The sequence below is a fragment of the Maylandia zebra genome, linkage group LG6 (genome assembly GCF_041146795.1).
Source record: "Maylandia zebra isolate NMK-2024a linkage group LG6, Mzebra_GT3a, whole genome shotgun sequence".
Lineage (NCBI taxonomy): Eukaryota > Metazoa > Chordata > Actinopteri > Cichliformes > Cichlidae > Maylandia > Maylandia zebra.
The window spans coordinates 892,749-1,014,644 of NC_135172.1; the positions used below are offsets into that span (position 1 = coordinate 892,749).

General features: G+C 45.1%; 5 protein-coding genes and 1 non-coding gene across 8 annotated transcripts; 4 read left to right on the plus strand and 2 right to left on the minus strand.

The window, feature by feature from the left end:
* Nucleotides 1-22,702: 22,702 nt before the first annotated feature.
* Nucleotides 22,703-22,809, plus strand: LOC111501124 (U6 spliceosomal RNA). The gene has a single exon (XR_003023345.1). It is a non-coding gene; the product is annotated as a U6 spliceosomal RNA (small nuclear RNA).
* A 30,847-nt stretch (nt 22,810-53,656) lies between these two features.
* On the plus strand, nt 53,657-56,997 carry tomm20b (translocase of outer mitochondrial membrane 20b). The gene is made up of 5 exons (XM_004572359.4): nt 53,657-53,907; nt 55,588-55,634; nt 55,841-55,922; nt 56,107-56,249; nt 56,406-56,997. Exons 1-5 carry the CDS (start codon nt 53,784-53,786, stop codon nt 56,448-56,450), a joined length of 441 nt encoding a protein of 146 aa, XP_004572416.1. The 5' UTR covers nt 53,657-53,783; the 3' UTR covers nt 56,451-56,997.
* Nucleotides 56,998-57,587: 590 nt separating this feature from the next.
* rbm34 (RNA binding motif protein 34) lies at nt 57,588-63,837 on the minus strand. The gene is made up of 11 exons (XM_076884491.1): nt 63,567-63,837; nt 62,968-63,118; nt 62,542-62,672; nt 62,232-62,445; nt 61,495-61,554; nt 61,367-61,410; nt 61,158-61,241; nt 61,009-61,072; nt 60,886-60,928; nt 60,674-60,792; nt 57,588-58,015 (listed from the first exon to the last, which is right to left on the minus strand). Exons 1-11 carry the CDS (start codon nt 63,587-63,589, stop codon nt 57,674-57,676), a joined length of 1,275 nt encoding a protein of 424 aa, XP_076740606.1. The 5' UTR covers nt 63,590-63,837; the 3' UTR covers nt 57,588-57,673.
* A 22-nt stretch (nt 63,838-63,859) lies between these two features.
* tbce (tubulin folding cofactor E) lies at nt 63,860-70,106 on the plus strand. Its single transcript, XM_004572358.4, has 17 exons — nt 63,860-63,990; nt 64,184-64,297; nt 65,172-65,256; nt 65,357-65,521; nt 66,031-66,116; nt 66,255-66,354; nt 66,429-66,531; nt 66,899-66,975; nt 67,078-67,170; nt 67,799-67,863; nt 67,969-68,033; nt 68,540-68,692; nt 68,871-69,009; nt 69,106-69,174; nt 69,259-69,318; nt 69,417-69,508; nt 69,617-70,106. The coding sequence occupies exons 2-17, from the start codon at nt 64,189-64,191 to the stop codon at nt 69,710-69,712; spliced, it is 1,557 nt and encodes a 518-aa protein (XP_004572415.1). The 5' UTR covers nt 63,860-63,990; nt 64,184-64,188; the 3' UTR covers nt 69,713-70,106.
* Nucleotides 70,107-72,556: 2,450 nt separating this feature from the next.
* On the plus strand, nt 72,557-81,108 carry LOC143418881 (uncharacterized). The gene is made up of 2 exons (XM_076884495.1): nt 72,557-77,173; nt 80,362-81,108. Exon 1 carries the CDS (start codon nt 72,581-72,583, stop codon nt 73,883-73,885), a length of 1,305 nt encoding a protein of 434 aa, XP_076740610.1. The 5' UTR covers nt 72,557-72,580; the 3' UTR covers nt 73,886-77,173; nt 80,362-81,108.
* Nucleotides 81,109-84,044: 2,936 nt separating this feature from the next.
* LOC101464683 (nidogen-1) lies at nt 84,045-121,166 on the minus strand. Of its 3 annotated transcripts, none has more exons than XM_014411193.2 (20): nt 120,703-121,165; nt 108,891-109,193; nt 108,152-108,375; nt 106,203-106,786; nt 105,958-106,098; nt 105,436-105,687; nt 104,815-105,015; nt 104,398-104,637; nt 102,290-102,427; nt 101,947-102,075; nt 100,695-100,838; nt 97,594-97,725; nt 95,055-95,288; nt 92,775-92,947; nt 92,107-92,233; nt 91,409-91,580; nt 89,406-89,563; nt 89,191-89,314; nt 88,006-88,118; nt 84,045-84,986 (listed from the first exon to the last, which is right to left on the minus strand). In XM_014411193.2, exons 1-20 carry the CDS (start codon nt 120,913-120,915, stop codon nt 84,868-84,870), a joined length of 3,921 nt encoding a protein of 1,306 aa, XP_014266679.1. In that variant the 5' UTR covers nt 120,916-121,165; the 3' UTR covers nt 84,045-84,867. The 3 variants fall into 3 exon arrangements, with proteins under 3 accessions (XP_014266679.1, XP_076740609.1, XP_076740608.1); XM_076884494.1 differs by lacking the exon at nt 120,703-121,165 and adding an exon at nt 111,609-111,626; XM_076884493.1 differs by lacking the exon at nt 100,695-100,838 and having other exon boundaries at nt 120,703-121,166.
* Between the last annotated feature and the right edge of the window lie 730 nt (nt 121,167-121,896).

The following is a 121,896-nucleotide window of genomic DNA, read 5'->3' on the forward strand; positions in this document are numbered from 1 at the left end:
TTGAAGGCATACCAGCAGTTTACTGCCCTGAGGGGTCACCCCAAGAAACTCTGGTCTGACCAGGGGACCAATTTTGTGGGAGCTGAACCTGCATTGAAGGAGCTCTACAATTTCCTTGCGAGTATCGACAAAGAAGAGATCCAAAGAAAGGCAGCCGTAGTTGGGTCTGACTGGATGTAGGAGTTTAGTCCAGCGGACTCCCCACACTGGAATGGAGCAGCAGAGGCAGCTGTTCGCGTGTTGAAAAGGGCGTTGAGTAACGTTGGTGAGGAGGGAAGCTTGACTGCTCTGGAATTCCAAACCCTCCTCTATTTGGCGGCCAACCTCACCAATGAGAGGCCAATCAGGGCCAGAGCTCAAGTTCAGGAAGAAATTGTAGATGTTTTGACACCAAACTCTTTGTTTGGTGTCAAAACATCTACAAGGGCCCAGAGGCGACAACATGGGTTTTGAGATCCCTGCCTACCCATTCAATCGTCTACGTGCAGTCCAGGTGGAAGTGGCAAGTTTTGGAGACGCTGGAGCCAGTTGGCCGGGGCATGCCATTTTTGCCGAACAAACTGGCTCCAGAGAAATGTCTCTGTTGGGGACCTTGTCTGGGTGGCAGATCAGAACGCACTTAGGGGCCATTTCAAGCTGGGCCGCGTGGAGGAGGCAGATCCAGATCACCGGGGAGTTGTTCGGGACGTCAAATTAAGGATTTGTTGTGGTCGTCCCATCAACTGGTCTCAGGCAAGGAAGGACAGGGAACCATGTCATTCCACCATTCTCCACAGGGACGTAAGGAGGTTGGTGGTGTTACTGCCAGTAGAGGAGCAAGAGGGACGTGGTTCATCCCCCTGAGTATCCGAGAAATACTTGCGGATTGGGGACTCTTTGGTGTGGGGACCAGGCCCAACCTGTTTAAAACATGGTTATAAGAGTTTTTTGTTTTCTATATTAGTGTTTACTGCTATTGGTTATTGTAGCCTACTTAGTCTGACACGTAGCCCAAGTGGGAGGTGTGTGGTTTTTTTCCCATATTTTTAACATGTCGATTTATTTTGTTGTGATTTATTATCAGCCAGACCCATATTTGATTTAAATGACAAATTTATTTAAGACAGAGTGATTTATGTAAGTCTGGGATGATACGTGTTAACAGCCACTCATAGATCCTACCTGCTGGATCTTCTTTTCATTGATATTGCTGTTATGACTGATGAAGCTGAACTGGTGAGTTCCTGTGTTGACTAAATAACATGTTAAAGCTATAAATATGACTATTCTTTTTTTTTTTTTTTTGCCTGTCCCATTTGGTTTTTTAGCCGTCAGAATTGTTGTCTGAAGACCAACAAGGATACCCAATGGATTTGTTTTGCCAAATGGATCATCATGGCATTGCCGTATTGGTCAATTTGATCGACCTTTGTTTTTATTATTTATTTTATTTTCAATCGTTACAGACGGGACAGACCGACAGAGTGAGGGATAGGAAAGGGAGAAAGAAAGAGGAAGAAAAAGAAAAACAGAAGGGGAGAGGGACAGTGAGAAAGGGGGAAAAAAAGAACAAAAAATCTCCTGGATCACCTGTTGAGAGAAAAAGAATAGAAAACAAGCAAAAAAAAAAACCAAAGCAACATACTAAACACAACACCATCGCATTAATCTAGCTAAGTGTAAACAGCAGTAAATACTAAATATGGAATATTGTTGTGCAGCACGCAGGACAGACAGCGCACAATGTGCTTTGAAGTAGCAGCCAAGAAAGGTGTGATTTAAGTCTACGAACAGTGAACACCAGTGTGGATCAGCGCGCTTGTATTCAAAAGGTTTCCCCATGTAATGGTCCGCAAGAGGATGTAGAGAGCCATAGCCCTGTCCCCCAGGGCATGCAGCAGGCATGGAGAAGATCCAGGCCCCAGACTTCCAGAGGCCCCAGAGTGCGAGAGCCCAAGGAGGACCACCGGAGGGGCATCCGTGCCACCCTCATGGGAAGGGCTGAGGATCCCCAGACGAGGGGTCACCCAGTAGCCACCGAGCAGAAGCTAGAGGGGGCCTGCACCGGCGCACCCGCCGGCTCTGCCAGCAGTCGGCTGTGCCAGAGTGGACCGAGCCGCACCCGCGCCCCGGAAGAGGCCTGACCGAGCAACAGGCGCCAGGCCCCACCAAGTAGCCACCGGGAGTGAGCTGGTACATACCTGAGCACCCAGCCCCGGACACCAAGAACCACCAATGCACCGACCCCTGAGGGCATCAGTCACCGGCAGGGAGTGTGGTGAGGGGAGATAGGCCTCCACACTTTGGAGGGCCTGGGAGTTCCCAGAGAGGTGGAGTGTAAGACCCGACCTGACATATAGACACAGACAAACAGGCACACACAGACACAAACATGCATTCCCACCCTCATGCACACATATACAAAAACTCAACACTCACCCAACATAAGGATTGACATAAATGGACATGTACACACAATCACACTCCCCAAACATACTCTATACCCCAGGTCCAGGTACCCTCGCCCCCAGAGGGGGAAATGGCAGCCAGACCCAAGAGATGTTACCCTCCCCCCCCCGGGGTGGAGGCAAGTAGACCGTCCCAGGCTCCGCAGCAGCAGGGAGGCCAATCGGACAGCCAACATCTCCTCCCAGCCCCCCCGCCCCGATGGCTAGTAGAGAACAGGGGTGTGTGAAGACCCCATACCTCCCTCCTCCCGCTCATGTGTAGTGTTGCTGCGTGTTGTTCTAAAGTGCATTTAAGACACGGGAGAGCATGGTGCTGCTGCCAGAGAGCAGCAGGTGTTAGCACGGCCCCTCCCAAGAACCCTCAATGTCTACATGGATTTAAAATTGAGAGGTGGGCACCGGCGCCAGAGGTAGGTTTGAATACACAAACCGTCCACTGGACACCGTTAACGTGCCCACCCTCAAGGCCCTACATGTATGTGTGTGTTATGAGAGTGTAAGTAATGTGGATGTTTAAGTTGTGAGATAAAATTGAGGCACAGGTGGCCAGAAGAGGACGGGGGGGGGGGGGGGGGGGGGGGGGATGTCTCCCCTGCACCCTGGTGACACACCCGCACCCCAAGGCCCTACCTGTGTGGGTGGGTGTGGTGGAGCGGGAAGAGAGAGGTAGCCGGGGATGGGGAGGAAAAGATATGAATATGACTATTACTAAACTGTACTGTCATTAATAGTGTTGCTTTGTTAATGATGTATGGGTGTTTATTTTGTGTCTTTCAGTTGATTACCTGGCTTCTGTAAAGGCACGGTTACTGTACTGGTGTTAGCTTATGCTTGTGAAATAAAGCTTATAAAAGGCAGCAATCAGATGTCCGAGCCTGAGTACGACACTGTTTCATCAGTTTGCTAAATTAAAGGTAGTTAGCTTAGTAAAAACCGTACAGCCTTGGTGCCACTGGATTTTAACATGTCTCACACTCATACAGTAAGACCAATGGTGGGGGTCTAGTAAGGAAGTTGGGGGGAAGCAGACAACTCCTCAGGAAGAATCTTTTGTCTCTTTGAGGACTCTGGGAGGTAGCAAGGGAGGGTGAACCTTAAGGTGTGAAACAGCTGTGTACTGCCTTTTGTTCCTGGAGAAGGTATTTAACTGAGAGCCATGTTAGACTCAGGGAGACTCGGCTGATCATCTGCCCCACGATCATGCAGGCACTTCATCAAGCTTGGTTGTCTGTTCTTTGTGTGTTTGATTAAAGAATGTTAGCTACCGCTCAATGCTCGTCTGCAGGCTTTATTTAATGGATGTTTGTATCTGTGTGTGCCTGTTTGACTGTGTCTATATGTCAGGTCGGGTATCAGACGCCACCTCTCTGGGGACATCTCAGGCCCTCCAAGGTATGGAGGCCTATCTCCCCCCACCACTTCCCCTGCCGGTGGCAGACGCCCTCAGACATCGGTGCATTGGTGGTTCTTTGTGTCCGGGGATGGGCGTCCGGGTACACACCGGCTCACTCCTTGGTGGCTGCTTGTCGGGGCCTGGAGCCTGGGGCTCGCTCGGGCCCCTTCGGGGGTGGGGTGCCCTCGGCCTCTGGGCCTGGGGCTCAGGCACAGCTGGCTGCCGGCGGAGCTCACGGGCAAGTCACTGCAATCCCCCTGGCTTCTGCTCCGTGGCTGCTGAGTGACCCCTCATCTGGGGTTCTCCTCAGTTCTTTCCGGGAGAGTGGCACAGTTGCCCCTCCATTGGTCTTCCTTCCTTCCTCTGAGGGTCTCTGGATGTCTGGAGCCTGGATCTCCTCCATACCTGCTTCATGCCCTGGAGGACGGGGCTGTGGCCCCCCCACACCCTCTAGCAGATCATTACATGAAGGAACCTTTTAAATACAAGTGCGTTCATGCTCACAGGTGTACACACACACAAACTACACCCTTTTTGGCTCCTACCTCAAAGCACACTGCGCGCTGTCGATCTTACGTGCTGCACAATAATATTCAATATTTAGTATTTACTGTTATATTCACATAGATCATCGCCATGATGTTGTTTATTATATTGCTCTCTTTTTGTTGCTTGTTTTCTCTTTTTCCTTTCTCAACAGGTGATCCAGGTGATTGATATATGTATTTTTTGTCTTTGTTTTGTTGGTTTTTGTTTGTTGCCCTTTATCACTGTCCCTCTTTCCCGCTTTTTTTCTTTCCCTCTTTCTTTCTTCCTTTTCTTTCCCCCAGTCAAGTCTGTCCCGTATTTAGCAAGTTAAAATAAAATAAAATAAACAATAAAAACAAAGGTCAATCAAATGGACCAATATGGCAAGGCTGGGATAAGTGTTTTGAATGAATAGAAATGTGAAACATAAGAAGGTGTGTCTTTGACTGTTCCTGCATAACTTATTTTCGGACTAGCTGACAAGTTATGCTCCGGTCATTTGGTAGAGCTGAAGCAGGCGGCATCAAAACATAAATCTACTCTACCCGGCTTAAATCACAAGACCATCTCTGACCAAAGAGCTGTAGATTTTTCTTGTTTGCACAAATTAATTCATATTCACACTAATTCTGTTCACAGCTCCAACAAAATGAGGAAGAGGAGGGGGAGAAACACAATTAGATTGAATTACAATTGGATGGAAGTTGAGGACAAGGAGATGGAAGCTTAGGATGAGGAGGAAGAGAAGCAGCAGGAGCATCTTTAGGGATCTCTATGATGTCATTGAGGTTTGTTTCATTAATATGGTCCTCTCACAAAGAAAGATGACTTGTTTTAGTTCACCTGTATTAAGTAGTGATGTGCAAAATGTTGTGGAAAACCACAGAGCAGCACATATAGGCCATCTGCAGGTAAATGAACATCGAATCTCTCAGACTAAAATCCGTATTATACTTTTAGTCTTAAGAACATATGTTGTATATTTATCACCCTTATGATAAAACCCATGTCGGCCATTGGTTTATGGACTTTGTATTTTGAAGCCACAACATTTGCTTTATTGCTATCGGTATGTGGGTTTTTGTGAGCCTTTTGGGACCATATTAGGATGAGGGATCCAAATCTGAAGTTGTGCACACTACTGTTTCATTTAGCGTGTATCCATAAGATTTGTACAGCAGATCCAAGTTGTGCCTTGAAAACAGGAACGTTGTCTGCATAAAGGAGAACTTTAATAGCAGGCTTGTACAAAGTGAGGCTTTGTGCTCACATTTGCTGCAAAATGTGAAGATGGCGCCGGGTGTCATGGCACGCCGTCTGTCGGTTCTGCAATATTTATGTTTTGTGTTCTTAGTGGTGTCCCTGCTAGTTTTAAAAACCCACTCTTTGTTGGCGTATGAGCAACAGACGCTGCTTAATATCCGTGACTCACTGCTGAAGCTTCCCAGCGTTAGCGAGCGATGTGGAGGACTGCCGCCACCTCTGGCGTTGGTACCGGAGGAACTGCATCGCCATGACCCCCCTGGAATCCTTCGAAACGGAAGCGCTGGAGAAGTGGACGTGTGCGCAGAACGCACTCTGGGAAGCATGTTTGGGTCAGAACTCGCATGCGGCGGGTCCTTACCATCGGCGACCCTGGCTGTTTAGGACTTTATTTTGGCCTCAAACAGCACTGCCTTCTTCCTGTTTACCCGATGTCATCGGAGCACGCTCACCCGACGGTGCTTTATTGGTCGCCATGCCGACAGGATATGAGGGGAGGTGGAGCAAATTTAAACAACCTACAATCACTGCCTGCTACTACGGATGGACAGAGAGTTAAATTAGCTCTCTTAAACGCAAGATCTGTATCAAATAAAACTCATGTTCTTCGGGACTTTTTTGATACTCATATGCTGGATGTCATGTTCCTAACTGAGACATGGCTGCGCGTTGGTGAAGTGGCACCCTTGCTGGAACTTTGCCCCTCCAATGCCAGCTTCTTCAGCTCACCCAGGTTGTCTGGGAGGTAGCCTCTATCATCAAAGACTGTTTTAAATGAAAACAGATACAAAGTCCTGGTGTTTTTACCTCATTTGAGTCCCAACTCCTGACTTTAAGCTGTCCTGTGGTTCTAATTATAGTCATCTATCGTCCATCTAAATATAATGGCTTGTTTATTTCGGAATTTTCAGTCTTCTTGACATGTTTTATCGCTCACTATGAAAGGATTCTTATAGTGGGGGACTTTAATATTCATTGTGTTGTGAGGATAAACCCCTGGTCAAAGATTTGTTAAATGTAATTGATTGCTTAAACTTCACACAATTTGTGTCTGGGCCAACATGTAAGGGCCACACCCTAGACCGGTGCTTCCCAAACTTTTTTTGCTGGGCCCCCCTTTGTTTTCAAGAAAATGTTCCCCCCCCCCGCACGCACACATCCTCCAACCACACGCCCATATTTTGCTCCATTGCGGTTTATTTCACACCTCAAGCGTTTAGTAAAAAATTAAGCAAATACAAGTAATAAAATAAACTACTAACTCTTTTACGCTACGTCCGCACCTACACGGGTATTTTTGAAAATGCAGCTGTTTCGTCCACGTAAACGGCGTTTCGAATCGTTCGTTTAAAAGATTTTTTTAAAACTCCTTTTTTGCGTTTACGTGTGGACGAGGAATACAGAGTTCGTCACGCAACATCAAAGGTATGTAACTTTTTTCACGTCACGCTGTGCACCACGCTATTGTTTACATGAGATGAATTGCAGAATGGCAGATAAAGACAAAATACTGTTAATCTGACTATCTGCAGGTTTTACACACTTACATACACACACGCAGTTACTGTCCCTCTATTTACAAAGGCAGAGGCGTCACGATGTGATTATTTTACATGTAGTTGTTTTTTCCTGTGTAATAATGTTCAACATTGCTCTCAATACATTTTTCTCTCTGTGCAAAATGTGTTCAAAAACATAAACAGCTGTGGGATCCTGTTTGTCTGTGATTTGAACCAGGGGAACAAATCGTGTCAGGATCAGCCTGATGTTATTTGTATCCCGCTGTAACTTTACTGTATAAAGAGCAAACATCTCCAACATGTCAGGAGTAGTTAGTGTGGGGATGGACAAAAGTATTTTACCAGCACAATATAATCTGCAGTATTATCATTGCTTTAACAATGTAACAGATAGCTTTAAGATGGCCTTAAGATGTTTATGCATACTGTTATCATATTAACCTTGTATTCCAGATGCAGTTATAACTATTTTATACACATTGCATATCTGTGCTTATTTTGAGTTGATGTTCGGTTCATTAATAATAATAATATATAATCCTGAGAACATAGAAGGAATTGCAATACATGCTTACAAAACACTTACAGTGGGGCAAAAAAGTATTTAGTCAGCCACCGATTATGCAAGTTCCCCCACTTAAAATGATGACAGAGGTCAGTAATTTGCACCAGAGGTACACTTCAACTGTGAGAGACAGAATGTGAAAAAAAAATCCATGAATTCACATGGTAGGATTTGTAAAGAATTTATTCGTAAATTAGGGTGGAAAATAAGTATTTGGTCACCTCAAACAAGGAAAATCTCTGGCTCTCACAGACCTGTAACGTCTTCTGTAAGAAGCTTTTCTGTCCCCCACTCGTTACCTGTATGAATGGCACCTGTTTGAACTCATCATCTGTATAAAAGACACCTGTCCACAGCCTCAAACAGTCAGACTCCAAACTCCGCCATGGCCAAGACCAAAGAGCTTTCGAAGGACACCAGGAAAAGTATTGTAGACCTGCACCAGACTGGGAAGAGTGAATCTACAATAGGCAAGCAGCTTGGTGTGAAAAAATCAACTGTGGGAGCAATCATCAGAAAATGGAAGACATACAAGACCACTGATAATCTCCCTCGATCTGGGGCTCCACGCAAGATCTCATCCCGTGGGGTCAAAATGATCATGAGAACGGTGAGCAAAGATCCCAGAACCACACGGGGGGACCTGGTGAATGACCTGCAGAGAGCTGGGACCAAAGTAACAAAGGTCACCATCAGTAACACACTACAACGGCAGGGAATCAAATCCCGCAGTGCCAGACGTGTTCCGCTGCTGAAGCCAGTGCATGTCCAGGCCCGTCTGAAGTTTGCCAGAGAGCACATGGATGATACAGCAGAGGATTGGGAGAATGTCATGTGGTCAGATGAAACCAAAGTAGAACTTTTTGGTATAAACTCAACTCGTCGTGTTTGGAGGAAGAAGAATACTGAGTTGCATCCCAAGAACACCATACCTACTGTGAAGCATGGGGGTGGAAACATCATGCTATGGGGCTGTTTTTCTGCCAAGGGGACAGGACGACTGGTCCGTGTTAAGGACAGAATGAATGGGGCCATGTATCGTGAGATTTTGAGCCAAAACCTCCTTCCATCAGTGAGAACTTTGAAGATGAAACGAGGCTGGGTCTTCCAACATGACAATGATCCAAAACACACCGCCCGGGCAACAAAGGAGTGGCTCCGTAAGAAGCATTTGAAAGTCCTGGAGTGGCCTAGCCAGTCTCCAGACCTCAACCCCATAGAAAATCTGTGGCGGGAGTTGAAAGTCCGTGTTGCTCGGCGACAGCCCCAAAACATCACTGCTCTCGAGAAGATCTGCATGGAGGAATGGGCCAAAATACCAGCTACTGTGTGTGCAAACCTGGTAAAGACCTATAGTAAACGTTTGACCTCTGTTATTGCCAACAAAGGTTATGTTACAAAGTATTGAGTTGTATTTTTGTTATTGACCAAATACTTATTTTCCACCCTGATTTACCAATAAATTCTTTACAAATCCTACCATGTGGATTCATGGATTTTTTTTTCACATTCTGTCTCTCACAGTTGAAGTGTACCTCTGGTGCAAATTACTGACCTCTGTCATCATTTTAAGTGGGGGAACTTGCACAATCGGTGGCTGACTAAATACTTTTTTGCCCCACTGTATATCAGGTCATTTTTAATATCTTTTATATGTTCATATTCTTGTATTGAGTTTTAAGTAGTATCAGTTGGTTAAAACATTTATTCAATTTATATTACATCTATAGTTTTAGAAAATTGTTGACAGTGGCCTCTGTTTGACTGTGAGCGTTAGTAGGTGAGAGGTGACACAGAGTGCCACGTAAGGTCGTGACATCTCATGTTTGCTTGTAATTGTGGGCTTGCAGAAGTGCTCGCTCACTGCACAATCATTGTCTGCGGTTTTGAAGAAGCGCTAATCAGAAAGGTTGACAGGAAACATCTGCTATGAAGATGAAGACAATGTTCTTTTAAACTGTGTTAAAAGTCATTGTGGTTTTGATCTGACCTACGTATGAAATGGATCTGACGTTGAGGGGGCGTCATTAAATTTAAGCCCTGATGGTATAAAATATCTGTTTATGCTTTGATTAAGTCGGAGATCAGCCCTGTCTGCGAACGGAGCTGGTTTTCCCACGCGTGTATTTCATTAAAATCAATTGTTTGACCAAGCTCTTGGACCATGGTTGTTTGTACTCTCCTTCCTCAACATATACTGTGTATTGTGTATTTTGTTGTACAGTTATTTTATTTTCAACTTTAATTTATATATTTTATCTTATTCTTTCCCAGTTAAATTTACCCTTCATTCTAATTTGTGTTGTACAGTTATTTCATTTTTAACCTTAATTAGGGCCCGAGCACCGAGAGTGCGAAGGTCCTATTGTATCTACTCCGTTTCTTATTAGGGCCCAAGCACCAAGAGTGCAAAGGCCCTATTGTATCTGCTCCGTTTCTTATTATTATTCACCCCAAACAAGGGCCTTTTTGAGGGCCTAAACATGCTCAAAAACTCATGAAATTTTGCACACATGCCAGGTCTGGTGAAAAATTTTGTATTTTAATGGTTTTACATATGAGCACTGGGAAATGGCTCTACAGCGCCACCTATGCCTTGTTAAATGCAGCCCTACGACCACATAGTTTGAGCTACATGTATGAAATTTGGCACACATGTGTATCATGCCGAGTCGAACAAAAAAGTCTGTGGGCCCATTGATGCAAACCCAACAGGAAGTCCGCAATTTAGAAGTGAAGGTGACATTTTGGCTCTAATTTTGCCATTTTCATGCCTCGAACTTTTTCGAACTCCTCCTTGGGATTTGGTCCTATAAACTTCAAATTTGGACAGTGTGTACTACACCCTTGTGCCATGTTAAATTGCGGAGCTTTTGAGTTTTCACAATACTATGAGGCCGTGGCGCCATGGCGAATTTTGATGACTCGCCATGAAAATCTTATTGCCTCTCATTTTGTCATACATTTTCTGACCTTGACCAAAGTGAACACATATGATAAGGCTCCACCCCTGAACATATTTCAACTGCCATATTTGACATCAAGGACAGCGCCACCTAGTGGGAACAGGAAATGTCATGTTTTACACTTTGGGGTACAGTATAGTGATGGGTGACATCTGCAGCCTCAAATTTCTCCAGGAAAGCCTTAAGGAGTTGGTCTTGGGTTACAGTGAAAACTGTGAGTTTTCGCGAAAGGGTGTGACCCCAGCAGCATGGTGAACTTTGATGTCACGCCATGAAGAAACAAATTAGTATAACTCAATGAAATCCAGTCTGATCAGTACCAGACTTTACAGGCATGATGTCAGACCTGCCCTGAACAGATTGATGTGCCCATTGTCGGAAATACGGACAGCGCCACCTAGTGGCAACAGGAAATGTCATGGCTTTAATTTTGTTGTACTGATTTTCACAGGTTCATCGTGGCCACCTCAAAAGCGGTGAATATCACCATCAGTCCCTCGTGATGCTTCAGTGCAAAAATTGTGACTTTAAACTGAACGGCGCACCCTGGTGGCAACGCTGTTCACCATGAAAGATGAAGTGGCTTTTGAGGGTCTTGGCAAGTTTATAGAGGCTTGAAATTTGGCACACACCTCCAATGTGACGAAGGCTTTGTTGTCATGTGATCATTTTCATTGAATATCCCAAAATGGCTCCACAGCGCCCCCTACAAAATTTCAAAACCACAGCCCCTGGTCTGTGTTTTATGTATGAATCTGAAACCTGGTAGGCTTATAGGAGATATCAAGATGTACAAAAAAGTCTCTTGGAGCAATATCCCAAATCCAACAGGAAGTCAGCCATTTTAAAATTAATGTGCAATTTTGGCGACATTTTCTCCTCTTTTCAGGCACCGTGCTTTGACGTACTCCTCCAAGGGATTTCATCAGATTGATGCAATCTCCTGTGTGTGGAATCTAAAGACCTTTGTGATGTTAAATTGCGAACCTTTTTACATTCAGGGAAATGGGGTGGTCATGGCGGCACGTGGAGTTTCAATCACTCGCCAAAAAGCAGCAATCTGCTGTCACTCTAAAACACAATGTTCAATCTCTCCCAAAGGTCATAGGCGTGATGAGACTCGACCTCGGAAATGTTTGTTATGCCATTTGTCAGTAATGGTTAGAGCGCCACCTAGTGGGACGACTAACTAATCATGATTGAACGAGATGAAATGTTAGCTGGTGGTTGAATGCATGAATTCCATCAATGTGACATCAGATCGGACGTGCTGGTTCCGGTGTTGGGCGTGGCTCGACGCGCTGGGGGTGCGAGGGCCCTCATAACGCTGCTTGCAGCTTTAATTTATATTTTATTCCTTCCTAGTTAAATTTACACTTTTTAATTTTTCATATTTATTTCCTATCTTATTCATAGCCTTTTCCTTTTTTTTTCTTTAGGTCACGAGCAGTTGTCTAAGCATTTCACTGCATATCGTACTGTGTATGACTGTGTACGTGACAAATAAAATTTGAATTTGAATTTTATATTTGAACCTTAACATTAGTCATTACAACAAGTGTTTGTGAACTAAAAATCAAGAATGTGGGATGCTGTTTGTCCGTGATTTAAACAGCCCAGCGCTGCTCCCGACGAAGGGAAAACTAATCTTTCATTGTTACGCTGATGACCTGCAGCTTTATGTTCCTTTAACCATTGGAAATTGTGCTGAAGTCTCTAAACTAGAATCTTGTCTATCTGCAATTAAGGGCTGGCTATCTGATCATTTCTTGCTCCTAAATACTGATAAAACATAGTTGATGGTCATTGGGCCACACAAATTTCAGCACTTGTCCCAAAATTTCATCTTGAGAATTGATGACAGTGTCATAAATTGTAGGGACAAGGTAAAAAACTTTGGCGTGTGATTCGACATGGTGCTCTCTTTCGAGTCTCATGTAAAAGAGATAACAAAGACTGCCTTTTATCATTTGAGGAACATCAGCCAGAATCAGACAAGTTTTGTCAAACGACACTGCAGAGGTTCTTGTCCATGCATTTGTGTCCTCAAGCATTGATTATTGTAATGCTCTTCTTTCTGTGCTACCAAAGAAAATTTTCAGAGGTCTACAGATGGTGCAAATGCAGCTGCTCGCATTTTAACAAGAACTGGGAAATTTGAGCACATTAGCCCTGTTCTGAACTCTCTGCATTGGCTACCTTGTCAGGTTCGAGCATATTTTAAGATCCTGCTGCTCACCTACAAGGCTTTAAACGGATTGGCACCTTCATACCTCTCCGACCTTTTACATCTTTATGTTCCATCTCGTGCTCTCCGATCTCAGGACTCTGGCCTTCTAAAGGTTCCTAGAGCCAGAAAAAAAAGACAATTGGAGAGCTTTTTCTTTTCGTGCCCCGTTTCTGTGGAACAACCTCCCACATGATATTCGGCAGGCTGCTCTGTGGAGGTTTTTAAAACTAAGCTGAAGACACATTTGTTCACCCTATCTTACATGTCTTAATTCTATGACTTTTAGTTTTTAAATTTTTACGGTATTTTAACTTGTATTGTGTCTTTTACCTGTATTACTATGTATCGCTTTTATTTTTTTTATCTCTTTAGTTTCAAATAGTTGTACAGCACTTTGTTTGAAAGCGCTTTATAAATAAAGTTATTATTATTATTATTATTAATTTTGTCACCCTGTTTTGATGCAGAATTCACTCGAAATCAGGCAAGAACTGGACTTATTTTTTATAATGTGTTCTTGTGAATTGATTGTGTATTGCATATGTTTGATTTGACTTTCTGCAAGACAACAGTCGTCCGCTGGCCAAAAAGGTTTTCCAAATACCTCCACGTGATCAAGCCTGGATTTAGAAAAGAATAGCAAAAAACATCTGCACCTCCTGCTTCAGATGCAATTTGTGTTTCTGTGTTCAGAGGCAGCGGCGAGAGGGGAGACCTCGGCTCATCCAGCTGGAGAGCCTGACCAGGAGGAGTCAAATATTAGCTCGGCTCTTCCAGGGCACCCTGCAGACTCGGCTGCTGGCAGTGGCGAGGGAGTGTGGCCGCCGCTGGGGTGACGTGAACGCCAAACTGGAGTCCATCACAGGTTGACTGCAGTTATGCGAGTCAGACCTTCTGAGGAGGGTTTCACTTTTCCATCTTCTTTAAAATTGACCCTTGTTTTCTCTCTCTCAGCTCCTTGTCTCAGAGTGGGAGGGATTTGAAGCACAAAGGGAGGAGCTTGTCGTTTGGTTGGCTGATATGGATGTCCATCTGAGTGAGGTTGACCAGCTGACAGGAAACACCTGTGAAAAACTGAAACAACTGCAGGTGTGGGCTTGTTTTGATATGACATATATTTGATATGATACATACGTCAGAGACATTGTCCTAAACTGGACTAACAAAGGACACACCGTAAGGCTTAAGTTCAGTATTTTTACTGAACATGCAAACATCTGCTGATGACAATGTGTTGATTTAAAAGTCTGTTATAAAGCTATTGCTATTTCTAAGGTTTTTATCACTTTCTCATGTTTTATTAATTAAACAATACATGTATTAATTGTTGTGTTATCTATAGATATAGTATTTATATATATTTATTTATAGTATAGCAAATATATTTAATTATTACTGTTTAAATGACTAATATGTGACATGTCTAAGTAGTGATGTTGTGCTGAGGGTTAAAATGCCTTTTTGTCTTTTGGTATATTTAAAAAAAAAAGGTTCTTTGAAAAACCTTTAAAGGTTCTTCAAAGAACCTTTGTTTGAAAGGTTCTTTGTGGCACCAAAAAAGGTTCTTCTATGGCATCAGTCTAAAGAACCACTTTTGGTTCCAGCTGGCACCTTTATTTTTCTGAGTGTAGCCAAATAACAAAGTGGAACCTGACACCAAAGCAAAGACCACAGTGCTGGGTTATTAAAGATGAGCTTGGTATGTCAAAGGAGAAATCATCTGCTGTCAACAGATGGGAGCTGATGGATTACAGACACTCTTAGTGTAAATGAATCAGCTGCATCCAACTTCCTGTTGGACTGAGAATGAAAGTGAGCAGTGGGATGAAATCAACATGTGAAATACAAGGACAGAGAGAAGCAAGGGTTTCACTAGTTTGCAATGAATGCAGTGTGAAGTACTGATACCTCTTTGTTTTTCAGCCCTCCATCTAGATTGAAAGACGTGTTACCCCCAAAAATGAAACTTTTGTCCAAAAACAGAAAAGAAAAAGAAATCTGAAATGATGACATACTGGGAAAAGCTCAGTTAAAGTGTGATTCCCTAAATATTATTTTGAACATAAATATTTCCAGTCTCAGTCACAAAAAGCCAAAAAATGAAATCTGAACTTGAAGTTATCGTGTTGCATGCTTTGAATTCATGTGACGTTAGAGGAAATCATACGCACTTATTCAGCTGAATGAAAACACACCACAAACTTCAGGATAAAATAAAAATAATCATGACAAATAATCCTGATCTAAGCACTGACAAATAATAATAGTGATGAATATTTTAGCCATAATTGTGCAGCTCTTGCAGTCCTATTTAACCCCTTAGCAGTCCTACAAATTTTAGGCAAAATTTGTAGGACTGCTAAGGGGTTAATGACAATAATTTAATGATTTCTGATTATTTTTGCTTGCAGTGAGTCACCTACAGAGTGCCTGTGTGGTTTCTGTAGCAGTGACATGGTGATTGCCTTACATGCCAAAATAATACACATAAATATTTCATAATTTCTTTCTTGGCTTTTTAGTCTGTTTTAAACTTGGCAGTGTAGTCTGCACAGTGACAGTAAGAAGCATCATCGGCCTACATTCAACTTTATTGACTCAGTGACAGCAGACGGCACAGTCTGCCCTGCACCAGATGGGTACGTCTGCATTACATGCTGTAATACTGCTAACTGCCCAAACAACAAAGAAAGATTAGCATTTAACTTATTGTCAAAGGGTTTTCATGATTATGCAGCAATGCATCACATACACATTTTTTAATGTGTTTATGATTTTCTTTCAGACATTATTTGCTGAGCTGAGCAGTGCTGAGTGTTTAGTTATCATCACACATGGACGTTAATAGTGTACTCTTAACTTGGATATAAAGTCTGTTCACTGCAACAGCAGCTGGTAGGATAGAAAACAAAGTTTCAGACCGAAACAGTGTTTAGTGATATTTGTAGCAATGCTTAAAACTGAGCATCTGAACACATGACAGACGTGAGATGAAAGTCTGGAGATGCCACTTTCTGATTGGTTAAGTGTCGCCTCTGTCAGTGCGCCCCAGGGCAGCTGTGGCTACAAAGCAGTTTTGCCATCACCAGTGTGTGAATGTGTGGATGACTGGATGTAGTGTAAAGTGCTTTGGGGTCCTTAGGGACTAAGTAAAGCGCTGTACAAATACAGGCCATTTACCATTTATTTTTATTATCATTATTATTATTTAGAGCAGAGCGCTGATTGGTCCTCTGAGCATGTGATGAATGTCCCTGTGGGCTGTTGGCTTTCACGTGTGTCAGGCTGTTTGTCATTTGTGAAATACTTCAAAACACCTGATGAAAGTCTGATGCAAACACAGCTGAAAGGTCTGCTTCCTGGAGCACAGCTTTGCGTCTCATCAGCCTCTCTACCCAAATACAAACCTGTTTGATGCTCCACAAGACAAATGCAGCATGATTTGTTGTGGGGTTTTTTTTCATTTCCTTCTGTTTACTCTAAAGATGTTTAATGCATTTAATTCGTAAAACCTCAGAGAATCGAGCCAGCTGGAGAATAAAGCTGTTTAATCTGCAGACTAAAAACAGGCAGCAGCACTTCCTTTCTCACCAAAATCCCTTTGATGAACCATTATGTCCTTAATAAGCCAAACAGCCAAGGTGCAGGAACAGGTAACAGTGACAGCAGACATGACTTATTCAGTGAGAAATAGCATGAGTGGTTATGGAGGTGGGTTTCAGAACCAGCAGTGACCACTCTAACAATATGTTTGATTCATAGCTCGTGTGTTTCATTTTGTATGAAAGTGTAGCATACTCAGTTTTACGTCTCTGTTACTGGCTGAGAACAAATGCTGTACTGGTCCTGCAGGTTGGCCTTATATTCTATATCAAGCACACACTATACACTCACTTTGCTCCATAACACACCTCAGCCACATCACTCAGGAGTGGGCAGTCACCTGCGTAGAGAAGATGCCAAAGACTTTCCACAGACCCAGCCACAGGTGGCCACAAATGAGCGTAGTCCTCATGCTGGTCCCAAGCCCGGAGAGATGGGAGGAGCTGCATCAGGAAAGGCATCCGGCATGAAATCTTTACCAAATCAGACTGGGATGAAGTGATCTGCTGTTGATCAATGAATTATAGCGAGCAGAATAAGATAGCACAGAGCCACAAACAGTAGACATTAGTTTGAAGGGAAAGCATTGTTAACACTGCAAACAAGGCACTGTGGAGTGGGAGGAAGCCCAGGTTTTTGTCTGCCAGCAAGCAATTTTGCATATGTCCACATGAAGTTTTGGAGCTTTGACCCCATGGAGCACGCATCCAACATGACTTATATCACTAATAAAAATAACTAGCATCACATTGCATCCAATCAAATATGTGGTAATTCACAAAAATGTTGAAAAACTGAACGTGTAAATTCCTGAAAGTAAAACATAACGAGACCCTGTTTCACCTCAGCGCACTGTAAGGACCTGGGCCGTGCAACAGCAGTTCTACATTTGTAGAAAAGTTACAGATAATGATGGAGCTGATGGGAGCTTTGTGTTTGTTCAGATGCAGTGTGACTCCAGACTTCAAAGACTGGCTGGATGCCTGATGAACCCTCAGGACACCCCTGTGTGTGCATGTGAGAGATTGCGGGTTTATTTTTTCAAATCCGGATGTGGTGTGCTCAGGGTCACTTGGTCTGTAAGAGACGAGAGGAGAGTGAGCATGCTTAGTTACTGTCTGCTTCTCTGAAGTGATGGAAGAGCTGCAAACTTCATGATGAAGGAACAAAAATCTGCATCCTTAATGGGCAAGTACGAGAAAGAAGGGAATGTGAAATTAGAACTAATTAAACTAATTAAGTAATAATAATAATTTGAAAGGCAGATGTCTGTGTGAAAACACACATTCAGTGCAGATGCTAATGAATACGGTTGGTGAAGGTGAACAGCTGCAGGGTCAGTATGTCCACTGTGTTTGAATTTGACTGGGAAAACCAGGAATGCCATTAACCGTGCCTGAGATAGCAGATGCTGGGGTCCATAGTGCACAGAGGTCATCTACTTTCTGCAGAGGCAATCACTCTACACCTGCAAACTTCATGTGGCCTTAGACTTAGATCACTGCTCCAGAGTCCAGCCAGCACTGAACCAGTGCAGGCATGCTCTCTGGAGGGATGAATCACACTTCTCTGTCTGGCAGTTCAATTAATGAGTCTGGGTTTGTTGGTTGCCAGGAGAACGGTACTCGTGAGATTGCAATGTGGAAGTGTGGAGGGGGGACGGTGTGCGGTTGTTTTCAGGGGCTGGGCTCAGTCCCTTAGTTCCAATAGAAAAAACTGTTAATGCTTCAGCATACCAAGATATTTGGGACAAGTTCAAGCTCCCAACATGTGGGAACAGTTTGGGGATGCATCCTTCCTGTTCCAACATGACTGTGCACGAGGACACAAATGTGCTTCTGGAGGAATGGACAGAAATTCCCATAAACACACAGCTCGTGGAAACCCTTCCCAGAAGAGTTGAAGCTGTTACACTACATGGATTAAGAATAGGATGTCTCTGAGGTACGCATACATTTGAAGGCAGATGAATGAGTGCATTTGGTGATATAGTGCTGTAGACTAGATAGAGTGAAATGAGTTGTACCCTGAATAATGTTCATCCATATAACACTGCTGTGGAACGTTTTTCTGCAGAATAATTATTTTTATGTTTGAGTAATTTGTCTTTCTGTGAAAAACCATCAAGAAGATGCAAACATGGATGCAAACAAAGCAGGATTTCAGTGTCTCTGATCATTTGTTTGTTTTAAGAAACATACACTGAGCTCAAACCTCGATCCTCACATTCACTGTTAAAGCAGCAAAGCCTCGTTTTAGCTCTCCAGCCAAATGGATCCAAGCACTTGGACCAGCTCCATGCTGCTTGGTGGAGACCTGTTTTCCCTCAGTAGGGGTTCAGAATCAAGACGCAGCTGCCATAATGTTTTTGCTCTGTGGAAAGGAACTGAACAGCGTCCAGCTTACAGACCAGGTCAGAGGTCAACAGTCAAGATAACAGCCGTTTCATTCTCTGAACCAAAAACGCAGATTGGTTCATGGTGATTCATTCTTAATCTCTCTGTTTCCATCGACGCTCCGTCAGAACTATAGCTGTTGTCCCAGCTAATGTTGTGTTATTACTGGAAATCTGTATGCAAACAACACATTTCTTCAACCAAGTAAGTGACTTGTTACTTTGGTCCAACAAGTGTGACTGTAAATCATTTCTCAGCAGAGCTAATGAGAGAGCTGCTGGAGCTGATGTTAGACTAGCTCACGGTGCAGAACGAGATGATCTGCGACTGATTACTGCTCATCACTGAACTCTAGCCACACACACCGAGTGTGACGCTGTTCTCTGGATGGAAACGCTGTAACTCCAACATCTTCTTATGGAGTTTGCTGCTATATTATCAATCACGGTAGCCAAGTTTATATAGGTTCTCCTCGTGTATCGTGTGGAGTATGTGATGATGGGAATTAGGTGAATTATGTGGGATCAATAAGATGTTGAGCAGGGGTAGGAATTAATAAGTATGTTCATACTTCTTCCTACTCCTTTTCAGACCAAACATTGTTACATTATGTCAGACGATTTTGTTTTATTTCATTATATATTTTTTGTTTATCTGAACACATACGTGTGTGTGTGTATATCTACATATATATTCGTATCTGTAAATGAAAATATATGTAGTGTGTATATATTGTTTTTTGTTTTATATGTCTGAAACAAATAAAGATACAATACAATACAATACAATATTATGTCTTTCATAGAAACTTTGACTAAAAACACTTAGACACTATAAGCTCTGAGACGATTGATATTTTCAAATTCCATCTAATATTTTTAGTTCTTTCATGCAGTGCTGGTTTGACCTCTGATACTTGAAATAGCATCTGTACACTCTGAATATTACATGGTACACATTAAATACCTCCAAGTTGAATGGTCTTAAGATCAAGGATGGGCGTAGGCTTCAGCCGAGCCACTCATGAGCTCCATAGACGTTAAATGGTAAATGGCCTGTATTAGTATAGAGCTTTACTAGTCCCTAAGGACCCCAAAGCGCTTTACACATCCAGTCATCCACCCATTCACCCATTCACCCACACACTGGTGATGGCAGCTACATTGTAGCCACAGCCACCCTGGGGCGCACTGACAGAGGCGAGGCTGCCGGACACTGGCGCCACCGGGCCCTCTGACATACTAAGTTATGCAACAGAAGCCCTGACATGTTCTCTGTTGTCTCCCTTGGCCTCAGTCTTTTGGTCATTGCCTTATTTGCCATTATTTAGTTTATTGGTCAGTGGACTGATTCTTTTATAGTACTTTTCTTCTCTCTAAGCGCACAACACGCCACATTCACACAATCACTGCCTTCGATGCTTTTCAGTGCTTCCTAGCCTTGGGTATCTTGCCCAAAGATATTTGGCATGCAGACTGGGATCAAACCACTAACTTTCCAGTCAGTAGATGACCTGCTCTACCTCCTGAGCTACAGCCACCCTTTATTTCAGCTTTTGCATTTTCTTTTAGTTTTTAAATTCCCTTAATACCCTACCTGGCACTATTTTATTGTCAGCTTTGGTCAGACTTTGTTTTACCATTTCTCTGTTCTGTGGGTTTTAAGGGGTGGCCGCCCACTCGATAGCACAGACAGTTTGTGTTTTGCTAGCGGCTGCTCTGCTTAAACAAACCCTGCTTTAAGATATTTCAAACAGTCTCCTCCAGACTGATACGGGTACCTCCAGCAGAACCAAAAACAGCAATGCTTGAATCCATAAGGGTTCAGATCAATAAGGATGTGACACTATTGAACTAAATGGCAGCAGAAGCTTCCTGTAATCCTGACAGTTCCATGCTTCCCCAGTTTACTCCAACTACAGAGACGGTGCTGTGGACAGCATAGGCCACCTGTGATGAGGAGCAGTGACGTAGCCTTGGAGGGAAACCCAAGACAGATCTGTTTCTTCCCATTGTCATACCTTGATTTGCTGGGGAACCTGGAGCAGGACCTGGTTACATACAGAGCCTGTGGTTAACTTGGTCCCCCTGCTCTGTAACCCAAGTAGACACAACACCAGTCCTGGTTTGATTCAGCTGAACTGGGAGCATGTGGTCCCAACCCTTATCTGCTGATTGGAAGGTGGTCTGCTTCCAGCATGACCAGCTCTGTGTCCAGCGGCTAACACTGCATATCAGACCACAGCTCTGGCAACAGCTGACTCCATTATTGGGGATGTCCAACCAAATTTACCTGTTTCAATCAATAGCCTTTATTGTCATTGTACAAGGTACAACGAAATTGGAGTGCCACTCCCTTGGTGCAAAATGCAATAATAAATATAAGTATAAAATATAAAAAGTACAATAAAACAACCGAAGTACTCAAACAATAATAAGTACGATATATACAGAATAGCAACATTCATAGCAGCATAATATAGTGACAGTGGCAAGTATGGTATAGCTAAGCAGGTTCAATTGTTTTGTGCTTATTTACTACGGTGATAGCTCTGGGAAAGAAGCTATCCCTGAATCTGTTTGTCCTGGTTTTATGTGACCTGTACCGTCGGCCTGGCGGTAATAGTTCAAACAGTTGGTTGCTGGGGTGAGAGTGGTCCTTGATGATATTGCCAGCTCTGCTGAGGTTTGGAGTGACCTCCAGGCTGGCCAGAGAGCAGCCAGTGATCTTCTGGGCTGTGTTGATGACCCTCTGCAGTACTTTCCTGTCCACAGCTGAGCACCCTGCATACCATGTTGTTATGCCGTACGTTAGGATGCTCTCTATGGTGGCTCTATAGAATGTCACCAGCAGCCTCTCCTCCAGGTTGTTCCTCCTGAGCTCTTAGGTTCCATTGTTCGTGGCATAGAGGGGAAAGCCTTTAACACAGTCATCATCACAAATGTTATCCACAAAGAGCAGTCTCAGATGCTTACAAACCCCTCAAACATCTGTTCTCCTCAATAAAGATATCTGTGACATCTATGTTTCTGTCCCACTCCCTCCTGTGGCTGTGCGGTGTACGTTTATCAGGCTGCTATCTCTGAGCGTCTCGCTGTCATCAGCCTACCCCGTCCATCGTGTCTACTGCATTGAAATTTAAGCATCTTGTGGGAACACAGCATCCAAAGCTTCCAAACTGGCATCTCCTCTAACATCTTGTACTTTGTTATCCACCAAGAAACTCTCCTTAGTCCACATGTGCTGGCTAGTTAGACCACTACTTAAGTTCTAGCACCAGTTACTTTGGTTTCTCAGGCTTTGTCTATGATGTTCATGTGGAACCTGTACTGTTTATTAATTTCCCTCTTTATTCCACAGTTTTCCATGGCGTTGGTGCAGAAGCTGAATCTATTGGGATTATTTATGTGGTGTTTGCCATGCCAACACATCAATATAACTGCTCATATACCAAGCAAGGCTTGAGCTTTTAAATGTAAGAGTGTTTTTATCACAACAATTTCATCACTGAAAATAAATTAGATTTTGTTTTTCTTCTTGAACCTTGGTTCCAGTAGGTTGTACTTTTGTACAGTGATCTTCATCTTGGTGATCTTGGGATTTGCAGTTGTTGTAAGCTCTCTTTGAGCATTTCTAACCTTGTGTAAAGCTGACTTAACAACCTCACCTGAGGCTGCGTGGGGTCCATTCACTTCACACTGATCATTACCCAAAATATTCCACTCACTGCTCCTGTGAGTGTGCTGTCTGTAACTAAAACCACACGACATCTGTGTCAATTTAGCGTACGTGCTTGCTTCGGCAAGCGCGTACGCTAAATTGGATACGATACAGAGAAGATTAGCATGGCCCCTGCGCAAGGATGACACGCAAATTCGTTAAAAAGCAGAGTGGCTTTGGGGACAAAGGTGGCGCTCCTCCTCCTCTCAGTCCTGCAGGAAATGCAGCGGAGGTGTCGCCCAGAGGGGAGCCATTGAAATGCAGGGTGAAGAATGGCAGAGGGGTCGTTGATGATTTCGGCTGCCTGTCTGAGGGCCTGTTGGCTGAAAACCTGTCAGAGTTCTGACAGGCCAATGATCTTAGAGCACACTGATGCAGTGTGCTGCTGTCTGTTCCTGTATGAAGGCTGAGGGAGTGGAACCAGCAGGTGATGGAGAAGGTCCTGATGCTTTCCATGAAGGCGTAGTAAAAACTCATCATGGTGGGTGTGCTGACTCCAAAGGAGATGAGTTTCCTAAGGAGGTATAGCCGTTGGTGACGCCTCCTGAGAAGAAGAGCAGGGGGGAGAGCATACAGCCCTGGGGGGAGCCAGTGGAGGTGGAACGGAGACCGGAAAGAGAGTTGTTCACCCGGAGTCCTGTTGGTCAAAAAGTCCAATATCCACAGGATTAGCTGATCATCAGGTGAAATCGGGAGGAAAGTTTAGTGGGCAGGATATAAGGCTGCAGAGTGATGCACGCTGATGAGAAATCAGCAAACAGAAGTCTGGCGGAGCGATCAGGGAGCTCCAGATGTTTGTGGATGGAGTCCAAGATGAAGATTTTTGCATCATCGACACCTCTGCGTGCATGGTAAGCAAACTGGAGTGGGTCCATCAGGGGGTCAGTTGCTCTTACGATGTGCTGTTTTATGATCTTCTCCATGGCCTTCATCACCAGGGAGGTGAGGGCCACGGGACGAAGATCATTCAGAGACTTTGTGTTGTTTCTTTTGGGGATGAGGATGACTGTGGAGTGTTTCCACAGCTGGGGGACGGTGTGACTGTCGACTGAGGGTTGAAATAGAGTCCAGAACACACTTCCTAGGTGCCCTGCACAGTGGCTCAGAGCTCGACTGCTGATGTTGTCAGGGCCGGGTGAGCTCCTCTCCCTGGTCCTTCTGAGGGCTCTCACCACGTCCTCAGTGCTGAAGGTGAGTGCAGAGCTGCCAGGTTTGACTGAGGATCTGGACTCCTCAAGCTCGGTGATATTGTCCATCTCAAACCTGGTGTAGAAAGCGTTGAGGTCATCAGGGAGGGAGGAGGGGTTGCTGCCCTCCACCTGGATGGTTCTGGGGGTGGTGACCACAGTATCCACAGAGGCCATGGTTTTGAGGCCCTGCCAGGCTGAGCAGAGGTCCCATGTGGGGAATTTGTTTTTCAACAGTGTTTTTGTACTCCATGACTTGTTCGTTGATGTCATCAGAGGGAGAAAGAAGGCTGTCCCAGTCAGTGGCTTCGAAACATCCTTGTAGGATGAGGATACTTTCCGCTGTCCACTGCTTGATGTTTTTGGTGACCTTTTTAATCCTCTTGATGACTGGGGTGTAAGCAGGGGCCAGCAGCACGGTGTGGTGGTCTGCTGAGCCGAGAGGGCGGAGGAGTGGGGCTTTAAATGCATCTGGTACAGAGCCGTAGCATTTATCCAGAGTCTTCCCCTGATGTGTGCTGCATGTAACATACTGTTGGTATCCTTTAAGCGACTTGTCAGGGGAACAGTGGTTGAAATCACCCAGGATGAACTTGGGAGAGTCCGGTGATAGTTGTTCCAGTTTGTACAGAGTGTTGGTGAAGTAAATGGTAAATGGCTTTTCTAGTCCCTAAGGACCCAAAAGCGCTTTACACATTCAGTCATCCACACATTCACACACTGGTGATGGCACCTACATTGTAGCCACAGCTGCCCTGGGGCACACTGACAGAGGCGAGGCTGCTGGACACTGGTGCCACCGGGCCCTCTGACCACCACCAGTAGGCAAGGTGAAGTGTCTTGCCCAAGGACACAACGACCGGGACTGTCCAAGCCGGGGCTCGAACCGGCAACCTTCCGATTACAACGCGAACTCCCAACTCTTGAGCCACGATCGCCCCTTACTCTGTGTACTCTGTGGCTTTAGCTGCATCAGCTCTGGGGTGGATGTAAACCAAGATGATGAAAAGCTGTGGAAAGTCTCTGGGAGGTAGTAGGGGCGCAGGGAAACAGCCAGGAGCTCGATGTCTGTCGTGCACAGCTTCTCCCTCAAAGTGACTGTAGAGCACCAGCTGTTGTTTACATACAGACACACGCCACTGCCAAGTTGCTTCCTGATGTAGATGGCGCCGGTAAGGTCGGCTGCCGTCACGACTGCTCCGACCACTTTTTCTTTGTCTTTGTTTTTTAAGTTAGTTTTCAGCGTTTCTAAATCGGCAAAATCATCACCATTGGGTACATTAGGTATGACAGTGACACTCTTGTTTCTATTGGTATACAATGTACTCACAATTCGAAGTTTTTAACTCCGGATCCGAGCTGGCCGAGTGAGATCTCGAGGGAGAACAAAGGGAAGCGGCGGCGGCCTAGAGGGAAGCGAGCCGGCGTCAGGAACAGGCTGAGAGCTCGTGCACACCGCACACCTCTGCCTAGCATCCTGCTCGCCAACGTCCAGTCACTGGAGAACAAGCTTGATGACCTCAGGGCCAGGATAAAGTTCCAGAGAGACATTCGGGACTGCAATCTCCTCTGCTTCACCGAGACATGGCTGAACCCAGCGGTGCCGGACCACGCCATCCAGCCGGCCGAGTTCTTCTCGGTTCACCGCATGGACAGGACACGGGACTCGGGGAAGTCAAGGGGAGGCGGCGTGTGTTTAATGGTGAACAACAACTGGTGCAACAGTGCGAACGTTGTTCCTCTCACACGCTCCTGCACACCAAATCTGGAACTACTGTCCATCATGTGTCGTCCTTTTTATCTACCTCGGGAATTTACATCGGTCATTGTAAGTGCCGTTTATATTCCACCACAAGCGGACACGGTCACCGCCTTATGCGAGCTGCATGAGGCACTCACACAGCACCAGACACAACACCGGGACGCTGCGCTTATTGTGACGGGGGACTTTAATAGCGCCAACCTCAAACGCGCAGCGCCGAACTTTTATCAACACATCACCTGCCCCACCAGGGGTGAAAGGACACTGGACCACTGCTACACTACGGTCGAGGACGGCTACAAGGCACAATCCCGCCCCCCGTTTGGCAAATCTGATCACGCCGCCATCTTCCTCATGCCAAAATACAAACAAAGGCTGAAACAGGAAGTTCCGGTTCAGAGGAAGGTCGCGCGCTGGACGGATCAATCGGTGGCCGCGTTACAGGACGCACTCGATGACGCAGACTGGGGCATGTTCAGAAACAGCTCCGACGATGACGTCAACGTGTTTACGGAAGCGGTTGTGGGATTCATCGGGAAACTAGCGGATGATACCGTGGAGACAAAGACTATCACAACGTTTCCCAACCAGAAGCCGTGGGTGGATAAAACCATCCGCGACGCTCTGAGATCCCGCACCGCTGCCTACAACACGGGACTCATGACGGGGGACATGGACCCGTACAAAGCCGCGTCATATAACGTGCGGAGGGCGGTGAAAGAGGCGAAGCAGCGCTACGGGAGGAAACTAGAGTCACAACTCCAACAGAGTGACTCTAGGAGCCTGTGGCGGGGACTAAGGACAATAACGGACTATAAAGCACCAACAACCGGTATGACGAACGCGGCCGTGACTTTGGCAGACGAGCTGAACACTTTCTATGCTCGCTTCGAGGCTGCAGCTAAGGTCTCCAACAATGCTAGTGTTAGCGGCGCTAACGGCTGCAGACAGGAAGATACTGCCAGCACCGGAAACGTGCTCGTCATCTCCGAGCATGAAGTAAGGAGAGCCTTCAAGAGAGTGAACACCAGGAAAGCAGCAGGACCAGACGGCATCCCAGGTCATATCCTAAGAGACTGCGCATACCAGCTAGCTCCTGTGTTCACTGAGATATTCAACATCTCTTTATCTCAGTCGGTGATCCCCACATGCTTCAAAGAGTCCATCATTGTTCCTGTCCCGAAGAAACCCCACCCTGCTTCTCTCAATGACTATCGCCCTGTAGCCCTCACCTCAGTAGTGATGAAGTGCTTTGAACGCCTGGTCAGAGACTTCATCATTTCTTCACTACCAGACACACTGGACCCACTACAGTTCGCTTACCGTCCAAATCATTCCACAGACGATGCCATCTCTCATCTCCTCCACACATCACTCACTCACTTGGACACTAGAAGGGGGAATTATGTTAAAATGCTCTTCATAGACTACAGCTCTGCATTTAACACCATAATTCCCTCCACACTCACCACCAAGCTGGAGCATCTGGGACTCAGCTCATCTATGTGTCAGTGGATCTCCAACTTCCTAACTGGCAGACCACAGGCAGTAAGGATGGGCGGACATGTCTCAGCCTCCACCACTCTCAGCACTGGAGCCCCCCAGGGGTGTGTTCTGAGCCCCCTGCTGTACTCTTTGTACACATATGACTGTGTGGCCACTACCAGCTCCACCACCATCATCAAGTTTGCTGACGACACCGTCGTGGTGGGCCTGATCTCTGATAACAACGAGACGGCCTACCTGAAGGAGATTAGGAATCTGGAGAACTGGTGCCAGAGGAACAACCTCCTTCTAAACGTCAGTAAGACAAAGGAGCTGATAGTGGACTTCAGCACTAAGCAGGAGAGGAACTACCAGACCCCCGTCATCAACGAGTGCCCAGTGGAGAGAGTGGACAGCTTCAAATACCTCGGAGTTCACATCACGCAGGACCTGTCATGGTCCTGTCACATCAACACCGTGGTGAAAAAGGCCCGACAGCGTCTCTACCACCTCAGACGCTTGAGAGACTTCCAACTGCCCTCCAAGGTGCTCAGGAACTTTTACTCGTGCACCATAGAGAGCATCCTGGCGGGAAACATCTTAACCTGGTTCGGGAACAGCACCATGCAGGACAGACGAGCTCTACAGAGGGTTGTGCGGTCAGCTGAGCGCACCATCCGCTCCGAGCTCCCTGACCTGCACTCAATCTACAGCAGGCGGTGCTGGACCAAGGCCAGGAAGATCGTGAAGGACCTCAGCCATCCCAACAACAGACTGTTCTCTCTGTTGAGGTCAGGAAAGCGATTCCGCTCCCTGAAGACCAACACAGAGAGACTGAGGAGGAGCTTCTTCCCGCAGGCGATACGGTCTCTCAATCACACCACCACACAGTACTGACCCACACATATGGTTCTTACACACACACTGGACTTTCTGGACATTGTTTTTGCACAACACTGGTCACTATATTCTTCATTTCCAGTTAATACTTGTACAGCTGCTGTTATTGTGTATATATTTATTTATATTTAGATTTCTTCATACATTCTTATATAGTTCTATATTGTGTATTGTGTATTTTGTTGTACAGTTATTTTATTTTCAACTTTAATTTATATATTTTATCTTATTCTTCCCAGTTAAATTTACCCTTCATTCTAATTTGTGTTGTACAGTTATTTCATTTTTAACCTTAATTTATATTTTATTCCTTCCTAGTTAAATTTACCCTTTTTAATTTTTCATATTTATTTCCTTTCTTATTCATAGCCTTTTCCTTTTTTGTTTTCTTTAGGTCACGAGCAGTTGTCCAAGCATTTCACTACATATCGTACTGTGTATGACTGTGTACGTGACAAATAAAATTTGAATTTGAATTTGAATTTGATGCGTTTGCGGTCTCTGTCCAGACGAAGAGGTGGTGAAAGGGCCATCAATGTCCAGCGCGCTGTCGTTGCTGTTGTTTAACCACAATTCGGTGAATGCCAGAATGGAGGCAGTTCTGTACTCATGCAGGTGGTTGATGCAGGCTTGCAGCTCATCCAGCTTGGAGTGGAGAGACCGCACATTAGCAAGGATAATGGACGGGAGTGCTCGTTGTTTGTGTGTCTCCCTCTTTAGTCTGGCTCTCACCCCACTCTTCTTTAATCCCGCTCCTAGTTACCTTTTTATTGTGAGTTTTTCGATTTCCGTGTCCACTGAGTATTGCCCCGGGAAAGTAGTCCGTGGAAGCGGAGCGGAAAAGCCGGATGCCGGGCTGCAGCTGCTGCCGCAGCTGGATGAGGGAGTCCCTGGTGTAGGTGAGCCTTGGGGTCATGTTGAAGTGTCGGAAAAAAGTCCGAAAAATCACAGAAATTAAGAAAAGGAAAAGAATACAAATATACAGAGTAGACAGCAAAATACAACAATGAAAAGAGCAGTTAGAAAAAGAACGCAAAACTGCTCAGCTGATTGGCCGGTCGACCACACGAGCAGTGACCTGGAACCGGTAAATTCACATTGTAGTTCAAATAATGTTGTTACTGTGTTACAAAGGTTCTCACCTGTATTTGGACTGACTGCACTGGACCTCTCCACAAATAATGATGTGGTTCAATCTGCCAGGAAGTCTAGTGTTTTCTAGAAATAGCTAGCGCTAGCTCTTATCCTGCTCTCCCAATATGTTAATATTGGAACACCAGTAACTTGTCCTCAATAACAAAAATATGATATTGATGAGCCTTCAAAGTCTTTTATATAACCAATATGTTTTTAACCAGCATTAAGGAGGTGTTAATGCTGGCATATCTGGTGTGCTACCACTTCCCATTCATGTAAGTTCAGGGGAACAAGTAGTATAATAGATTTAACAGTTATTTCATATATTATTCAATGAATAATGCAAATTAATAATTACGTGGAAATTTTTAAAATAAAACCCAAAACAACTTCAGGTGATGAGTTAACTGCAGTTTAGTACCTGGATAAGCCAGAACATCTTACTATTCATCACTGATTGAAGAAAATAAGAACAACCCCAGGTTTCTCTTCAGCTCTGTAGCCAGGCTGACAAACAGTCAGAGCTCTGTTGAGCCAACCATCCCTTTAACGTTAACTAGTAATGACTTCATGAACTTCTTCACAAATAAAAGTCTAGGAAGAAGTCCACAAGAACTTCTTCCTAGAGTATTTAAAAGTAGAATGGGAGGCAGAGCCTTCAGTTTTCAGGCCCCTCTTCTGTGGAACCAGCTTCCAGTTTGGATTCAGGAGACAGACACTATCTCTACTTTTAAGATTAGGCTTCAAACTTTCCTTTTTGCTAAAGCATATAGTTAGGGCTGGACCAGGTGACCCTGAATCCTCCCTTAGTTATGCTGCAATAGACGTAGGCTGCCGGGGGATTCCCATGATGCATTGAGTTTTTCCTTTCCAGTCACCTTTCTCACTCACTATGTGTTAACAGACCTCTCTGCATTGAATCATATCTGTTATTAACCTCTGTCTCTCTTCCACAGCATGTTTTTATCCTGTCTTCCTTCTCTCACCCCAACCAATCACAGCAGATGGCCCCGCCCCTCCCTGAGCCTGGTTCTGGCGGAGGTTTCTACCTGTTAAAAGGGAGTTTTTCCTTCCCACTGTCGCCAAAGGTCTTGCTCATAGGGGGTCATATGATTGTTGGGTTTTTCTCTGTATGTGTTACTGTAGGGTCTACCTTACAATATAAAGCACCTTGAGGCGACTGTTGTTGTCATTTGCCACTATATAAATAAAATTTAATTGAATAAAATTTTTAATCATTAGAGAAAAATTACCAATAATCATCCCACAGATGTAATATTATCTACAGCTACTTTTAGTACCATTGATATTCATTTAGACTCTTTTTCTCAAATTGATCTTCATCCATTCATCATCCAAAACAGCAGCATTTTCCTCTCTGCAGTTCTCATCCACATTCAACACATGTTGACTATTTTCCCCATTTTAAACAAAAATGGTTTTTAAAACATTAAACACGTGACGAGAAGCAGACATTTTCTCACAGATTATAACACCTCATTTTCATTGGTGCAAACGATGTAGACATACTCAGCGGTCAGCGTGTTAATGGGGTCAAATTCTAACATATGAAAGACATCATCACCTATCAAAAAATAAATCAGAAGTACCTTACTCCGTGGTATAATTCTCAAGCACGTAGCCTAAAGCAGATAACTCGTAAGCTGGAGAGGAAATGGCGTGTCACAAATTTAGAAGATCATCATTCAGAATCAGAATCAGAATACTTTATTAATCCCGAAGGAAATTAGGGTCACAGCAGGCAGCACGCTAATGGCGCATGCGCACTTACAAAGGAACCTACTGACCAACTTTACACAAACATCACATTGGGGAGACATGTCAGAAAGGTAGGCTGATAGGTAGGCTGGAGAAATAGTTTGTTGCTTTATAAGAAAGCCCTCCGCAAAGCCAGAACATCTTATTATTCGTCACTGATTGAAGAAAATAAGAACAACCCCAGGTTTCTCTTCAGCTCTGTAGCCAGGCTGACAAACAGTCAGAGCTCTGTTGAGCCAACCATCCCTTTAACGTTAACTAGTAATGACTTCATGAACTTCTTCACAAATAACATTTTAATCATTAGAGAAAAAATTACCAATAATGTCACGGCTGGCGGAGTGAGCCGTGTGGAGTGGAGGAAAAGGAGGACCCAAAATGCAGCAAACTGATGATACGAGTGACGTTTATTTACAAGGTGGTAGTGGCAAAAACAGGCAATGAAGCATGAGTAATTACAAACGGAAACCTAAACTGGGAGAAACTAAGTGACAAACCTGGGACCATACAAAGGGGTGCGGGGCAGAGAGACGCAGAGACAGGAACACCATAGAACGCAGATGAATGTAGATTAACGCAGTGATACATGGATGAACGCAGACGAGCCGACAACGAACACAGACCGACACCCACTATATATACACACACAAGGTAATCGGGTAATCGCACACAGGAGGGAAGAACAGCTGATCTGAATACACATGATGACTGGAGGACACAAGCTGAACACAATGACAACAGACACAGACTTTCAGAACAAAACAGGAAATCTAGAACCCGAACCGGACACAAGGGGGGGGGGACACAGAATAACTAGAACAGAGGGAAATAATCACAAAACACAAAACGCTGGGTCAACGACCCAGGACCATGACAGTACCCCCCCTCCAAGGGCTGGCTCCAGACAGCCGACAAAAACAGACGACCAACCCAGGGCGGGCGGCGGGGGCCCAGGACGGAGGGACCAACACTGAACAAAACAAGCTCCAGCGAACCGAGGGAATTGTCCAAAACAAAAACACATGCTGGAGTACGAGAACAAAACACAGGTCAGGAGGCCGGCCCGGAGGCTGACAACTCAGAAGTCCAGGACAGTTCATCTTCTGAGGCCGGCCACGTCGGCGACGCAGATCCATAAGCCGACCGAGCGGAAGGCAGCGGTGGCGGAGTGGAGGCAGTTCAGGGGGCCGACCGTGCACACGGCAGCGGCGGCAACAGGGAAACCGTTCAGGGGGCCGACCGTGCGGACAGCAACGGCGGCGATGACACAAGTCAGGCGGCCGACCGCGCAGAAGGCAGCGGCGGCATCTAGGAGGTCATCCATGTTGACGATGACGCTCCACCAGCGGCCTGGCAGATGACCGTCGATGTCGAGGCGGCAGTTTGGGACCCGAAGGTGGCGTGGCCTTCGCAGCACCAGACGAGACCGAAGCAGAGGCTGGACCAGACGAGGCCGAAGCTGAAGCTGGACCAGACGAGGCCGAAGCTGAAGCTGGACCAGACGAGGCCGAAGCGGAGGCTGGACCAGACGAGGCCGAAGCGGAGGCTGGACCAGGCGAAGCTGACGAGGAGGCTGGAGCAGTAGCTGGACCAGGCGACGGCGTGGGTGAAGCCGTAGCTGGACCAGGCGACGGCGTGGGTGAAGACACAGAGGCTGCAGCTGGCGAGGATGGAGACACAGAGGCTGCAGCTGGTGGCGATGATGGGTCTTGGGGCTGGACGGGCTCCTCGGGACCCCAGCTGACGAGGCAGAAAGCTGGTGGGGATCCTCGGGCCCCCCAGCTGACGAGGCAGGAGGCTGGCTAGGTTCTCCTGAACCTCCAGCTGACGAGTCTTGAGGCTGGACGGGCTCCTCGGGCCCTCCAGCTGGCGAGACAGGAAGCTGGGCGGGCTCCTCGGGCCCCCCAGCCGACGAGGCAAGAAGCTGGTCGGGCTCCTCGGGCCCCCCAGCTGACGAGGCAGGCTCAGGACCAGTGGGCACAGGGGCCCCTGGAACACACAGGACAAAACCAGCAGGCGCGGGGACCTCTGGTGGGCACAGTTCAGAACCAGTAGGCACACGGGCCTCTGGCAGGCACAGTTCAGAGCCAGCAGGCGCACGGGCCTCTGGCAGGCACAGAACAGAGCCAGTAGGCGCACGGGCCTCTGGCAGGCACAGAACAGAGCCAGTAGGCGCACGGGCCTCTGGCAGGTACGGGTCAGAGCCAGCAGGCGCACGGGCCTCTGGCAGGCACAGTTCAGAGCCAGCAGGCGCACGGGCCTCTGGCAGGCACAGAACAGAGCCAGTAGGCGCACGGGTCTCTGGCAGGCACAGAACAGAGCCAGTAGGCGCACGGGCCTCTGGCAGGCACAGAACAGAGCCAGCAGGCGCACGGGTCTCTGGCAAACACAAAGCAGACTGCAGCTGCACAGAGCATCGACTCAGCTCAGGCAGCGACAGCCGGATGCAGTCCTCAGCTGGCCTCTTAACCTCCAGGGGTCCAGAGTCGGTCGGGGGCTGGGACCCAGCCTCTGGGGAGGCCCTGGAGTGCGTCACAGTCTCTGGGCTGGCCAGCTGTTGCGGACTGACTACTGCGTTATGTGGTGTGTCTCTCTGCTTGACATGAACAGGTGAAAAACAGTGCTTTTCCGGTTGGATGGACTGGACTTGTAGTACAGGCGGAGCTGGTGAAGATGATGGCTGAATAGGTGATAATAAGGCGGATGAGTCTCTTGCCAACTGAGCTATTGACTGAGCTATGGATTGTAACCAAGTGTCTAATAGGTCTGGCTGTGACTGTAATGGGGGTGACGGTTGAGTGGCTAACTGAGGTAACGGCTGCAGGGCAGCTAACCGAGCTACCGGCTGGGCAGCTGGCTCAACAAACACAGCCCCGGAATAAACAGTCATGCGAGCTGGCGAAACAGACGGAGTGTCTTTTCCACTCACCACAGCTGGCAAAACCTCCTGCCGGCCGGGCAAAACCTCCGGCGGGCCGGGCAAAACCTCCGGTGGGCCGGGAAAAACCTCCGGCGGGCCGGGAAAAACCTCCACCGCCGGGCTGGGTTGGGAAGCGGTAGCGGCTCGAGGGTGGAGGTGCAGCTCATGAAGGAGGAAGTCCCGTGCCAGCGGGTGAAGCGAGTCTAGCAGCCAGGAGTGTGCAGAGAGTAGCTGCTGTAGCCTGGCTTCTACAGCGCGGTGGAACTCTTCTCCCTCCTGCTCGAGCCACAGGTTTACCAACCTTGCGACTGTGTCGGTTACCTCCTCCCGAAACTCCCGGGTAGGTGCGAATGCTGCTGGGTCCATGTTGGTCGGCTCGTACTGTCACGGCTGGCGGAGTGAGCCGTGTGGAGTGGAGGAAAAGGAGGACCCAAAATGCAGCAAACTGATGATACGAGTGACGTTTATTTACAAGGTGGTAGTGGCAAAAACAGGCAATGAAGCATGAGTAATTACAAACGGAAACCTAAACTGGGAGAAACTAAGTGACAAACCTGGGACCATACAAAGGGGTGCGGGGCAGAGAGACGCAGAGACAGGAGCACCATAGAACGCAGATGAATGTAGATTAACGCAGTGATACATGGATGAACGCAAACGAGCCGACAACGAACACAGACCGACACCCACTATATATACACACACAAGGTAATCGGGTAATCGCACACAGGAGGGAAGAACAGCTGATCTGAATACACATGATGACTGGAGGACACAAGCTGAACACAATGACAACAGACACAGACTTTCAGAACAAAACAGGAAATCTAGAACCCGAACCGGACACAAGGGGGGAGGACACAGAATAACTAGAACAGAGGGAAATAATCACAAAACACAAAACGCTGGGTCAACGACCCAGGACCATGACAAATAATCATCCCACAGATGTAATATTATCTACAGCTACTCTTAGTACCATTGATGTTAAGTTAGACTCTTTTTCTCTAATTGATCTTTCTGAGTTAACTTCAATAATTACTTCCTCCAAACCATCAACGTGTCTTTTAGACCCCATTCCTACAAAACTGCTCAAAGAAGTCCTGCCATTAATTAATGCTTCAATCTTAAATATGATCAACCTATCTCTAATGATCAGCTATGTACCACACTGACTTTAACACTAAGACTTTATTTGTCGTCATGTTATTCTTTTATTATTATTTCTTTTTCTTCTGCATAAAATTTCAAAGCACTGCTTGTCTCGGAGCTTTCAAATGCTCCCACAAAAGTTACATTAAAACATCGGGCTACAACTGGATCAGCGATTTTACAAATTTTGCAAAGAACGTTTACTTTTTTCTTGTACCTTACAATATAAAGTGCTTTGAGGCGACTGTTGTTGTGACTCTGCGCTATATATAAATAAAATTGAACTGAATTTAAAATTCCTTTTAAGGGAGCCTGTCTCAAAAACACCAGCCCAGATCACTTTGGAGCCCAATTTCTTTACCTCTCCCTCGAATCGCTTACTTTAGTTACCATAGCAACCAGTTCCCACCACTGTGATTTCACGCTTTCTCAGTCTTAATTGTGCACGAGGGTCAGTGTGTCCTCTGTTTATTAGCACCATTCAAACAGCAAAAGCAAATGAGCACAGCTGTTATGCATCACATGAATAACACTCCTTGTGTTCCAGCCCATACATTATTATAACTATAATTCATAGTTGAGATGATTGACAGGTAATACAGGAAATGTAATATACTTTCAAAATAAAACCAGCTAAAAAGTTAAACATGCATATTAGAGGCTGTAAATGACATCTTTCAAATTGAAAGTTTAGCCATTTTAAAATGACCTCTCGACACATGTTCTGGGTGTCTCTTTCTGGGGATAGGGTTGCTCTTTGTCACCAATTCTTTGCATAATTTTTATGGACAGAATTTCTAGGCATAGCCAATTGGCGGAAGGCTTTCACTTGGGTGGTCTCAGGATCTCATCTTTGCTCAGTCTCACTTCTCTCTCTACTCTTGTATAAACAGAATATGTTTATTCTGTGTTTCATGTAGTCTGTGTCGCGTCGTCTGTGTTACCACCCCCTGTGTTCCGTATCTCCAGCCATAGCTTTTCCTTAGTTTATGTCCAGTTTAGGTTTCTGTTTGAACTATTACTCTTATGCTGCCCTCACTCTGTTTTGTTCCTTTCATCAGCCAGAATAAAAGGCTCGCTTTTGTTTAACTCCACTCCTGCATCCTCGCTTGTGTTCGCTCCTGGGTCCACCACACACATTTCCGCATGGTCTGCCTCCGCAGACCGTGACAGTACGACGCGACCATGCCGGACCCAGCGACACACGAGAGAAGGATCATCCAGACGGTGGAGTCGCTATGTACTAAATGGCTGCAGTGTTCCGGAGTGGAGGAACGGGAGGAGTTGGCCCGGCAAGTGGGAGTATGCGCGTCTGTATTTCCCTGGTTATGGGAGGCACTACACCCACTGATCGTTGACTTTCTCGTCACCACTCTCCAACTCCATCCGCAGCCGCAGCGGCCCGGTGTGCGTGCGCCTTTGCCAGAGCCATGCTGTTGCGATGTTACCCCGCTGCCTCATGAGCCAGTGGCAGTCAGAGTCGGAACGGTGAGGCTCACCACCGACACACCGTTGGCTCCCGCTTCATCGGCTTCCGCATCTTCGCCACCGCCTGACTGCACGGAGATGCCCGAGGCTGTTGACTTCGGTGAGGAGGAGCGGCAGCAGGTGTTGCGGGCGTATCGGGAGGACGAGCTACGCTGGAAGCCCTGGCTTATCTCCGAGGAGGAGCTCCCGCCAGCCGCCCCGCCTCGGACCGGCCGCCCGCCCTCGCCGCCTTGGTCGGACTACTTTTCTCCCGCTTATCATCTGGCGCGGATGTGGTCGGAAGACGAGGAGCCGGTCGCCACAGAGATCCACGTTTCGCCCACCACCACTTCAAAAAGGAAGCGGCGTTCACGTCGCCGTCACTCGTCGCTACGGCATGTCTCGCCCTCCACGGTGCGACGCGAGGATGCTGTGGAGGCAGTGGATTTCGACCTCGGGGAGCGGCAGCGCGCGGCATGCGCTCGACTGGAGGAAGAGCTCCGGCGGAAGCCGTGGCTTGCTCCTGACTATGACGAGGTCTTCCGGGGAACTCGCCTGGCTCTCGGGGGTCCCCTGAGCTTCCAAGAACTCTCACCTACCGCTCCATCAGCGCCCAGTTCCCCAGCCTCCGCGACGCCCCCCGGCGCGCATGAGGCGCCCCTGCCTGGTTCATCGGACGCTGCGATCAGGAAGAAACGGCGTTCGTGTGCCCGTCGCGCTGCGCGACGACCGGAGGTGAGTGAATGCAACCTGTCATCACCAGCCTCCATTGAAGCCGTAGAAGATGAACTAGACTCAGAATTACAGAGCCACGGGTCAAAGTTAACAGAGACACATAGTGTGGAAATGGCTGACTCTGGTACTGTGAAAGGTGTGGTCTGTTCGTCTGGCTTCCACGAACAGGGAGTAAGACCCACTCAGACTGTGAATTCCAACACTGGGGAGTTTCAGCCGGTGTACTTGTCACCGCCACCCGAACAGGTGTTTGACTGTCCAGCCTCTAAGCTGACCGGGGAATCCCCTGTTTCGTGTGTTTCTGTTTGTGAAAATAAAGTCACTGTTTCGAAATTAGCCAGTGCTAACTTCAGACTGAGTAATGCTCTGCTAACCAAGCCACAGCCAAGTGAATTTGTTTCAGAGAGGATTTTGGACAGGTCTAGTGATCGTGTAGGGACCTCTGACACTACACTTGGATTGAAAGAGAGTTCCACAGGATGTGATGTTGCTTGTGTGGGGAGTGGGGTGGAAGTGTTTTCTTCTGTGTCATTTAATGTGCCTGGGGTTCCATCAAAGACTGAGTTACCTGTGGCTAATGCCTCCCTTCCCAAGCCCGCTCTGCTCACCAACGAGCTACTTAAAGTAGGCCCCTGTGCTTCCTTAGCACATAAGGATTATTTAAAGGAGGGTCATGACGTAAAGTATAAGAGTACTTATTTATTTATTTATTATTTATTAACCTTTATTTAACCAGGAAGATCCCATTGAGATTAAAAACCTCTTTTTCAAGGGAGACCTGGCCAAGATAGGCAGCAGCAGATGTCTCACAGTTACAGAAATTACTCAAACACAGGCAGCAACAACACACATGCAACAATAAGTGAAAGAATACAAATAAAATAAAAATAAAATTCAATAAAATTCAAATAAAATAAAAAGTCAGTTAAAATGACAATCAATCTAATTGAAACAGTTGCATGTTATGGACTTGGCCTCAAGGATTCGTAGTTTAGATTTAAAATCACTTAATGAAATAAATTCAGTCATTTTCCATTCCTTCTGCAGTTTGTTCCAGGCCGAGGGTGCTAAATGGACAAAAGCTCTTTTACCAAGTTCAGTTCGGGCAAATGGAACAGAAAGCAACAAGTAACCATGCGGACGAAGAGAATACCGACCAGCATGTTTCATTACAAGCAGGGAACATATATAAGAAGGCAGCAACCCAAGTATCGCCTTATATATAAAACTGTATAAATGAGAGTTCCTCCGACTTACCAAAGCAGGCCATCCTACCTGAGAGTATAACTCACAGTGGTGAGTCTGAAATTTACAGTTAGTGATGAACCTCAGAGAAGCATGATACACAGAATCAACCATTCGAAGACATTGAGCAGAAGCATTCATATATAGAATATCACCATAATCCAGCACAGGCAAGAATGTTGCAGCAACAAGCCACTTCTTTGTATTAAAAGAGAAACACAACTTATTTTGAAAATAAAATCTCAGTTTTAACTTCAGGTTTTTCACAAGATTCTCTACATGTGGTTTGAAGGTAAGCGAGTCATCAATTAAGATTCCCAGATATTTATAGGTGTGAACCAACTCTATTTTATTACCTTCAAGAGTGGTTACTGATGGGATTGTTTGGGCTCGTCTCCTTGATTTAGAAAACAACATGAGCTTTGTTTTGTCTGCGTTGAGAACAAGTTTAAGTTGATGTAATGAGTGCTGGACAGCAGAAAAGGCTTTCTGCAAGGAGTCGATGGCTTGGACAAGAGTTGAACCACAGCTGTAAATAACTGTATCATCAGCATAGAAGTGCAAGTTTGCATCTGGCACATGTAGACTAAGATTGTTTACGTAAATGATAAATAGAAGGGGACCTAATACAGAACCCTGTGGCACTCCGCTGTGCACTGTAACAAAGTCAGAACATAGACCGTCAGATTTAATGCAGTCCTGTTACTGAGGTAGTTTGAGAACCATGCCACTGCTCTCTCAGAGAGTCCTGACTGGAAGAGTCTAAGTTTTAAAATACAATGATCAACAGTGTCAAATGCTTTTGACAAATCAATAAAAAGGGATGCACAGTGTTGTTTTTTATCAAGTGCAATAGTAATATCATTTACCACTCTAATTGCAGCTGTGATAGTACTGTGATTCTTCCTAAAGCCTGATTGATATTCAGATAAAATGGCATTGATGTGCAAAAACTCCTTTAACTGCTCACACACAAGAGCTTCAAGAACTTTGGCCAGCACAGATAGATTAGATATTGGTCTGTAATTAGTTAACACTGCTGGGTCGCCCCCTTTTAATAGAGGAACAACAAAAGCTGATTTCCATACTGAGGGAATTTTATTCGTGTCCAGTGTGAGGTTGAAAAGTGTTGTGAGAGGCTCTGCTACAAAATCAGCTGCCAGTTTCAAGAAGTAAGGATCTAGTAAGTCTGGCCCTGGAGATTTTCTAGGATCTAACAGTTTAAGAGCTTTACAGACCTCCTGCACAGAGAAAGGAACAAAGTTAAATGGCTGACCAGTGTACACCGGAAGGTTTGTGCCAGATTTTACAGAGACTGGGTTCAGAGAGTCAAACAAAAAGCCAGAAGATATAAAGTGCTTGTTAAAACAATTCATAATCTCCTTCCTATCATAAACAGGAACAGAATCCTTAAAAACATAGGTGGGTAGAGCGTGGGAGCTTTTACTCACTGAAAGAGACTTAATGATTTTCCAGAACTTCTGTGGATTATTTAGGTTCTCAGTGGTGACAGACAGATAATATTCTGTTTTAGCTTTCTTAATAGAGGAAGTACATCTGTTTCTTAGTTGTCTGAAAAGAAGCCAATCACTGGGGTAGCCTGTTTTCCTCGCTTTGGCCCAAGCCAGGTTACGCTCATGAATGATATCTGCCAGCTCTTGGGAGAACCAGGGGTTTTCACGACCTTTTATCCTATATCTTCTTAATGGAGCATGTTTATTCACAATTTGCATAAACCCATCCTTAAAGAATGCCCACGCTAATTCTACATCAGGGATCAATCCTATTTTCTTCCAGTCATAATTTGACAAATCATGATAAAATGCTTGCTCATTAAAATGTTTAAGAGTTCTTTTAAAAATAATACGATGTTGTGACTTGGCCACTTTAGTATTTCTAATAGCAGCAACAACACAGTGGTCACTTAAGTCGTTACAAAAGACACCCAAAGATGAAAATTTATGAGGAACATTTGTCAAAATCAAGTCAATCAAGGTAGACTTTTCGGGGCTTTTGAGATTCGGCCGAGTGGGTAAATTGACCAGCTGGGTAAGACTGATAGAATCACAAAAAGATTTAAAATCATCTGAAACAGTTTTGAGCCAATCCCAGTTAAAGTCACCAGCTAGAACAAGCTCCCCATAATTTAGTCTGGACAGCAAAAGGTTTAAAGAACGCAGAGCTTCTGTGGAGGCAGAAGGGGGTCGATAGCAACAAGCAACTGTTATGCAAAGACCCTTTGCAACATTCACATTCAGAGCCAAAAATTCCAATTGTTTGCAAATTGATTCTGATAGAACTATTGTAGCATCAAATTTTGACTTAACATAAGCAGCAACACCACCACCTTTCTTAAACCTATCGGTGCGATAGATATTGTAGCCAGCCATGCTAACATGTTCATCAGATATATATTTAGACAACCAAGTTTCAGAAATGAGGACAATATCTGCATCTGTTGATTGAACCCAGATCTTGATCATATCCATCTTGGGTAACAAACTGCGCACATTAAGATGAACTATCTTCAGCCCAGGTGAGGATTTAAATTCAGATGGTGTCTGGCTACATTGCAGCTCAGGGCCTGGGTTAGGTTGCACATTACCAGATAAGAGCAGTAGTAAGACGATCAGAAGTCTCTGCTTTGTACTTATTGATTTTGACGTGTGAAATGTTGACACAAAGCAGGATTTTTCGTAACTAATTTTGTAATTGTACAAAGCAAGAAGGTTTTGAAGATGAGGTAAATCTTTCTGTAGTTCAAAATGATTAATGTCCTGTTCCAAATACATTGGAAATTGTACAGGATGTATAGCAGCAGTGACGCATGTAGATCTGGGAACCATGTCACGCAGAATGGGGTCACTGTTAAATGTTCTCATCTTAGAAAAATTGAGTGTCCAAAAGTCCCCCACGGCCAATAAGCAAAGTAAAGTTATTAAAAAAGCCATTATCCAAAACACAATGATTGTTGATGCTGAATTAAATAGGCTGCACAAACCTAGGATGGCAAGTAAGGCTCCAGCCAAAAGTTCGGGTCCTGGTGGCTTGCTAGCAGAGGGCTTCTGCTAGCACATTCACCAATGTGGTGTAGAAGGCTTCAATCAACAGCACAGCGCCCGATGTATTGCAGATAAGCTTTTCGAGCAGCACAGGCCTTGGTGTGGTGCTGATGTTTTGCACTAGCAACACAGATGCAGTTTGTTCAGCCGGCAGCAAAGGCCCTGGGGTGGTGCAGATGGCCCCAGCCAGCAGTACAGGCCCTGGTGAGGCTCAGTTGGTTTATGCTAGCAGCACAGGCCCTGATGTGGTGCCTATGGGTCCAGCTGGCAGCACAGGCCCTGGTGAGGCTCAGTTGGTTTAGCAGCACAGGCCCTGGTGTGGTGCCTATGGGTCCAGCCGGCAGTGCAGGCCCTGGTGAGGCTCAGTTGGTTTATGCTAGCAGAACAGGCCCTGGTGTGGTGCCTATGGGTCCAGCTAGGCCCTGGTGCGGTGCAGATGGCCTCAGCCAGCAGCACAGGTCCTGGGATGGTGCCGATGGATCCAGCTGGCAGCACAGGCCCCGGTGCAGTGAGATGGCCTCAGAAAACAGCACAGGCCCTGGTTGAGGCTCAGTTGGTTTATGCTAGCAGCACAGGCCCTGGTGTGGTGCAGACAACCTCTGGTAGTAGCAGAGGTCCCCCCCAAAAAAGACCACTTTCCAAGAATTTACAGAATAGTTTACTGAGTGTGAGATGATGTGTAATCCTGTTTTGCATGCTGCTCCTATTCCCAATGAACTTAAAACTGAGAACGCTGATCATGAACTCACGTTGGAACTTAAAGATGACGACATGGCGTCAAATCAGGGTAACATGAACTGTGTAACATCACCCGTCTCAGCTAGGAATGCTAGCACAGCATTAGCCGTACCCATTTCACCATACACACTACATAACACCCTTGAGTTACAGTCCACCTCACGCATGGTTCCTAGTCAATATAACACTTACCGCCATCATGCTGGTCAGTTCTCATCGCCCAGATTCATTCCTGAACATTTCATGTTTGCCCAGGAGCCTATCCGTGAAGGCCTAAGTCGTGTTTTTCTGGGGAATGTTGTAGTCCTTGTTTTCCCTGTGGCTGACCCGGCTTATCTGGGCCGTCAAGCTCTGTCATTGCTCGAGACTGAAGGGAGGAATATAGAAGCAGGACTTTCTGTTTTAGAGCCTGTTATGTCAGCCTACATGAATCTTGAAGTGAATGAGCTGGTCTTTGCCTCAGGACATCTGACACCTGTTTGCTTCTGGACTGTTAACTGTAAGATGTCAGGTGAACCCGTTCAGCCTCCCGTCTCCGCTGGAGGGTCCGAGGGGCCCGTTCAGCCACCCGTCTCCGCTGGAGGGTCCGAGGGGCCCGTTCAGCCACCCGTCTCCGCTGGAGGGCCCGAGGAGCCCGTTCAGCCACCCGTCTCCGCTGGAGGGTCCGAGGGGCCCGTTCAGCCTCCTGTCTCCGCTGGAGGGTCCGAGGGGCCCGTTCAGCCACCCGTCTCCGCTGGAGGGCCCGAGGAGCCCGTTCAGCCACCCGTCTCCGCTGGAGGGTCCGAGGGGCCCGTTCAGCCTCCTGTCTCCGCTGGAGGGTCCGAGGGGCCCGTTCAGCCACCCGTCTCCGCTGGAGGGCCCGAGGAGCCCGTTCAGCCACCCGTCTCCGCTGGAGGGCCCGAGGAGCCCATCCAGCCTCATGCCTCGTCAGCTGGAGGGTCTGAGGGGCCCGTTCAGCCACCCGTCTCCGCTGGAGGGTCCGAGGGGCCCGTTCAGCCACCAGCTGCTCCACCGGCAGCCTCGTCCATGTTTGCAGTGGCCGTGTCTTCATCCACGCTAGCTGCGGCCTCCGTGTCTCCGTCCACGTCGCCGTCTGGTCCAGCCTCCGCCTCTGCCACGCCTGGTCCAGCTCCAGCCTGTGCTTCGCCTGGTCCGGCCTCAGTCTCAGCTCCTGCTTCACCGTCGCCTGGTCCAGCTTCGACTCCGGCTTCAGCCTCATCTTCGCCTGGCCCAGCCTCAGAGTCTTCGTCCTCGTCTGGCCCAGCCTCAGAGTCTTCCTCCTCGTCTGGCCCAGTCTCAGAGTCTTCATCCTCGTCTGGCCCAGCCTCAGAGTCTTCGTCCTCGTCTGGCCCAGCCTCAGAGTCTTCATCCTCGTCTGGCCCAGCTTCGACTTTGGCTTCTGCTCCTCCTGGTCCAGCTTCAGCCTGTGCCTCGTCTGGTCCTGCCTCGTCTGGTCCTGTGCACACCGGGCCATGGCCAGCACGCCTAACACTGGAGAGCCGCCGCTGCCTTCCGCGCGGCCGGCCCCCTGAACTGCTCCGTCTCCTTCGCCGCCGCCGCTGCCTTCCGCGCGGCCGGCCACCTGAACTGCTCCGTCTCCTTCGCCGCCGCCGCTGCCTTCCGCGCGGCCGGCCCCCTGAACTGCTCCGTCTCCTTCGCCGCCGCCGCTGCCTTCCGCGCGGCCGGCCACCTGAACTGCTCCGTCATCTCCTTCGCCGCCGCCGCTGCCTTCCGCGCGGCCGGCCTCCTGAACTGCTCCGTCATCTCCTTCGCCACCGCCGCTGCCTTCCGCGCGGCCGGCCACCTGAACTGCTCCGTCATCTCCTTCGCCGCCGCCGCTGCCTTCCGCGCGGCCGGCCACCTGAACTGCTCCGTCATCTCCTTCGCCGCCGCCGCTGCCTTCCGCGCGGCCGGCCACCTGAACTGCTCCGTCATCTCCTTCGCCGCCGCCGCTGCCTTCCGCGCGGCCGGCCACCTGGACTGCTCCGTCATCTCCTTCGCCGCCGCCGCTGCCTTCCGCGCGGCCGGCCTCCTGAACTGCTCCGTCATCTCCTTCGCCGCCGCCGCTGCCTTCCGCGCGGCCGGCCTCCTGAACTGCTCCGTCATCTCCTTCGCCGCTGCCTTCCGCGCGGCCGGCCCCCTGAACTGAGCTGTGCTTTCCTTTTTGTTTTCTGTTCCGAGCCCTCCATCCTGGGCCCCCGCCGCCCGCCCTGGGTCGTTTTCTGTTTGGTTTTTGTTTTCCTGTGTTTGGGCTGTCTGGAGCCAGCCCTTAAGGGGGGGGTGATGTCATGGTCCTGGGCCATGTGGGCCCAGTATTCTTAGTTTCTTGTATTTTTGTATTTCGTTCCTTATTTAGGCCATGTTTCCTGAGTTGTCCTGTTGTGTTGTTCCTTATTTGACTTCCCCTTGTGACTTTTATCCCCTGTGTGCCCCTCTATGTATCTGTGAGCCCTCATCTCCCCTCCTTGTGTTTCATTCCATGTTTCCCCAGCCCACTATGCCCGTGCTCTCTCTCTCCTCCTGTTTGCACCTGTGTACTTCCTGTTTTACTTTGACAGTCTCCCGTCAGTGTTGTTTACTCCTGCCATGTCTTCAAGTCAAGTCAAGTCAACTTTATTTGTCAATTCTGCCACATGTACAGGACATACAGAGAATAGAAATTTCGTTACTCTCAAACCCTAGTGATTAAAAAATGCAAATAAAATAATTAAAAAGTAAAAATGTAAATAAATACAATACAATTTTACGTATAACAAAAAAAAAAGCTATGCAATATACAATATACAATATTCAAGTAAGGAGGCATAGTAGTGCAAATAGGCAAATAGTGCAAATGGAGATTTAGTAGTATGCGGTAAGAGATAGTGTAACAACAAAGTCTTATGAGGTAATGGCAGTCCAATGCTCCACAAAGTGACTGGTAACTGGTGCAGGCCAGTGAGTGAGTCAGAGAGAGTGTGTGTGTGTGTGTGTGTGTGTGTGTGTGTGTGTGTGTGTGTGTGTGTGTGTGTGTGTGTGTGTGTGTGTGTGACAGAGTTCAGTGAGACTGTGGAGGGGAGAGGGGGCAGAATCGGGAGGGAGTTAAGCTTCCTGACAGCCTGATGGATGAAGCTGTCCTTCAGTCTGCTGGTCCTGGCCTGGAGACTCCGCAGTCTCCTCCCTGACAGCAGCAGCTTGAAGAAGCTTTGCATTGGGTGCGTGGGATCAGCCACCATCACAATAAACTAACTAACAGTAGATACTAAATATTACATGTTATTGTTTTTTTATTTTTTTTATTTCACCTGTTGAGAATGAAAAAAGAAAACAAGCAGAAGAAAACGAGAGCAACATAATAAACAACATCACGATGATCTATGTGAATATAACAGTAAATACTAAATATTAAACATTATTGTGCAGCACGTAAGATCGACAGCACACAGTGTGCTTTAAGGTAGGAGCCAAAAAGGGTGTAGTTTGTGGGTGTGAGCACCCGTGTGTACACCTGTGAGCATGGACGCGCTTGTTTTTAAAAGGTTCCTTCATGTAATGATCTGCTAGAGAGTGTGGGGGGGCCACAGCCCCGTCCTCCAGGGCATGAAGCAGGTATGGAGGAGATCAAAACTCTGTCCCAGAAAGAGCTGAGGAGAGTCCCAGATGAGGGCTCACTCAGCAGCCGCGGAGCAGAAGCCAGGGGGAGTTGCAGTGACGCGCCCGTGAGCTCCGCCGGCAGCCAGCCGTGCCTGAGTGACCGAGCCCCAGGCCGAGAGGCCGAGGGCACCCCACCCCCGAAGGAGCCCGAGCGAGCCCCAGGCTCCAGGCCCCAATAAGCAGCCACCAGGAGTGAGCCGGCGTGTACCTGGACGCCCATCCCCGACCCTGAATCCTCCCTTAGTTATGCTGCAATAGACGTAGGCTGCCAGGGGATTCCCATGATGCATTGAGTTTTTCCTTTCCAGTCACCTTTCTCACTCACTATGTGTTAACAGACCTCTCTGCATTGAATCATATCTGTTATTAATCTCTGTCTCTCTTCCACAGCATGTCTTTATCCTGTCTTCCTTCTCTCACCCCAACCAATCACAGCAGATGGCCCCGCCCCTCCCTGAGCCTGGTTCTGCTGGAGGTTTCTTCCTGTTAAAAGGGAGTTTTTCCTTCCCACTGTTGCCAAAGTGCTGCTCATAGGGGGTCATATGATTGTTGGGTTTTTCTCTATCTATGAAGCGCCTTGAGGCAACTTTTGTTGTGATTTGGCGCTATATAAATAAAATTGAATTGAATCTCTTGATTATTTGTCAATAAATTCTCTTTTAGAATTTTATTGACTGTTATCTTTTTGCCCATGGCTGAGATGGTTGGTCAGACCTAGAATCTTTTTGTATGTGTGTGTTACAGTATGTTACATTAGACACCTATAATACTACTCAAGGCTGTATTGCAGAGTGCTGTCACAAGTCGATAAGAAAATCAGAGACATCCTGAAAGTAGGAAAAAGGCCTCAGAAACTATTCAGAGCCACGTGAAACCTGAAGGCAGTAGCGGTTTTTGATACGGGTGACACGGGCGGTTGCCCGGGGCGGCATCGTGGTGGGGGCGGCATCGGCAAAAAAAAAAATTGCTCGTACTCATGCTGCCCCGACATCAGCCAGCGCATATTGGGAATGTCACAGGCACCGATCGGTTTTCTGTCGCCCATTTGCTGGGAGTAAGGGCGCCCTCCGTTTGCCAGGTGTGCCTGCTGCTTGCGGCACAGGGAGGAGAGGGCGGCGGCAGGGGATTCACTGACTGGCTGGAGCAGCGTCTAATAACCAACTCGCAAAATAAAACAAAATAAAAACAACCCAACAAACACGAAAACACCCGACACCATGATACAGACTAATTTGCACCGATGTTTTTTCGAAATTCTATACGCGAAAAGTGAGCGCAAGAGCCCTCGGTGCGCCTGCTCGCTGCTGAAGTCAAAGTAAACTTTATTGTCATCTCCGCTACCAGAGATGGGCAGTAACGCGTTACAAGTAACGCGTTACTGTAATCTGATTACTTTTTTCGAGTAACGAGTAAAGTAAGGGATTACTATTGCAAAAACAGTAATTAGATTACCGTTACTTTCCCCTAGGAACGCTGCGTTACTGCGTTACTAAAACCGGGATTTTTTGCGAGAATGTCTCATGACAGTGACGTAAGCGAGTGCGACGTTCGTGACAACAGCTGTGTGCAGATCAACAGTGGATCATATATCGAGTGCAGGAGAGAGTATGAGCGTGCAGCATTTAAAGCGTGGAAGTACTGACCTTACTTTGAGTTTGATTCCATAAAAAGTGACAAAAACATTAGTGTCCGCTGTGCGTGGGAAGAAAACTTCTTTTTACAGCGAAAAAAAACCCTAAACTTCCAAGCAAGCACCGAGTAGCTACGACGTAATGGGAAACTCACAGAGAAACTCGCGGATTCTTCCACTGACCGCGGCACACCTGCACCAGGGTAAACCTCCGCCTACCCTGCTCCTGCTTTACAGGTGAAAATAGAGCAACAGGACCGCTGAGTCTTTGACTTTATTTATTTTCTGCTGTGTTTTACTTGCATCTATTTGAAAGACTGAGTGTAAACACAAAAAATATTTTATTTTATGTGCTGGAATGTGCAGAAAATAGGTTTAAATGTTAAACTAATTTCTTCCAGTCAGAGAATGTTGCATATAATTAAATTTTTGCTTGATGCATAAAGTTAAAAGATTAAAACTAATAAAACAAGTTTTAAAAAGAGACTTTTCCATTTGATTACATTTTGTATGATGGATTATGTAGAAAAAGTAGAATTGGGCTGAAAGATCTATCACTTTATCACCTCTTCAGGTTGTAAATCGTGTTTTTAAAAAGTAACTAAGTAACTAAGTAATTAATTACTTTTGAAAATAAGTAATCAATAAAATAACGGGATTACATTTTTGGGGAAGTAATCAATAATTAGTTACTGATTACTTTTTTCAAGTAACTTGACCAACACTGTCCGCTACATACAGTCCAGTATATAGAGAGACGAGACGACGAGGCTCCAGTTACAGCAGTGAAAGTAAACAAACAATAAATATAAGAAGAGTAAGAAAATAAATATACACTTTAGGACTCGGGGTAAAGGATCAATAACAATTTAACATTTATAATTTATAGTTTGATGATTTAAAGTCTCACACACAACCCATCGAAAGGGGAGGGGCCCTGCTGCTTCCAAATAGAACACATTTCATTCATAATGATGTAAATCCAAGCCCATCATGTATTCATGATTTGAATCCTGGGTTGTGTGAAATCCCAGGAATAAACCCTAGACAAAGTGAATCTGTGAACTAAGGTGTAGGTGTGTTAGGTTATGTTGTGGTGATCCTCATGTTGGGGGATTTGTGTTCATACTGGAGTGCAAAATTAAAACCAACGTAAGATGGACAAGAAAAGTTCAAAGCCATCAGGTGCTCAGTTTAGAAAAAAAGAGAAAAGAAGAGGAGGAGAAATGAGCAAAAGATGCAGGTAAGCAGATGTGTGATTGGATAATGGCAGCTCATCCTGAACCAATCAGAGTCAGAATACTTTATTAATCCCTAAAGAAATAATGTGTGTTACAGTTGCTCCAAGAAGAAATGGTAAAAATAGTAACAGTAACAGACTAAACTCCAAACAATACATTATGTTACAGATTTTAATATTAATGAGTCGTTGTCAGTTGTTGATTTGTCCTGTTCTCATTGTATGACGAATTATGATGGCTGTTTGGTAGCCGTCTGCATACAACGCATACTCTCTCTCTCTTCATATGTGTGTGTGTGTGTGTGTTTCTGTGGTGAAATTCAGTATGGTTCCGACAACAGTTTTATGTTAATGTACAATCCTTATTATGTTTTGTGGGGGGGGGGGGGGGCAGAGGGAGTGCTCGCCCAGGGCGCCAAACAGGCTAGGACCGCCACTGCCTGAAGGTCTGGATAACTTTCACACCTGAATATCTAAAAATGGATTAGAAACACTGTAACGTTACAGATTCATAATATGTCCTCCCTAAAGAAAAGAACATGAGGCGAGCCTAAGGTTATTAGTAGAAACTACTAACTAGTAGTAACTAGTTTGATCTGTAAGAGTCCTTCGAGAGGAGTAACATCTAAGCTAAACACCAGCTCAAACACAGTTGCTTCATCTGTTCACGCTGACTGTATGAACAGTTTTGCTGGCATGTTCCTGGATGACTTCCCATGATGCCACAGGATAGGTAAGATCAGACTAGTCAGGCTGCTGCATACACATACGTACTCATTCATGTTGTTAACTGCCTCTTTAATATCATAGTCTGAGAGCATGCAGACTTTTTACACATGTGGAGCAAGTGTGTGTGTGTCTTGTGGTTGCTGAGCTGGAACAACAGCTACCCCTGGTGGCCAGAAGGATTAACTGTGGCTGCCTGCTGTATGCATAACACCAAGATCATTTTATCATTCAGTTAAATAAATGTGTTCATATTATATTATTTTATTCTTTCAGAAAACAAAAGGGAGTATTTTTTAGAAACATTCCTTTACCAAAGCAAAAAAACAAAAAGAACAAATAAACAATGAAATTACTTCAAATTCTTTGATGCCTATTTTTACATTTAACTAGTCAATCACTACGCTAACCCCAACGGACTCTGTTTTATCGTTTAGCTAAAAGTATGAAGAGATTTACTTAAAGTTGTCTGATATTATATATGTCAGATGATGAAGTCATCAAAATGACACTGTTTAGAACAGGAGTGGGCATCTCCAGGCCTCGAGGGCCGGTGTCCTGCAAGTTTTAGATATCACCCTTGGTCAGCACCAGAGATGGGCAGTAATGCGTTACTTGTAATGCGTTACTGTAATCCGATTACTTTTTTCGAGTAACGAGTAAAGTAAGGGATTACTATTGCAAAAACGGTAATTAGATTACCGTTACTTTCCCCTAGGAACGCTGCGTTACTGCGTTACTAAAACCGTGATTTTTTGCGAGAATGTCTCATGACAGTGACATAAGCGAGTGCGACGTTAGTGACAACAGCTGTGTGCAGATCAACAGTGGATCATATATCGAGTACGGAGAGAGTATGAGCGTGCAGCGTTTAAAGCGTGGACGTACTGACCTTACTTTGAGTTTGATTCCATAAAAAGTGACAAAAACATTAGTGTCCGCTGTGCGTGGGAAGAAAACTTCTTTTTACAGCGAAAAAAAACCCCTAAACTTCCGAGCAAGCACCGAGTAGCTACGACGTAATGGGAAACTCACAGAGAAACTCACGGATTCTTCCACTGACCGCGGCACACCTGCACCAGGGTAAACCTCCGCCTGCCTCACTCCTGCTTTACAGGTGAAAATAGAGCAACAGGACCGCTGAGTCTTTGACTTTATTTATTTTCTGCTGTGTTTTACTTGAAATTTGAAAGACTGAGTGTAAACACAAAAAATATTTTATTTAGTAACGGGATTACTTTTTTGGGCAAATAATCAGTAATTAGTTACTGATTACTTTTTTCAAGTAACTTGACCAACACTGGTCAGCACACATGAAGCACACGATTAGTTCGTTACCAAGTCTCTGGAGTTCAGGAAATGTTGAGGAGGTAAATTAGCCATTTGAATCAGCTGTGTTGGCTCAAGGACACATCTAAAACCTGCAGGACACCGGCCCTCGAGGCCTGGAGTTGCCCACCCCTGGTTTAGAAGAATCAAAGACTGATGGTCACACCAGTGTTATGTAACTTGGTTCCCTAAAATCTTTTCCTACATTTCCTTACGTGATATTTTGTTTGCTGTAATTAGGTTGGTGTGTTTCAGTACCGGCTTTTGTTAGCTTTTTGTCACGGTTTTGTACAGAAAAATACCAAAATACAAGAAACTGAAAATGCTGGGTCAAAATGAGCCACAACTGTGACACTTTTATAACGAGTGCCATAAAATTTTAGCTTCATACTCAAAGTAAATTCATTAAAGTTGTGAAAGCCATTCCCCCTGCAATGATTCCGATGGCTAAAGCCAGTTTAACATGTTCTTCCTCTATAATTCGTGAATTTAAAGGAAAGGCATGCAATAATACATTTTTAAGGACAATTCTAACCAAACAACTTTTTCCTTCTCAATTAAAAAGAAAATATTTGTTTAAAGATTATAACTCGAGGTTTTTGACTGAGTATCTTTCTTTTCCAATTCCACCTAAAGCAAAAGAAAATCACTTTAAAATCTTAAATGCCATATATCCATCCAATGACTATCTTCACAAGAAATTCAATATAGATACGAACGCATGCACTTTTTGCAATACTGATATTGAGACTACAGAGCACCTTTTTTATTCATGTGAAAGTTCCAGATCTTTTGGGGATGATTTTCAGTACTGGTTAACCTCTAAAAATACTGCCCTTCTCTAACCTTTCAAGAAATTATATTTGGCCTACAAACAGAAAATAAAAAAAAATAGAATTTGGGATTAACAAGTTATTTATAGTTGCAAAATTTTTCATTCACAAATGTCGCTTCTTGAAAATTATTCCGATTTTTTCTGGTATTTAATAATGTAGTAATAATAATAATGGATTGGATTTATATAGCGCTTTTCAAGGCACCCAAAGCGCTTTACAATACCACTATTCATTCACTCTCACATTCATACACTGGTGGAGGCAGCTACGGTTGTAGCCACAACCTGACAGAAGCGAGGCTGCCATATCACGCCATTGGCCCCTCTGGCCAACACCAGTAGGGTAAAGTGTCTTGCCCAAGGACACAACGACCAGGACAGAGAGCCCGGGGATCGAACCAGTGACCTTCCGGTTACAGATACGCTTCCCAACCCCCTGAGCCACGGTCGCCACGTAGTCCTCCTATCCGGTTGTTCAGTGATGACGCGACGAATCCTACTTCCGGGTCTAAAGTAGTCTGTGTTTAATATGGCTTTTGTGTTGTTAACATGTTTAATGTTATGTATTTTCTTCTATTTGATCTCAAAAAGCTCCTAAAACAGTCAGCGACCACTGTTGACCTCCCTCGGCTTTTATTACCACTAATCATTTATTTAAGCTCAGTTTTTAAAACCTTAGGATGTAACTACAGCCCAGCCCATGCAGCAGTATATGAATGACTAACCTCGTATTGTGGATGGATTATCTCAGTTGTTCTCCTGGCTGAAGTTTGGTCCTTTTACAGCATCCTACCATGCGATTACATTTGTTCCTGACCACCGAGAACACTCACGTTAACTTTTATCGAGTGGAAAAAAAAGTTAGCTTGTTTATATTAAGCTAACATAGCTGTGTCGCTAGCGGTCACGTAGCACATCATTATATACCAGCTAGCCCAACTTCAGTAACCCTACAAACGTCACTGCTGTTTAGTTTTCTGTCTTCATTTATGCTGGAAGTGATAACAGAGCTGTACGTTTGAATTTGTTTCCAAAACCCCGCAGTCAGGACATGCTATATTGTATTTAGATAGAAGCTAGCGAGCTAACTCCCTGCTAACTTCTAACTCCGTTAAATGTCATAAATTCCGTTTTCATGGATGCCTGGATGTTAAACTCAATTGTTACACCTGGTAGAGCAGAACGCTGATCATTTTATTAAAGATGAAAGACTTTAGACAGTTTTTCAACTCTCAGTAATGCCATAGTGATCGTTGGATATATGGACCTGCAGCGGAGTTTAGGCCCAGACATGGCTAGTGACGTCAGACTGAACAACCGAAGGCTTCATTAGACAAGTGTAACTTAAATAAAGGTAATTTTTGATGCAGCTTTTCAACTGATGTAGCTAGACTGTGTGTGCGTACTTTTGTTTTTTTGTTTTTAACTTTTTTACTTTTATATGTAAGGTCACTTAATGTACTTGTGTGTTGCTTTATGTTATCTCTGACCTATACTGTTCTTTTGTTCTTTGTTCGATGGCTGCTTTGTTCTTAACCACCTGTACTTGTACACATCTTTTTGACTTGTAAGATATGCGCTGTAATTGTTAGTTTGTACAATTAAAAAAAAAACATCAACGAAAACTAAACACAGGTTTATGTGGCTTAGGATGACGTCACTGGCGCTCATTTATTTTGAAAACAAACTTTCTAAAAAAAAAAAAAAAGAACAAATAAATAAACCAGTTGGCGTGTACTCTTTAACGAGGACCAGAAAAAAACGTTGTGCAGGTTTTAGAAATGAGCTCTTCAACATAAAACCAAATGATAACAGAGGTGTATCGTATTTACAAAGAAACTAACACAAAATATAATGTAGCTGAAACTGCCGTTATATTCTCAAATTCGCTGTTTTATCATATGTACCTGATAATCTGTGTAAACCACACATATTTGGAACAGACTTTTATTTTCACTTGACTACAACCTTTTGATCATTTACAGGCAAACTGCCTGAGAAAATGGCTCGTTTGTCTCATTTTCAGTCAGGCGTTTTCAGGCGGTTACTAGCTGTCAAAGGTGGGGTCCTTACGGTCCTTCCTTCCTTCCTTGAGCCGCTCCATCAGCCGCCTGACAGAAAACGACAACCGGAGGTAAAAAATCCAGATTAGCCCGAAATCCTCCAAAAGCCGAGCGGGTCTTTCGAGTTATGATGGGCGGAAGGACGAGTGCCATAGCGGCGGGTGTATGCGGAGCTCTGTTTGTCGGTTACTGTATTTATTTCGACAGGAAACGACGGAATGACCCGAACTTCAAGAACAGGCTACGAGAACGTGAGTGTTGACCTCCTCGCTGCTCTTTTTCTCACCTTCGCCGGGTTCGCTGGTTCGGACACCGGGCGGTTTCGTTCGGTCCAGTTAGCTTGTCCAGAGGCTGTGGAGGAGCGCTACAATCAATTCAGTAAATTAAGCAAAGCATAGCTGGTACTTCATTCATGTTCTCACATCGTTAGGTGGGTTTGTAGCTGACAAGCCACGATGTGACAGTAATCACATTCTTTGCGCCCTCCCTGGATCCTGAGCTCTTCCATCCTCTAAAAGGATCTGTAGAAATAACTGGTGACATGATTTGTAAAGGGGAGCATACGATTAGTGGCTGTGCTTCAAAACAAACCATTATTTTGGTGTTGCCTAACCCTATTTCGAGGCACAAAATAAAAGGCTTTTATATGGCTGTACACACATAAATATACTGAATATACCAGTGCCGGTCTAAAGTGTGCTACCTCAAACTTGAGCCGCTGGGCAGCTTATGGAGGCTGGATTCAGAGAACCTCAGTTGTCTCCAAGGCCACATTACCAGGTAGTATTTATATACGTCCAGGTGCTCATCCAGATTTGTCCTGCCAGCAAAACTCCAAACACTGTGAGAGAAAGGCTTTACTATCCTGTGATGTGACCTGCAGCACACACTCATTCACAAAGCTATTTCCATTTCAAGTAATTACACAACAAACATATTTAGCATGATGTCTTGTTAGCTGGGCTTCCAGCCTGCTGGAGATTATCGTGTTATTCCAGGAAGATTGGGCCTTGTTCCAGTTAGTTAATCCAAACATGAGGAAGCTCCAGGTTTTCACGTACATGGTAACAGACTCTGTGAGCAAAACCACAGCTCTGAGTTTCTTTCCGACTCCTCTGCTGCTCCTGGACCAGCTGACTGACACTGATGTTTGCTCGTTCATAGAGTTTCTTACAAACAACGACCCAGCTTGTATGTTTGCCATTTTGTGTTCTCACACAAGCGCAGAAGAGAGACGGCAGTTACACCACAGATTGGTAACATGCGCAGAAAAAGATCTGTATTGTGTATTTGTAGCTTTGTAACTCTGACTCTATCCACAGTAATGCTGCCTGACTTGTGTGAGCATCATATTCTGTCTATGGTAACGACACAGTGGACCAAGCTGATTAAAATAACTCTGTCCTGCGTGGTTTTTGAGAGAAATATGACCCACGCTGGCACACATTCATATTCCTCAGTCCTCTGGGTTATAATCAAGGCTTTACTGTTTATTTACCCGTTGCCATGGTGCACTCAGGTGTTCTGGGGGACACTAAAAGTTTGAAATTGGAGTTTGTTAAATTTGCTTCAGGGAATACGGCCGAAGCAGCAAACTGTGTATAAACAGAAATAAACACATTCCAGTTTTTGTATTGCAGGCAGTTTGTAATTGTTACCAGTCACCTGAACATGGTCAGCTGGACGACAAGGTGACAAATAATCACTGGCCTACAAAAATCAGGCCTAAATTTCCAGTAAATAGTTGATTTGAGGGAGCAGAAGCTGAACTTGGAGCTAGTTTAGCTTTAAGCCTATTTCTGTGTCTGTCTTATACTCGTAACTTTGTGAGTGTAGCAGCTACTGTCTAAGACTACTTTCTTGTTAAAACCAAGATGGACATGTTTTGAGGGCTGGAGCAACATGAGCAGTTTGTCCTGTTCTTGTCACAGGGAGAAGAAAGCAGAAGGCTGCCAAAGAGAGGGCAGGCCTGGCAAAGGTGAGCAGTCTCTACACGCCTGCACCTTTACATGTGCACACGCGTGCACGGAGCTGACCGTGTTTCTGTATTAAAGCTGACACCCACCACATTAAAGGACAACTTCAAACCAAAGCACTGATACTGACTCTGCTGTACAACTGCAAGCTACTTCACACAAACGTGACAGAAATCAGCTGTGACTGCTTACTGTGACTGTTGTGCAGCTTCCAGATCTGAAGGATGCTGAAGCCGTGCAGAAGTTCTTCCTGGAGGAAATCCAGTTGGGAGAGGAGCTGCTGGCTCAGGGTAATTTACTCTTTATTGAAACTCGTACCACTGAACTGGTCAAACGGTTTACTGCAGTACAGCCAGTGGTGACCTTGCTGCGGCGCTAAAATGGCTCCTTCCCTGCTGTTGGGACACCCAGTATGGGTACAGACGCCTGCATGTGGAGCTTATAAGCTTTTGTTTCCTTTTGCTTTGACTACAGGAGACTACGAGAAAGGTGTGGATCACCTGACCAACGCCATCGCTGTGTGTGGTCAGCCTCAGCAGCTACTACAGGTGCTGCAGCAGACTCTGCCTCCACCCGTCTTCCAGATGCTGCTCACCAAGCTGCCCAGTATCAGCCAGGTTTGTGAATTGCTCTAGGATCAGTTATTATGACAGCATGCAGGACATGGAGTCGAGCAGTTTTAACTCTGGAGTCTTTGAATCATCTCTAAAGTGTTCATCAGTCATGCACACGTCAAACCATAAAGCCGAGGACCTTTGTTTCCTGTCTTGCAGCGTATCGTGAGCGCACAGAGTCTGAGTGAGGATGATATAGAATGAGAGCCCAGAAGAAGCCACCCCTGCTCCCCGTTTGTTCAACAAGACCCTGCCCACACCTCGGCCTCCTGTCACTTTCACCCCATCCAGCCTCCCTAAAGGGGTTCAGTTTCTCTTCCTTTGTCCATTGAAAGGTTTTCTTTTTGAACTTGTATTACCCGTTTTGGGGTATTAGGATATCTAAATCATGAGGCCACAAAAAAATGTAGAGAAATGCAATCCGGCCTGTCCCCGCTCCCAAATCCTCATGTATGTAATAACCAACTGGGCTGGATTCAAAGATGAATCCGCTCCTTCCTCCAAGGTGGTGCAACACACATCTGACAGGATTATGTACAAGGTTTACGCTGCCTGATGTGGTTGTACCTGCCGTCTCCATGACAACGTCAGTAGTATAAACCAGAATGTGCTCGGATGAGTATTTATTGTTTTGTTACGTCTCGTCTGTCTTTCCATTCTAGACTTGGAAACGCTTTTTAGAGTGACGATATGTTTTGTTCTGTTTGAAGAGGACGGCCCTCTTTAGCAAGAATAAACCATCTGAACAAACCGCAGCTGTGTTGAGTGTTCAGTCCTGGTCACCCTGGCACTGCGCCTCAGAACAGTTTGAGGTCTTTATTAAACCGAGCAACTGAACCTCTGTGCCAAAGCGCCCTGAGTGCTGGAGGTGCAGCTACTCTGTTCTAATGGTCCTCATCTACAGGCTGGTGGAGGTACAGGGAGGAGAGCAGGAGGCTGCTATGAACTGTGGCACGTTAGCAACAGTGACACGAGAGAACGATGCTGCACAGCAACCAACACACTGGTGGTGGTAAATGTCTCTGCTTTCTTTTGGAGAGAGGACGCCACCGGGCTCTGTGTCAGAGGTCACGACAGCATCTAAACTTCACTGACTCATCTGCCTTCAAAAATTATTAGTGTGGATCATTTGCTTTCAATAATAACCCGATTTAGAGGTTTTGCTGGTGATTTGCAAGGAAGAAAGAAAACAGTGACAATAAATTCAGACACAGAATAAAAGAAATGACGTATTTTAACCAAATAAGTGAAACGGTTACAGATCAAGTCCAACACAGCCCTGTGGGAAGGACCTGTGACTTTATGCTGGGCAGAGGAAGTTCTCGTTTAGCTGCCTGGATGTCAGCTGTGTTGGAGTCGGGCTCTGAACCTGCTGCTCTTCCAAACGACTCTGATCACAGCGACCACATGCTTTTTCTGTCCTCAGTTTAAATATGAACAGACTTTTCTGGCTTCACTCTCTTTTTCTTCAGTGCTTTCTTTTTAGTCTTTTTGTCTGGATCTGCCATCTCTCCTTTGAAAGAAGCGGAGCTTCTGCTCAACTTGCGCTGGTTTCCCATCACCTTCCTTGGGGACTTGAAAGCTCCTCGACCAGCCGCCCTCTCCCGTCCAGAACCCGTCTTCAGAGTCTTGCCGGTCTTCCTTGTTGTTGCTTTGCCATCACCGTTACTCTTCTGCTTCTCCTTCTTCAGTGACCTCTTCACCCGGATGGATCTGCCCTCCAGCTTTGAGCCGTCCAGTTTCAACGCCAGCTGCACAGAATCGGTACTCTGCACAAGGAAGACAAAATGAAGTGTAGAAACACATGGCCTACTTTGACCAAAGCACCAATACTGACGCTTAAAAACTGTAGAATGGAAAAACCACTGGCTGATGTCACACTGGCTACGCCCATCAATGGCACACAGTCTATTGTGGATTCTAATTTATTCTAATTCTGTGCTTTTAGACCTTAAAGTTCCCAAAGTATGAGTACACAGTATAGGTCAGCGGTCCCCAAACGGTCCGTGAGTCGTTTGGTACCGGGCCGCGAGAGTTGAGGCTCAGGTGTGAAATGTGTGGTTTTCAGGGTTTTTATTGGTTTTCAGTGTTATTTTGTTATCGTTTTATCGTTTACTCGGTTTTCCTGGGTCTTTTCACGTGTGTTATGAATAAATCTTATTTTTTTCGGTACCGGTACTAGTTTTATTTTGTTGTATTTATCCGCGACACCTTAAAGGCCGGTCTGTGGAAATATTGTCGGGCATAAACCTGTCCGTGGCGCGAAAAAGGTTGGAGACCGCTGGTGTAGGTGATACGGCCACCATCTGTCATATACACCGTTCAGGAGCATAAATCAAAGAGCGCTATTTGATTTAATATTTCCTGACTGCTGGTGTGGAAGTTTACGGCAGCTGCTAATAAGCTCATGCAGTGACACCCCCGAAACTAAACACAACATAAGGCACCAATTAGTAGAGCAATGCAAGAGAAACCCCAACAATATGACAGTGGGAAGGAAAAACTCCCTTTTAACAGAAAGACAGTTCCTGCACATCCAGGCTCAGAGAGGGGCGGCCATCTGTCATGACTGTGTGTGTGTGTGTGTGTGTGTGTGTGTGTGTGTGTGTGTGTGTGTGTGTGTGTGTGTGGGGGGGGGGGGGGGTCATAGCCAAAGCTGTACTGTTTAAACATGGACTGACTTTTGTCACCAGCCATCAGAGGACAACCCTGCAGTGATGCGTATTCAGTTAGAAATCCCAAGCCTCGCCACAGGCGTCTCAAAAAGCAAAATATAAATGCAACTAGAGCTGGGCGATATAAGATTTTTTCATATTACGATATGTTTTTTTCATTTCAGTCGATAACGATATCTATCACGATATAAGCCAAATAACTATATTTGTAAGATTTAAATGTGCCGTTGCTCACAAGTAAAATGTGAAATAATCAGCAGCTTGTTTTTATTTAAATATTTATTTCCCATAATAAGTTCAACAGGGTAGATGTACTTAAGGAACATGAGACTTTTTCAGATAAATAAAGGCAAATATTGCAAACTACACAAAAGGCAGCCGCTAAAGCGTTTAAGTTTCAAAATAGAACAAACGAAACAGACTAAATTGTCAATTCCACTTAGAAACAAAATATTAATTCTAAAAATAAATCTTAGTTTGTTTTACAGAAGAACAGACAAAACTGACTAACTTTTGTCAATATCAAATAAACTGAGAACTAAAAGGAAATTCTCAATCTCTCCTTGTTGTATAGCTGAGCTTTTCAAACAGTTTTAACAGTTACTTTAGTCTGACAAAAGCCGAATGACGAATTAGCGCTTCCAGTCAGAGACTGAGGCTACGTCCACACGTACACGGGTATTTTTGAAAACAGAGATTTTCCGTTTTCGTTTTAAAAAATAATCCCGTCCACACATAAAGGCAGAAATGAAGGAAAACGCTGCTATGAACATGCCAAAGCAGCAGGTGGCGCTAGATTCCTAACCGTGCAGAAATGTTGGCCAATCAGAAGTCTAGAAGCCTCGGTGGGAAAAAGTAAACAAAGCTGGGGCATAGAAGCAGAACCGAGTCGTATGTGTGGAGGGACAGTAACTGTGTGTATATGTAAGCATTTAAACACTGCAGAGAGTAGAATTAACAGTATTGTAGAAATTCATTTCACCGAAACAATAACGTGGCGCACAGTGTGACGTCACAAAATGCGCACACCTTTGACGCTGCGTTTTCTCCGTTTTTCTAGTCCACACGTAAACGCAAAAACTGAGTTTTCAAAAATCTCCACCCTGGCCGGAGTTTTTAAAAATCTTCGTTTTCAGTGACCAAAAACGCCGTTTACGTGTGGACGAAAGGTGCAAACGCATAGAAAAATCTGCGTTTTCAAAAATACCCGGGTACGTGTGGACATAGCGCATGCACCAGTTTATTGTATTTCCAGACTTGCTTTCGGCACAATTTACAGTGCAGCTACTCTGTTTTTTGTCAGACTTGAAATAGCCGAAATACCTTCACACTACGGAACTTCTATGGCTCTTCCGTTCGACAATCTCTCCGGCGTTGGAACCATCATCTGTTTTCTCTTCGGTCACGCTCGGTTGATTTTTCTAGTCGGCACACTCATTTCCTCCATTACCCGGGCTGTACGGCGGCTTGGCACTTGTGCTGTACGTAACAAGTCACGTGACATGACGCTGCGGCTGTGATTGGTTCGGCTCTGCGCTACTTAATTTGCATTGGCTGTTTTTTTTTTGTTTTGTTTTTTTTTTTTTTTTAAGAGGACAAGAGCGGCGAGGTCTATCGCGATAGTTTAATTTTTCTATCGAGAAAAAGTTATATCGCGATACATATCGTTATCGTTCTATCGCCCAGCTCTAAATGCAATCCAATATTATTATTTGTTACTCCAGAACCACGATCGTCTCCGAGCTCTTGTACCTCAAACAGGACGTAACCAAATCCTTTCCCCAAGCCCGAGTTCTTGTCTCGCACCAGTCGCACCGCCTCCACTGTCCCACACTCTTCGAAATGCCTTCGAAAAGTCAGCTCGTTGATGTCTGCAGACACAGCAGGTTGGCTTGAGCTTCAAACTACTCACTCATGGACAACTACACCTTTACCACTGTCTGGAACTCTACAGACGAACTCACCAAATGAGAGATTCCCCACGAAAACAGAACGCTTGTGGTCGTGCTGAAAGAGAACAACAGGATTTCAGTTTAACTCCCAGGAGACAGATACAGCAGAGCATTCTGGGACGTCTGCTGACTCACAGATGAGCTGTCGGCCACTCTGTCCACTCGGATGTGAAAGTCTTTCTCTATCTCCATGCCATTCCTGTGAGGGCAGACAGACAGAGCTCTATCAGCACGTGTATGTTTGGGTCTTACAGCATTAGCAGGTTTCAGGAGGAGCGTCTGACCTCTCCAAAGCTTTGGTGATGCCATCTTCATCTTTAAACACTACGTAGGCATTGATGCTCTGCTTCTTTGGGTGGACTTTGCGCCTGCGAAGTGAAAAGAAGCTGTTTGGTACAAATGGAAAGGAGTCAACTGAAACCATACTATTAGTTTGTTGGTGGAACCTAGTGAAAGCTCAGGATTAAAAAATAAACAACTTTTAGAAACTCACTTGATAGCAGCTACTTTACGAGACATGGAGGGGTCCTCTCTGACCTGTTGGAATGAAACACAATGTTACTGAAGACGAGAAGCTGCAGCAACCTGGCGACTCTCTCTTTCTTTCAGAGGTGTTTTTACCACAGAGCGAAAGCGAATAGATTCGATGGATCCTTTATCCCTGAAGAGGCTCCGCAGGGTCTGAGAAGGAACAAAAAAGGTTGCCAGTCTTTGAACTTCCACATTATTATTGTCCTATAAATACTGCAATTATTGCACAACAAGCAATTTGCACGTCTCCTGAAAGATCTTGGAAAGAGCCACAGTACAGTTGTGTTTTCACTCTGTCACATAAACACCTGCTAGAAGCTAAAACGTCCAACAAGCGTTTCCAGAGGTTGCAGATCAGACCGGCTGCCTCAGCTTAGCCAGTTTCTCCTTGTTATCGTCCCACAGCTTCATCCACAAGCCTCAGTCTGAGGTCAGACCGTTGAGGCTCAATACTGACTGTGTACAGCGTCTCAGTGCATCTAAAGTGCCATCTGACTCATGACCATATTTGCTCCTGTTACTGCGCCTACGTGACTGAACGAGGGTCATTTAAAACAAACACGGCTGTGTCTCGTCTTCTCCATTCTCCACATAAGGAGAAACAGCGAGGTGGCTCACAGAGGAAGGAGTGGCGCCTGGCTGCTGAAGCTAACACGCAGGGAAACTGACACTAAAGAGAAACTCCAGTACTGTGTTAGTCTGCACCTCAGCACTAAACTACACTGCATGTTACGTCCATGTAGTTTATGGATGCAGACTGCTAGTGTCAGATACAGTCAGGCGGTCACTATGGATACAGGTGGGTAAAACAAAGAAACTAAATAAACCTTCTTGGTGCAGCTGATGGGAAGGTTGCCGACAAACACAGTCCTTTTCTTCTTCAAGGTCTCCTGCGCCTTGCTGGCCTTCAGCCTCTGTCTCTTCATCACCCAGTACTCTGTGTCGTTCTCTCTGCCCGACTCGGAGGTTTGTCTCTTCCTCTTCCTGTTGGGTTTTTCTGGCCCGTCCTCATCCTCGTCTGCCTTTTGTAAACCACTCTCTCTGAAACCAGCAAATTCAAATGAACACTTCAAACAAACGGGTTTGAGAAGAGACTTGAATCAAGAAAAAACTGGGGAAAAAGAAATGAACACTCACCTTTTTTCCAGCTCCTGATTGGCTGCTGATTTCTCCTTAGCTGGCTGCTGCTTCTTCTCCTGGCGTGGCTGACCTTTGACCTGTGGGCTTTTCTGCTTCTGCTCTTTGGTTTCTGTGCTTTTTTGAACCGGCTGCCATCATAACACAAAAAGACACTTCAGTCATTTCCTCCCTCTTAAATAATCCATTAGCATTAGAGGCGCTCACTAAAAGTTTGAAAATAAAACGCACAAACTCTAATAAAGAAAAACACTTCATCAAGCTCAGCGAAGGTTAATGCACCTCTGCGTGTCTTAAAGACACCTTACAATAAATAAGTCATGACACACAATAGAAGAAGACAGATTTTCTTGGTTTTTACAGATTTGGTTTCGACTGGTGGTCAAACACGCAGTCACAGACGGGCTGGTTGTGTGCTGCGCTCACCAGAGGCGCAGGCTTGAACAGCAGCGCTGTGGCTGCTGCTGTGCTGAATAAAGCCGACAGGGATCCAGAGGCTGCAGAGTTCTTCTGGAATAAGCTTCCTGACACCTGACCCACTGTGTAGTCAGCTGACTGTTGTCCTGGCGACACCTCTCTGCAGAGGACAGAAACACTGAAGTTAACAGGCGATAACGCTTTTTGTGCCATATTTAGTTGAGCTGGCACAGCTGTGTGCTCGTTCATATCTGTACACAAAGAAGCAGGGAAGTCTTGGGTCACTCCTTCAGCTACAGAGACCCTCCTACGCTGCCCTTTGTAACTGTTGGATTCGGAGAAATCCAAAGGATCCAGGACACAGAAGTCCATCGCCGAACTTCTGGAGTGGATCTGGGTTCCTGCTCAGTTGGAGCTCATGGCTCCTCCAGCAGACAAACAACCGAGTGAAAAACCTGGACCCTGCGGGGGTGTACTGCTGATGCTGGCTTTGTTTCTTTGGGAGCACCGGTCCCCCCAGATCGAAGGCTCAAGTCTGCGTTCTGAACGTTATCTCACTAATCGTCGTGATATTTTCACTCGTGTTATTAAAGTGTGTGTAAACAAACCTGTTGTGGGCTTTCTTCTTCATGGCTTCCCCTCTTCTTTTTTATCTGGAATAAATGTTTACTGAATGGCCTAAACTCCAGTAAACCTTACAACACATCCACACGTTTTCTATCCGAGTGGACCGCTGTCCTACTTCGAAATATTCCCCATAGGAACACGGCAAAGCCCCACAAAGGTTCCTATGCTTTTTCTAGCTTTAGGCTGATTTGGTACCGTATAACTAAACTGGGGTGATTTATAGGAAAGGACCAGACACACGTAACGTGTCAGTGAGTATATTTCCTTCGTGGTATAACTTCCTTTTAGAAAAAGGTTTGTGGGAAACCGGTGCGACGTTGAAATAGGTCCCATCCGGTGACGCAGCTGCAGGATGTTTTGGTGGGGGCAGGCTGAGTGACTGTTCCGCAGCAAACGCGATCAAAGGTGTGTATGATTTTACATTAAGTTTGCATTTTTCAAACATTACATGTTTCTAATTTTTCAGAAAGACACAATAAGCTATCCAAACAGTGACATACCAGAAATGTGCAGTATTTACTTATTACACTTAAATGTAGCGTAAGCTGCTTCCTGTTGGAGAAGAACTACAGAGTGGCTCTAGTTTTTTTCTTCGTAGCTTCCATGGGAGTAGACGAGGCGGAGGTGCCGGTGGATGCGGTGGGTAAGCGGGTGTCCTGCGGCGGGGAGCGGGCCACAGTGCGCTACTTTGGACCTGTACCCCCCACAGCAGGTAGGACCCGGGTTGTACCTCTTACCTCATCACGCATGGATGAACATCATAAACCGCGAACACATAGAGCCAGTCAGTATGACAGAAAGACTTTGATCATGAAATGTTTGCTACGAGCATCATACTGACTGCAGGCCTATTGTTGTTCCTAGAGTATTTAAAAGTAGAATGGGAGGCAGAGCCTTCAGTTTTCAGGCCCCTCTTCTGTGAAACCAGCTTCCAGTTTGGATTCAGGAGACAGACACTATCTCTACTTTCAAGATTAGGCTTCAAACTTTCCTTTTTGCTAAAGCATATAGTTAGGGCTGGACCAGGTGACCCTGAATCCTCCCTTAGTTATGCTGCGATAGACGTAGGCTGCCGGGGATTCCCATGTTATCAGGTCACTCCTCCAGTTAATCGTTAGTAATTATTACACGATTATATCACTGTAGGTCTGTCTCCAATAGTCTTTTCTTCACCACCACCAGTTGCAGCAGATTACAGCCTGGTTGTGTCGGAGGTTTCTTCCTGTTAAAAGGGAGTTTTTCTTCCAAATGTCGCCAAGTGCTTGCTCATAGGGGTCATAGGGCCCAGCTGCCTCACATTTGTCATTTAACATATTGATCAAACTTATATTTTGATTAAGAATAAATATGATTGACTTTTAGCAACAGTGTACCGAGACAAAGCCTGTGTCATTTCAAAGCCAACAGACTGGACGCAGAGAGGGAGGAAAGCTGGGAGGGGGCGGGGCTTTTTCCTGTCCCCCTCTCTCGATACATGTCCAGTCCGAGTACACGGATGAAATCACACCGATGAAGCAGATTTAACCACATGCTTGCATCACTGCATTGCCATTAGTATAGCTGTGTGTTTGTTTTGTGGTTTGTAGGTCTGTGGCTGGGTGTGGAGTGGGACAACCCCGACAGAGGCAAACATGACGGCAGCCACAAGGGAGTGCAGTATTTCACGTGCAGGTAAAGTGCTCAAGCGTGCTTTGCCTGCACGCCTCCTGTGAGATAATTACTTTATAAAGTCTTCTGTGAAAATGTCCTGATACGTTCCCTTTGTTCTCAGACACCCCACAGGAGGCTCCTTCGTCCGTCCGGCAAAGGTGAGCTTTGGAGTGGACTATCTGACCGCCGTGCGACAGGAGTACAAGATCGACTCAGAGGAGGTGCTGAGTGAGGAGATCTCCATCTCCAAGAAGAAGCTCAAGTGGGGGAACATCAAGGAGCGTGGGTACGATGCTGTGTGGTCAGGAGAAGAGCGTCACACAGCTGTGCTATTAGAGCAAAATATCATAAGGATGTTATCAGCTTCAGTTCTGTCGCCTGGTAGTTGTTGGTAGCATCCACCTGCAGTAATGCATGTGTTATGACGATCAGCTGAGCTGCAGAGTCAGTGCTGATGAAGAGAGGAGGAAGATGAAAGTCACCTGAGACACAGCTCACACGTCTAAGGTTTTATATAGTCAGACATCATAAAATCATCAGGTCTCATAACTAAGTAAACACAGCCTGAGATGAACAGCAGCACCGAGTCATTACTGTGTGAATCCAGCCTCTGGGGTTCGTTTGGTCTGTGTCTCAGGATGTGTTTCGTCACAGTCTGTGAGCTGTTCCCACAGTCAGATCCAAGACATCAGTTACATGTGTGTCCACTCAGAAACAGTCACAGCCTTTGTGTTCACAGTTTTCACTCCTGTTATAAACCTGCACACTTTGTATTGTGTGTCTGTGTGTGTGCAGTTTTGAGAGCCTTCCCTCAGTGCTGCTGAGCCGCTCTGACGTGAGCTGGTCTGGTGCTGATGGGGAAATCAGGACCACAACTCCCAGTATCCTTCTACAGACGGTGCTGGATGCTTTACTGGCACTCAGGATGTGTGAGCTTCACAAAGCGTTCCCATTTCTCAGAGTCTGTCAGGTTGTGATTGCGAGCAGTGTGGATGCGACACCTTAACCATGCTGATCAGATGTGGAGTGGCTGGACCTGACTGGGACTCTGATGTCGTGCTGGGAGGATGTGGCCACCATCAGCCAGCAGCTGGACAGACTGGAAGGACTGCAGCTCAGGTGTGGGTGTGTGGGACGCTTTGTTTGGCCTCGCTTTCCTTCCACTCAACATTGTGTTGTGTTTCTGTCTTCAGTTACAACAGACTCCGTTTGCCCCCTGACCCCTCGGCTCTACGCCACGCTTTCTCAGCCCTCAAAGTCATCGTGCTCAACGGCTGCCAGCTCACCTGGCCACAGGTACGCAGCGCTGTGGCACTTATATTTACTTTTGTGTTTCAGCTCCGGGGTAACATTCACATCAAACATCAAACTAACTTAAAGTCTAAAGAAAGGAGAATTTAAAGCGTTCCCTCTTTTTCTGTTCTCTACCACTCACATTGCTGCGTTCAGTCATTTTCTTTCTGTCATGTTTCTTCTCCTCTTCCCGCTGAACCTGCTTCTGGCTCGAGTCTCTTCCTCTTCAAAGGGAGTTCTTCCTCCCCGCTGAGGCCAGATTCTCGTGGGTCGTCCGTTCTCATCATGGACAGGGTTGGGTCTTGAGATGATGAACTGCTTCTGTTTAAATGAAATCTCTTTTCCGCCTCTGATCTTGCTTTCCTCTCAGATTCTGGAATGCGCTCCCATGTGGCCACAGCTGGAGGACCTGTGTGTGGAAGAAAACAGCATCACAGAGCTGCAGAGGTAACACTTTATCATCATCATCATCTTCTGTGTGCCCTGCCTTTAGATGTGTGTGTTTTCACTCAAGCTGCCTGAAACCAGCTGTGCTGTGTCTGTTTACAGGCCTGAGGGACTGCTGCAGTCGCTGAAGAGTCTGAGCTTGTCCAGTAATCCTTTGGTGCAGGACAGCGTGCTCAGTTTATCTGCTCTGCCCAGGTACAGTACAAAGTGTCAGCCACGCGTCGATGTAACGTGCTGCACGTGCTTGTGTCCAGTGTGAGTTCATCCATGCAGACACGTTTGCAGCTCCACTGTCAGTTAACCTGATGCTGAGCAGCATGCGTGCGTTTCTCTGACTGCGTGTGAGGACTGCTCCGTCCTGCAGCAGCACGAGTGGGAAACATGCCATTTATTTTCTGTAACATTTAAATATCATAGAAAATGTTTCAGGTTCTCTCACTGAGTCGGGTCATGTCTGTACATGTGTGCTGCGCTCAGCTGTGAACCCTGTCCGGCTGCTCTGTTTCTAGACTGCCATCCTCAGCCCTTCTGTTGAACTGCAGTCCTCTGTATATTTAGCTAGCTAGCTCTAGCTCATGTTAGAGCAGCATCTTGTCAAAATATATGGAAACAGCTGTGTTGCTAGGCAACCCAGCGGCCACAGCAGGGATTTTACCCCGCCTCCTGCAGCTCTAGGTGGAAGTGGTGATCCCACACACCCCAAAAACCAGTACTTGATCTGATTTTAGGAGGGATTTTTACGGCGTTTGCACCATAGTCACAGTTTTCTGTTTGTTGTTTAATAAAAGCAGCTGGAGTGAGTCTGGTGTGTTTCTCGTGGCAGGCTGGAGCAGCTGAATTTATCCAAGACCGGACTGTCTGTCATTCAGTTTGAAGATGCTGCCCCCGGTAACGACACAGTTTCCAGCCTAACAGCATCTGTTGTCCTTTTGTGCGTGTAGAACAGCTTTCTGTGCGACTGCAAACGTGTCAGTGACAGTCTCTGCTCTGCAGGGTCTCACACAGCCGCGTATGCAGCGCTGAAGAACCTCAACCTGGACCACAACAGCATCACTGAGGTCAGTGTGTTCCTGCACCAGCACACGGCTGCGGGTGGTTAACCAGAACTGTGACCGACGTTTCACTGGAACACAAACATCTGCAACATTGTTCTGTGGTTACAAAACTAACAAACATCAAACATGCCAGAAATAACTTTAGCTTCAGTTTAGTGAAACGTGTTGCCATAGAAACGGTCAACAGCTGCGACTGTGTCTGTTTGTGTTGTTGTAACTGTTGTTACACTGGTGTAAGTGTACTTCTGTAGACTGGAGTGAAGCCAGTCTGGAAGCTGTCTAACACTGCAGTGCTGTGGGCGAAGGCTGCACTGTGACACACAGCAGCAGCTCCAGACTGCGTGTTTCATGCAGTCACTGTTACATCCAGCGTGGGTGCTGAGGCTGTCTCCACGTTACGCCGGCTCGGTCGTGTCATTTTTGTTCTTCTGTCCAGCTTCGTGATTGGACGTTATTTAAAATAAACTCTACGCCAGTTTAAAGGAAGTGTTTCTCTCTTTCTCACTTAGTGGTTTGTGGTGAACGAGCTGGCCAAACTTCCCAGTTTGGTCCGGCTTTCTTGCCGTGGCAACAAGCTGGTGAGCAGGGATGGAAACCCGAAAACAGCCAATCAGATGCTGATCGCTAAACTGGGACAGCTGGTTGTGCTGAACAGCTGCGAGGTGAGCTCGATTGTGAGGACTCTGCCGATGCTTTGGAAACGTGCGGACGCTGTGTCCTGACACGTCTTCAGATTGCTGTGTGACAGATTAGAGCGCCGCAGAGCCCCGCCTCTTGTGTATGAGTTCTGGGCATCATGTCGGTGCTGTCCTGTGCTCAAGCTGCTGGGCTTTCCTTCAGATTCACGCTGACGACAGGAGGGGAGCGGAGCTCGACTATATCAAGATGTTTGGAGAGGAGTGGCTAAAGGCGGGTGGGCGGAGTCAGCCCAGCCCTCAGTTCATCTGTGAACACCCTCGTTATCAGGCCCTCATCAGCAGTAAGTCAGGCTGTGGGGTCAGATGACCTGAGACAGCTCCAGCTTTATTATTACTGACATGGTCTCAGTCACTAACTCCATGTTCCTGTTCCTCAGAGTATGGTGCTCCTGAGGAAGGCGAGCTGAGGAAGCCGGAGCCTTTTGCCCTGAAAAATCAGCTGTTAAGTAAGTCCCGCCCCTTTCTGCTGTCTGAGTGGCTCCACGAATGAACGTGAATCAAAGACAGTTTCATTGTCCTTCCTTCATCAGAGATTACCTTTGTGTTTCCGGACGATGCTAACCGCAAACCACTGGAGAAGAAACTTCCAGGTACGAGCTCAAAGCCTCGACTCTCATTAGATTATCAGCGCTCTCATCTGTCTGTGGAGCTCTGCACATAAACAGTGGCATGTGTTTCTGTACTGTAGCCTCCATGGTTGTGCAGAAGGTGAAGGGCCTGCTGTACAGGCTGCTCAAGGTCCCTGCAGCAGATCTGAGGCTCACCTACACCAGCCCCAAGGTAGCACACTCAGTAAAGGCAGGAGCCCCGTGGCCTTCACAGAGAGCAGCACACACGTTCAGTCTGAACATGCCACTGTGGGACAGTAAAATGTTCTTGCTCTTATAGATGGTGGGGACAGAGTTCGAGATCGACAGTGACCTGAAAACACTGCAGTTTTACTCCATAGAGGATGGAGACCAGGTGCTGGTGCGCTGGTCCTGACCCAGTCCAGGTCTTGAAGACCCACAGGAGGAACAGAGGAGAGACCTGTTGAAATGAGATGGAGACTCACATGAGCTGCTTCTGTGCACAGCTGCACGCCACTGGATTTGTTGATGCCTCATTTCAAACATGGCAGACACGTTTTATTTTTGTTGTGGTTCCTCTGACGCTGCATCGTCCTCAGAGGAGGTGAGCATTACAGGCAGAGATGCAGACTGAACCATGAAGTGTTAGTGTCTGGTCTGTAAATGGAAACAGCAAAGCGATGCTGAGAAATCAGAGGAAAAACACTGAGTGGAGTGTTTCAGTCAGGCTCAGTGTCAGCTGGTAATAAACCACCATGGTGCAGATCGTTATTAGTGTGAATGCTGATTAAACATTGACAGCACTGAGACTCTGTTTTTATTCTGCTCTCTCTCAGCACCGTTCATCCTCCTCTGTGGGACGTGTTTATAGTTTATTTATTTATATAGCACATTTAATTACAACAGGAACTTCGACCAAAGCGCTGTGCAAGAATACAACATACCAAGGTAACTTATACTATTGATAGCAAACACCAAATATGAATTAACAAATAACTCTCATGCTGTATTAAAAGCCAGTAAATAAAAATGTGTTTTAAGATAAGATTTAAAACGACTGACAGTAGGAGCCTGTCTGATGTGTAGGGGCAAATTATTCCACAGCTTAGGCGCTACGACTGCAAATGCTCGATCGCCTCTGTGAACCAGCCTCGACCTTGGTACGGCTAAAAGCAAAAGATCACTTGATCTAAGAGATCTAAGGGGGGTCAGACAAACAGCCGGGAGCCTGTCCATTCAGGGCTTTGTAAGTCAACAGTAACATTTTAAAGTAAATTCTGAAGTGGACATAAAGCCAATGAAGAGAGGCGAGCACTGGGGAAATGTGTTCACATCTTTTGGTACGTGTCAGAAGACGAGCTGCAGCATTCTGGACCAACTGCAGCCTTGGGTCTGGCTAACTCCAGCATATAAGGAGTTACAATAGTCCAGCTGGGATATAATGAAAGCATCAATCGCCCGTTCAAAGTTTTTAAAAGATAAAAATGATGTCACCTTGGATAAAAGCCTCAGTTTGAGGAAAGACCGCTGTACGACTGAGCTAATCTGTTTTTCAAAGGTGAACTTGCTGTCAAATATAGCCCCCAAATTTTTGATAAAAGGCTCAAGACTGTGCAGGTTAAAATGGGAGGTGCTAGGATTGCCGCTCGGTCCAAAAAGATCACTTCAGTTTTGTTCTCACTGAAGTTAAGGAAGTTAGAGGCCATCCGGGATGTAACTTCACCGAGACACTGAAGTAAGGGTTCTAGTGAGGCCGCACTGTTTCCCTTCAGCTGAAGATAGATCTGAATGCCATCAGCATATGAATGAACAAATGTTATATTTTCTAAAAATGTGCTTGTGTTTTTGGCATTTCTAACTTAGAGGTTTTTTAAATATTCTACTTTATTCAGCATAAATGTATAATGTATCTAAGCGGGGAGACTCTTCACTTCTACTGGTTCCACATACATTCACCTACAGACAGCACTCAGCCTCTAAAACCCTGGATTCATCTTCAGCAGGTGGGTGCTGCTGGAGTCAGCTGATGACTTTTAGATTCATCTTCTCTGATTGGATGATCAGAGCTGACACCTGTCTGTAGTGGATCCTCCCACATGTTATCAAAGCCCTAACTATTTTACTGTTCGTATGATGCCAGTTCTGCCCTTTCTCTGTCTCACACACACAGAGACATATTCAGCTACTTTCCACCTGTGAACTTCAGCATTCAACAGTCCTGCACACACTCTCTGTGTTTCAGTTCACACTAAAGGTTTGGTTGTTGACATGTTCAAGTTCAAGGTTCTTTATTTGTCACATGCATAGTTATACAAGTATAACACACAGTGAAATGTAGCCTGACACGCTCCTCGACATGTGCAAAAAAATTGGGGGGGAGGGGGTGTAGAGGAAGAACATCATATATATGTATATATATATATGTAGTACATACATTGGGTGAATGTGCAGTAGTAGCAGCAAGCAGGTGAATTCTGTACATTAATATGAATAGACATCTGACTATTTTACAGGATAGACAATATATATATATATATATATATATGTAGCACAAATGAACCAGCTGCTAGTTAACGAGAGACACCCGGAATGGCTAACCGAAGGCCGGACGGTCCTGATCCCCAAGGACCCCAAGAAGGGGCCGGTCCCCTCCAACTACCGACCAATAACCTGCCTCAGTACTACATGGAAGCTCCTGTCAGGCATCATATCGGCTAAGATGAACAGGCACATGGGTCAATACATGAGTGGGACACAGAAAGGAATTGGCAAGAATACCAGAGGCGCAAAACACCAGCTACTGGTAGACAGAACAGTCAGCCGAGACTGCAAGACCAGACTGACCAACCTGTGCACTGCCTGGATTGATTACAAGAAGGCCTATGACTCAATGCCCCACAGCTGGATACTGGAATGCCGAGAATTGTACAAGATCAATGGGACCCTAAGAGCTTTCATCAGGAACTCAATGGGGATGTGGCGTACAACACTAGAGGCCAACTCCAAGCCCATAGCACAAGTTACCATCAAGTGTGGGATCTACCAAGGAGATGCTCTGTCCCCACTGCTGTTCTGCATAGGCCTGAACCCCCTCAGTGAGATCATTAACAAGACTGGCTACGGATACCGACTACGGAACGGAGCAGTTGTCAGCCACCTCCTGTACATGGATGACATCAAGCTGTATGCCAAGAGTGAACGAGACATCGATTCACTGATCCACACTACCAGGCTATACAGCAATGACATTGGAATGTCGTTCGGACTGGAGAAGTGTAGTCGGATGGTAACAAAGAGAGGGAAGGTAGTCAGAACTGAGGGGATTGAACTACCAGAAGGCAACATTGCAGACATAGAGGACAGTTACAAGTACTTGGGGATCCCGCAGGCGAATGGGAACCATGAAGAGGCCGCTAGAAAAGCTGCAACCACCAAGTACCTGCAGAGGGTCAGGCAAGTCCTGAGGAGTCAGCTGAATGGTAAGAACAAGATCCGGGCCATCAACACTTACGCCCTGCCCGTGATCAGGTACCCTGCTGGGGTAATAGGCTGGCCAAAGGAGGAGATAGAAGCCACTGACATAAAGACAAGAAAGCTCCTTACCATGCATGGAGGGTTTCACCCCAAGTCCAGCACCCTGAGGCTGTACGCTAAGCGGAAGGAAGGGGGCCGGGGACTGGTGAGTGTCAGCACCACAGTCCAGGATGAGACAACGAACATCCAAGAATACATTGGGAAGATGGCCCCAACTGACCGAGTGCTCAGTGAATACCTCAGGCAGCAGAAACCCAAGAAAGAGGGGGACGAGGAACCATCATGGAAGGACAGGCCCCTGCACGGTATGTACCACCGGCAGATAGAGGAGGTGGCTGATATCCAGAAATCCTACCAGTGGCTGGACAAAGCTGGACTGAAAGACAGCACAGAGGCACTAATCATGGCAGCACAAGAACAAGCTCTGAGTACAAGATCCATAGAGGCTGGGGTCTATCACACCAGGCAAGACCCCAGGTGCAGGCTGTGTAAAGATGCCCCAGAGACAATCCAGCACATAACAGCAGGGTGCAAGATGCTAGCAGGCAAGGCATACATGGAACGCCATAACCAAGTGGCCGGCATAGTGTACAGGAACATCTGTGCCGAGTATAACCTGGAAGTCCCGAGGTCAAAATGGGAGATGCCCCCAAGGGTGGTGGAGAATGACCGAGCTAAGATCCTGTGGGACTTCCAGATACAGACAGACAAAATGGTGGTGGCTAACCAACCGGACATAGTGGTGGTAGACAAACAGAAGAAGACGGCCGTAGTGATCGATGTAGCGGTTCCGAATGACAGCAACATCAGGAAGAAGGAACACGAGAAGCTGGAGAAATACCAAGGGCTCAGAGAAGAGCTCGAGAGGATGTGGAGGGTGAAGGTAACGGTGGTCCCCGTGGTAATCGGAGCACTAGGTGCGGTGACTCCCAAGCTAGGCGAGTGGCTCCAGCAGATCCCGGGAACAACATCGGAGATCTCTGTCCAGAAGAGCGCAGTCCTGGGAACAGCTAAGATACTGCGCAGGACCCTCAAGCTCCCAGGCCTCTGGTAGAGGACCCGAGCTTGAAGGATAAACCGCCCGCAGGGGCGTGCTGGGTGTTTTTTTATATAACTATGTTAACAGAATAAGTTCAGATTCTCTTAAAAATAATAACACTAAAATGTTAAGGACTTTTTGAGAACCCCAGCACAGACACATCTGAGGGATAAATATTCTTTAATCGTAGATGAACTCAAGCAGAAATATCGATGAAAGCAGCCTCTCCCAGCTGTCTCAGTGTGAGAGGAGGCTACAGCCTGGACAGGTCCCAGTCTGTCACAGGGCTAACACACAGACACCCATCCACACCCACAGTCACAGCTGTGGGCAGTTAGCTAACCCCACTAACCAACCCAAGTCAGCTTCCCTTTTCTCATTTAAAGACATTGATGATAAAAGGTTAGATCGCTGATGTGCACAGAGTTTGTATCTTAGGATGAAACAATAAATAAACTCAGTGATATTGTGACTTCACACACGCATTAGTATGAGCAACCATTAATGAATGAAACTAAAGTTATACAGACCTTTTTGATCTAAACAGGGATTTTTCTTCATGCATTCATTTATGATGATAGTTTTTTATGTTCAGTCAGTAAACCTCTGCTCCTAAATGGACCTGTGAGGATTTGGCAAACATAAACTTCCTCTTAATTATACACAGATCAGCAGGATGCTCCTTTTATTAATATTCTTAACTCAAAAACACTGTTGGGAACTTTTTTAAATTCACTGAATCTGTTTGCGTACGTCCTTCACGACTGTTAAACTTAGAAAAACCACATAACTGACATTATTCCTTGTGGACAGATGTAACATGGTGGACTAATATACTGACTCATCCCCATTTTTGCTGTGGACTGGTTTGTTTGTGTGTCACAGTTGCTGGTTTGGATTAACTGGAGGCAGATGTGTTTGATTGCACTGATGTGCGGCTCTGTGCAGGTGTGTCATATGGTCACATCCTTTAAATGTGTTTACGATGGACAGTTTGCTGTGTTAATACATAATTATACAGCTACAGTTGTATAATTAGCCTAGACTCGAACAGTCACACGTACACGTGACACACAAATTGCAATGGGACAGCCCAATACAGCCACCGGGACAGTCTGGTTGCATATTCAAAAATTCATTAAAAATCATTCTTGATAGTTGATGTCCAGCTTTCACCACATACCTCTGTGCCAAGTTTCATCCAGATTTACTGTAATATTCCTCAGAAATTAAAGGACATTTATATTCAATTCTATACGATTACTTAAATATTGCATCGTATTCAAAAATTCATTAAAATTCATCATTAATAGTTGATGTCTAACTTTCAACACCGTCTTACTCTGGGCCACCTACTGTACCTCTGGGACGCGTTACATCTCAATTCGTTGTAATCTTTAGCAAAAATTGAAAGAACAATTATATGTCAAGGCTGGCTCTGTGACACTAAATAACAGAACTCAGGGAATAATCCAAAAGGCGGTTTTATTAAACAAAAGCAACATACAAAATATCCCTAACCCATACTACATAACCTAAAAAGAAACATAGTGGAAGCAAAGGGACACTTAGAAGCACAAGAAAACAATATTATACTGAAAGGGCAAGAGACACAGCCCAAACATAATCCACAACTAAAACGCCAAAAGAACAAGTCATCCCACATAGCAGACGGGTCTGGCCCGGATCTGGTATCAAGCCAGCACTGCTGGCTGACTTCTGGTGTGGTAAGTGGTATATCATCCAGATATGGGCCAGGCCTGGCATAGATGGCACTGTTTATGTGATGGCATGCCACATCTGGTCTGATTGTGGTTTGGTTTATGTGGCCCAGGCTCATAGAAAACAGGTCTGGCCCGGATCCAGCATCAAGCTGGCACTTTTTCTGACTGACTGGTGTCATGGCAGGGTGTATGTCAACCAGATCTGGGCCAGGTCCGGCAATGATGGCACTATTTATGTTCCTCTTTTCCTACTTTAGTTAGAAGACCCAAATGCCATGTTGCAATACTATACTGCTATGGTAGCCAACGTTTCACATGCAGCTTTGACAGGTTTGTGAGTGTACACTTTATCCAAAACCTAGTGACTCATGTTTATCACTGGGTGGCTGTAGCTCAGGAGGTAGAGCAGGTCACCTACTGGTCGGAAGGCTAGTGGTTTTATCCCTGGATCCTCCAGTCTGCGTGTCAAGAGTGTGAATGTAGTTAGGAAGCAGTCAGTTTAGAGAAAGTGTGTGATTGGGTGAATGTGACATGTTGCACAAAGCACTTTGAGTAATCTGGGAGAGTAGGAAAGCGCTATGTAAGAATCAGCCCATTCACTGTCTGAACAGTTTTGTCATGTTACTTTTGCACTATTATGTTCCGGCACATGTTGTTATTACATGGCTTGATTAAGGTACACATTAGGCTGACAGATCTGGGCCACCAAAGGGCCGTCATTCTTTGCGGTACGCAGGCCATGTGTAAGCACATTGTGTGGGACAGATCCAGGCCATACCAATTTTGCTATGTGGGATGAATTATGTAAAAATAGAAACATCATAAAAATGAAAATGAACATAAAGTAAAATGTACTGAAAAGAACATCAGTATGGCCATCATTATTTGCTTGGAAAGTCTAAAGTTCCATGGCTTTGAACAGCCAGAGAACGCAATGCCCAGCTTAGAACGACTAAAAGTAACTTCTTTTAACATTCTGTCATTCTGCTTCTATATCAAACATCCACTAAAAATAGTCATTTGGAAAAAAAATTCGCCATTTTTCAGCAGTTTGGGTTCTTCTGTTTATAGGGGCTGTAGGGGCTCTATCCGCCTTAGTGCAGCTGCCGTACCATACTGTAATGCAGTAAGTTAGCAGGCTCTCAATGGGTGAGTGGTGGAAGGTCAGCAGTGGATGTCTGGGATGATTGTATAAAGGCTGAGCTGTAATCCATGAAGAGCATTCTGCCACTGTTCTAGGTGACTCAGCACCGAGTGGAGGGTCGTGGCGTCTTCTGTGGATCTGTTTGTGCGGTATGCAAACTGGTGGGGGGCGAATTCTGGGGGGAGGTAATCCTCGGTGTGCTGAAGGACTAGTCTCTCAAAGCAGCCATCCCATCCTTTAGACAGGATGGGATGGCTGCTTGATCCAGTGAGAGGTTGAAGATTCTGGTGGAGATGAGGGTGAGCTGGTGGGCACATGCTCTTAGCACTTTACCACGTACTCCATCTGGACCGGCCGCCTTCCTGGGGTTCACTGCTAGGAACACACATCTGACATCGTGCTCCGTTACAGTGAATGGAGCGGTGCAGGAACCAGGTGAGGCTGAGGATGGGAGCAGGGCTGAGGCAGATGAATGCTGCTGTTGTGGTGTTTCAAAGCGGGCGAAGAAGCTGTTTATTTCCTCTGCTAGCTGCACACTCAGGTTTTCTGTTTTCACAGTTCTGCCTCTGTGGTTTATGTTGTCTATTATTCCATGCCACACCTCTCGTGTGTTGTTGCTGGACAGGTGGGACCCCTTTTCAGGTCAGCTCGAGCAGCTCACCTGACCTAAAGTTGGCATTGTGGGCTTTGAGGAGTGTGCAGACCTCGCTGGTCATCCAGGGTTTTTGGTTTGGGAAAACCTGAATGCTTTTGTCCACAGTCACATTTGCAATACAGAACTTGATATAGTCCAGTACTGATCCTGTGAAAGTTTCTAATGCAATATATTATACTTTACTAATGTAACACTGCATGCCAAATCAATTTCGAAAATATCTGAATTTTGTATTGAAAAATGCAGGTTTCTTTCAGAATTTATTTTTATGTTATCAAAAATGTATTAAAAGTACAAGCATGTAAAATTACAAGAATGCAATCAAAAAAAATATGACCAAACAAGCTTAATTTACAGTTTACAGTTTGAAATACAGAACATAATGAAAATATATAAATAACTACCTATTCGTACCCTAAAGCAGATGACTCGTAAGCTGGAGAGGAAATGGCGTGTCACAAATTTAGAGGATCATCATTTAGCCTGGAGAAATAGTTTGCTGCTTTATAAGAAAGCCCTCCACAAAGCCAGAACATCTTACTATTCATCACTGATTGAAGAAAATAAGAACAACCCCAGGTTTCTCTTCAGCTCTGTAGCCAGGCTGACAAAAAGTCAGAGCTCTGTTGAGCCAACCATCCCTTTAACGTTAACTAGTAATGACTTCATGAACTTCTTCACAAATAACATTTTTATCATTAGAGAAAAAATTACCAATAATCATCCCACAGATGTAATATTATCTACAGTTACTCTTAGTACCATTGATGTTAAGTTAGACTCTTTTTCTCTAATTGATCTTTCTGAGTTAACTTCAATAATTACTTCCTCCAAACCATCAACGTGTCTTTTAGACCCCATTCCTACAAAACTGCTCAAAGAAGTCCTGCCATTAATTAATTCTTCGATCTTAAATATGATCAACCTATCTCTAATGATCGGAGTCATTTTTGACCAGGACATGTCCTTCAACGCACATATTAAACAAATATGTAAGACTGCTTTCTTCCATTAGCGCAACATCTCTAAAGTTAGAAATATCCTGTCTCAGAGTGACGCTGAAAAACTAGTTCATGCATTTATTACTTCCAGGCTGGACGACTGTAATTCATTATTATCAGGAAGTCCTAAAAACTCCCTGAAAAGCCTTCAGCTGATCCAAAATGCTGCAGCAAGAGTCCTGACAGGGACTAGAAAGAGAGAGCAGATTTCTCCTGTTTTGGCTTCCTGTTAAATCCAGAATTCAAAATCCTGCTCCTCACATACAAGGTCTTAAATAATCAGGCCCCATCTTATCTTAATGACCTTGTAGTACCATATCACCCTATTAGAGCACTTCGCTCTCGCTCTGCAGGCCTACTTGTTGTTCCTAGAGTATTTAAAAGTAGAATGGGAGGCAGAGCCTTCAGTTTTCAGGCCCCTCTTCTGTGGAACCAGCTTCCAGTTTGGATTCAGGAGACAGACACTATCTCTACTTTTAAGATTAGGCTTCAAACTTTCCTTTTTGCTAAAGCATATAGTTAGGGCTGGACCAGGTGACCCTGAATCCTCCCTTAGTTATGCTGCAATAGACGTAGGCTGCCGGGGGATTCCCATGATGCATTGAGTTTTTCCTTTCCAGTCACCTTTCTCACTCACTATGTATTAACAGACCTCTCTGCATTGAATCATATCTGTTATTAATCTCTGTGTCTCTTCCACAGCATGTCTTTATCCTGTCTTCCTTCTCTCACCCCAACCAATCACAGCAGATGGCCCCGCCCCTCCCTGAGCCTGGTTCTGCTGGAGGTTTCTTCCTGTTAAAAGGGAGTTTTTCCTTCCCACTGTCGCATGATTGTTGGGTTTTTCTCTGTATCTATTATTGTACGATCTACTGTACAATATAAAGCGCCTTGAGGCGACTGTTGTTGTGATTTGGCGCTGTATAAATAAAATTGAATTGAATTGAATACGTTACTCTCATTCAGTAACGTAACGAAATCTATTCTGTAATCTGTAGTGGAATACATTTTAAAAGTAAACTTTCCAACACTGCTTGTAGATCTGCCCCTGAACAATAGGATTTTACACCTTTATGATTAGAACTACAGTATGGGCAGAAATCTGTGCCATCAGAAACTGAATTTGAATAGTTACATTTGAATTGCTCAGATTGAACTCAATTCAATTCAACTGAATTCAACTTATGGTTTCTGAATGATCGTCACTAAATTGAAATTGAATTCAATTGCTTTGAAACTGTATTATATCCTTTAAAAATGTAGCTCTCGAATAATTTCAGTTTCACTTCTCACCATTCAGTTTCAGTTCCAAAATTCAGTTATTTGGAACTTACATCCGGTTCCGGTTCAAGACTAATCAAGCGGAGAGTAATCGAACTTCGTTTTACCAGCGGACCGAAAGTGGCAATCTTGAGCTGGACCTGGAGTTTCCGAACCATAAATTGAATTTCAAATTAGACTAATTCAAATTCAGTTTTCAAAAGCATTTATTCAAGTTACAATTCAGATTCAATCTGAGCCACGTGATGTTTCTGTTTTATTAGGAGACTGTCTCACCCCAACATCGTCAGACTCATGGCAGTTGCCCGCACTGAGTCCTGCTTTTTGTTGGCAACTGAATACATTCATGGTGCAACCCTGCAGCAAGTGCTTCACACAGACAGCTGCTACTCTAATAGTCTGTGTTATTGAAGGATTCAGCACTTCTTTTGGGTTTTTTAATCCATTTTTAGACAGCGATGAGATCAGCTGCACACTCCACAGAGGCCCAGAGTTACTGTTAATATCAAAAATATAACGCTGTCCTTTGAGATTTTAACATAAGACTGTGAGTGTGATGGATCTAAAACTGTTTAAATCTCTACAGCCTGGTAACATGGAAACTTTAAAAACATCAGCAGAAGGTTTCAGTAGTGTAGTGTGAGTTGTTCTTTTTATTTAATAATAGTCTATATTATCTATAACAGCTACATTCACCCTGGAAAGAAACTAGTGAGGGAGACCATCAGGACCAAGCTGGGTTTCTGGGTCCAGAGGTTTGGAGAAACTTCTTCCCGTTCTTTCATCACAGCTGTCCTGTGCCAGAAGTTCTGTTGACCCACTGAAAGAGGCATCATTTCAGAAACACCAGGAACACTGAAGCTCATCGCATTGATCAAGCAGGACTCATGATCTTCACCAGCAGCTCCCTCACAGGGAAATCTTCAGAGCTCCTCTGTAGGCCCGCCCCAGGAGATGGATAAACCCAGCATTTCATGAACACTGTGATGAGACCTTTGCTTTGTGTAATGTTATAAATACTCGGATACTCCCCAGAGGCTCCGGACTTTTACATAAAGATATTATATTCAGTCCTGTAGAAAGTTATATATTTAAAAAGATATGATCCTCTCTGGTTACTCTGGTATGAATAACTCTGAATCACTTTATGGTAAATAACACACTATCTGCAAAAAACTGTGAAAACTGTGACCTTTGACCTTCATCAGGTTTTATTTAATTGTGTTAGAGAAACTCAAACACGCTCTTCATGCAGCTGAGTACATCAAGTGTTTAAAACGGAAGCTGTGCAGGTCTGAGATACAAACTGAGGTCCTGTTAATGCTGATGTATAGTGACACAGTTACAGGGGTGATTAATCCTTTTGTTTTTTTGTCCTTAACTTTATCAATAAAACAGCTGCAGCTTTCACTACAGCACATGTGGTACTTTAACCTTTGTACCGTTTTCATCAGTTCATTTTGCAGTTAAAAATTTAAAGATGCCGAGGAGCAGCTCAGCAAAACCTTAAAAGAACTGAAGGCAAAAGAAAAGAAATCACAAAGCAGGAACTCCAGCAACACTTGAGGGAAGATGAACAACTTTAATAATAGACCAACGCGTTTCGGCTTGTGGCCTTCATCAGGGTCATAGTAGAACATTTTAAAATTGCTTAAATACAAGACAGGAAACAGAAAAAAATTCCAAATTAACCAGTCAAAACTTCATAGATAGGTCAGCTGACATATAATAGGTAGGTATTGGTTAATTGGCTAAGTCACGCCCAAGAAAATACCGGACTAGATCATTACTGATGAGGAGGAGGGGGGGTGACATAACCCCCATACGTCTGAAAATAACACATGCATGAAATGCATAAGGAGGATGCTATAAATATACACACAGGTTTAAAAAAAAGGGGGGGGGGGGGGGGGTTGAATGGTAAAAGCACGCTTGAATTAGAAAACAAGATTACATCATCACATGGGAACACATTTGTTAAAAGATCCTTATTTATGTCTCTAAAATGTAAAATATCTAAAATTTAGACTTGAATTGTAGACTTAAGATGAGATGTCTGAAGCGCTACTTCTTCTTTGGCTAAAATAATAAGATTAATTAAATAAATATTACTCACGTGAGAGTAATTTAACTGGTTAAAAAAAAGGGAGATGTAGCTCATAAAAACTCTTTGATAGAAAAATCCTCATTCATACCTCTGGGGTGCAGACTCTTAAAACGGAATATCCAAGATGCTTCTCTTTTTTTCCAGATAAAATTTATGTTGCCACCTCTTTGGTTTAGTTTAATGGCTTCTATGCCGGAAAAATAATGGTGAATTTGGATGTTTATCATTGAAGTGTCTTGCAACAGGGCTGGTTAAATCATTCCTCTTGATTGAACTTCTGTGTTCATTAATTCGATCTTTAAGAGGGCGGGATGTTTCTCCTATATATATTTTATTGCATGGGCACTGTATCATGTAGATTACATTGTTAGTTCTGCATGTGATAAAGCCCTTTATGGCAATGGTTTTGTCACCTATAGCGTCTTTGAATGATTTAACATTTTTGGTATATTGGCAATTAATGCATGCCCCACACTTGAAATTACCATGTAGGTTATGAGTTATCAGGGTTTTATCTGGAGTGATAGGGTCCTGGCAGGCTCTAACAAGCCTATCTACCTATTAAGACGCACTTAAAGAAATAGGAAAGCTCAAAAAGGAAGCTAAAGAGCTCCTCAAACACAAAGTGAAACTGGCCAAACAGCAGCTGAAAGAAACATTTAAAGATGCCGAGGAGCAGCTCAACAAGACCTTAAAAGAACTGAAGGCAAAAGAAAAGCAAGCCGAGGACAGGAGGGGATTCTGGAGCAGCCTGCTGAGAAAGAACTGACCCAGCAGCATCCAGTTTGAGGACATCAATAGTTTCTTCCTCCTCTCTCCACCTTTCTTTCTCCCCATCCTTCTTCTTGGGACGTTTGTTTGTTTTTTAAAAACTCTAATCTAAATACATGCACTGAAACACACAAATAAAATTGCCATAACTTGACCTCATGTTGCCTGCTTGTGTGTCTGTGGATGTAAAACAGTAACACACCTCCTGCTCTGTGTCTTTAATTGTAAATAAATGCAATATGTTTTCATTTTAAAATGCAGTGCCAAAAACTTCTGCTCCCACGTCTAACAGGCAAAGGAAGCTTTGGAGCACACTTGTAATCTTACGCTGTCAGAAGATAAACAAATGGTAAATTTACATGGACCTCACTCTAAATGGGTTTATATAAATCTCATATCTACTATGGCAGTGACAAACCTTAGCAGACTCTGTGGGTCCAGCTTGTGAAGCACGAGCGATTTGCTGCTGCACTGGGCTTTCAAATGTCCAATGTTTTTTCTTGAGAACTGAGACCTGACATTTTTTTGTCTGATACCTGACAAATTTTTTCTTGAGACCTGACGATGTCCTAAAATGTACACGGTACCAAAGGCATCCGCAGGTGACAACGTTTCGTCAACATTGTTGTTTGTTGGGGAGGAAACTTACAAACATACAGTACAGCACTTCAGAGTCACACTGCTAGCGATCGAAGATTTATGTAAATTTGACAATCTGAACACACTCTGTACTGTACAGGAGACACGGCATGAGATTGATTGACAATCGTCTACAGCCAATCAGGACGCAGAACACAATGCGCTGTTAAAAAATAAAACATAAAAAAAGCATGCAAAAAAATCCGCAAAACAGCGAGTCTGCGAAAGGTGAACTGCGTTATAGCGAGGGACCACTGTACTTAGAGTGGCTCTTATTTATGCAACACTGATCAAATGAAAGGAGGCTGTCCCACACATTTATTTACAGAGGGGTACATCCTGGAGAGGAGTGCACCAGGTCACCAGTCTACTGTTCAATACAAAGATAGCAGTACAACACTTTATTGTACACACAGTGCAGTTTGGGGTTTGGGTTTTTTTTGTTTTCATACTGGAGAACAATAGCATGTCACACCAGGTCTGTGGATGGTAATATTCAAATGAAATAATGATCTATGCCAATAAAGTTTTACACTGTATTTAGACATTACATGGACCACATCCTAAACATGGTGGCTGTGGCTACAATGTAGCTGCCATCACCAGTGTGTGAATGTGTGTGTGAATGGGTGGATGACTGGATGTGTAAAGCGCTTTGGGGTCCTTAGGGACTAGTAAAGCGCTATATAAATACAGGCCATTTTAAACATGGAAATTCAGCTGAATGTCCTCAATTTATCGAGTTTCGGAGAGAAAAAAAATCCTGATTGTGATTTGATTAAATGGTTTGATGAACATGTTGGCTGTTAGGTCTTCCGTACCTGAGGAAAATGGCTTCAAATAAGCGAGAACTTCAGTTACACCAGTTGTTTATCTTTAATCATCACTGAAAAATGGAGCACAGACTGGAGGTAGAGTTCAACAGGAGCACTGTTTCACACACCGTCACAGCAATCACCATCATCAGGTAGATCTCAGGCTTACATCAGCACCATTTAAACAAGACAGAATACTGTTGGCATATTGGGTAAATATTTACATTCATATAAAAATACACTGCGGGGTTTAGAACAAACAGAATAAATGTTTGTCACAGGCTCCCTGTTAGAGGTCCACCTGCAGAATCACTGAGTATGTTAGTCCTGCCGAAAAGTCACATTTCATCATGTAAGGTTGCTGAGCTATATAATCATGTCATATTGGTACAGTTGAACTGAAGAAATGCTGTATGAAACTAACAGTTATTCCATTTGTTTCCTGTAAATGAAGCAGAAGCACTAACTCACTAGTGTGAAAATCCAGGAGTCAAACCTGAGACAAACCCGTCAAAGCAGGGAAACACTGTTCACAAAACTCGGAGGCACTGTGGTCATCACTAACTCCAGAAGAATATTTGACACAAAAACCTTTTAGAGCACATCTATCAGAAAGCAACAAGCAGACTGAAAGTACACAATATAAACTATAAACAACGGTACCTTGTCACATATTCATCACCCAATCAGGTAAATCTGTGTTTTTCACTTTGGACTGCAACAATCAGCAGATGTGAGAACCAGTGAGGACAGACACAGTGAGGTTTGAACAGCTTTCAAAAGCTCATAAGACTCTAAAATGACTACAGAAATGTTAAAGTTCAAGTAAGAAAAGTTGAAATCGTCCCGTCGTCTTCAGCTCACAGGACCTTCTCCTCGCACTGACCGTCAGTCGCGTCCGGGCAGCGACAGGAGAGCCCTCCAAGCCGTGGCAGGCACAGGTGAGAACATCCGCCGTTGTCAGCGCAGTAGTTATACACTAAAGCATCAAAGGGAAGACAATGCAACAATGTCACAAAGGTCTTTACAGAAAGGCTCTTACTTTGACCGTACAGGATGTCTGAAAGGCCATGGTGGCAGAGGACTGATGATGTCACCCATGTGCACCACTGTTGCTGTCAAATGTCATTTTAGTTACATTGTATTCACATGTGTTCTCAAACTAAATGCAAAGAGAGCTTAGAGCAGCACAACAGTGTAAAAACAAAAACAGTAATGGGCAACAGAGCAGAGTTCTGATTGGCTGCTCTTTCATCGAGTTTGTGTGTGAAGGCCAGCAGTAGCAAAAAGAGATCTGTGTTACGTACGTGTTTGAAATAAAGATTTCACATCAGAGTTAGCGTGCCCGTCTTTTACACTGGGAAGAACCCATAATGTTTTCATGTGGACTGAAACAGCCAATAGTGAAAATACCTCAGAGTTCTCATGTGTGTGTTCACAGAAGGGCCAGCTGGCGGGACGAGTGCATAAACATGACTATATGACTAGAGGATCTGCAGCCTCAGGAAGTGCCTGAACACTTCATCATCCGTTTGTGTTGCACTGAAACCAGCAGGTGAAGCAGTTTCTCATCGTGGCCTGTTGTACAGTTCTGGGCTCTGAGCCAGTCTCCATATCCACAGCTGGCTTCTCTGAGGTCATGTCAGCCTGAAATTCCCATGCTTCACATGCTATGGAATCTGGAATCAATTATTCCCACTATTCCCACTGCATTAAACTGCTGTGAAACAAACTCCACAGAGCTCGAAACTCTCAGCCCACAAAGTTCCAACGAACGGGAAACTTCTCTGCTTACAAAAAGACAACATGGGAAAATCACCACCACCTTTAGGGATGTAAGAAAATATCGATACAACCAAATATCGCGATATTTCGCGCAATGATACTGAATCGATATTTAAAATCACTGTTATCGATTTTTTTAATTGAAAAATGACATGCATTTACTGTTTATTTCTTTTGTATGTTGGAATTCAAACTCCGGCCACTGGTTTGCAGTTTTCACCGCCTTTACTATGACGTAAAAACGAGGTCTCGCGATAACTGTAGAAGCGTCTAGTTTGCCAAAAGAACGAAGTAGAACAGTCAGTGGACGTGTGTGATGCTAGCTAACTGATGACTGAAGAGGAGAGGATACAGCCGGCCCCCGCAGCTTTCAAAGATGATGTGTGGACTTATTTTGGATTTAGGACAAAAGAAGGCAGTAAAGACTATGACAAGAGCTATGCAGTCTGTAAAATCTGCACCGCCAGAGTCAAATATTCCGGTAACACAACAAATTTACGAACACACGTGTCTAGACACCATAGCGACGTAGCGTCAAATGCTAATTTTAAAACGAAACGAGGTGATCCCGCTCAACGGACAATTGAAGAAGTTAACTTTTCGAAACTACCAGCAACTTCAACTCGTGCAACAAAAATAACGCGGTCAGTACTTGTTTTTATTTGCAAAGACATGCGCCCTCTGAGTGTTGTGGAGAATAAAGGATTTCGTAATATGATTAAAACGCTGGAGCCCCGTTACACCGTTCCTTCTCGACAACACATCACGGACATCGCTCTGCCAAAGTTGTACCAAGAAGTCAAAGCGACAGTGCTGGACTCTCTCAGCTCGGCTGAGACAGTTGCTCTGACATGCGACGCTTGGACTTCGAGAGCCACTGAATCGTACGTAACTGTTACAGCACATCACATAACGGACCAGTGGGACCTTCAGTCTCATGTACTACAAACCCGAGCCATGCATGACAGTCACACAGGTGAGCACATTGCAGCGTTACTAACTGACGCTGTGGCTGAATGGGGATTGAACGCAAAGGACCTTGTTGTTGTTACCGATAATGCACCAAACATGGCTCTCGCGGCTAGACTTGCCTCAGCTATCCAAAGTAGCAAGGAGTTTCCTATGCATTCCTGGAACAAGTGTCTCTGCAGGGAGAGTTTTCTCCTCTGCAGGAGACATAGTAAATGCACAGAGAAGTGTCCTGAGAGCTGACCATGTCGACCAGCTTGTATTCCTGCACAAAAATCTGGAAATTGAAAAATAAACACTGAGAAAACACTACACATGTAAAATCTCTGATATGAGAATGTTTGACATTTTGGTTGAGTCTCATAAGCACTTATTTAGGTGAGTAAATTCCTTTTTTCAGGTTGTACTAAAAGTGTTCCATTGATGGACACTGCAGAGCTGTACTTTATTTTATCAACACTTAATTGTAATAGCACTTTACATTTTTTGTTAATGTTTACTTGGATGGATTCTTCAAGCAATTTCATTTTTGATTTATATTTGTTTATATTAAGGTCACATAAAAAGTACTTTGTTTTGATGCTCCATAGAGCAGTTTTTGGATAAGTATTTTACAATCATAGTACTTAGAAAGACTTCAGTGTTACATGTTTAGTTTTTTCATGTTAAAAAATACTTGATATTTCAGTAAAGTAGTTTTTGTTTGTTTATTTGACATGACTTCTAATAAGGCAGATGTTAATTTCTCCATTCATTTTGAACTTAGAGTGTTTTTGTTTCAGATGTTTCATGTCAAGCATTAAACAGTTTGGACTGTTTACTTGAGTTTTCCTAATTAAATTTAGTCCTACTAAACACAAATATCGTCTGGCTTTTAGTATTGCAATATATCGTATCGTCTACCCTGTATTATGATACATATTGTATCGCCAGATTCTTGCCAATACACACCCCTAGTTCCCTTATTTCCTGACGGTTTTATGACCTCTGGCAATATTTATTAATGTAAAAAACCAAAAAAACAATTAAAAACTAGTAACAACCAAACGAAACCAACCTTTTTCCCCTAATCTCAGTATTCATGCTAAGCTAAGCTAATTACACTCAGATGAGCTTTGCCCCCTTTTTAAAAAACCTTTGTAAACCTTCCTCCCACAGACTGTACTCTACAATTTCTCATCGTCCTTAGTCCCTACATTTGTCTCTCTGGTTTCAGTCACTGCTCTGGCTGATAGAAGTCATACCCTGTGGACACTGTGTTGCTGTTGTGGTGATGCCGTACAGGCGAGAGCGTTTCTGTGGCAGAAACTCTTCTGTCTCTTTCCCCAAGTGACGATCCACAGCCACCACGGCCTCCCTGTAAAACACCCACAACCTTTTAAATATCTCAGAGGCCACATAGTGATGTGTCAGATATGTCACATTAACACTGCCATTAGTCACAATGTAGTGAATGTAAGATACAAAGCACTTAAACATAGGAAAAGGGCTTGTGTAAATAGGTGAATGAGGCATGTTGTATAAAATGTTTTGACTTCTCCGTGAGAGTAGCTGACGTCATTAGCCACTTCCAGGTCCAAACTCCGCTTCAGGTCCCAAAGTCAAACGAACACTGCGACATCACTGAGAGTTACAAACTGTCTAAATTCTTTCATCTTTAATAAAATGATCAGTGTTGCTGCTTTACCAGGTGTAACTATGAAGTTTAACAACCGGTCGCAGCAGATGGCCCCGCCCCTCCCTGAGCCTGGTTCTGCCGGAGGTTTCTTCCTGTTCAAAGGGAGTTTTTCCTTCCCACTGTCGCCAAAGTGCTTGCTCATAGGGGGTCATATGATTGTTGGGTTTTTCTCTGTATCTATGAAGCGCCTTGAGGCGACTTTTGTTGTGATTTGGCGCTATATAAATAAAAGTGAATTGAATTGAATTGAATTGAATTAACATGCAGGATGTTAACATGCAGGATGTTAACATGCAGGATGCTGTAAACGGACCAAACTTCAGCCAGGAGAACAACTGAGATAATCCATCCACAATACAGGTTAGTCATTCATATACTGCTGCATGGGCTGGGCTGTAGTTACATCCTAAGGTTTTAAAAACTGAGCTTTAAAATGAACAGTGGCAATAAAAACCGAGAGAGGCCGACAGCGATCACTGACTGTTTTAGTGATCACTAAACACTATGTAATCTGGCTTGTTCAGATTAAATAGAACAAGATACAAAACATTAAAACATGTTAAAAACACAACAGCCTTAATAAACTCAGAGCAGTTTGGACCCGGAAGCAGGGTTCATATGTCATCACTTAAAGACCGGATATAAGACTCAGTCCATGTACCATTTGACAGTTTTGAGCCAGGACTTTCTGGATTTAGATCAGCAGAGCTCTAAATAAAGAAAAATGCAAAGTAAATGTCTTAGTTGGTACCTCCTCCAGTCAGTGTAATACAGGTTTCTTCCAAAGGAAACCAGGGCAAACGGATACTGGATCCCTTCGACGATATTCCGCCTCAGTTGGCGGTGAGGATCCATACACTCCACCTTCCGAGTCCCTGCAGAGTCATTGGGATAAGTAATCCAGGAACACATTACCAGTAGGAGCTCTGAGTGCTGTGTGTGGATCTGAGGAAGGCTTTTTCCTACCTGCATCTGCCCAGCATAGCTGTTGGTTTTCATAGTCAAAGGTGAGACCGTTGGGAAGTGCTAGATTGTCTTTGACCAGGACAACTCGCCCAGTCCCATCCATGTTGGACATCTCAATTTTAGGCCCGTCTCTATTCCAGTCTGCCCAGTACAGCCGCCTGAGACCAACATCACAAAAACCAGTTACAAGAAACTGCTACTGCTGGGTTCATGATACAACTTCTGCTCTGATATTAATTTCACTGCTAGCAGACTCAAGCACATTAGCTTTCACCAAGAGTCCTGAAGTTATTGCTAGTAATTAGAATATATGGCATGTAGTAATGGATATATTGGACAAAGGATGCTGATTCATAGTGAAGGAGGACATGCAGAGGGTTGGAGTGACAGAGGAAGATGCTGGGAGGATGAGGAGGATGATAGAGGCATTGTGAGATAAAGGAACCTTCTAAAGGAAGCAACCAAAAGATGTAGTACACACAGGGTCAGTGCTACTCCTCGTTATACGATTACATAGTATTACTGCTAATACCTAGAGATGGCACGATACCACTTTTTTATGTCCGATACCGATACCGATATCATAAATTTGGATATCTGCCGATACCGATATGAATCCGATATAGTGTGTTTTAATCAACAAAACTGTTTTTTAAATATCTTGCTGCATTTTGTATAAGTTCATACTCAAGTTTAAAACAACAACTACACTAAAGCTATTCTGTTATACCTGTATGCAAAAAAAATATTTCATAGTTCAGCAATACTGATCAATCTAATAAACTTAAACCTGCACCATCCTCCCTATTCTGGTATTTTAAAGAGTACTTAGCATAAATATTAAGCAACCTAACTAATAGGGTTCCAACTCCCAGCAACAACAAAAATAAATAAATAAAAAATAGGGAACCACCCCTCACGCTCCACCTCATGATGCTTAATCGACGTAATCAACCTTAATTTGATGCAGTGTGAAAAAAAATGCACAGAAATCAATTATTTTTCAAGAAATATTAAATAGATTCAACATCTTTCTTCAACAAAATTGCAGACTGCACAGATGGTACCTTCCCAAAGGAAAAAGTACTATAGCTTACTAGGGTATATATATATATATATATATATATATATATATATATATATATATATATACATATATATATATATATACATATATATATATTAGACTTAATAGTCACTATATACAGTAATTGACTTCTATTCATTTTACATCAAATTAAAACTTTGGGTGTCAGATAATTATTTATTAAAAGCTCGACATTTTAAATGAGAATAAGAAAGAAAAGTATGTCTTTGTGCCCCCTTTTCCCTGTTAATGCCCTATCGGCCCCCCTGGCTAAACTTTGCTAGATCCGCCCCTGCACAGTTACCAGCCGTCAGCTACGTAGAAAAGATCCTCGAGTAGAAAGTAATATTAAATAAATTCTAACAACAGCTGATCAAGCTTAAACGTGCTGCTGTTGTTCAGCCGCTGGTTTCCTCTTTCTGGTGCAAAATGGGCCAAAAGCAAACTAGAGACACGGACTCGCGACAGAAAAGCCGATCAGCTGATCGTTAAGCAGTTTCATGATTGAAGTAGCAGCAGGAGAGGCAGTCGCTTGTTAAGCTTAACGCAGGAATGCTTTACAAACATTCAGAGATGGACTTACACACTTGCTTTACTTCTCTCGGGGATAACTTTGTCGGAGATGAAATGCCGGGTTGCTAGCGAAGCTCCACATGCTATCCAGACCACCGACAGGTCCTGCATGCCACAGCTGCTCTATCACGTGATGCATACTGCTCCGACGTGCTAACGTTCTGAGGTGAGTTACGGCGTGTTGCAAGTTTTGTGAGATGCTTTCGTGATATTTAATGGATCGGATTACATTTTTTATTTTTCTCCGATATCCGATCCAGTAATTTAGGTCAGTATCGGACCGATACCGATACGTAATATCGGATCGGTCCATCTCTACTAATACCAATACAAATACTATTACCCGTATGCTGGGTTGGTGACGATGGGTCGAGGGTTCACCAGGTCAGTGTCAAAAAGGACTCTCCGGTGACTGCCGTCCAGCTTTGAGACCTCTATGGTGTCTCGCGTGGAGTCAGTCCAGAATAGAAGGCGGGCCACGTGGTCAATGGCGATGCCTTCAGGACTCTGCAGCTCTGAGGAGGAGCAGACATACTTAACACTGAATACAGGGACTGATGGCACCACTGCACTTAACTGCCAAAGGCCGAAGAGCTCAACTTCATCAGGGGCCTGGCAGGAACATCGAAAAAAAAAACCCTTAAACTACAAGTCACTAGCATACAGCTAAGAAGTACAGACCAAGAACATTCCTGTGGCCACACGAGCTGCTCAGCAACACCTGAAAAATACTGACCAGCCTTTTCAAAAGATTTTTGATGAAGCATCCACGGGATCTACCAGAAGGTTCCAGGAGTCGGATGTTCAATCCCTAATACTGGGACAGTTTGATCTTTGGTTTTGAGAATATAGTTTAGCTCTTGTGACAGCAGCTGCAATGAAACCATCCCACTGCTAGAACAAAGAAGTCCTGGGCATAACTTCTCCTGCACCCGAGTAATCAAACAAAGAACCACACAAGCTCCAGTCTCTCGTACAAGTTCAGCACAAAGTGGAGCCACATATAAAGCTGCTTCTGCTCAGTCGCGACACGTGCTGTACCTTTAGTAACAACTGGAACGATGTCTCCTCCAGTGAGGCTGGCCTTGCTGATAGCTGGTCCAGTGATGTCGGTCCAGTAAACCATCTTCTCCACACAGTCGTAGGCCACAGCGATCACCACTCGATCCTGGTCATGAAAGAAGAAAAAGATCAACCTTTCATTATTTTAACAGACAGCTGTGTGTTCAGCTGCAACACATTAATGCAGATGTGCCAGATGATTTCTAGACTTCATGACAGAGACGAAGAGCTCTGCAGCTGAAAACAGCTAAAGAACAACGTGAATGTGTGAGGACACAAAAATCATAATCCATGAACACATTCAGGCTCTTACAGACATCTTTTCAAAAGACCCTCATCCGAGTCTAGACACAGAGAGCATTGCAGTGATGTCACTATGGTACCACTCGCAGATAATTAAACTGGTGAGTAAAATATCACTGAAACACCAAGTCAAACAACCAAGTGGCATCTCTCTGAAGAGAATATCATTATGGCCACAACACATTCAATTCAGCACCAGATCACAGCAGCAGCTGTCTCAGGGTGCTTTACACTGTAAGGTAACACTAAAGCATGTCAGGCAGCAGGACGGGCTGATAAAGTCCAGACAAAAACACGTCAGTATCTGTGGAGGCTGTCAGCAGCAGCAGTGTCATTGTTCTTACAGGGACGTGCAGCAGAGGTTTGGCCTCCTCCCTCCTCATGATGTATCCATCGAGCGGCACATGTTCGATCTTCCCGCTTTGAGCGAACAGCAGGTATGCTCCAGGAGCGATGGGCTGGACATCAGGCCGCGGCGTGGGACCGATCGGAGCGGGAGTAACTGCCTGATCGATGCCTGTGTGGGAGAAGAGTCATGCTGGCAGTGGGCTTTGTGTGGAGATGTAACAATTAGCCTACAACCTTCAGTTCACCAAGATGATACTGGCCTCTCTAAGACATCACCTGACATGTCTGACACATCCAAGTTTATATAAAGGTACATGTACAGCATTACATGACACGCATACACCAGCTGGACTCTGCGATGCTCTGCACAGATTAAAACTATATATGGCCACGGTATGCTGTGATTATGTTTCTAATCACGGACTGATTTCATCTTTTGGGTATTTAGATATTTGAATGCTGCCATTTATTTTTCTATTAAGGTAGTGGGAGTGTCAGGTGGGGTCACTCTGGTGTGAGTGGGTATGATTTTCATGTGGCCACAAGTTTGAGTGGATGGACTGCGCCTGGGAAACTGATCAGCATCGTGGGTTTATTGGGTGTTTCTAGATCTATTTGTATTCTATTGTATATATTATTCTATTTTACTCGATTGTATGTAGTATTTTTATTCTATTCCAGTGTCTTCTAATTTCTGCTACATAACTTTGCACTTTTGCTGTATCAAAAACAAATTTCCCACGTGTGCACCTAATAAAGGTTATCTTATCTATAATTATTTTCAGTGCTTCAATCAAATGGATGTTTTTATTGTGTGTAACCTTTTACCTGTGTGTGGTGTGCAGCTGTGCCGTCCCTTTTCCCTTTGATGTTTTTGTAGTTGGGCTTTAGTTACTCTGCTCAGCTGTGTACGCCATGAACAACTGGGAGGAGCCTTGTAAAGACGGACCAACCTGTTTGTTTGTGCCACTTCCCCTGTAAACCCATTACAGGTCACACACAGCACTGACTCCCAGCTGTTTGCAGTGCTGTGCTATGAGTTTAATGTATGAATTTATTATTACCAAGCAGTGGTATGGGTATATTTCTTACTTTTTACCGTTTCTTCCTGCAGTAAATATAAACAACGACAGTATTCAGGAAGAAAACAAACACTGCAGATATTTTATCATAACTCTGGTTTTACGTGGCCGATCAACACAATTTAAAAACTGGTATAAAGTCCACACTTTTCCCGTCAGTTGTTCCGTCTGTCCTGCTCACATCTCCAATGGTTGTACACGTTGTCATTAACGTGGCTTCACTCCACATCAGCCGCTTTGCTAAAACACCGGTGTCGCAGATAAGGACGCTGTCATAGCCTGTCAACCACGTTGATTAGCTGCGTATATACGAATGTGAATCGCGTGATTGGCTGGACTGTGGGATAATGTGGCATCGTTCTGATCCCATACGGGAGCAGCCAGTCACTGACTCACACTGCAGAACAGAATCGTTAAAGTATTAATTTTAATTTCAATTCAGGTTTTTTTTTGTGTGCAGAGACGTGCCAGCAGCTTAGAGGGAACATTGCAGCCTGGCTACAGAGCTGAAGAGAAACCTGGGGTTGTTCTTATTTCCTTCAATCAGTGATGAATAGTAAGATGTTCTGGCTTTGTGGAGGGCTTTCTTATAAAGCAGCAAACTATTTCTCCAGGCTAAATGATGATCCTCTAAATTTGTGACACGCCATTTCCTCTCCAGCTTACGAGTTATCTGCTTTAGGGTACGTGTTTGAGAATTATACCACGGAGTCAGGTACTTCTGATTAGAGACCTTAGTTTTCACAGGAGCTACAGTATCCAGAGTCGTACGTAGTGAGGAGGTGAAATTATTAACAAGATAATCGACCTCTGTTGGAGCAGCGTTCAGATAGCTGCTCTGCTCTATGTTGGTACAGGGCATTGAAGATGATAACAGTGGGTGGATTATATTCTTAAACTTAGTTACAGCGCTTTCAGAAAGACATCTACTGTGATAAACGTCTACTCTCCACCGCTGTGTAATCAATTATTGTAAATGTAAATGTTATCAGGAAATGATCAGACAGGAGAGGGTTTTCAGTTATATAATGCTCGACAGTACATTTATCATGTGCAGCTTCAGGCAGAAAAGAAATCATATTTAAATTGAAATGAACCTCATATGAGTAAAAAGTTTAATATATCGATAGAATGACACGATAAAATGTTTGTTTTCCGATAGCACAACATCAATAAGCAGAAACAGAGACTCACAAAGAGGAGGGCTACTGTGAGGTCCTGTGCGGGTGTTGGGGACCTCCTGCCCGTTGGCGTCCACACACCAGCACTGCCCAATGCTTTGGTGGCACTGCGTGGGCTCGTAAGCTCCGCGCTCGTCACACCGGGGAACGTACCGACCGACAGTCGGACGAGGACGGAATGAGAAGGGAACGTCAGAGTCGGCTACGGCACTCGCTCTCTGCTGCTCACACCGGGTCTTCTCACGCTCTGAGGACACACGAGAACGAAACACGTTCACAGAGTGATGGTCGCGCCTACGGAGACGTACCAGTGTCCCGCTCCTTAGAGAGTCACATGTTCACAGTCACACAGTAGTAGCATCTGATGACATTAGCATTAATGCATCCACAGGGTCACAGGGAACAGGAAGAAAACATGAGGCTCCAACACCTGTCAAGTTAAACCTGCTCTTGATCTGTTATTGACATCACTAGCCCCGCCCCTTTCTTTCTATTTAGCATCCAAGCAGTCAGACTTCTGCAATACCTCCCCAGGCCTTTCTTTGGACGCTGGCTGCTTTTATCCATGTACCAGATGACTTTCAGATAATTTTTTATGTGTTTGTTACTTAAACCACATCACTTTGACCTCTGAATCACTAAAGCATAAAAGGGTCAAGATCTGCGAGGCAGATCGTCAGGAGATGAGAAGTGTGGACCCAAGTGCAAGCGCTGACAACTGAGTAAATGAATGAGTTTTCTTTTCAGGGAAAGGTGAAGCACAAACAAAAGCAGAGCATCGCAGGGAACTAAACCAAACAAAGGCTAAACTGGAAGCAGCTACAAAACAATAACACAGAGGAACAAAAACCTGCGAAACCTGAAACGTCCAACAGGAGACGATACACAGACGAACCAGCAACTAACAGAGGCAGACACAAGGCTTAAATACACAGAGGGACAACGAGGGAATGAGACACAGCTGGGAGTAAGACATGACGAGACCATGGGGACGCAAAACTCAATACACTGACATGAGACACAGACCTTCACTATAAAACAGGAAATGCACGAGGGCGAGCACAGACACGACGAGCTGCAGAGACATGGAATAAAACACGAGGGGGAAACCCAGTAAACTAATCTGAAGAACTTAGGACTGAGAATAACTCCAAGAACAACAAATGAACGTAAGATGATACAGAAACGCAAGGAAACAAAGAACGCCGGGTCAAATGACCCAAAGGAGCTGTTTACTAAAGGGACGAACCAGTCAGCACATAACAGACAACCAAAGAACACATACAAGTGTATCTTTGTTAAAAGCAGCATGTTGCACTGCAGGGCAACCTGCTTGTGACAAATAAAGCTTTGAGTGATTGATTGATGTCGAAAAACACTCCATACAAATGATTTTTGCACCAACAGCATGATTCCCAAAGACAACGACGTGACACGGTGTCTGTAGGACGTCTGAGGAAACTGGAGGCTAAAAAACCTGATCAGCAGGTGATCAGGAACTGAAACGATGCTGCAGTGTTAGCATTGAATCAGGAGGAAGACGTATGGTGTCCTGATCAGGGTGCATTTGTTTGTATGGACTGTGAGTCTGGAATGAATCACTATTAGAAACAAAGGATTCGTCATTTTCAAATGCATCAAACTTTAATGACTGGGTCATTTGGAAAAACAAAACACATGTGACACGTGGCTTATTTCAAAGGTCCGTGCTCCTGAGCAGACTTCAGCACGTGGCAGCTGCAGATACAAAGACTGAGTGATTAAAGCAGCAGGCTCTTCATCTCTGTGGTCCCACAGCGAGTGTCCTCAAAGACAAACCACAAGCCAGCCACAACAGTGTCATCGCACACGACAGCAGGCTGTCCTCACAGCGCCACATCTGCCCCCAACAGTCCAACGGGACAAAGGATCCCTGATGGCGGCGGAGACGATCAAAGCCCCGCTGTCGACACTAGAGGCATCTAAAAGATGCTGCTGACATTAAGAGTCACGGACATGTTTTGACACGGGACACTAAATGATGCCTTCAGAGGCAAGACAGGTCATAATAAAGGATGGAAATATGACAAAACTGTGGTGCAGAGGAGTAAAGCTGTAATTAGCTGTGCGCCTCCAGCTGCTGACAGCTGGAATCAGTATTACTCTGACTGCTGGCTGCGCTTCTGTTTGTCTTCTTTTAGTAACACACACACTTTCAGAAAAAGAAAGAAAACATGAATCAGGAACAAAAAACGCTGCTGTTTCCTCAACACTAACTGTACTTGAATGCGTCACATGTTGAGTTAGATCAGACAGAGAATGTGCTGCTGTGCTCCGAGCAGCATCAGAACCATGCAGCTGGAGCTGCAGGACGACACTCTTACTGGAACGCACAAATCAAAACACTCTCATGGGTCTCAGTGTCTCCGTTTACAGTGATACATGCATGGCTGGGGTGTTTAAACAGACTCCTCCAGGATGACCTGTTTCACGATTAAAACAATGAATGGGGGCAGTCACTCTGGAACCAGCAACCCTCTGTCTGTAAACCTGTGAATGTGCTGGTTACCCACCTGAGAACGTGGGACTGCAGTGGAAGCCATCTCCGTGGAAACCAGGACGACACTGACAGGTAAAGGAGCCCTGTGTGTTGGAGCAGGAGGCCTCGGCGTGGCATCGATCCTGCTGCTGGCACTCATCCACATCTGAACAGGCAGAAAAAACAGAGGCTCCTCACATTCTGGATCTTGCAGTACCAGTAATGGCCACCAGATGGTGAAAAGTTTGAAGGTAGATCTTTAGTTGAATGCTGCAAATAGACTATGTGCGCCTTAGCATGTGCTACTTCCGGCACTCCTGCAGAGCGCTTCGTTTCCGGTGTGATATTCGTGCCTTGTTTATGCTCGGGTTTTCTAAAACAAGTCAACCAAATTGACGATTTACATTTCTCAAGGTGTCTTGGGCATTTACCAAATATATCTGTAGATGTTCGTCAACTTGTCGATATTTCTTCCTCCGCGCCTCAGAGCAAAAGAGAGGAAGGATTCTAATTTTATATTTCTCAGTATCTGTATACAACGGTCCCTCGTTTATCGCGGGTGTTATGTTCTAAAAATATCCCACGATAAGTGAAATCCACAATGTAGCCACCTTTATTTTTTGCATGTTTTAAGGCTGTAAAACCCCTCACTGCACACTTTATACTCTTTTCTCAGGCAGGCATGAACATTTTCACACTTTTCTCTCTTGTTTAAACTCTCAAAGTTCAAACCTTTGTAGAAGAATAAGTCGAGTATAAACCAAAGATCAAACCCTGTTTTCAGCTGCAAGAGAATTCAACATTAATGAATCAGAAGTCCAAGTTTTAGTGTGATGGTCAGCATCTTCCTCTGCCTTCTGGGTGCTACCGCAGGTGCCTTTGACGGTGCAGAACGTTTTGTCGACGTTGTGTTTGTTGGGGGAAACGAACATACAGTACAGCACTGCAGAGTCACACTGCCGGTGATCGATGGAGAACCGTCCAGTAGATCACAGGAGAGACGGCACAGAGGAGATCGTCTGCAGCAACCAGGACGCAGGAAAGTGAGCCGCGTCATAGAGAGGGACCGCTGTAATTTTGAAGGTACGTCACAACATACTCGTTGTAAATACTCATGTATACAGACCCTAACCAGCAATCAAGCAGTGGGCAGCCACCAATGCAGCACCCGGGGAGCAGTGTGTAGGGACGGTACCTTGCTCAGGGGTACCTCAGGGTGGCCGTTCAGTGGAGTCGAACCCCCGACCTTCCGGTCATGGGGTGTCAGGGCCACCACTCTACCTACTGAGCTATCCCTGTTCACCTGTGGCTTGAATGCTGAACATTTGCCTGTTTAAATCATAATAACTGTCACTATACAGAGATGTGTCTTCTGCTGCAGTGATGCAGTTCTGCTTGTGTTGAGTGATGTAAACAAACAATCGATCTGCACGCTTCAAACGTCAAAACTGATCATTTGACTTTTTTGACACAGCAGTGGTGAGTGTTCCCACCTTCTGCTCTTTGTAACTTAACGCCATCTTTCCGTTTTCGTGTTTGGATATGACTTTGGAGTCCACCTTCGCAGTAGCGATTGACCGCAAAATAAAGCTACTTTACATCCGGTCTTAAAACAGGAAGTTAGCATTTTCCCGTGCACAGGGTCTATTGTAATGAAGCCATAACGCCAGAGTTCCCGGGCGCGACAGCCTGGCAGGCTCCCGCAGCAGCAAAATCCTCCTAAACCTGTTTGGTCGTGTCTTTGAGAGCAGCTGTGTTATCACTGCTTGCGAATATGGACCCGAACACAAACAGCCGATGGACACTGAGCAGTCGTACGTCTGTGGGCAGAATTTAGATGACTATGTGCATCACAGACTGAATTTAAAGATAAATCAACGACACCAAGTCACCCAAATGACCCCCTGGTGGCTGGGTGAGGTACAGGTTTTAACATAGTCCCTTTTTGCAGCTGCTAATTATGGGCTCTGAGTAGACTCTTCTTCAGCCAACGTTGAATCGACAAAGCATGCTGACAGACCCGTCTCTTTAACCAGACGGTGTATTTATAGCAGCAATAGTTTTGTCCTCCTGTCTTGCAGCCCTCTGTCCACAGAGGCTCAGATCCAGCCAGCGGTCATAAGTCTAGTGGCTCGACGGCTGAGTTAGTGACAGGTAGCATAAACGCTATGAGAGGAAAGCATCTTCATTGCATTCTGTAGCCCAAACATCCAGCCGGTCATCACGAGCCATCTCCAGCCACAAGAACAAAGAGTCCTGCCCCACAGAGCCCTGATCGAAGCAGCCAGTCTGAGACAGGGCTGAGCACTATCAGCCCACAGCGCTGTGAGGCGTGGCTGCATGTTTCAGCACGTCGATCAACGGTTAGATAACAGGAGCTAAAGGTGTCAGACCCGAACATCGTGATGTTTGTAACTGTAAGTACACTGATTCTGAAGCACTTCACAGTCTGTACCATTAGCACTGGAGCATGGTGTACGTTACATGCTGTCTGCGAGCACGACACACAGTTTTACATGGAGGACGACAGACATCCAATCAGCTTACAGATATTTAGAGCAATGTGCTGAAAATGACTCTGAAACCTAACAGCAAACTAGAACGCATTATTACTCGAGCCACGAGTGTCAGCGTGTTAATCCATCAAACCCATAAAGATCCAGCTCTTCAAACAGGCTGTAAGAGAGCGTTGAGATGGGCCTGAGCCCCGTGGTGACCTTTCACCCCCAAACACCTGTAATCTGAGTAAACTGATGACACACAGGTCCTGGCTGTGTTGAACATTTCACACACAGAGCCTTTGAAAGGTTTCTGTCATGTAGCTGGAGAGAGGTGCAGAACTGTGGATTGCATGAGGCTGTGCTGAGCCTCACTTGTAAAAGCTCGACCTGCAGTTACCACTCAGTAGCTGTGACTGTGGACAGACAGAGGTCTGTGGTAAAGGACTGACTGCTGTGCAGCACACACTGATACGAGCCTGTAAAGCTGTGGAGTGACTCTTCATTCTGTGACAGGTGAACATACCTGTCAGGCATACGATCCCAAACATTTGTTGTATTCATGCAGCAGTGTCTCTTACATTTACAGTGCATCTGTTTATTAAGGATGAGACATCAGCGAGCACCGTGAACTCACCCCGACAGCCCCGGCCGTTACCCTCAAACCCCGGCAGACAGGAGCAGATGTAGGCTGAACCTCCGGTGTAGCGGCACAGTGCTCTCTGTGGAACATCGCAGTCATGAGAGCCTCTCTGGCAGTGATCTACTGGACGGTTCTCCTCTGCAGGACCAGAGAGAAACATGTTTTGATGAACCTGTCCCAAACTACACGTCCCCATTCATTAGTATGATAATAAAGACCAGTGGTGTCTATCTAGCCATCCATCTTCTTCCCCCTTATCCTGGGCCGGTCGTGGGGGCAGCAGCCTACGCAGAGAAGCCCAGACCTCCCTCTTTCTGGCCACCTCCTCCACCACCACCTCCATTTCCTCCAAGGCATTCCCAGGACACGCTGTCCTGGGTCTGCCCCGGGGCCTCCTCCCGGTGGGACGTCTCACCCGGGAGGCGAACAGGAGGCATCCTTATCAGATGCCCGACCCACCTCACCTCTTTTCAATGTGGAGGAGCAGCGGCTCTACTCTGAGCCCCTCCCGGATGGCCAAACTCCTCACCCTATCTCCAAGGGAGAGGCCAGCCACCCTTCAGAGGAAGCCCATTTCTGCTGGTTGTATCCGCGAGCTCGTTCTTTCGGTCACTACCCACAGCTCGTGATCACAGGTGAGGGTAGGGACGTAGATGGACCGGTAAATTGAGAGCTTTGCTTTTACACTCAGCTCCCTCTTCACCACGACGGACCGGCGCAGCGTCCGCATTACTGCAGCTGCAGCACCGATCCGTCTGTCGATCTCCCGTCACTCGTGAACAAGACCCAGAGACATTTCAAATCCTCCACTCGGGGCAGGAATGTACTGCCCCGGTGAAACTTCCAGGCCTTTAGTTTTTGAGATCACCTCAAAGTGCCCTGCTGTAGGTGGGTGGACAGGTCGTTTTGAAAAAAATATTAATCTTGAAGAGTATTTGACTTATGAAGCTAAAATTCCACAGCACTCATTAACCATCCAAACTATTATATTTAAACACATCCTACATTACAACATCCCATCAGAGGGACGAGGTCCAACCAACGAACCCGACAGCATCTTCATTTTAGGTTGAAGCAGTCACATCTCGTCACTACAGACCAGGCAGGAAACATCTCGTCTGTGCTGCACAGATCGTTATTGTTTATGTCCGCTGTCAGCTTTAGGTGCAACAAAGTCATACTCACCCACAGGAACCAGATACCCCCCAGCTGTCAACACACACACACACACACACACACAACCCACCGACACACGTCTTTCCATCACTGGCGAACACAAAGCCGGCGGAGCACTCGCAGCGCAAACTTCCAGGCTGATTACTGCAGACGGCGTTGGGTCCACACACTGAAGGAGTCTCCCTGCACTCGTCAATATCTGCCAACAACATACATGTAATGTTACTGCACATTACATGATCTCTGCTCCATGTGCTGCTTGTAGACGCTCAGATTAAATGTAATCCAGGTTCAGATCATCATTTTACTACTATGGAGCGTTTCCACGTGACTGTCACATTTTTGAAATTATTCTCTCATCTGTTCTTTCCCATTTTCAGCACTGCCCATGTGACCAAGTGTGGGTTTGTTACCGTGGCAATATCGTCCATCTCCAGCGAAACCAGCTGTGCATTCACAGCTGAACCGGACGCCCTCGCCAGGTGTACAGACAGCGTTAATGTCGCAGCCGTGTCGGCCGCTGAAGCACGGATTCTGCTCCAGAAGACTGCCTGTCAGAAAATTAGACACACCTCCAGTCAGAAACAATGTGACTCTTCACAGCACACAAACGCAGAACCGCGCACACCGAGCAGAAAAGATTGTGCAGTTTGGCAACAAACCCTGAAGGTCAACCAGATAATGATAACCCTGAAAATAGATCCAGTGTCTCCAGAAAGTAGCACTCACGGTAAACCACCAGCACAGCAAGAAGCGAGGCAGCGAGAGAGAACAGTGAGCTGTGTCACCTGCACGTTGTTTACCAATAAAATCTAACCGTGAAGAACAACAAGCATCATGTAAATGTGCAAACACACATATGCACACATATGTTACATGTGTTGGTGTTAGAAAGCTCTCCCATCCAGCTCTTCAGCTGTTACAGTTTCACTTTGTCACAGTTGTTGTTCGCCTGGAGACACGCTTAGTTTCCATCGTCAGCAACACAAACATCTATAGACTGTATAGAAAAGATGGACCTAACCACCGCGACGTCACCACTCATTAGTGACTTCCTGAGTGCTTCTTCCAAAGCCACCATGGTTCTTGATATTTGATGTGAATACACGAAGTACAGCTGCTGTGTAACATCAGAGCTGCTCTGTTATTCAAGTATTTAAGGAAAATCTGCGTTTGTCTGTCGAGTTTGCAGAAATGAGAATTTAAATATTTGGGGATATTTTGGTGGAATATCGAGACATGCATGTTGTAGGCGACTGCTGCTCCTTCTTCATGATAAAAGGATTAATGGATAAAAGCGAATCTGTGGTTCACTCACTGACTGCTTTCTGCTCGTGCAGCTGGGCGGAGCTCCTGGCAGGAAACATGTCCCAGATGCTCTGCTGTTTGCCAACAAAGCCCAGCTCAGTGTTGTTTGCTTGTATAACTCTAAACCCCCCGAGCTTCTCCAACCAACCTCACCTGCATATTTACCTCAAATCCTGCCCCTCCCCCAACCCCCACCCCCAGCCCGGGTTGGTATCTTGTTGACATCAGCCGCTGATCTTCGCCCCCTGCCTGCAGCACTCTCACTCTGATTGCAGCTGAGGAAACAGAGCCAGGCTCAGATTACTGTTTACCTTCCTCCGATGTCCCACTGCAACACCGCTGAGGGTTTAAACTATTGGATATGTGTTTCCGAACATTCCTCGGAGTAACAACACGCACCGCTTCGCTGTGACTGTCCCTGACAATGTGGGAAACCTTCTGTGACCTTCAGCATGAGTCTGCTCCCTGACCTGTGCCGTCTGCATCTGTGACACATGTGGAACTAAAATAAATACACCACACATTCACAGAGGCAGATTTTTACATCACTGCTGTTTGTGCCAAGAACTCAAGTACTAATAATCACAGCCTCCAAATGCTGTTCGGTTAAATATGTGGAGGCTAAACTTGGAGCCTCCTGTAGGGTCCATCCACAAACGAGACGTCAGGTCGGCTGTAAAATAAAACAAACTCTGTGGCAGGTTTAACACATTTGACAAAGACTGTGGCCTCGTCCTTCCAGGTTACATCAGCGATATTTTTACAGCCCATTTCAGCTGGAAAGATTCGTGTCACCTGTGTCTCTGATTGCTATTACACACTTTCAAACATGAAAGACTTATTCTGGTTTGTTAAATACAACAACAGTGCGACGGCCACCTTTTTTCTACTGTTTGTGCTTTTGGTTCATTTCCAGTATTTTAATGGGACCTCACCTCACCTCACTACAGGCCTTTGAAGACGTTTGTTTCATTTCGCTCAGTCAGATTCTAGTTTTGTTTGTCTGTTATGTAGCACTAACTCATGGCACCTGTACATCTTACTGAGTAACTTCTTAACCAAATCCACCCACTTCTGGTGGAGGCAGGGTACACAATGGACAGGTCACCAGTAGAGTCACTAGTTACTCAAAAATCAATGCAATTAGTGGTGGCGCTCCAACATACACACTCACAGACACACACACGGATACATATGTGGACGTGTAACATACTGTGGATGGGACCAATTTTGTTGCTCATGGCGTAGCGGATAAGGTGGTTGTTAGCGTCAAACATCACAAAGATTTGGTCTACACTGAGCTGCTGGGTGGTCAGCGTTGCCCCCGCCCACCCAGCCTCATCATACGGGCAGGTCTGAAAGATGATGGACTGACGCCACTGGTAGCTTCTAGTCTGGACGTCTCCATCAGGGGAGGTGATGGTGTAGTTGCAGCTGGAGGAGGAGATGATGACTAGAAAGAGGAGGAGAAATACTTTAGCATTGAGCTACCTTCAGTGGGAAGTGAATCTTTTAATGTCCTAAAACATTGATTTGGCTGAAATATTTACACAGAAAGATTGAAAACAGAAAAACGGACTGTTAGGCCCTGACTGCGTGACGAGCTTAGTGTCAGAGCTGCTGGCCTTACAGTTTCTGCTGTACTGGTGAATCTCCTTGTATGGCTTGATCTGGACAGTGGAGCCTAACGGGACAGCCGGCAGACGTCCATCCAGGTCTGTGCTCATCACCAGGTGGTCGTGTTCATCGATGCCTTTAAACTCTTGCTTGATGGTCAGATGCTCGTTGCCCGGCTGGAAGACCACCTCGGCCTGTCGGGAAAACACGCCGCCTACAGGAATGTGAAAACACACGTTTTCAATGCATTTAGGCAAAGACAACCTACTGAGTGCAATGTGCATTAAGTGCAAACTGAGTGTCAGAATGAAGAAGACTGTCTGATGTGTGGTTGTTGGTGCCAGACAGGCTGGTCTGAGTGTTTGGAAGCTGCTGATCTGCAGGCATTTTCCCACATAGCCATCACTGAGGTTTGCTGCTTCCAGCTCACAGTGAGCTCAGCATGAATGGAATCATTTCTGAATCTGTTTTGGACTTTCTGCATACAAACATGATAAACATTACAGTTACAGTATTTAACTGTTCCCAGGCTCTAGAGGCCCAGAGTCTTTGCAGTTCTGAGCAGTTTTGTGAGCACACGAGGGACAAATTGATGCAGCTTTACACAACAATCATCATCAACCTGCAGCCTTACCAATGAGACTGAATCCATTCTCGTAGCCGGGCTGTTCCAAGGCAAAGGCCCAGCCGATGACGCCCCCCAGTGAGGACAGAAGCTGCAGGGAGGGCCCCACGCTGTCGGGGATGTTGCTGATGGCCACATAGGCCCGTCCATCATTGGCTACCACGTACGAGTGCAAATCATTGTTAGTGAGCCTTATCGGTGAAGGTAAGTTTCCCACAAACACTTGGCCGTTCACTTTTCCGTTCATCCTCTGGGGTTTGCCTGAAAAACAACTTCTCCATTAAATCATTTTATTGTTTCTTTTATCTTCAGTCATCTTTTTTCCTACGAAAACTCCTGATAAATATAGACAAAGGGAATAATATTTACATGACATTTACCAAGTTTTAATGCTTTTAAAGAAGCTTTAATAGAAGAAAAGTTTGGATAGTTTTGACTACACTGTCTTACACAATAAGAAATGACCAAAGCTGCTTTCCTGTTATTAAAATAATCCACAGCTTCACTGATAAGGAACTCAGTTCTTCTTACCTTCTGCAACACAGTCCTTCCCATTCCCATAATAACCAGGCCTGCAGTGGCAGCAGTACCCCCTGCTGTGATCTCGGCAGTCAGCAAAAGCTGAGCATTTGTGCCTGTTGTGGGCACACGTCTCCAGGTTGTATGCAAACACTGTGAAAGGAACAAAAGAAGGCAGGCCGGTAGCTTCAGAATGAAACTATGACAATCTCACCCAAAGAAAAATAAAACACAAACGTCCTGTTATTGAAATCTACCGTTCACATCCAAATCTTCATCGACCACAACGATCTGAGGATGCTGTGGAGCTGAACGCGGTGGTGCTGGTACGTGCCGCTGTTGCAGCCCCGGCTTCTCTGAAGTGTATCTGGGTTCACTGGGCGTGGGAGTGGTGTGTCTTGGTTGCAAAGTCTCAGAGGTGGTGTATCTGGTTTCAGTCTCATGTTGCTCGGTTGGATGTATTCGTTGAATTGTCCCAGTGCTGGTGGGTGCTGGTGCAATAGTGTCTGATTCCACAAAGTGTGGCTCCTGAGTTTTCAGCGTTGCGTTTCCTGGTGTGACGGTTTCTGGATAACCGGTTTGGAAGCTGCTGGGGGTCTCAGATGGCTGCTCATGCTTTTCCTCCGGTACTGTTCCAGCTGTCTTTATCCCCTGGGTTGTATAGGTCAAGAAGTCCACCCCCACATGATCAGCAGTCTGTGTTGGTAACATGGTCACAGGAGGCTCAGTAACACCCTCATTCTCAGGAGAGCTAAACACTTTCCCCGGTTGGATCTCAACGAAGAACGGGGAGGATCCAATCTTGTACACCCAAACTCCACTGCGTGCTGCGTTGGTCTTTCTGGTTGGATAAAGAATAACATGAAATGTTTCCAAAGTGGACGACAGTGAAAATCAAACTAATGAAGTGGAAACTAGAAATGACAGACAGCATTTCTAAGATGTGTTGTAGCAAAAAGAATCGTGAGCGTCTCCAGTCAGTCCAGAATGCTGCAGCAAGGCTTTTAACAAAGACATGAAAAGAGAGCACCAGCTCATTACACTGGCTTCCAGTACATCTCAGAATTCATTTTAAAATCTTGGTACTGACTTTTAAAGCTCTGAATCATGACGCTCCTGCCCATATTTCTGAGCTCTTAGAACGCCACGCTCCCTCTCGCAGCCTGAGATCGTCTAATCTAAGGCTGCTGGTAGTTCCCCGAACACGTTTTAAAACCAGAGGTGATCTTTCAGAGCGGCGGCCCCAGGTTGTGGAACGCTCTCCCTCCATCTCGACGTTGCCTGGATTGTATTTGTTCTTTTAAACATCATCTTAAGACTCATTTATTGAGACTGGCTTTTAATCCGATTTGTGCTGTATGTTTGACTGTACTGTTTTATATTATTGTGAAGCACTTTATCCTGTGAAGAGTGCTATACAAATCAATAAAGTAAAGTAAGTGTATTTCAGAACTTAATTACAAGGACTACTGGAACTTTGATTTTGCTTAAATAAAGTCTACAGCTCTGTGAAAAGGCGTTTCCTGTCTTGTGTGGATGCACGCTCAGTCATCAGTCAAATGGATTCTGTTCACGTCACTCTCAGCACATTGTTCCTTCAGTGGTGCTGGTTTCAGTCATTGTGCAGATGTCCTGTTTATATGGTTGGTCTGGGGCTGCCTGCTGCTTCAGGACCTGCTGTCATTGATGAATTCTGCTCTCTGCCAGAAAGTCCTGACGGAAAACATCCGATCATCGTTTACCGAAGCTCGAGCACATTTGGGTTTCGCAACAATGATGCAAAACACAGCAGCAAGTCCACCCGTGAATGGCTCCAAACAAAAAACCTCAAAATGAAGGTTTTGAAGAGGCCTGATGAACGTCTGGACTTGCTGTGCTATGACCTTAAGACCATGCTGAGAAACCCTCCATTGTGCCTCAAGTCAAACAATCCTGCAAAGAGTGGGACTAACGATGTTTCAGACATTTGATTAAGGCGCCACAGCCATGACTCCTTTTTCACACACAGTAGGTTTGGACAGCTTCTTTAACAGGACTTCGGATTTACTCAGGTTTTCTGTGTCAAACATTAAAACTTGTTTGTTCTGAAACATTAAAGTGACAAATACACCAGGAAGGGAGCGGGCACTTTATCACAGCACCACGTACAAACACAGACTTCATATTTTCAGTTCCACTATAGCAAAAGCATCAGCAGCAGTCATACTTGGTAAGTTGGCTGATGGAGGCCTCGTCATCAGAGGTAATGTTGAAGTACAGCCCCTGTTTTTTCCAGAACCAGCCCACCAGGCCTTCGTTGAAGCCTGACTCGAGCAGCTTTCTTTCTCCTCCTATTGATGTGTAGAGAAACTGCAGGCCGTTCCTGGGGTACAAGAGGATGGCCCAGGCAGATGATGCTGTGTAGGCTACAACCAGCTGGAAGGTGATTCTCTGAAAGTGCAAGATAACATGTTTATATCCACACCACTGCTTATTTTTCATTCTGGGTGGGTTTGTGTGTGTTTTTGCTCACTGTGTGTTTATACACCACTCTACATTTAATCATCACTGATATTCCACACCATGTCCTGTCTCTCCCATCATGGCCCCGCCCCTCCCTGAGCATGGAGGTTTCTTCCTGTTAAAAGGGAGTTTTTCCTTCCCACTGTGGCCAAAGTGCTGCTCATAGGGGCTCATATGATTGTTGGGTTTTCTCTGTATGTATTACTGTAGGGTCTACCTTACAATATAAAGCGCCCTGAGGCGACTGTTGTTGTGATTTGGCGCTAATAAAACTGACTTAGACGGAGACAGGGTAGAATGAGTGTTTATGCCGTAGAACTAAAAAATAATCCGTTTTTCTGCACTAAGGAAAATACACTCAGAATAAATTAGTAAATAAAAGTATATAATATATATAAAAAATAAATACATACTATCTAATTGAGAGAAATTGAAATCCTCACCTTAGTGTCCAGTTGGTCTCCTCGTCCAGATGTTCCCTGGGCAGCCATGTTCTCCCAGGTAACAATGAAGGTGTTGGTGGGCTTCTCTACCTTACCATCTGGGAAACCCTGCCTGATGTGGTCAGCGGCTCGACCCAGGATATTGGGGGTGCTGTCGTGCCTGAAGTACACCTTGCCTTGTCCGTCACTGTTGTCCAGGTCTCCCAGAAGGACTGCAATCATTTTAAACTCACTGGGCGTCTTCCCCAGGTATTTCTCCTCAGCGGGAGGCTCGGCAACAGCCACAAACCCATTGGTGTTGATCTGAAACAGGAGGATCAGGTTCTTTGGTTAATGAACAGACACCTCATATTTCATGTGAAATCACACAGTGCATTTATGCACCTCAGATTTTAGTAATTGTGAGAATGTATCATTTTATTTTAAGGTTAAATGTTTTTACTGATGACCAATCTGGACATTTCCCACAATCCTGAGGTCTGAACTATAAATGTGGTCCAGTACTGTCTGATTAAATTTCATGAGCCAGTAACTGACGTGAGATAAAGTGAGGACTGTTGATGCTCCGTCATTATCATAAGTTTCTCAAAGCTAGGACAAACAAACCCTGCGCTACAGTTATTCTCAGAATGATAACTTATTATTTAAATAAATGATTTGCTTATTCAGCACAAAGTGTAAGCAGAGTGCACAAAGTTCTCTTGCTGCTATTCTGTGCTCTGTCAGCTCCAGGAATTCCACACAAATAATTCACTCAGAAAAGAAAGATCTCTTTAAGCTGGGCAGACACTGGGCGATTTTTTCAGTCGTGCGATTCAGCTGCTGCTCAAACTGTACGATTGACTCGCAGGGGTGAGAAGTTCATAGGTCACGATGCAGGTCACACACTATACGGCCGATGCTCTGATGCGACCTGAGTCACACTGTGCGTCCATAACATGAAGGTTATAACAGAAAATCTGTCGCTCTCTCCCTCTCTGTCTCTCACTCACACAGACACACCACCACCATCAACTTTGCTAAATTGCTAATGAAAAACATGATCAGGCAGCTGTGATTGAGCAGCAGTGTAGATCCAACTATTCACGGTTGTTGTGGTCGTGATGATTTTGTGAGGCCACATCGAAAAGGCTCGGATGAGCTCTCTACAAGTTGTGCCTCCATCGCTTGTGTCCGGATCACACGCTGCACTGCTGCTCCGTCTTTTTCAACGACCTTTATGTGTTTGCGCGTGCGCAGTGTGAGAAGCTGCGGTGATAGCCTCACGACGGTCCTCACGACCAAGCGATTGATGATCTGGAGCTGGTCGTGAGGTGTTAATCGCTTCTCGTTACCCCACGTATACTACACGATGCACGACGCACGATGAAGGCCAAATTCGGGCCGATCACCAAAACGGTCGCACGACTGAAAAATCGGCTCAAAATGGGCCAAAAATCACAGAGTGTAAGCCCAGCATTAGCCCATCATTACCCCAGCATTAGCCCAGCATTAGCCCATCATTAGCCCAGCTTTAGTCCAGCATTAGCCCAGCTTAAGCCCAGCATTAGCCCAGCATTAGCCCAGGTTAAGCCCAGCATTAGCCCATCATTAGCCCAGCATTAGCCCATCATTAGCCCAGCATTAGCCCGGCTTAAGCCCAGCATTAGCCCAGCATTAGCCCAGCATTAGCCCAGCATTAGCCCATCATTAGCCCAGCTTTAGTCCAGCATTAGCCCAGCTTAAGCCCAGCATTAGCCCAGCATTAGCCCAGGTTAAGCCCAGCATTAGCCCATCATTAGCCCAGCATTAGCCCATCATTAGCCCATCTTTAGCCCAGCATTAGCCCAGCTTAAGCCCAGCATTAGCCCAGCATTAGCCCATCATTAGCCCAGGTTAAGCCCAGAATTAGCCCATCATTAGCCCAGCTTTAGCCCAGCATTAGCCCAGTTTAAGCCCAGCATTAGCCCATCATTAGCCCAGTTTAAGCCCAGCATTAGCCCATCATTAGCCCAGTTTAAGCCCAGCATTAGCCCATCATTAGCCCATCATTAGCCCATCTTTAGCCCAGCATTAGCCCAGCATTATCGCAGCATTAGCCCAGCATTAGCCCATCATTAGCCCAGCTTTAGTCCAGCATTAGCCCAGCTTAAGCCCAGCATTAGCCCAGCATTAGCCCAGGTTAAGCCCAGCATTAGCCCATCATTAGCCCAGCATTAGCCCATTATTAGCCCATCTTTAGCCCAGCATTAGCCCAGCTTAAGCCCAGCATTAGCCCAGCAATAGCCCAGTTTAAGCCCAGCATTAGCCCAGCTTTAGCCCAGCATTAGCCCATCATTAGCCCAGCATTAGCCCATCATTAGCCCAGCTTTAGCCCATCATTAGCCCAGCTTAAGCCTGACTCGAATCGTGACCGTGTGAAGCCACACCACCATGAACTGAGTGCAGTCTCCTTTCAAGGACAAGGCAGTAAATGCAGACAAAATAGCAAAAATATGTCATAATAATCAACTTCTTCAGTTCAGATAATGAGACAATCATTCATTTGTTTAGGTTTCAAAATATGAGCAATGGTGGTGACTGACGCAGGATTTCTACAACAGGAGATAAACCTAGACATGCCCCGCTGTGACTGAGCTTTAATACGCATCGTATACCTTCTGCATATTATATGACAAGACATAGACAGAGAGAGGTATGCAAAGCAGTTTGTGCTCTAAGTTATTTGGTAATATTCACTTGTCAAACATCCAGTACACACTGCGCGCTTCATATAAAGTTGTCCTGTTGCTCTGTGATTTTATCTCATTCTCACAGTTAAACCTTCCCAACCTCGTGTCTCACAGGCTGTTCATCATCTGTTTAGTGTCACAGATTCAGATTCTTTCCCAAACCTGATGATCAGTCACTAAACCACCGTCACCTTTAGCATTTTTAACAAAGCAAAGCAGAATTTCACCGTAGCTGTGCCACGACACAGGTTTACATTCACCGTTGCATACAACAATGAGACAAACCAGATCTGTCAGCTGTTTATCAAAGGCTTTACAAACATGCATCTTTCATGTGTCAGCCAGCATGCAGCCTGTTTCAGTGTTAGTTACTGTTCTTACTGTCCGGGAGGAACTTTGACCACATCATTGCCTTGGCACTGATAAAGTATTCTGATTCTGAGATGCTCACAGCTGATAATGTGCGACCCAAAAGCAAACTAATTCAGTTCAATTCAGTTTAATTTATACAGCACCAAATCACAACAACAGTCGCCTCAGGGCGCTTTATACTGTGAGGTAAAGACCCTACAGTAATACAGAGAAAACCCAACAATCATATGACTCCCTATGAGCAAACACATGGCGACAGTGGAGAGGAAGAAACCTCCGGCAGAGCCAGGCTCAGGGAGGGGCGGCAATAACTGGCTGGGTATGAGTGGAGGACGAAGGCAGACTGTGGAAGAGCCAGACAAGAGCCTCACTTAGTGCAGAGAGCCGTTTGAACAGAAGAAGCACTGAGTGCATCATGGGAAACACTCAGCAGCAAAACTAAGCAATCCAGAACTTTATCAGACATGAGAGGGAAAAGACTGCTGAACATTTGGGTAATTATATTAAATGAAACTAAATCATGATGATTTTCATTCATGGTATTAGTCTTGTTTCTGATGTTATGGATTATTTTAATGTTTAATCAACAAGCTGACAGTAAAAATCCCTCAAAAACACACTGATCTTGTCTGTTTTTACACACTCACTGCACCAGAAATAAACTGTACGAGTCGCTCATCATACCTCCATGTGTACCACACACACACACACACTCACACTCCTAATGTCATCTTCATGTCCTGCTTTCATCTTTAACGTTTGAGCTAAAGCTGACACTAAATTTGTAGAAATCTCAGAGGTGTACAGCAAATATGTCCCCAACTATAATAAATCCTACCTGTGCTTTCTATACTCTGAAATAGGGCTGCTCGATTATGGCAAAAATGATAATCACGATTATTTTCACTGAAATTGAGATCGATTATTTGACGATATTTATTTAACCCTTTAAGACCTACTATAGAACCAAGTCCGCCAGAGCTTATATTATTTTTTTTACATGCTGTGGAGCCATTTTTGGGAGCATTTCAAGTTGCTATATATCAATACAACTGTTATAGCCCATATTTTAATAATATGTATTCATTAAGTCCATAGTAACTACATTAATTGCAAAAAAGTGCAATAAACTACAAAAAAATTGAAAATCGTTTTTGTTTTGTTTTTTACATATATTTCTACTTGGAGAAATTTAAGAGGTTTATCCCTTAAAACTTTAAATACAAAAAAGTTGCAAAAAAATAGTTTACAGCAACAGGAAATTTATTTTGAGTGTCTTCATAGTTTTATTTTGGAGATACACCAATTTTTATATACTGCAGGAAAAACAAAAAAACAATCCTATGATGCAAATTTGCAAAGAAAACAACATGTGCATCAAAATAAACTATTTCCAGCAGTGCAATTCGAGTCCTAAGCATCCCAGCAACTATTCAGAAAAGTCAAACATGACTTATAAAAACACCAGTATAGGCTTTTAAGGCCTACAAGTAAAAAACTACATTTTCCGCGAAAATGACGTCACTTCCGGTTTCGGACAGGAAATGAAATGAAAGCTTTATGTGGAAGGAAACCGTGACAAGCTGATGGCATCAGATGTAAGTACAACTCCTCCGGTTTCATATGCAAAACAAATTATTGCGCTAGCTTACACGGTTCCAGTTCTACAGGGATTTAAAGGGTTAACAATAACAATGTATTGAATAATGACTTTAAAAAATAATATAAAATAGTGCAAATACTGATAACAGTGCAAATGTTTGCAATATAAAAAATAAATAAAAAATGTAAACATCTATGTTTAGTGAACTTTGCAGTGTTGCTCTGTGGTGCAGCTACGACACCGTAGCAAAGTTTACACACTGTGTCTACTTGATCCACGTCTGACTGAACCCACAATGTTTCCACACCACTGAAGTTTTTTTTCTTTTTTTACCTCTCTTTTCAACCAACGGCAGTCACTCTCCTCTCCAAATAACTTCTGCTTAGCTTTCCGAGCTTTCCGAACTTCCCTCGGGTCCTCTTAATTGTTGTGACGTATGTTCGAAATGCAGAGAGGTGCGCTCGATTTGCCACACGGAGCAGCGCGAGAGTAAAGCACGAGGGAGGGGCTAATAATCGGCTCAGTCATTTTTAATGATCGTTGAAAGCCCAGATCGTAATCGTGATTAAAATTCGATTAATTGAGCAGCCCTACTCTGAAAGTAACACACCATTGATTAATGCTTCAATATTAAATATGATTGCTACCGAAACACAGGCCCTTAAATAGTTAAATGATTACTTAAAAAGCCATCACCCGGCCGTCTTAGCTAATCATAGGCCCATCACCAACGTCCTTATATTTCCATAAATCATAAAAGAGTAGCTGTCAAACAGCTAACTGATCATCTGCACAGATAAAGGTCCCAAGTTCGACTCCCCCCTCTGACCTGTCAGTGTGGAGTTTACTCATGGCAGTGACATGGTCTCGTACTGTCACATTCCCAGTAAAGAGTGATTTATTTTAACTGGAACATTTTGGGCTGCAGGTAGTTTTTCTGCATCTTTATGCAGAAACAATCCAAAAACTAAGAATGGAAACTATCCATTTCTCTACTGCTTTGTGACCTCTGGGATTGAGATAACTGGAGCTGAGTCGAACCTAAACGTGTGTTTGTGAGCAAAGACATTCTTAGCTTTGAAGGTCACATAATCATCAAAGCACAGCAGAGACAAAACACATACTGAGCAGGCACGTCTGATATCTTTACAAGCAGCCAGCATCAAAAATGTTGAAAACATATCTGCAACCTTGAGATGAGACAGGAAGAGGAGAGGAAACATGAGACAAAGAGGAAAGCCACATTGCTCGAGTGCCTCTGTAAAGAGGGTCTCAGCAAAGTCATGTCTTCAGGGGAGCTTTCCCCCACCCTCCCCCATCACACCCTCCTCCCAGAGACAGGCTTCCTTCAGAGAAATGCACGAGCGGCTCGAATGGCTGCTCTCCCAGCCGGTATCTGACACTGCAGAGCTGAAGAAGCTCCACCTTCATCACAGAGCAGACAGCAACACACTGCAAAGGAACACGGCTGATGAGAAACTCTACCAACAGCTGTGTGTCCAGTTCAATGAAATGTGCTTCATGCTCACTGGTTAGCTAACAGGACTTAGTGTTAGCAGCAATCAACCAACCCACTGATGTCATATTCCTGACTTTATTCTGATGTAAACACTGTAACTAAAAGCAATGTTTTAGGTGTTAGACCTGCATCAGTTTTTCCGCGGGGGCTTCATACATGTAGTTTTTTCATGCCCACTTTAATATGAGCAGTACACGATTTAATGTTTTTAAAAGCACAGCGCCTGGACAGCAACTCTCTTAATAATTCTGATTTCATTTCTACTAGTGGAGCATTAAGGAAAATACTGGTAATTTTTTATTTAAAGATTATCATATGTTCAATTCAATTTTATTTATATAGCGCCAAATCACAACAAAAGTCGCCTGAAGGCGCTTCATAGGTACTTGTAAGGCCTCTTTATCAGAATATTAAAATTCTGCTCACAAAAACATTGAGAATTGAGATATTTTATGCAGTTTCCCTTTCTTACGTGTAGTGTACAGGATGATGGTGGAGGTAGTGTTTTTACTGGACACTGGTGATGCTGGTGCAAAAGTACTTATGGGGCCTGACATGTGCCCAGATGATCTACAGCCCGGGTAGAATAGAAAGCCTCACAGCTAGTAACGTCCTGATGTGTGGTGATTTCCTGAATCTACTAATGAACTTTGAGAAGACACCTCTCCTGACTTTAACACTATGCTATTTAAAAGCATGTCATGGACTTGCCAGTGTCAAGCATGTTGGTGGTAGCACTGTGCTCTGGGACTGGTTTGCTGCCACTGGTACACTGTGCAGTAACAGAATAATGAAGGAGCACTATCTTCAAATTCACCAACTTCACCTCAAATCAACAGTTAGACGACTGAAACTTGGACACAGACGGGAGTTCCAACAGAACAACGATCCCAAGCACACAGCACTGTTTTTGGAATGGATAAAGCAAGCTAGCATTAAGGTTCTGGAATGTCCCTCTGGACGCCCCCAAACTCGGGTCTTCTGCCCAGAAGACTCATCACATATCTGGGCTGAAATATGCAGAAGCTTGTTGATGGCTACATGTGCAACGTGCTAAGAGATGTTTAACCCAATATTAGTGGGGGTGTATGCATCTATTTGAGCCGTATATACACTTTTGACCCGGTTTGGATTAGCGAAACTCCAAATTTTAATCCAACTCAAGCATTTCAAAGTAATTAATGATGCTGTACAATCACTCCACCGTAGAAAATGAACAGTTCAAAGAAACTGACAATCACGCAGATGATGAGTGTATGTATGTATGTAATCATTAGTGTATTAGCTAAAATCATATGCCATATTGTATCAGTGTACACAAAATGCTACCTGTAGTGAGCACACCGCCTCTTCCAGGCTATACCAAGACATCTGCATCACCCGAACCACAGGACAAGACTGTTTTCGATGTGTGTTACACTGAGGCAAAGCCCAGCGATGGAAAATCAAGGGTGAAAATGGCTCTTCAAACTGTCACTGATAAAATGCTGCATTTATAATTTGCATCTCACTAATAAACCATTTGTTACATAAAGACAAGGCGAGCAAGGGATTAAACCGGCAGCTGCCTGGGTCTCATCATCGTAACAAGCGGTCAATGTTGGGCCAAAACACGTGACCCGGCTGCTGCAGCCTTTGTAGAGCCTACGATGTAACCTAGCTAACTGTCCAATGCCGCTGTCAGCATCCATGCTTGTGTGTAATGATGTGTTCATGTGTGGTCGTCTCCCGGGGTTTCGTACGTGGTGCCAGCAAAGAGGAAAAATAAAACGCTGGGATTGTTTTTCCTTCTCGCTAGCTTCCACCTAAGCATGATATAGCATGTTCTGACTGAGAGATTTCTGAACAAATTCAAACGTACAGCTCTGTTATCACTTCCAACATAAATGAAGACAGAAAACTAAACAGCAGTGACGTTTGTAGGGTTACTGAAGTTGGGCTAGCTGCTATATAATGATGTGCTACGTGATCGCTAGCGACACAGCTATGTTAGCATAACATAAACAGTGAAGCTGGAGGATGAACGCTAACTATCTTCCACTCGATAAAAGTTAACGTGAAGGTTCTTCATGGTTAGAGACAAATGCAATCGCATGGCAGGATGCTGTAAACGGACCAAACTTCAGTCAGGAGAACAACTGAGATTATTCAGCCACAATACGGTGGCTGTAGCTCAGGTGGTAGAGCAGGTCATCTACTGATCGGAAGGTTGGTGGTTCGATTCCTGGCTTCCCCTAGTCTGCATGCCAAATATCCTTGGGCAAGATACTAACCCCAAATTGCTCTCCGATGTATGTGTGTGTGAATGTTAGCTATAAAGCACTTAGAAAAATGTGCGAATGTGTCAGGGTCCTGGGTCTGAGCGACCCAGGATCCCTGAGCAGTTATGAATTATATTATTATATGTATTTTGGTGTTGCTTCCCTTCTCTGTGCTTGTGTGTGTGTATATATATATATGTGTGTGTGGCTGAGCACCTGTTTATAGGCGGCGTCAGGCCTGGAGGGTGTGGTCCTGCAAGGGGACTGGCCACACCCGAAGCCACACACCTGCTGCTGATCAGGCCTCGTCGGGGGAGCTACTTAAGAGAGTCTTGGAGCTCCTACCGACGCGGGATCATTCCATGAGACTCCACGTTAGTCTTCTGCTTAGTTAAAGGCTGAGTGTATGCCTACTGGAATTAAGTGTCTTGACGGCTGCCTCTGTCATTTTCCCCTCAGGAGGAGCGTGGAACATCGGAGGGCAGCAGGCACGGGGTGTGTGTGGACACACGAGAGTGGAGAACACGGAGCACGGACTTTTTGGGAAGACACGACACGGGAGTCACGGGAGAGCACGGGGATTTACTGTTATTGTTTCCATCACTGTAAATAAACGCACTGTTTATACACAGAGTACCGCGCCTGGGTCCTCCTTCCCCACTCCTTCCACGGTGTGCCATGCCGCACCGTGACAGAATGGGTGAATGCACAAGTTGTGTAAAAAAGCGCTATATAAGAACCAGTCCATTTACAATACGAGGTTAGTCATTAATGTACTGCAACAACATGGGAATAGAGCAGCTGTGAGAGGATTCAGCATTAATGAATCAATGGTACAGAAGTGGAGGAAGCAAGAAGAATGAGTTGAGTAAAGTTTTATCCAATTTTGTTTCGCTTAATGCGCCTTATAATCCGGTGTGCCTTATGTATGAAAACAGACCCGTTCATCAACAGTGTGCCTTATGGTCTGAAAAACACGATATGTTGGATGACACTGTGTGGAGCTGTTAAAAGCCTGGCTCAACATGCAGTACTGCATGTACTGTTTAAGGAGCTGTAGCAGTACCCCGGGCAAACTTGCCAGGACGTTGCTGACATCACACATGTCTGACCCCTGAGATCATCATTATCAGTGTGAGAACAACACAGGGAGGAAACACCCTGAGACGTGACATCTGGTTTGGGAGGACAAATGTGTCATTCTTCCATGTTCCAGATGTGCCGGCTCTCCAAAGAGCCTCCATTTACTGTCAAGGATCAAACTACAACCCAGATAACCTCCTCAGCAGCAAACCCTGGAGCTGAGCCAGGAGACTGCATCTTGTGGTTTTCAACCCGGGCATCATATTAAATGTAAAGGACTCATAAACACTGGTGAAGCACAAAGCAGCAGGATATTACTCGCTCTGACGCGCTACGGGGTGGGACTGGTGATGGATAGATGGAGATGCTTGAAAAAGAGCTGGTGGGGGCCGACTACACACTTACTATTAGATCTTCACACTGAGTGAAACCCAGCAGCAGAGGCTGAGAGCAGCTTTTAGTTTCATGCTTTCACCCTGAAACTCTGTTAATACAAATTCATAATGTTTAAATGACACACAACACACAACCTTTGCTTGATATTCTATCATCTGCATGAAAATGGAACAACCACAAAATCAGAGACTTTTCTCTGGAAGTGAGAAAACACGTCCTAACACAGCACATTTAAAAAAGGAATATAGTTTGGAAAGCACACCCCGACTTTCAATCTCCACCAGCACCTTGAAGCTTTTCCACTCGAGCCTCATGTCACCCACCCACCCACTCGGACTCGACGTAATGATGAACACATCACGGTTCACTATCTCACCCAGTGACACACTGATGTGCAGACCGGCGTGGCCGGGGCTCAAACCACAGCTCCTTAAAGCTCTTTGACTGTTAGCTTTACCTGTGGGTTCAACAGGAAACCAACATTCATAGATTTCCTGTCCTATATGCAAATAACTCGTTCTACCCCCAGTAACAGCTCTGTGTCTGAAATAATGTGAAAAGACAGGAGTTTACTGGAGCTGGACCTTGACTGTGTCTCATCAACTTCCTGTTGAGCCAGGGAGATGTGTGTGGTCTTTTTGTTTTAACAGGGGGATGGAAAGCAAACAGTTGTGGGACAGAAGAGCAGTGGACATGGATGCGTGAGGAGAGCGTTCAGCAGGTGTGCAAATCTGAGCACATCAGTCTAAAAGTGTGTGACCGAGCTCTGTGTGTCATCCACACTGGACGTCTCTCTGTGGAGACGACTGCAGTAACATGTTTACAGTAAGCTACAGTCAGCAACTCTGACCATCCCGCTTTCTGAGCTATTTTGCCCCGCCCCCCAAAAAAGCCACAAACGATATTGAGGCTGACACAGTCTATGACGTGTATGTACTCTGCACTGAGCTAATGATAATAATTGGTATTAAATATTTAATACTTACTTTGTTACTATAATACTATAGTTTCTGTCACAGTTCATTTTACCTGTTATAGAGTGAAATAATGTGGAGCTTTGGACACGAGCGAGCTGGGAGCAGCCTGGCTTTGCTCCGGACTTTAACTGTGTCAGTAACAGCTCACATTTAAATTCACATATTCACAAAGAGTCGAGCACCTGTGTCAGACTGAGCCAATCCAATCGCACACCTGTCTGTTCACACATGTCACACAAACCCACAAATCAAACAACGAAAGTCAGAAAGCAGCAGGAGGATGGACAAAGGTATAGCGCCAATAAAAAAGCTCATCAGGTGACAAACAGACAACGACTGCACTGAGAAAGGAATTCACTCCTCAGGTAGGTGCGAGGAGCCTGAAACGAAGGCAGAGCTGCATTTGCAAAGTGAACTAAGTTTGAATCATGAAGAGTGAGCGAAAGACAGAGCTGAGTGTCCTGGAGCTGAACGAAAGGATGAGGAGCTGTGAGACTTTACTGAAAAAGTCACTTAAACATGTGATCAGCGCCAAGAAAGATGGAGGACATCCTCACCTCTCTGACCACACACCTCTGAAAGCAGTTCCCAGAAATGTTGCGCTAAACTTCAGCGTTCAACATGCGCACGCAGCGCACTGAACCTGACCATGAGCAGATCCTACAGGACACAAAACCGCACAGCCCTCAGCTTTGTCCTTAGAAATTCTAATAAATCAGAAATGATTTCTCCCACTGAGACTCTCAGTCTTTACCAGCTTCACTTCACTTTGGTTTTTGATGCTTTGAAAGGTGACAAAAAGCTGATTCTGGATTTTTTTTTTCTGCGTACTCCTCTTTTTACGAAGAAACTTTAACACATCATCATCATCCTCTAGATATGACACTCACATAAACTGTGTCGTATTTTTCCTCCAAGTACACCAGTGACCCTTTCAGAGGCAGCTTTGCCGTGGAGTCGGAGCCGGGTGGCAGCTGCAGGTCTCCGGCTGCTTCTCCAAACTCAAACAGCTCCTCCAGCTTCAGAGCCCGAGTCACAGCACCCAGACCCGCCAAGTACCAGCAGAGCCACCAGCAGAGTCGGGACACGGCCTTCATCTCCATCTTCACCTGAGGATTCCCACCGACCTACGAGCTGAGCGCAGCGGCGGAGTGACACCGGCGGGAGGACGGGCGCACGGATGGATGGATGGAGAGCGATGGGAGTGACGACCGCACAACTTCCGGAGACTTTTTCAAAATAACGTGAAGTAAAGCTAGAAGTTAGAACTTTTTAAAAGATAAAAAACTGAGTGAGGGACAGCTTTAGAAATGCGCGCCATCCTTTTTTGCTTTTAGCCTTTACACGTGACGTGTTGTCTAAGTTGAACTTGTGTCTGTAAAATATAAGTTTGTCACACAGTGCTCCGTTGGTCCCATGCATCACTGCCATCTACCGAGCGCAGTCTGTAACTTCATACAACCACAATCGGACTTGTTCGGAAACCCGAGAAGATGATGAGCTGATTTGTGCTGCTGGGGTCAGCGGGGGGTCAGGTGTGCAGCTACCTGAGGTGTTCCGGGGCCTGTGAGGGAATGAAGCTTGTGATGATGTCACTACAGCGTGCTGCTTTCATCACTGGCATAGGGTCTCTGACTGATATAAATGAAGACATTTGGTCTGAGTTGTTGGACCCCATGAAAAGGCCAGTTTACACAGGAGCATCGTCACAGGAACCTTTTTTGAAAAAGGTCACAGATTTGAATCTGGTGTGAGGTGTGATGCAGGCAACATCCAATCAGCTGCAAAATATTTTTTAATCCTTCAACAGATTAATTTTCCTTACAAAGCCTGTATATAAAGGGTGGAAGTAACAGCTGTTGCTTATTGTTTTCTGGACTCATTTCTGTTTTCAAGGTTCAAGGTTCAAGGTTCTTTATTTGTGGGGGGGGGGGGGGGGGGTAGAGGAAGAACATTATATATATATATACATATAGTATATACACTGGGTGAATGTGCAGTAGTAGCAGCAAGCAGGTGAATTCTGTACATTAATAGGAATAGACATCTGACTATTTTACAGGATAGACAATATAAACATATTT

What these genes read in the sequence shown, in the direction of transcription:
- tomm20b (XM_004572359.4), top strand. Translation starts at nt 53,784, where the DNA reads ATGATGGGCGGAAGGACGAGTGCCATAGCGGCGGGTGTATGCGGAGCT. An exon ending in AGAGGGCAGGCCTGGCAAAG is followed by an intron (nt 55,635 to 55,840) that starts GTGAGCAGTCTC and finishes ACTGTTGTGCAG; the next exon opens with CTTCCAGATCTGAAGGATGC. An exon ending in AGAGGAGCTGCTGGCTCAGG is followed by an intron (nt 55,923 to 56,106) that starts GTAATTTACTCT and finishes CTTTGACTACAG; the next exon opens with GAGACTACGAGAAAGGTGTG.
- rbm34 (XM_076884491.1), bottom strand. Translation starts at nt 63,589, where the DNA reads ATGAAGAAGAAAGCCCACAACAG. An exon ending in AAGAAGAAAGCCCACAACAG is followed by an intron (nt 63,119 to 63,566) that starts GTTTGTTTACAC and finishes TGTCCTCTGCAG; the next exon opens with AGAGGTGTCGCCAGGACAAC. An exon ending in AATCAGGAGCTGGAAAAAAG is followed by an intron (nt 62,446 to 62,541) that starts GTGAGTGTTCAT and finishes TGCTGGTTTCAG; the next exon opens with AGAGAGTGGTTTACAAAAGG.
- tbce (XM_004572358.4), top strand. Translation starts at nt 64,189, where the DNA reads ATGGGAGTAGACGAGGCGGAGGTGCCGGTGGATGCGGTGGGTAAGCGG. An exon ending in AATCAGGACCACAACTCCCA is followed by an intron (nt 66,117 to 66,254) that starts GTATCCTTCTAC and finishes CATGCTGATCAG; the next exon opens with ATGTGGAGTGGCTGGACCTG. An exon ending in AGTTTATCTGCTCTGCCCAG is followed by an intron (nt 67,171 to 67,798) that starts GTACAGTACAAA and finishes TTCTCGTGGCAG; the next exon opens with GCTGGAGCAGCTGAATTTAT.
- LOC143418881 (XM_076884495.1), top strand. Translation starts at nt 72,581, where the DNA reads ATGGTAACAAAGAGAGGGAAGGTAGTCAGAACTGAGGGGATTGAACTA.
- LOC101464683 (XM_014411193.2), bottom strand. Translation starts at nt 120,915, where the DNA reads ATGGAGATGAAGGCCGTGTCCCGACTCTGCTGGTGGCTCTGCTGGTAC. An exon ending in CTGCAGTCCCACGTTCTCAG is followed by an intron (nt 95,289 to 97,593) that starts GTGGGTAACCAG and finishes GTGTGTCCTCAG; the next exon opens with AGCGTGAGAAGACCCGGTGT. An exon ending in AACCTCTGCTGCACGTCCCT is followed by an intron (nt 92,234 to 92,774) that starts GTAAGAACAATG and finishes TTTCATGACCAG; the next exon opens with GATCGAGTGGTGATCGCTGT.